This window comes from Patiria miniata, unplaced genomic scaffold (genome assembly GCF_015706575.1).
Source record: "Patiria miniata isolate m_02_andy unplaced genomic scaffold, ASM1570657v1 HiC_scaffold_3, whole genome shotgun sequence".
Taxonomy (NCBI): Eukaryota; Metazoa; Echinodermata; class Asteroidea; order Valvatida; family Asterinidae; genus Patiria; species Patiria miniata.
Genome location: NW_024037069.1, coordinates 43,297,020 through 43,412,316, shown reverse-complemented (window position 1 = coordinate 43,412,316; position 115,297 = coordinate 43,297,020). Strand labels below are relative to the sequence as shown.

Here is a 115,297-nt window from a genome sequence, read left to right as displayed (position 1 = left end):
CCTATTAAACACAAACGCGATTGTTTTCTGATCATATTCCAAGTGCTGGTATATATTAAGAAAAAACACAATATCTGATCGACCTGTACTACAGGACTGGCATAATAGTAGACGAACAGTAGAGGGCGCATAGCATAAATGTAGCATAAATATTATCCGACAATTCTTTTTTATTCATCGCGGGTTTATCTAATGCCGACAAGTTAAGCCACGATGGACTTGGCGAAAGGCTAGCTTCGCCAAACCCAAACGACTAACCCAGTCCATGATATTGACTATTGAGGTCTGTTGTGTCGCATTTCTCATGTTACAGAAACACAAGTGTTTATCATGATGACACGAACTGCTATCCGAAAACTGCCACCATTAATTTGTCCAGATGACGACAGAGATAATTTCAGTCACAGAATGGATACTCCTCGATTCCATTGACGCTGACAACTGGAATCGCGTCACCATCTGTGAAAGTCGGATCGCTTTTGTCAATGCAATTATACCACAATGCCATCTTTAATTTATCGCATACGGTAATAGTCTTTAAACCAGCTGGAACAGGCCAAATGTCCGGGTCCATTTTTATTTGAGGCCAGCTAAGTTCGACATAATGTAGCACCATATGTGACAGAGGGACACCCCCCCCCCCCCTCTTTTGTGTTGGTTACTGTGTTACCAGAATCTCAGGAAATCTTTTGAGATATCTAGGGGAATGTGTTAAATAACAAAAGTCTAGGTATAGGGAGATTAGGAGAATACAAAAAGACTGAAAATTTTGCTACTATTCATGCTATTGCCCTCTACAGTCAACTATTTCGATACTAGTCCTTACTATATAGGCCGATCATTGTTTTTGCTTACCAGCACTGGGAATATGACGAGCCAGAAAAAGCTTGTTTGTATTTATTCGCTACATTACTTACTTGCTTAATGCCTTGATGATGCCTAGTGGCACATAGGCCATCAACAAAGCTCCTCCGTCTTGGTCTGTTCTTTGCTAGCTTTTCCAGTTCCTTCCAGCTGTATCCCATCTGTCTCGCATCAGCCATTGTGTCTCGCTGCCAGGTGTTATTTGGTCTTCCTCTATTTCTTTTCCTGTGTGGATTCCAAGTCAAGGCTTGTCTGGTGATGCTTGAGATCGGCTTCCTTAGAGTGTGGCTGATCCACCTCCATTTGCGCTTCAGGATTTCTTCCTCAATTGGGGTTTGTTGAGCTCTCCTCCATAGTTCCTGGTTTGAGACATGTTGCTGCCAGTAAATGCGGAGGATTCTTCGCAGACACTTGTTTGCAAATGTTTGGATCTTCTTCATTATCTTTTTTGTGGTTCGCCATGTCTCTGAGCCATAGGGTATATCTAGTATAGCCCTATTCGCTACATACTTTCGCCTTTAGGTCAAAGACTACGCAGATGACGATGAACATTTGATAGCAAACTGCATTGCAACAAACACAATAGGTCACGTAATAATCTCTACCTGCCTTTTTACCAGCACAACTTTTTTTCCCATGTTTTCCATGCAAGCTTTTTTTTTTAAGTTTGCCTCTATTCCACCCTGGTTTTTTTTTCTTTATAATTTAGCCTGTACTTTTTTTTATTTATGTATTTAAATCTTCTCCTTGCCGTTCTGTATTCCAATTTTTTTAGGTATTGATTTTATTGCTGTATTGTTTATTCAATACCTTTTTATTTGCTTCATATTTTCTGAGTATATAGTTTTTATGATTGTTAATACTGTATAATGTTTGTTTGTTTGTTTGTTGGGGCTGTTGGGGTGTTTGTTTGTTTGTTGGGGGTGTTTGTTTGTTTGTTTGTTTTGCTTTAATTGATTGCTTCTGAGTTCTATCTTTCAGCACCTGTCATTGACAAGCTAAGGCTAATTAACTAATTGCATTTTCTTTAATATATTTCCTTACTTGTTTTTCCTGTACATCTACATCCTTTATCTTGATTTCCCTCAATGGCCATGCAAATGAATTGTATTTTGTTTTTTGGTTAAATAGAAATAAATGTTGTATTGAATTGAATTGAATTCCAACGCTATTGCTTAAAACCGTGTTATACACCATAGCGTGAGTTATAATATGCTAAAACGGTAATTACAGCGCAAGTATTAATTCCGCCGTGTCAAGGTCTGGGAAAAATAAACCCTCACTTTTAAATTTAATTAAAGAACAGCATGAAAAATGATACTTTTACTAATGGAGTAATTGTTAAATAAATACAATATTTTTATGAACTTTTCAGTAGACAGACAGACTGTGGGTCGGGATCTCAATGTCAAAAACACACGACGTGACCATGCATGGGAATGGCCAATTGTTTTTATGTCAAAAACACACGACGTGACCATACATGCGAATGGCCAATGAAAATCGCCCTTTTGAAATGGTATGGGATTATAGTGCAGTCGAAATCTGATTGGATGCTGAAACTTTGTTTGTAAACCACACTCATGGATTAACGAATGATACCTCCTCCAATGAGAAATGTTGTTGAAAACACGGATGTGTTTCATGAAAATTGAATGACCAGTTGCTTTTTACAGCGTGGATCCCAGTTCATAACAGATACCATAGTCAGATAGCGGTGCTAGTCGTACTGTAGCGTAAAAGTCATACAGTTGTGGTTGAATTTTTGCATCTAGAGAAGTAGCTCTTTGGGCAACTTTCACAATGATCAGGTGAGATTTTCAAAATATTCCTGCCAAGTCAACGGCTCTTTTAAAGTGTCTATATTTCGGGGGGAAAGGAAGCCTTTGACATTAGAGCATTCCTGAAGAGATGGTGATCTCGGAAGACACATTCCTGTTGGTTATTTTGGACATTTCCGAAGCAGTTAGGGAATCACAAAAGATAGTATCACAATAAATATTTCCACCTTTTACTTGGTGGATTTACTTTAAAAACCAAAAAAATTAGTATATCTAGAGTTGGGTAAATGTTGGTATAGCGGTCCGTTCCTGCTGATTGATACACTTTATTATTGGTTTTAAATAATGTTTCTCTCAGGCTACTTTTGATAGTGCTCCTGGCTTCATCTGTTTGTTGTACGTTATTGAACGAGGACCTGAAAAGTCTGGAAGATTTGGAGGATCTTCTCCTCAGAGATGAAAATACCGCAACTTACTCAAATGGTTTGTATTTTGTTTTTATAAAAAGAAACACTGTCCTGACAACTGTCGTCATAATTATACCAAGTAGATTTGTTGTAGACGCGCAACAACCTATGCTGCCAAAGGGGGAAAATATTCCGTGCATTTCTAAGTATTTCGGTTTGCAAAGAGATTCCATGCAGGGACTTCTATATATTTTGAGAAGTAAAAAGTGTTAAGCTTTTTTTGAAAGAGAATTTTATTGTGATATGTATAAGACAATAACTGTTCGAGAACTTTAAGTTGGTACCGGTACCAAAAAGACCGTTTTGAATCCTTTTTGTCTTTCATAATTTATGTTTTAGGTACGGACCCCGCCCGCTTCGAGTTAAATTGATTTTCTCTTTTTTTTATCACAGCAAACTTCGTCAAACCATCAAAGTCCTGACTTTATTTAACTTTTGATTCTGCTCTCGTGGTTCAATTTCGTTTCTCTTTTAACCCAAGATCGGAACCCGGATGTCTTGTTGAGCGACTTCAACAGCAAACGATCGACTGACGATGAAAACAAAGGTAGGTGTCAAGGAAACAAATCTTCGATCATAATCTTCAATATGATGAAATACCTGTTGTTTCGTCCAAATATTTGCTCATTAAAGTATTTGCTGGTCACCAGCCGATACCGTCACGAACGTTTTGCCTCTTCTCTCACATTGAAACAAAATAAATGGGGTGTCAAATTTATGTTTCCCATTTATTGAGTATTTTATAGGTAATAAAAATTGGGGTGAAACGTGTTTATTATCATGCTTCAACCATGACCATCCATTAACTCAAACTTAACGATTGAATTGCCTTGACAGTTTTACCGCTGGCTCTCAGAAGAAAAATTGTGGTCTTGTTTTGTTTTTTTCAAATGAAAAAAAAAAATTCTTCATTCTGACATTGATATTGAGCACCATGTTCGCTTTGATGTATCTGAGGCAGTCTACCACTAGACTTTCTTTTGGCGATTTTACCTGTTCGTGGTCATTGCTATAAAAAAAAAAGATGTAGGTGTAATGGTGTTTTATACGCAACACCTGCACTTTTCTGTAAAACTCCCTGATAGGAAACAATGCCCCTTTCACAAACAACTATAGATCGAACTCCAGATGTCTTGTTGGGCCAGTTCAACAGCCGTAAACGATCGCCTGTGAACAAAAGGAAACTTGAGATGTACCTGAGGAAGCTGGAAGACAGTGAGGGCGCCTTCCGTCAATTGTAAGTCAAATTCCTGTAACGAGATATCGGCAATATCAAATGATTTTCATTAAGACGTGAAATAGACATTGGGACTTTTTGAAGAATTTGGTTGGGCCTAAGTCAGGGTTATTGCTGGGGGCCATGTTTGATAATTTTTGGTATTTTCCCAGGCGTTGCAGCCAAGAAGTGGATATGGTTTAACCAACACCTGCAGTTGATTGATTGATTGATTAGTTACACGTCAAACAAGGGATTCGCATATCAGACAGATCCGACTACGGTACTACTTGCATTCATGCAAGCTCCTTCAAGTCCAAACGTTGATATATAACTTGTAACTTTTCCGTGTTGCGTACATATCCCGTATACGCGCACCAAATCTAACGTCTTATAATTATTGTATTATAGCCATAATGGTTCTCATTGTTATCGATACCTCTATAATTATTGTGAATAGAGGCTGAGCCGTTTGACGAGTTCATGTGCCATTTACAAGTGTTTAATACAGATTCGCAATTGTTGTAGGTTATCGGCTGGGGAATTGGAGAAACGGATCTTGCAAATCCGGGAAATCCTTGGTGAAGAAGAGACATGCGATACGACCCCATACGGGTACCGCACGATAGACGGTACTTGCAACAATGTCGCAAAGTCGACTCAAGGGTCCGCGGGCACAGCACAGAAACGGATCCCGGAGATCAATGCTTATGACGACGGTAAGTCCCGAAAGAAAACCACCAACACAATATCCTCGATAACACCGTGTGGTTAACATTATAGCGACATACGATAGAACATTTTTTTGATAAAAGTGTTCTTTAAAATGTTTAAAAAGGAAACAGCGTGGACATCACACTGGCTTGGGCATAAGGAATTTGTAAATGGCACAATGGCCAATGATGTTTCATTTCCACTGCACTGTATCGGCATTGTATGTTTTATCAATGAAATTGTCTTATTATCGATTTTGAGTATCTGCAACGCTCTAGGTTTTCGAGTCCAACTAATGTTGCGCCTCTGTTAAGGCACACAAAAAATACCCGAATTGGGCCACCGTCGGGCCGAACATTTTGTGAATTCATTTCTGCCTAATTTAACGTGGACGGATTTTTCTTGTTTAATATCTTAAGCAAAAAAGGAACAGCTTTTACATCACATAACACAAAGCATTTTTAAAAATATCTTGTTTCGAAAATAGCACGGGGAGAGCAACATTACTATGTAATGTGAAAAGTGGTACAGAAATACTCCTCTTAATCCCTTAGGACTGTCTGAGCCACGCACGTTGTCAGTGAGTGGCGGACCGTTACCCAACGCCCGTGATGTCAGCCGAACTGTCTTCAACACCCACCGTAGAATGGTCAGAGATTTCACTCAGATGGGGATGAATATTGGACAGCTAGCGGATCACGACGTGTCGGCAAGCCATTCCCCACAAGGTAAAGTATAGACCATTCACTCTCGGCAGCAATCTTTGAGGATTTTGGGGATTTTTTTTTAATTTAGTAACAACGAATACACGAGATATTTACTCATGTATATCTATTTGGGGCCAAAACAGGTACCTTAAAGATCTCTGCAATGTATGCTTGGTATATGTGTTGCGAGGACTAATATTATAAATGGAAGTTGTGTGCAAGGGTTTGGATTATAGTGTTTGCTACATGTGTCAGACTTTTTTCTTGCTCCTGTTACATCTAGCATATATGCAATTTGATAATTCTTATAAATCTTCCTCGAGAGTGATTGTGATGAACAGCAAGATACCTACCCAACAAATAAAAAATCGTTGGAAGTCATTCTTATGGTTACTTGAATGGCAAATTACAAAGTTAACAATAGGAACAAGAAATATGTCACTTTGGACCCTTATAGAATGACCAGCGTAAATTATATTTCAATCCCACCTGGCTTTGTGTACTTGTATTGCATCCCGCATGGTTATGTCCATCGCTGAACATTGCTTTCGTCCTATGAAGTCAGAGTACTCTTCAAACTAGCCATTTGCTAGATTTTGTGTATACAAATAGGCCAATTGAAGTTAATAGTAAGTCTGTCCACGAGTATCGATATTCGCTGATTACTTAGTTCTCGTGCGATTTGGTTTAATCGCCTTCCAGGTGATAGTTGTCTGCGATATTCATGAGTTTGAATTCGACGTCCGCTGTGTTGTTTTACACTATTTCAGTATATTATTAATTGACCTGGCGATTTTTTTTTTTCAGATAATGACTTTGGTTTGGTTTCCAGTTTCTAACAGACTATGAATTAGTTTCCTTGCTTTTATGGATACTTATGTATAATTACCCCCCCCCCTTTTTTTTATACCCTTTCTGCACCACAGTTGACTGTTCAGATTGCTCGGAGGAGGGCGAGTGTTTCCCCATCATGATCGACGAGTCAGACCCAGTATTTGGCGGCAAGCAACCTTGCTTCAACATTCGCAGATCAAAATATGAAGTGGATTCCATGGGAGTTCGTCAACAAACCAATTTCATTACGTCGTATCTAGACGCGTCCTTCGTCTATGGTTCTGATGACGCTTTGGCAGCTGAACTGAAGGATGGTACGTAGGCCTAAAAACTAATTTTTACCGCACTGGTACCTTTTTCATAAGCATTATAATCTTCCGCACATACATTAGGCTATAAGGAAATAATTTACCAAATAGAATTGTGAGACGCAGAGAGCGTTGCAGGCGGGATCCACAATGCAAAGCAGATGCATGGAAACGTTTCATCGCCTACATTTCCAAACGATCAGATGTTTTCCCGGCCAATTTCCTGAAATGTTTATTCACTTCTAAAAGTCAGTCTTTCATTTTTGTCTCAATATGAATGTACGTCTTTAATCCCATTTCAATTCAACGAAAATTCAATCATTTTGGCCAATTTCCTGAAATGTTCATTCACTTCTAAAAATCAGTCGTTCATTTTTGTCTGAATATGAATGTACGTCTTTAATCCCATTTCAATTCAACGAAAATTCAATCGTTTTCATTGTCCTGAAAACATTTAGCCAGTACCCAATGCTGGGTCGTTACGATTATGTATGACCGTATGCGACACAGGTATAGTGCCCGTTATGCCAATAATAAGGAATTCGCGGTTTTACACGTGAAAGCAATCCCTACTTTCTACTTTATAACGCACGACATGGTAACCAAACGCTTGCCCACCGCAATGGTGGAACGCTGGGAACCGCGTGGTCACGTGATACTTTGACGTCAGACGTTTGGAACCTATTGCAGTGTATAAGTGAAGGGTCAGGACAGCCTTATTATACAGTTTAAAACCGTCCAAAAATATTTGTACAGGAAAGTTGCAAAGATCTGGACGCCACTTATTTTCATTGTTTGTTGGTGGGATGACGTCACGAACCGTCATATATACCCGGCAGTCTGCGTGTTCACCTTTTTGCGTGCTTGTCAGCGTCCCTCACGACCATATGGAAACCTAAGGGCTTTAGGGAGAATTGTTTGCCATGTTTTGTCAAAGCGGATATTTTCCGACCACTGGATCATGTAAACCTTCGCCGGTAAACTGTTACATTTTGAGTGTTAATGGTAGCATTCTTCCTCCGGTCTGCCCAATTTTCACGAACCAAAGTGGGAACCGATGAAAATGAAATATAGTGCTACTTTGCCTAAGACTCGTCTTTGCAAGCACAATTTCATATAATATTTTTCCTGATGACGCTGCAATGCAGAACAACGCTCGCAGCTTTTCTATAGTTGGGTTTAGTCCTTGACCAACGTATAAAAGTCAATGGTTCAACTCCAGAAGTTCACGTATCACGAGCTATAGCAATTATCATCAAGTATCCCATGTCAGTATTGTCCTGGCACTCAAATTACAGCTTAAAAGTGAAAGAGTGGGCCTATAATTACTCTTTCAGATGGAATTTTGTATACTCGATGAATATTCCGTTTTTCCCGAGTTAATGTATTTTACTTCTTTTACGATAGAAACGTCAGGAATTAACAGCTTGTTAAATTACCGGCAAGCACAAGCTACCCAGCCGCTGGCTAAAATTCATTACAATAGCTCACCTAAACTACCATCAGAATTTAGCCTCTGGAAATTGGTTGACGCCGAAAAAAAGTGAAAGTTAATTAGAAAATTTAGTAAAGTGGCGATAAAAGCCTTTTTTCGTTGGTCGATTTAGTAAATAACCTTCTGTGTATAGTGTCTTAAGTGTGTCCCGGTCATTCCCCGAGTCAATGTTCTTTACACCGGAGCTACTAAGTTTTTCACAACAACACATGAAAGTACACAGCAAAAATCATTAAGAAAGAACATTAAATTACACAGGTTGTTACTCAGTGCTTATCCCAGTTTCCGATGAGCCAGTGCCGTAGAATAGGCTCCAGTTGTGTACGATTGGGAGGTTGGTTGGTTGCTTGGTAATAAGCCCTAGTCACACATTCACAGTTTGGGGCTCCGGATATCCACTATTTAAAATTCGTGATAAACCTCCGGGAGTACCGTGTTCATCCTTAGTACCTCCGTGGTCCGGTTATCCGTCATCTTCCTTGGGTATTCGTGGAGGTGGAGGGGCTGCAAAATCTTTAAACTGTTCAGTGGTGAATTGCCATAAAAATCAATCCGTAGTGCAACTGTGGGACATCTGTAGGACAACCGTACTAATTCGTAGTCGTGGCTATTCGTACATATTCTTTGAGATTCGTAGCTCAGTCGTGGTAGAAATCTCTATGATTTCGATACAAATGTCCTACGGATATGCCCGGATATGCTAGGATTCTGCTAAGGTTGTAATACGAATACGTATGCTTTATTCGTAGTAGAACCTTGGTCACCCGTGGCCCAATCGCAGACAATCGTCATTATTCTTAACGTCATTATTCTTAGTAATACTGTCAAGATTCTTCACCAATCCGTCTATATAATTGACAAACCGTGGTGTACTCGAAGAGAAACCTTAGGACAGTCGTGGCTATCCGTCCTGAAACCGTAGTGCATTCTTAGAAAGTCGATTTCTCCACGAATCTCGATGGTTCATCGTGATCGATTGATTCTTAGTAAACCGTGGATATTCGTAACTCCGACCGTGAATGGTGACTGGGACTTTAGTGGGCTGGTTAAACAAGACGTCAACGGAGATATTTTTCTTTCGTCGGGGCCTCGGGGCGTCATTGCATTCGACCAGAAATATCTAAAATCTAGTCGAGAAGCGAGCTGTGTTTTTTATTATTTTTTTGTTGTTATTAATCACAAAGCCTACTTTAGCCTACAATATTGTGTACGCTTGATCAAAAGTCCGAAACATAAAGCATGCATAGTAGGCCATCAGCCGGGGGATCGGTATCAAATGAGGGGAATAATGGTTAATGTGATTTTTGGCAAGGTATATTATATGCACCCCTGTAGTTGGAAAATAAATGATAGCATTGAAGCAGTGGCAGCTTTTTGGGTGCTATCACTTTAAAAAACAAAATAATGGCAGCCAAAACAATGCTTGTAACCACATATTATTAATCCTGTTCAAGCATATTGGCGGCCATTTTGAAAAAAAAATTAAAAGTTATAACACCAAAAAAACTGCCAACGCTCACACTACAAAGCTATCGCACATTTTCCAATTCTAGATGTGTATTGCCAAAAATCGCTATGAACATTGCTCTTTTCAATCATTTGATACCAGTGGCCAAATTTTTGGACCGAAGCTGATAGCCTACAGCACGCATGTATGGTGATCAGTGATCTTTTCATAACAACATTTCCTTCTTTGACACGATTTAAATCATTGACAAGATATGAATTTATCTGGCATCACCTGGGCCCTTTGTTATACTTACATCAACAAAAAGCAACACACCTACCACCACCAATCATTCTTTGCGGTACCTGCTGCTATACAGATTCGAACCGGATTCTTGACTCCTCTAGCTCGGTGGTCGAGAAGTTAAGACGTCTGTACTAGAATGCAGGAAGTCGTGGGTTCGAGTCCCACCCGAGCTGGCTCGGCCAGCACTGAGCATACAGCGTTTATTGATACAACCTTGATGAAGGCCAAATCCCCAAAAGCATTGCCAACTTGCATCCCTTGTTGATGCCGTCAGATTAGATCTTGCGTGACACGTTCCTCTATCGCACCGACCCAGGTGTGCTCTTTGAGTACAGGGCTAACAGACCCTTGTGCCCGTCTTTGAATCTTATTTGTTGTTACCACATACCTTGAGCGAATTCAGCCTTGAACGTCTTCCACAAAAAGCCTCTTCTAAGGAAAGATCATTCATGCCTTCTACCGCAGAGTCCGGATCGATGAAACACCTCACCGATAAAATGACGGGCCGAGAGTTACTGCCACCGGACAAAGATTTGAAAGGGTGTGCTGGAGTGGACGAGGCAGCGGGAATCTGGTGCGGTAAGGCCGGCGACCACCGCGCTGCGGAACAGCCCGGTATAACCGCACTCCAAACGCTCTTCTTACGAGAACACAACCGCATTGCCGAAGAACTCCGCAGGCTTGACCCTTTGCTGCCCGCCGAAGAGGTCTACCAGAAGGCGCGTAAGATTCTGGGAGCAAAGTGGCAGCATATCATCTTCAACGAGTACCTACCGTTGATCATCGGAGAGGAGTTGTACACATCTAAGAACCTTTCACCAAACGCACCGTACGAGTACGACCCGGACGTAGACGCATCCGTATCCAACCTATTCGCTGCGGCTGCCTTCCGCTTCGGACACACGCAAGTCCCGTTTCACTACGTACGCGCAACCAAGAATTATATGCGCAAACTTCCTCGGATTCCCATGAGTGAGGCGTTCTTCAACGCATCGTTCATGTTCGACGAGTCCATCCCTGATGGCGCTGTCGACTCCATACTGAGAGGCATGACGGTGCAGAGTATGTACAACGTGGATAGGCGTTTCTCGGACGCCCTCGTCAATAATCTTTTTGGTGACCCGGAAGTGGAAGGGTAAGTACACTGAGTGAGCAACAGCCCAGGATAAACTTTATTAAATAGGCCCAAAAAACCCGTCCGCCGCGCTCATGAATAAAAGTTATACATTCAAAATTCTTTATTAGAGGGTTTCGAGAGCCATTAAATTTGGGGGGGGGGGAGGATGAACGCATATGTATGGCACTGCACCTCTTGCCTGGGCTTGGGGCTTTAAATCTGAGCATTTTGGATGCAATTGGGTCCGAAAGTGGCGCTATATAGCCATGTTGTCAAGGGATCCTTTTCAAAATGGCTACTTTTCCAGTTTGGGAAATATCATTCGTTCTTTGGTCCGGTCTTCTTTGTGTAAGAATATCTCAAAAAGTCGCACCAAAAATTGAACGGAAATGAAAGACATGTTGACATCATTCTTTTCTGTGGATCCTGAACACCTGTGAAAGTTTTGAGTATTTTTAAAAGAATTTGAAGTATGGGCAATTAGGACTGGTCTCTTTGAGACGTTACTTGCTTGGGTGCGCCTTTCGCGCCCCCTTATTATGTCCGTCATAATTATCTCAAATAAGCTTATTCACAAATTCCTTGTACCCGTTTTCTGAATATTCAGTCACTTCCAGTCTAGAAATAAAATATAGGCCTATATGTGACATGAATGATATACATCAAAGTACTTCAATGTGGTGTGGACGTGAAACGATCAAGGCTCATGGAGCCCATCTTCAATACCTCATTTGAAAAACACGTGCAAACCGGTGGCGTGGCTCTCGCCGTTAAGCCACCCTCAGGTCGACCTTGCGACGACTCAGATCAGTCGGCGACTGACCTTTCAGGATCAAGCTGCGTCTGAGCTACGACCGTCGGGAACATTTCAGTCGCCGATTGACTGTGACATGACTGTCTCTACGGTGGAATCGTGGTGGATCGTCGCGTCTTGGGTGACATGAGCATGGTTGAGATTATTTTGCGTCGGGATGCCGCTTGTTTCACGAGAATCACACGATTTCTCAGTTTTGTGACCTGAGTATTGTTTTTCTGCTTGATGCCAACAGTTCCGTCGTGGTGCTAGCAAATCGCAGGTCGACCTGAGGCTGGCTTTAGGTTACACAGCGCACTTGCGAGCTCAATGAGGCCATACTTTCAGCAATACAAACAAAATCAGTCATAATGACATAAAAAAAACATCAGCCGAACTCAGTTTTTGGTATGTTTTTTCGCAGTGATGGGTTTGACCTGGTGTCAATAGATATCCAACGAGGTAGAGACCACGGCTTGCCGAGCTATACCACCATCAGGAAGGATTTCTGCGGCCTGGGTGAAATCAATAGTTTTCAAGACCTTATTGATGATGGCGTCATGCCGTGGGATGATCTCCGAGGCCTCCAGAAAGCATACAGGTATGTAAACCTTATAAACTGTACTGTCCGTGCTTGGCATAACGATCAAATGAATCGGGAACTTTTCATATTCCAGTAAAATCTCATTTTGACAATTTCTTCAAAGTTGTCATATTTTTATTAGGCTATTGAAAAATATCTTCAAAAATATTGAAAAGTGTATAATTTCACGAGACCTATCATGACATCTGGACGGGTTACTGATCCAGTGAGCTACTATAAATCGATTCAGTGTTCCGTAGGAGCCAATTCCGTTATATATAAGCTGTCGCAGGAGCTTCTACATGTCCCTTGGTGGTCGGTCGGTCGTCCAGTCTGTCTGTCCCCCCAAAATTGACCCAAAGTATGGTCTTTCATTATGTGCCATTGGCCTCGCATTTTTCCGCTCTTTGAAGGGATCGATGTGATCGATTTCATTTTATGCTCTGGCAGGGATCATTTTGATCAACTTCATGCAAGCCTGTCATGCAAGCCTGTCATGCAAGCCTGTCATGCGAGACTTCTTGCAAAAAGGCCAGAGCTTATTGTGCACTTGCATGTTTTTCCTATCCTCCTAGGGAGTACCAATTACCAATACCTACTTTCTACCAGCTTAGGGGTTTATATTAACTATCATTTTGATCGATTTCATGCAAGACTTGTATGCAAGACTTCTTGCAACACTGACATTGTGTACTCGCACTGGCGCTGTACAACATCTTTTCCGAACAAGGTGGACGACATTTTGTGTAGTGGTTGGACGGTATCCAGAAGGAGGAAATGTACCCCAAAATTTACCAAAAGTATGGTGTTTCAATTGTGCCTTCGGCGTCGCATTTTCTTCATTTGGTGGCCAGGGGTTTTATATTAAAAGCTTATATTTTGGGCGTTGGCTTTTCAAGTGATTATCCTTCTCGTGTGCAATGTATTACTTCGGAGAGAATGGCCACTTCGTAAATATGGAAAGTAAATTTCTAAATGAAATTGGGTTTTGCCCTTCACCGACGTATAAACACTGTATACTCAATGTATTACGTCCCGAGTGAAAGTTTGAAATGATCACTCGGGTGGGACTCGAACCCACGACCTCCTGCTTTCTAGTACAGATGTCTCACCACTCGACCACCGAGATAACGGGTTGGCTAGTTCGAATCTGATGTACATAGCAGCTGGCACCTTATTGGCTATTCATACATCGGTGAATGGCAAAACCTAATATGATTTGCATCACCCCGATGCAAAATCCCATCTTATGCATAGGTAAACTAGTTCTAGTTTAAGACGGTAACATTATAATCCCTGATGATTATCACCCATTGTTAATTGTTGACCTCCACTCTCCCAAATATGGCATTGCATCATCAGTGACGTGAAGGATGTAGATGCATTCGTAGGCTCGGTGCTTGAGACCCATCTTCCCAACACCCTGGTCGGACCGTTTCTTGCTTGCATCTTTGCCGATCAGTTCCATCGAATCAAATTCGGCGATCGTTTCTTTTATGAGAACTCGGAGCAGTTCACTCCAGGTACGGAATAGGTTTTATCGAATGACATAATCATCATGTTTGTATTAAATGTAGTGCTTTGTAACGCTCTCTTTAGAGTTTTAGTAAGATACTGTCTAACATCAAAGCACAAATCCATCTAGGCGAAAGGCACGAAAGATGGAAAAGGTATGTCTTCATTATTCATGACTTGACGAGGATTTACGTGACTTGAAATGGACATGTACCGCGTTACTTTTTGTATCAGATAAATTGAATCGGGAAATAATCAGAGCTAGGTAGTTGATCTCTTATCATTTCCGAATAAGAATAGCAGATCCTCCTGAACCACTTTTCTCCGCACAATAGTCCTTTTTGTGGACCAATTCATTTAAAACCATTTTCCGAGGTGGCACTGACACCAGATTCGCCTGAGTCGCGCTCAGGTAGTACGCACCCACTCCGAGCTCCTTTGACCAATAGGAATGTCAAAATGCGCGTACGCCTCGTCTTTAAAAACGCGTACGGCGTTAGTGTGAGTTGCAATGCCACATCAAAAATGGAAGTTGTTCCCGTAAATTACTCTGTATTATAATCCTATTATAAAGGCAACGGGTGCACACAACACGAAGCTCCCTCATTGATTTGAAGATTATGCATGTTACGTTCGCTTCATGGAAAATGTTGGTTTCACGAAGTAACAACCAAGTGGACGCGCGCACATCGGACACTGGCGCGAACGATTTTCGTTTTCACAAGCCACAACACTCATACGGAAATACCATTTCGATAAAAACGTTTGAGAACGTTTGACGGGAATGTAATTAATCCGTATTTTTGTAGGATTACAAACAAATGAATAAAGGCCTTGAAACTGGTGAAATAAAGATGGGTGGCGTACTTCGTGGAAACGGAAATCACTCGGTTCTGTAAAATACGCGCGCGTAGTGTGAACTCAAGTCCACTCCGGTGTAGCGTGAATATCCGACTCCATGAAATGTGGACTCATTGGTAGTAATGTGCATGCGTAGGTACGATAAGATGCAATTTTTAGGATCATTATGGGAGAGTGACCTGTCACGTGTGAGAGCTTTACCAATAATAGCGAAAAGGGGTCCGATTTTCATAGGAGTCGGATTTTCATATGACACCGGTGTTACTTCGTGGTGTCGTTCACGTATTGTGTCAGCTTGTGTTAGCATCCTGGCCTTCACTACAGTGTCTTTCACAAAATAGTGTCGTTTTGGAATCCCAATTTGCTTAAAGTTTTTGTCTCTTCCTTTGGTTCACTTTATTTCACTTTATAGATCAGATTCAGGAGATTAAGAAGGCTACCGCGGCACGACTTATGTGCGACAATGTGGAGGGACTGCGGAAGATACAGCCCTTCATCTTCATCAAATCGAATAATTATCAGGCTGGACAGGTCGATCTCGAGGAGGTTTACGCCCGGCAACACGGTGATTCCTCTGAAGCAAAGAGAGGGTGAGCTTAGCCAAGAATTAAACCCAGAAATGCAGGGGAAGCATGTGAAAATCAAGCACGGCTGTGGTTCCATGGAAACCTTTGCACGGTTTTTCAAAGTCCTTTACCATACCATTTGTCTGTTGAATACAGACAACGGCTCGAAACTCTATGGGCAAATAATCTCCCCAGAAATGTTTGGCATTCGCGATTGCTGTGCTATCACGGGACACCGCAGTTATAATAACTGCAATTCCTAGTCTACACGGCTTAAATCAAGACATCTTCTTATGGGACATCCCGACCATAATATGTAGCCTTTACTGATACATTTTACAAACTTGTTACTACTTGGTTTTCTGTTACATTTAACACTGGATTTCTGAAGCAAGCTATATAGGCGCACTTTGCATTCTTTTCCCTTTGTATATTGCGCCCCAAACGTGCACAATTGACATTGTCAACGGTCCAAACACAGAACATGACAGATTGATCTTTGTTCGTCGGTGATAACATAATTAGACACTTTTACTTTCATATCACTGAATTTAAAATAACAAATCCTGTGCTCAAGAGGGCGCTCTATGCAAGGTTTCTACTGTTGTCATTAATGAAATACCTTTAATTTGTATGCACCACCTCAGGTTGTACGACTCCTTCTACGAATATAGTCGGTCTGGTACCTGGCCTCACAAGAGAGCGGTTGTGCTGGATGGCTTGGATAACTCTCGTGTGTTTTGTGACTCGGACCAGATTCCCGTCGTCGACCTGTCGAAATTCGTCTAGACGTCAGCGCACATTTCAGATCCGAAAATAAACACAGTTACTTTATTAAAATCAAGATCTCCTTAGCATGTAATGGCTTGAGAAGAGGTGAAGGGTTTCAACGGCGGGTTTTTTTTCAGTTAAAATGAATATTTTCAATAATTAAAACGTTCTCAATATTTGTTTTTATTTATTAATGGTCGTTCTATTTTGCTTTCGCTCTTTTTCATTTTGAAGGGGCTCCTGTAGAGAATGATATAACCAATACAGATTATAGTAGTGTTTCGATTTTTGGGGGGAAAACATCTTATTTACTTAAAAGGGAATATACAGCATTTGCAAACATCAAACAACAGAACCACCAGATTATTATGAAATACCTTACTGGACTGTTAGTGAATGACTGTCTATCCTGTGAAATCATGGCATCTAGTGTGCAGTCATTAAAGTGATATTTTTGTATCAAAACTGGCTTTTTCAAATAATGCCCCAACCAAACTTACAAGATTTAGCTTAAAGTTCGCATTTTGTTTGCAATCGATTACACAACTATGAACGGGTACAAGCAAGCTAGACTGGTTTCCTGACCTTACAATTCCCCGACGTCTATAAAGTGATCTGTTTCATCTTAAGTTGGGTCCGGGAACCAGACTACAAAAACATGGTTGCTTTTCTTGGTTTTTCCAGCATCTACGAACACAAAACGTCCAACAAGTCAGTGTATCAATATTTGCTATAAAATACTCACCCCAAATCCACCCATTTGTGAAAATTAAAGCACAAGCTAAATGTTGTGTGTTCCCTTTCATTGTATTTCTGCATTAAAATATTGCACGTGTATCCATAAAACTTGCCTGCAAGTAAAGTACCTTGGGTATAGAAGGTTAATTAGGGAAAAAAGGTCTTCTCTTTAAAATAAACACGAAGGCAACCTCGACCCAGGGTGTCGAGCAGTACGCGCCCATCACTGCCTGCTCTCTCACCCTGGTATTGGATCATTTGCATGTGCAAGATTTTTGAACACGTATGCAAATGAGGAATAGTCTGGTGCCTGCATGTGCGTTACATTATCGTTCGTTCTTGTATGCGGTGTCTGGGGTAAATGATTCGTCGCAGCGCGAGCACAGCGTGGGTTACGAAAACAAAATTTATTTAATTAATCTGTTACGATCTTATCGAGACAACATGCAGTATCATATTTCATATTAATATGAGCAAATTGGAAAGAAAATTAGTATTTTCGAGAAGGCGTGGACGAATGATCGCGAAAACACGTACTGCACGTTGTGAATAATAGCACCAAGTACACGATAAAAATCCATTACTAGCCAATTGCGGTATCGAATCAGGATACAGGAAGAAACTTTCCCATCCAGGGCTTACTATTGGAAACGTGGTTGGAAATAAAGTGAGCACTGGGGACGAGGTTAGAGCAGGCTATAGTCGAAACGTTGAGACCAAAGACGGTTCTTTTAGAACTTAAAAAGCAGGACTGTTCTTATCAGAACAAAAACTACTTAGCGAAAGTTGATAATAAGCAGGACAAGTTTTTTTCATAACTAAATATCTTCTAAGCAGTAATCGTTACCACATGGTGTTACCGCAAACCAGAACGATACCGATACCACGCAAAGCCTCAAATCTTAGGGTTGATTATGAAGATATTGTGTACTACATGTTGTCGACAGTACTGTTGTTGAAACAAGTTTTCTGTGTCATATTCTTTGTTGTTCCAAACAGTCAGAATACACAATAAACTGGGTTTTTTGTTTGGACGAAACAGGTTTTATTTTGCTACATTCATTTTGCATTTTATATTGCCCCACCCATTATCGAAAACTGCTGTCCCAGACGAGAGAGGGCGCACTTATCACCGCCATGAAAACGTCACTGGCGAAAAAGAATGAAAGTAAACTAGCTTCTAGTCGTCACTGCGCTCTGTGTGGTCCGGTGCTACACATTCGTACTGAACAGACACTTTCAATGATCGATACTCAACATGAAAGACTTGAAGCGAAGTCTATGTTCTATGTGAGTGACCTCAGCTGACTGATGTATCAGTCATCCAAAATGGCGTTCCGCGGAGGGAACGGTGAGTCATAACTTTCGCCCTTTTATCGTAAATTTAATCAACAATTTGTGACAATTTATCGGAAAGATATTGTGTCCCATATTGATGTTATACTAAGGCAAATAGTCAGTAATAATAAATTTGAAAAGGATGCCTTTCATGTTGTGAAAAATCTTTAGTTTGGCACTTTGTGAACTGAGTGATGCCTGATGGACATGATTGATGGATAGGCTTTTTTTATTCGTCAACATTGAACATGGTCAATCATGATCAATGTTGTTGTACATGTAGTTTTATGTACATGTAAATTGTGTATACACCACTTAGGCTACTATTACTACATGTATGTAGTCCGAGTAACTTGGACCCAACTTATCGCCTTTTTACATTCGGACATGCAGACATGGTCTGGCGATAGTACGGTCCAAGTAGATCTGCATATGCCGTGAAACACAACGCTCACACTGACATGACTGACCGTGCTGACCCAAAACCCCAACATTAGCCAACAAAAACATCAGATTTCACCCTCAAAACGGCCTCCAAATTACAAGATACGCAACCTGAGGTAGGCCTACAACAGGGGTGTGAAATCTCAGCTTTAAAGCTGATTTCAGCTTTTTTTGTTTTGGATTTCAGCTTTTTCCCTAACTTACTGTGTACAAAAGTATAGGAGATTTCCAAAGTTCAGCTTTTTTTACACCTTTTTCAGCTGTTTTCAGCTATTTTTATCAGTGGTCACTCACACCCCTGGTACAAGCAGAGATCGATGATTAAGATCGAGGTACTAAAGTTTATTTACGATCCGGATGAAAAGTGAAATTTCCCATTCAATTCCAAGAGCTTCCCTCGCGATCTTAAACACGTTAAATTTCCGACTCGTGTTTGAACAATGCGATGTGGTCATGCCCAGCGTTCATTCAATGGTCCCCCTATCCCAAGTGCGATTACGTTACCGAGCACGATGCATTATGACAATGAGTAGACTGGATCTCGTTTGTAAACACAAGTGCATTTCGAACAATGATAGGGAGTCGGGAACTAGCTTTCAAGAACTGGTTTCTGCTCATAAAAGCTGCCCTAGTTCCCGACTCCTATCGTGTTGTGACAGGGCTCGATTTACAAAAAAAAAGTGGCATGCACTGGTGCATGTAGACCAAAAAACCTACATGCACCAAGAAAAACCCACATGCACCATAATTGACTTACACCCGTCTGCTTCTCTAGCTCTGAAGGCATTCTTTCTCTTTGAAATGTATCGAACTTTCGACAGACAGTACAGTACATAGCCTTTTTTACTCTATCATGCTCAAGCCTAACATGGCGAAATCGATCCGCCATACATAATTTCGTACATATGTTCAGTACTCGCCTAGAAATCTAAATTTGCCTTCCCGCGTGTTCAGGATGTCATTTCGACGAAATTTGCCGTCGATGAAGACCCATTCGGACGTGTAGAAATCAGATTTTAACCTGACAAGTGACCCTGACAAATGATCCTGGACAAGTACCCAGGGTCATTTGCGTGCAAAATTATCGGAGCCCTCCGAGCTACCCGTCTGCTTCATGTGGCGCATATGATTGGCCAATAACGAGACCACGTGGTAAACGCACCTAATAATTTGGATTCGCACTTATGATCCGGACATAAGGAATGCCCGGAGCGTCAGTGCGATACCAAATTATCCGCAGCATGTATCACGTGGTAAATCACATGCATGATCGGAGGAGGTTGCAGGACGTACGTCGAGATCTTGATACTCGTACTCTGAATCTGCTGCGAATGTGCGAGCATGGTGCGAGGAATATTTATGGATTTATAAAAGAAATAACACGTTTGTACACTATCTGGTCAAACATTCAACAAACTTTATTCTTATTCTCACTCACTGGTAAATATATGCATGAAATGAGTATTTTGGTGGCTAAAAAAGTTACATGCACGTTGTGCATGCTCAGTTAAAAAGCTACGTGCACAAGCAAAAATCTACATGCACTGGTGCATGCGTGCACCGGGTAAATCGAGCCCTGTGTTGTGAGCATGCACAATAGCAAGGTCAACTGCTTGGGTCAAAGTCGTGAATGATAATGAGCATTGTTCCCCCCTCCCCCCCCTCCCACGCACACGTCATGCACATAGTGCAGTCATAGACATCTAGACATATAGTTTTGCATACTTTTACGACCACATATTTTTGCGTATCGGTCATGCAGGGGTGTTAATGGAAGTGCATGTTGTCAACCTTTGCACCAAATCGTCGCTAAGACTTTCAACTTCACCCACAAAAATAGTGCATTTCATGAATAAATTCTTTAACAGTACACCATTTGAAGAAAGACGAACATAACACTCACGAAAACACGGCACTTTGGCACAGAATCGTGCAAAAGCTTACGTGTATGCTTATGAGAAAGTGCCGATAACGCGGCATAGAGGTGACCAATTTCAATGCAGTAAACGGTAAATCCGTAGTATCGATTATAGAAAATTGGAAAATAATTTCGTAGTACATCGTGTGACCGTTGTTTACCAATGAGAAGCTTCAGAACAAGGGGGAATCCCTTATCGATGCATGCCGCGCGATTGTGATGTCACATAATGACCCGCACTGTTTGCCAGTTGGCTTATATGCATAATTTATGTTCGTGAATTCTGATAGCGATGTTTGATAGTGGTAAGTGAACTGGTCCCTCATTGATTCATGTCTTTTTTTTTGTAAGAAACAATAACCCCAAAGCTGTGACGTCTGTTATGCAAATCGATCTTGTCACTCCAGCATGCGAATTGCAATGTGACGGCTCTTTCCTGTACAATCTCTCAACCGATAGTAGTGCACAACCATAAAGTCTGGGAGAATCTATAGAACAAGAAACAGCCGTTGCATTTTATTTGTTAAAAAAAGTGATGTCTACATTTAGAATTTTTTTTGGAAATCTTTCTTTTTTCCCTAGGAGTACGAGTTTTCTTCCTTTATTGAGCTGTAAATTAAATCCTGCATTTAATGGCAGAATATTTCATCTTTTCTGTCTGATTGGTGGCTCTGGAGGAGTTTGCTATAAAGTGAAGTAGAGACTGAAATCGCATTAGGCCTAGGTCTGATTCCCGGACCCTGTTCTTGTTTCCGTCATTCAGACGGAACAGATGGAATACATGAAGAAAGCAGCTCTCACATTTGCCACCTTCATCTGCCAATATTTATACTATTTGTTTCCTTCCTGACAAGCTCCATTGCAGTGCTATTTCATAATTTACATTATTTTATTTTTTTAATTTTCAGATGATTCCAAATCAAAACGCGTGCTGAAACTAGACTTCACCCGCATCCCCCCTCAAAATGACAGTGACGGCAACGAAGAAATGCATGTTGGGATGTCATCAAGCAGACTAAGTCTGGTAACCAGCCCCAGTAATTCCAGCATCAGTAGCACGCACAGTACACAAAGTAGCAATGGTGGCAGCAGCAATCAAAGATACGAGTCACATCTGTAAGTGAACTCTCAAAGCCGCTTTAAGCTTGAGGCCAAAAAAATATTATTATTCTGCTTCCGGTTACCCTATCTTCCCTAGTTTGACAGCCCCTTCCATAATTTGCTTTTTGGTAAAAGTGAGGGAAAACCCCCGAAAACCATCAAGGGTAAAACCTTTTACCCTTGAATACAACGCAGACACCTAGGTATGATCGTACGCCAAAAAAAATTGCCTACCTACCTACCCTATTTTCAAATGCCATGTTATCAGAAGCAGATGTATTTTTTTTTTTGGTCTGACCAGAATGCAAATGCAAATCAAATGTGGCGTCATAAAACATTTGCAGCAAAATTCGCCCGGAGTGGAAATGTGTCCAATATTTGGGAAATTACATCACAAAATTGGTGTGACGTCACAATGTGCTTTGCATTCGTATTGGCATTCGCGCTGAGAGTGAACCGGGCCTTATTGTACAAACCTGCTGTGACTTTTAATTCACCAAATTTATGAATTTTATAATCGTTTAAGTTCACACAAATACAAGTAGACCAAAGTAGGTTTTTTGCCCTTCACCGACGTATAAACAGTGTATACTCAGTGTGTTACCTCCCGAGTGAAAGTTAGAAAAAATCACTCGGGCGGGACTCGAACCCACGACCTCCTGCTTTCTAGTGCAGATGTCTTACCACTCGACCACCGAGCTAACGGGTTGGCTGGTTCGAATCTGATGTACATAGCAGCGGGTACTGCAAATACAAGTGGGTAACCATTTAATCATATTTGCTAAATAAAAAGCTGTATAAAAATAGTCTTACAAGGCGTACCTTGATGGCCCTTCCCTAACATTAACTGGAAAACAAGGGAGGAAACTGTGTGCCACATGGGAAGGTATCATTTGAACCTTCCCACAATAACGTTTCCTGTACCTAAAGATTTGCCTAAATCCACCATTTTCAATTTCACTTATCCTGAATTGAAATCCTGGTGAGACCAGATGAAGCGTTAAAAAACTATTCTGTTAATTTAGGCACTCCATACTGCAAACTTTAGAAAGTTCGTGAAGTAAAGATCAAAGGTCACTAGCTGGGGCTAGCCAGCAGGATCTGTGTGTGCAGCGTGAGCGTCTTTTCCTAAATTGTTGTACCTTCACAGCCTGAGATATTCACACGTAGTGTGGTAGCAGTTGCCAATGACAGACACTGTGGGAAATTGCTAAACCACAAATTACAAACGTTCATGACCCTAACTCCATAGGCATTTTTGCTAGGATGCCTCTTAAATCCTGCAAAATCCTCTATTTGCCGCCATGTAAAAATTGCATACAGCCTCAATCCTGCAAAATCCTGTGTTACTTCTTAGAGGGGTGACAGCAATCAACGTCAATGTGTTGAGGCAGAGCCAGTGACATCCTAGAGCAGTGTGGAAGATTTCAAATAACATAAAGTCCGGTCCAAGATCTTGACACAGTGCATGCTCCAAAATCAGCCACACATTTTTGCCATAAACATCTAGTTTTGAATTCTGCAAAAAAGGTCGCATGTCGGCGTCCATTGACTTTGCGTGTACATGTACATGTGGGTTATTTTAAGAGAGATACAACCTTTTTGCATTCTAAAACTCACGTTTTTGCGTTTATGCCATTTTAGGAGATACGACCTTGTTGCACTGACGTGACGGTTAAAAGTGCAGTTTTCCTTTTAGAATTCCTGATTCATGTGAAATCAGCACAATTTTTTTAAATTTCAACTACTTCCTCACTATTTCCATAGAAACGTACTCATTGAAATTTTTGTTCAGTGAGAAATGAAATGTGAAACTAAAATAGACATGTGTGTAAAAGCAGAGTCATGCATGTACACACATGCAAAGTATATTTTATTAGTGAAAGTGGAAGTGTTATAGTTTACAGAGGTACCTGCGACATTAAGACAGTATTTGGAACTCATTCAATGTATAATTTAGTATGTTTTAGCACTTGCGGACAGTCAGGGTTTTGAGTTGTACATTATGTATTGCATGTGTAGTATTATCACCAGTAGAACCTTTACATCTAACACCTTTTTGTCACATTTTTAAAAGAGCTATATAACCCTAACTCCCTACATGTAGGCATTTTTGCTAGGATGTAACCTCAATCCTACAAAATCCTCCAACTGCCTCCCTGTAAAAATGGCTTACAGCCTCAATCCTGCAAAATCCTCCGTTAGTTCTTGAATGTGGTCCTTGGAGGGGTGACCACTGCCTCAATCCTGCAAAATCCTTCCAGCAATCACTGTCAGTATGTTGAGGCAGAAGCAGAGACATCCTGGGGCACTGCGGAGGATTTCAAGTATAACATGGGCCCAAATTTATGCATGGCTGAGCATAAATAACACAAGAACTGGCCTAGGACCTTGACACAGTGCATCCTCCAAAATCAACCACGCACGTTTGCCATATAGCCTCAATCCTGCAAAATCCTCCATTTTCATGATTTTGCAAAGAGGATTTTGGACGTTTTGGGAAGGTTAGGGTTAATACAGCTCAGAAAGACCCTTATCCAACATATGTTTCTTATTTGTTTCTGTTACAGAGACAGAATGCGTTCGCGTAGCCTGGACTCCATAGGCAAGCTGAGCATATCAGCTGTTGAGGTAAGATTTATCAGCTGAAAATGAAAGAACTTTCCCTTCAGTTTATATAGTCCATGTGCTGTGACGTCATGCCAGGCTACCCACACATTTAAGCCTCTTTTGCACGTTATTTGGCCCACATTAAACAGTATTCATCAGCACTTTTAAACCATTTTACATTTTCAAGGGATTAACATGCAGTGCAGAACAGATCGAACCATTTGCTGAAAGTTGGCATCAAGTGACAAAAACATCCAATTCTTATCGTCTATATAGTCAACTAGCATAGAAAGAAATTGATTTCCATCCAGGCACACAATACCCAAGTGCACCCTGTGATAACACAGTGTTTTCACTTTCAAGTGCAAGAGTAGAAGCAGAGAGTTCAACCCAATGCAGAGACGGGCCCAGCCAAATTAATTCTGAGGTTCGAATCAAGTTCACTGTTGGACACAGGGACGTCGTCGAGTCCATCACAAGTCCATCACAAGTAAATCACAAGTCTTTCAAGTCCAGTCACAAGTAACACTGAACAATAACAAAGGAATGCCTTTGTCAAAGCTCATTTGAATAGCCTGTGAGTTGAATTGGGACTGGAGGACTTGTGATGGACTTGCAGTGATGGACTCGACCAATATCCCTGGTTGGAAGCAGTTAGGAGCAACTACATGTGCCAGTTATTGAAAGATTGTATTTACTCATAAATTTACTCATAAATGTTGCCTGTCTGAAACCAAAGCCTATTTTGTTGACTAGATTGACTCTAAATCCATTTTGGTCTGGCGTGACTCCAGGACCCGTGTCTGAAAAAGGTATCAGACAGAAATATTTTGGTAGTTCCATCCACAGATTCTACCTTTAAAGTTGCGTTCCCTGTGCTCTTTAAAGGGAATGTACATCATTTGCTTTTGCTGCAATTTACAGAAATAAATTGATTTGGAGAATTAGTATGTTATAGCAAATATTGTTACACTGATTTGTTCCACGTTTTGGGTCCTTAGATGCTGGAAAAACCAAGAAAACCAATCATGTTCTTGTAGTCTAATTCCCTGACCCCACTTAAGATGAAACAGAGCAGTTTATAGACTTTGGGGAATTGTAAGGTCAGAGAATCAGTCTAGCAGGCTTGTACTCCTTCACAGGTGTGTAATCGATTGCAAACAAAATGCGGAATAACTAAATTTGAAAAATTAGGAGCAGTTTTTGAGAAAAAAAAGCCAGTTTTCTCCAATGCTGGTCGGCCAACCAGCGTTGAAAAAATACAATTTTTCTTCAAAATGTCAGCACACCAGTAGCTACGATTTTACAGGATGCTTTAGACTGTCATTCCCTAACAATCCAGTAAATCCAGTTTGCAAATGTTGTATCTTCCCTTTAACAAAATTGATTTTTTTTTTTATTTTTTTTTTTATTTATTTACCCTTACCTCACCTAAAGCTACAAATACTACTAGTAGTAAACTGTAGTATGAAATACTTCACCATATAAGTGAGCACAGCACTCACAGTATTTTCTAGTATTTGGGTACCTGCATACATAATTTTTGTAGTACTTTGTAGTATGTGGTACTGTACTCCAAATGAACTCTTAGGGGGTTAGGGTCAGTTTTCAACTTGTACGATTTATTCCAACCAAAATAGTTTTCCCATTTTTGAACATCTGCAAAGCTCTGGGAAAAAAGGGTTGTTGTTTCTGGCACAAACAGATCCGCTTTGCCAGCAGACTGGCTCCTGCTCCTCCACACATTCTCGATACTGATTTTTGAAAGGGAACTAGCCTACGGCATGAGAACGGAATTATTGTCTTGCAGCTAATAATCTGGCAGCCAATAATTCAAAATAAGCCTCTGTACTGATGACATCACACTTCGTTTACGTGTGTGCTTTCCTATAGTGCTCAGTGGACCGCAAGTGTACATGTAGACAAAGTGTGACGTCATCAGTACAGAGGCTTATTGTAAAGTAGTAATTCAATAACTCACTCAAAAGTGACTAACTTTTGTATTGCTAGAAAAAAACAATTTTAAGGAATCTATTTTTTGAGATGGAACTCAGATGGTATTGATAGTAGTCCCTTTTATGTATTTTGGTTTACAGACGTATGACTTCACATCCGAGGATCTGGAAGACAGAGGAGAAATTGGGCGTGGGGCGTTTGGCTCTGTTAGTAAGATGTGGCACTCGCAAAGCAATACCATCATGGCAGTCAAGGTATTAGTGTAACCTGACTCTTGACTTTGGTGTATTTTCCTTGAAAGGTAAAACAAAGTAGCTGCTCACTAGCGGTGTTTCTTTTTAATGAAATGGTTTTTGATCCCCTCGTCTTCTGAATGATAAAATATTGTTGTATGTGAAGACAATCTCTTTTTTTTTCATAGACTAGTAAGAAATTGTTCAATTACAAATTGTGAGACTGCCAATGTAGGGCTGGATAGCTCAATTGATAGAGCACTGATACAGTTTCCTGAAGGTTGAAGGTGTAAATCCTGATTGTTTGTTAAACTATAAAGTTCACTTTCCTTCTTTTTAAGGTTAAACAACCCCCCCCCCCCCTTGTTTTTCCTTTTTGCTTATAATCATATATAGTGTAATACTGCATGTTAGATGGGTAAGATTATAAATTTACAACTTTGAAAATATTTGATTCCCAATCTCATGCCACAACAGATTGATTCCGTCTGAACCCTGGACACCACATTCAAAATTCAAGCAGTGATTTAAAGCTTGGCTTGGCACCAGACTATTCCCCACCTAATTATAATGTGCAAGTTTTTGAACATGTTAATGATTAAGTGCCGGGTGAGAGAGCAGTTAGTGGGAGCGTGCTGCTCAATGCCATGGGGATGAGGTTGCAAACACCTTAACTTGACACAGTGCCACAGGATGTATGTACATCCACAGCAAACCTTGTTCGTTTCTTACAGCGAATCCGGTCAACTGTGGATGAGAAGGAACAGAAGCAGCTACTCATGGATCTGGATGTCGTAAAGAGGAGCAACCATTGTCCATGCATCATCAAATTCTACGGAGCACTCTTCAAGGAGGTGAGGGCACATCGCTAAACAATTCCGACTTGACCCTAACCCAGTGGCGCACCCAGGACTTGGCTTTTGGGGGGGGGGGGGTGTCACACAAATTTTGTTTCACAATTTTAAGAAGTTTAATATTTTTCTAAAAATGTTGCCCAAAATTTTTTGCAGAGGAATGTTTCTTTTTTTTCGGGGTGGGGGGGGGGGGCTATTTTGACGGTGGTGGTGCCACTTACATTACGGTGGTGCCACCCTATTATACTACTCGAAAATAGGCCACATACATGTACATATCACCAGGTCAAATCGTGAGACTAAAAATTACCAAAAATAATAAAATTGACAATCTCTTGGTGCACCACTGCCCTAACCTCAAATCTTCCAAAATGCTCTTTGCATAAGTTGAGGATTTTGAAGGAAATTAGTTCCCAATTTCATAAATGGTTCTGTTTATGATCCGTTCTGTGCTTAAAGTTCTAGCTCAAAAAAGTCTGTGCTAACCCTGGTCTATGAGAGTGCGCAATCTCAATTCCTTGCCAACCTGTGAAACGCTTTTGCCCTTGACACGTAATTTTCTGCTTTGGTTTATAGCGAGGAGGTGTCTTGTGTTAGCATAGCCATAACATAAGGGCAAGTCATTTGCATGTAAACATTCTCATGTTTGCATGTAAGGCCAAAACAAAATTGTATGTTTAAGGTAATGCCCTAGAAATTCTCTAGGTAGGTAGGTAGGAAATAAGGATTTTTTTAACTTTTTTGTTTTTCAGTCTTTCACACTGACTTTTTTTCAGTTTAGAATACATTTAATGATAAAGTATGTTTAATTAACCCGTTTAATTATTTCAACCAATAAAACACACACAAAATGCATACGGAAGATTGTTTATTTCAAAATACACTTAATTTTATTTTTGGGGGGCAAATATGGCAATGAAATGTTTTGAGGTCAGCAAATTGGCCAAAAAATATCAAAGTAGCTTGGGTTTCTTTTCTTTCTTTCTTTTTGCCAATAAAAAAAAACCGCATAGTGCGTAATGACTGTAATTTCTAACTTTTTATTGGTCCCAATTACCATTGATGTTCCGTAGGGTGATTGCTGGATATGTATGGAACTGATGGATACCTCATTAGATAAATTCTACAAATTTGTGTGTGACGATTTGAAGAGCCGCATCCCAGAACCAATCTTAGGCAAGATCACTGTCTCGGTGAGTAGCATCCGCTCCTTGAACTGTCTGTCCTTCACTCTGTCTGTCTAACCAAGTAAGATGCCAATGCCGAGGGGCTCCCAAAATTTCTGCACAGGTCATATGTTTGAATGAACCCTAACCCAGGTTATTTTGGCTAGAAACCCTGCCAAATGCAAAAACATGCAACACTTGTCAAAATGACAAGCCTGCCCAGTGTAGCAAGATCCATCAGGTCAAAAGTCTCAAGGCCAAACTGCCTCAGAGTCTGTGGTCCCCGAATGCAGAAGGATACAACTGTGGCATTGTTCGCTCTCATTGTTTCAGAACTGGATTCAGAAAGTTTCCAAAGAAAAAATGCCTGGGGAGATTGAGTTATCCTGTGAATTTTTTCTATGAATTTTGAAGGATCTAAAAGGATCTTGAAGGTTGAGGGGTTGAGGGTTTAGTAATGAGAAAGACAGTGACAGTTGGTTGGTTTGCTTGATCGATGCTCTTTCTAACACTGATTTTGCAATCACTTTTGTATCAGTTTTGCATGATCGATTTTGTAATCACGATTCCCTGATTAAATCTCATTCTTGAATTGACTCCACAGACCGTCACAGCACTGAATTACCTGAAGGATGAGCTCACAATCATCCACAGAGGTGAGATACATGTAGAGTTACTCCCGATTGAAAGTAAGCAAACTTTTAAGTGGGAGGATGGCGGAATCGAATCCTAATCAGCCGTGGAATTTCTCCACAGATTCAAAGAGTGTATGTTGTTTGTTATCAGTAGAGCAAACCTTAACCCTCATATGCAAACATACACTCAGTCCCAAGTTGTCCTTTCAGTCCAAATCAATCAAGTGACTGTTTTGAACAGTTAAGAGCTCCCAGCCAACACAAAGCAGGATTGACTGGCTGTGACTGTTTATGTAACTTGATACAGCTTTGCTTTGACTGTAGGTGATTGATAAGCCAACTGTGCCTACCACTTGTCTACTCCTGTCTGATGACTGAATTTGGCTAGTCACAGTGCTTGCTTGAAATATGATCCGACTGTTGGTGACTAGCCTGTGTAAAAGGCATGGCAGGGGAAGAGGAGTGATTTTTTGACTGTCTGTGACTGTTCAGACTGCAGAAGGGTAACCCTAACTCCCTGGGGGGTGTGCAAAATCGTATTGAAATTGGAGGATTCAGGACTGTTTGGGTTACACGCCAGCACCATTTATTTCAATGCACACTTTGTGTTGTTCTATACACAAATGTTTCTCAAACTAAGTTTTTGGATTTCCCCATTCTATGTTTTAGCTACATTGTAGGTGCCATGCCACCTTCTGGAGAAAGTGCTCTTTGTGTTTGTAACGTGAGCAATAGATCCTTTATGATCGAAATTCATGTAAAGGAAAAATTTGGAAAGAATTTCTCATCAAATATACCAATACTCTGATCTCACTCCAGTCGACAAAATGATTAAAGGAAAATCTTTTGAACGTTTTGTTTTTTGGTTTTTGTTTCGCATTCCAGACGTGAAGCCGTCAAATATTCTCCTCGACACCAAAGGCAACATCAAGCTGTGTGATTTTGGTATCAGTGGGCAGCTAGTAGACTCCATTGCCAAGACACGAGATGCAGGATGCAAACCCTACATGGCAGTAAGTGGAGGAATCTTTTAACAAGTTCGATCAATAAAATACAGCTAATCATGCTTCATCTAACTTCACTCAAACCCCTAGTCTAGGGGGTTATTCATGACCAACCTTACTAGGTTTATAATCACATCCCTGTTTATGGCCCGTCCCAATTCATATCCTGGACGAGTTCCTGACAAGTTGCGGGTAGAATCATTCACTTTGTCCGGAAAAAGCTCTGCATTTGCCCCGGACATGTTCCGGGGAAATTTTGATTAGCAACTGCCTGACTAACCAATGCTGATAACTTCATTGCGGCAAGATTGCGGGGAAGTTGTGCAGAATCTTGCAACTTCTACCCAATACAACATCCGCAACTTGTCCGGGACTTATTCCAGATGTGAATGGAGACGAGCCCGGACCATGTAGTTTTGAAATGACGTTTTGGCCATCACTTGAATAGAGATGTTTACACGTAGCTATTAGTGTGCAGGCATAAGTTATATCACAAGACAACCACTAGTCGACGAATAGTCCTCAATCAAACTTGCTCCTTGTAGTAGGGTCTGTTTTTTTTGTTTTTTTTCCAGCCGGAGAGAATAGATCCATATGTCTCCAAAGGAGGGTATGATGTCAGATCGGACGTCTGGAGTCTCGGCATCACATTAGTAAGTTTGTCTTTCTGTATGAGAATGGTTACAGCGTGGTTTGTTGACCAGCTGTCCAATATGTACTCGGACTGTCTGTTGAAAGATTTCAGCACAATTGCCAATATACATATGTGGATGTAATGCTTAAGATGTAATTGTGTCGCAGATTGAGCTAGCAGTCCGTAAACAATGTGGACCCCATTGTGTTAGGCCCGTACTAGACGCCGTGCTACTGATGCGCTGAACTTAATTGATATGAGTGCGGCAGTAGCTCATCTACAGCACTACAGTTTGCTCTAAATGCCGAACTTAATGGTCGAACCTTACTGAATCTGAAGTAACTGGCCAGGTTAAAGCAACTCAAGCAGTTTAATGAACTTCCACTGCGATCAAATTATTTGCGCCAATTTTTCTCCCTGTGATGCGAACGTGAGAGAGGGAATTCGCTCTTTTCACACTTCCGCCATGGGCATGCAGAGCCTCGATCTGGCAACTTTACACAATACATATGACCGGTTCAGTGATTCCCCTGTCGGGGTTCAGATCACTGAACCAGCTATTTTTAGTGCGTAAAGTTGCCAGATCGAGGCTGTGCAGGCCCAATGGCGGAGCGTGGAAAGAGCGAATTGTGAGCATTCGCATTCTTAAAATGTTTGCCCCAACTTCTAATTGAATTGAGTTGGCCACTGCAATGGCGCAGCGTTTAGGACAGTGGTGTGCCACTGCCATTTGGAATGACGATGGCGCAGCAGCCATGTGGCTGTACAGACATGACAGAATGGTGGCGTGCCTAACTCATTTTGTCAAGCCAAATGGTGCTAATTGTCATGCTATCGCCGTGCCGAATTCAAAAATAGTCCAATTAATTTAATTCGGCACGGCAGTGGCATGCATCTAAAGCGAGCCCTAGTGATATTGAAAATATACTGTACTTAGTGTGAGTTTTAATTTGCTCTCAGATTGAGCTGGCCACGGGCAGATTCCCCTACCCCAAGTGGAACAGCGTCTTTGATCAGCTGGCTCAGGTAGTCAAGGGTCCCCCACCGCGGCTGGTCAGTACGCCAGATATGCAATTCTCTGCTGAATTCACAGACTTAGTCAGCAACTGGTGAGTTGTAGATTCATTTCACCTAATCCTACTGATGCCAACAAAATAATGTGGTGCTTCTAAGGTTTCAAAGCACTTTTATTATTACACCTGTTCATTATTACACCTGTTCATTATTACACCTGTTCATTATTACACCTGTTCATCAATTATTACACAATTATTACACCTGTTCATCAGGAATGAGACAATTTTTCTGTAGCAGCCAAAATGGCATTCAGTGCATATTGTTAGTGAAATGTTCCCTTCTGTTTTAATTAACTCTTGTCACGATAATTCACTAGGTTAAACATGACTTATCTCTCCTTCATCAGGCTCAACACTAAATTTCATGACTTCAAAACTTGAAACTTTAAAGGCCTCTGTCTCAGTATTGTACTGTTACTACACATCAATAAATGTGAATTCCAAACAGCAAGTTCTTGTCAACAAAATGTCCGATTGCAGTGCAACAAACAGTATTGTAAGGAGAATTTTAATCTCTTTCCTGCAAAATCTCATTTTGACCTCTGCCAAAATCCATCTCATTTTACCAGAACACCTCACAAATATTGCTATTATGATATGATTCACCAGTAAAACAGCTGAAGACTAAGCAGCTTTTCTTGCAACCCCAGTCTGTTTTGAGGATGGTGGTTTCAACAGTCTTGAAGCCAGACATATAACCCTTTGTTTTATTTCAATCTTTGATGCACATGTTTTCATTTTGCAGTCTAAAAAAGCTGGAAGACGACAGACCAAAGTACAACAGACTACTGGTGAGTGTTACAAAAAGAGTTTGCAAAGGATACTACAAAGTTATGTTTATGTATAACAGTAAATGTGCCAAATCTTTATCATTGTTAAAAGTTGCATTATAATAGAGTTTAAAAATCTCAGAAGTTCAATCAGGCATGAGAATCTTCCTGTTTAAGCAGGAATTCCTGGGGTTTTTTGGTTGCCCAAATTTCTGTGTTTTTATTTATTTTGAGCCTGTTTTGGGGCTTTTTTGTCTGATTTCACATTTGTTTTTCTGTTTTTGCACAAGTTTCCTGGGGGTTTTTTTGCATTGAAATTCACTCTCGTGCCTGGTCCAATTGTCACCTGATACAGATTAAATAAGTTAATGTTTTGCATCATGTGGTATGTAGATCTTGTCACGGTAACGCAAACTACATATGCACATACAACACAATGGAACATTAGAAATTGCCTGTAAACGTACTTACCGATTTAATGAGGAAAAAAACTGGCTCAAAGTGAAGATATAGGCCCATCCCAAACACCCTGAAAATGGTATCGTTCAGAAGAAAACAGTCATTGAAGATGGCATTGAAAACGTGTACCTGCATGGAACTAGCAATGGAATCTACTTGATGAGACCAAAAAACGTGTGCAAAGTTTTCTCTATTTTCTCTGTAGCCACTGATCTGAGCTAAAATTTCAACAGATTAGGTGTCGTGCATCCTTACTTAAGATGTCAAGAAATTGTGTCCTTTAACCATAACAGAACTCAACCCATCAAACCCCTACGGCATGTTTTGTTGGAATCTGTCAGGATGGGTACAGTACCCCTTTTACATTGGGTTGGCAAACCTCCAGAATCAAAGTCAGATATACGTGTGTGCAGTTTCCCATATGGTGTTGGAATTTGCCAGGATGGGTATGGTTCCTAGTAAATCATGCTAGGGAGTTATATTTAAAGCAAATGGTCATGTGTCTTGAAAGTTGCTTACAAAAGCTCATAGATACAAAAACTATAAGGAAATGTTTTTATTTTATTCATTCACTGATAGTGAATAAGACTTTGTCTCCATATCGTCAATTTCTTCTTATGTTACCAGGAGCACCCATTCATCAAGAGATATGAACGACAGGAGGTTGATGTCGCTGGCTATGTCTCACACATCGTTGCACAGATGAACGAATCAGGAAAATTGTACAACACAGATTACTAAATTGTCTATTAACATGAGGTAGGGTGATTTTTATCTCGCTTCTTTTATCTCCCATTGAGGAATAAGTTGTACAGTGTAGCTCAGTTTTTATGAAGACACAGCTAAAAGTTGGGTCAAGTTTTGGGCCAGCTTGGACAAAACTTGAGTTGTAAGCTTTGGAAATCATGGAGAAAGATGGAAAACATGGATTATAAATCATGGTTCTCGGTCCTCACATTATCAATACTGAATGTGGGGCAGGAACCAACCAACCCTCCGAGAATGGAATATGCCTCTGTACTGATGATGTCATGCTTTGTTTACATGCGTGCTTTCTTATGAGAGCCCGGTGGGAATGACGGTTTCGTACCCAGTAGAAAAGCGTACAAGTAACAAAGTGTGACATCATCATTAGTACAGAGGCTTATTATCGTTAGGCCGCAAGAAATTTGAATCTTGTAAAGTAATAATAATTCAAAAACTAATTTTGGGCAGATTTTTGTTCAGGCGATGTATCATTCAAAAGGTGAATAACGTTTGAATTGTTAGAAATACATCAATTTAGAAGAGGAATGTAATATTCGGCATGATACTTGAAAATAGCACGGGGAATTCAACATTAACCGGGGTTCTTGAGTTGCGTTGAACTAAAAAGTATTAGGAGTGGCTCAAGTCTGCCCAAAAAGACATTGGTTTCAGATGGGCAAGCCTCATGTATTTATTCTCCCAACTCACTAGCTTGCCCTGATGGGACTCGAACCCACAACCTCCTTCTTACTAGCGCAGACGTTTGAAGAACAGCTTGCCCTCAGCATGCATTTGTTTTTCTTTTAATAAGGTTAACTTACTTCTAATCTAATCTGAGGTAAACCTGTAAGATCCTATTAAAGTACGTTTTTTTGCTGTAGGAATAACTGTACAAAAAATCAATCAAAAATGTACCCAGTATTTATCACATGTAGAGGAACCGCGCATATTTAATGACACGCTTACAAAGTAAGCTTGTGTGAATTCGAAGTGTCTTTGCTGCAGAGATTACACATCAAAGATGAATGCAAGCGAAATAACATTCATAAATATTTCATTAAAAATCTTATTCAATATAACGATGAGGCATTCTTCAATGGGCACTAATAAAGAGTCTCTGAACATAACATAGAAAATCTTACAGTATCTTATGTAAATAAACAAAATCAAGGTATGCATATGGGTAATACGCATTTCTGGGAGTATGTTACCTCCATACTTAATCTCGTGATAAAATCAAGAGTTTAAAGACAAGTTTCATGGCCTGTACGTGGGACCTTGGCTAGGAAAAGTTCAAACAGAGGCTCTACTGGCAAGCTTTGGTCAATTGAATGGATTCTTGTGTACGATATATGCTGTAGCTTAGCAACCTACATGGTAATCACAGGCGGATCTAGAAGGTTTCCAAAGGGGCGGTCCCCAAAAGAGGGGGGGGGGGCGGGTTTCAGCGGCCCAAGGGGGGGGGGGGCGCTGATGCCCAAGCTTATGTAGAATTTAAGCATTTTCAGACTTTTTCCAAAAAGAGCTTCAAAAATATAGCTTAGAGATCCACGCAAAGTTAGAATGAAGCTGCAAATCGCCGTACCACCAATAGCCAATGAGATATGTGAGTATTTAACCCTCAGTCAACAAAAAAGAGTTCTTGCTTATTAATATTTGGTCAGTAATAAAAACAAAACAACAGTAGGAACGATTGTAAAGTACATGTATGTGTATAATTCTTACAACAGTAAACTATTATGCATGTGACGGGATGGTGTTTTTTTTTATCAAAGAATCAGATGTGAAGATTGCAACTATTTAGTACATCTGAATTTGTGAATGAAGTGTATTTAAGATGACAGTATTAGCTCTGCAGACTGTGATTGAGTAACAACTAGCTTCCATGTCCTTATGCCTGTCTAAAGTTGATTTTTGTTCCGTCATATTTTGAACTTGTAAGATAGGTCTATGTGTTTCATTAGATCCTTTTTGTTCTGGTAATGGCTGAAATTTCTGAGACAAAAAGGTGAAGTTGTTAAACTTGGGTCTAGTGCTGTTTGTTTTCCGCTAGTGATTAGAGTCCCTTTGAAACAGTGTTAAACGTCCGATGTCCTCAACATGACTTTCTGAATATTAGTTTAGCTTTCATGTTGTACCAGCACTAAGAAGAAGCATGCTTTGGCATGCTGTTGATATTATCACAAAACACCTTTACCAAATTTGGTTGCAAGATAAAACAGTGTCATTTGGTAGTTTCTAATATACAATATCAACCTTATCGTCCAAAGTGCTATAAACTAATGTGCTTTATAGCAGAAGAAAGAATAGATCCACATATAGACCATTTGCACTGCAGCCATCTTGGAGGTATGTGCTTTTGTTCAACAGGGACACGCATAAGTAGACCTCTAGCGCATTCATTGTTAATGAATAACAAAACACCCTTCAAAGATGGCTGCTCAATGCAATCAATCTATTGTTATGCAGTGGTTTTGAACTGAACTCGTCTAAGCAAAAAACATATAGGTTTCCCGGCCAATTTCCTAAAATGCTCATTCGCTTATGAAAATCGGTCATTCATTTTTGTCTGAATTTGAGAATCGCTCTGAACACGCGTTTCATTTTCGCAACCAGAGTATTCGAATCCATTTCGGTTCAATCAATTAAGTGATTGAGCAGCAACTATCGTTCATGTTTATTCAGATTCGTTTACAAGACTTCTTTTCGCTTTTAGAGGGCGATTTCAAAGCTGGACCATTCTATTTCACTTTCAGTTTAATGTTCTGTTATCTTATCTGCTATTTTGAATGAGCACATTCACGAAATTGTATGCCAGAACTCTGCGCGAAAAGGTATGCTTGCGTAAATGAATTCGCAGGTAACGTAATTGGCCGTCTGTTTCTCAGAACCGACTGCACAGACAATGAAAACGATTGAACTTTCATGGAACGGAAATGGGATTAAAGACGTGCATTCATATTCAGACGAAAACGAACGACCGATTTTTAGAAGTGAATGAACATTTCAGGAAATTGGCCGGGAAAACCTTTAAGCGTTATATTCCATCAAGGGGCTGGAATTTTTTTATTCATCGAGTTATACTCCCGACTGGATACCATGTGCTTATGATTGTGATTATGTCACATACTTATTTGGTAAAAAAAAAAAATTTAATTTGGCTTTTAAAAAAAAAACACCAGTATGTTTGGCTTTTTTGGACCAGCGTCTGAAAACCACGTAGGCTATCCTGGACGACGAGATTTCAAGTGTGTGCCATAAAAAGACAGATGTTTTAAATCATTTTCTGTCGCCCATAAAATGTTCATTAAAGATCTGTTGCGTGTTGTATTGTGGGTTATATGTGCATTTCAATATTCTTCTCATACACTCTTTTTTATCAACGATGACGGATGGTTACAAGGCTTTTTTTTTTTAAATAAAACTTTGGATAGTCCGAAAAAGTTTAAAAGGTGTTTGAAGTAATAGATATATGCAAGAACCATTCGAAATTTATTAAATGTAACTTAGTTTGATGTTTGTCTATAACAAATGTATTTACAAAAAAAATGAAACAAAGCCAGCCAAATGTAATTGTAGAAGTGATGCTTGGCAGAAAGGTGTGTTGCCCAAGAAAATGTTGACTAGCCTCAATTCCAAGTCACCGTCTGCTTGTGAATTGTTACTGGTGACACTTGAAGGGAGCGTGCTGAGCATTTTGAGGGGGCTGATAAATCAGCTCCTTGACACTGTGCCCTGTGCTATAATTATGGCTTCCAACTATATAAACAGTGCTGTTGTAGTGTACCAATCGTATCAAGCAGTGTTTCTTTGATAAATCTCAGTTAACAAGTTTTAACAAGTTTTTATTATCGTTAACCAGCCACTTTTATTTGTGACTTTTTTTTGTTGATACCTGGTCTTTATCAGCTGTTGTAATATCTGTATAAAACGGTTCATGCATGGCCGTTGTCTGGTATATGAGTTTGAACTGGTTAACAAGTAAATCTTTTAGTAACTTGTGATGAGGTTATTTTAACCAGTACCTAACTAGTTGGTTTTATCTGGTTGATAATGACAGGATGCAAAGCTGCAGCTTACTGATTTGAGGGTTTACTTTATTGGCTTAACCGATCGAAGAATACTTATTCGTATTTGTAACATATTTTTTTAATCAGTTGGTGCATTTGAGTTCGCGTTAACAAGTAAAAAGAAATCGGTGTAATGTTTCGCAATTTTACAGATTTGTTTCTTTTTTTCCGTAAGTGTACAAATTTTCCAGTAATGTGTCGTGTTTTTTCCCTGTATCTTTCATAAGGCATTGTAACTGTATGAAGAGTTAACATGTTATAAATGTATAAAGCAAATGAAGAGTGTAGATTAAAAAAAAGAAAGTCACCCGTATGAGGTCTTCAACCTGTGGAGACAAGAACCTTCAGGCACAGTTGCCGAGGATACAAATAGACCCCATGCACAGAGCGCCCTCATAGAGGAACAAATACCCCTCCTCAGATGTGACGTCAGATCAAGGGGGCGGGGTCTATTAACCGAGCTTGAGATGCTTTTATGCTAAGCACTAAGCAGTAACGTATTAACCGCTGTATTTGTTGCTTTGTGCAAATATGCACATGTGGTGTTTTTTTTTGGCTTAGCCATTATTTTTTATTTTGGGGGGGGGGGGGCTACCAGCTCTCGTACCTGACAAAGTTGTTAACAAAACTAACAGAATAAGTCTCTGTACTAATGACGTCATAATTTGTTTACGTGTGTGCTTTCCTATGGTGCTGAGGGGACCGTGGACCCCACTGGCTCTATAGGAAAGTGCACATTTAAACAAAGTGTGACGTCATCAGTACAGAGGCTTATTGAGAATTGATGTTTCGGATCTGGGGTGGGGTAGGAATCCTCAAAACACGTTAATTTACCATGAGGAAGAAAAGGAACGCGTTCTTTTCCATATCGTTCATGTAAGAACTTTCAGCATAATTATAACGCATTGCACGCGTTTTTATGTCGGTCATTGTCTTACCAGAATCTCAGGAATTCTATTGAGATATCTAGGGGATGCGTTAGGTAACAATAGTCTAGGGTGTGAATAGGGTATAGGGAGATGGGGGCTACTATCATGTTGGGTAAAGTACAGATTGTACACAGTACATGCATTGACATGAATTTTATTTTGACATGCAGACTTGAATCCACATATTGCATCCTTTGTGTTAAAATCTGAAATGATTACATTCGACGTCAAGGCTATTACATGTAGCACAAGGGTTGCATCGCGGTCAGTCAGTTTAAAAAGTTGGAATTAGTCACGTGTCGACCTCTAATCGCGAGGTCATTCTACCAAACCTGGTTAGGCTGGTTTATATAATGATGAAGGAAGGGTTAGTGCTTAACCCTCGGTGACCTTTACGTAGCTACTGTTGTTGGTAGACTTGTTACACGTACTTTGGTTTTTAGCCTGTTTTATCTTGTCGTTTCTCGTCTTAAAGAAATACAATGGCTGGCTATAACAGAATTGGAGGTGTGTATGCTTGGAATATTCTTAATATAATGAGCTGAGAATTATTCTTAAATCATGGAATTGAATATATTAAAAAGATATATTGAAAGTCAAGAATATGTTCATTCTTGCGTGCTTTTGTGTGTGTGTGGTTTTTGTCTATGATACTTACTATAGGTTTTCTCAGGATATCAAAAAGGGGAAAACATTGTATTTTCAGCAAAATGATGTGTGAACCATCCAGATCAAGCCTTGAATTCCATAGGGTGCCATCTTTGGGAGGGGGGGGGGGCAAAAAGTACAATTGTCCACGAGATCAGGGAGCCATGACCGGTGACCGCGACGACATTTGAACCATCCCTCGACTAACTCAAATAACATGTGGGGGCGTACGTGCCTACTTTTAAGCTTTTCCGCTACCAGAAAAGCAGATTGTACTTTTCCTCCGTTTGCTGGCGGCCGAAAGTGGCCATCTGCTTTTCTCCTTTATGAAAGCAGAAAAGTGGATCGAACGTTTGGCAACAACTGTGCATTCTACTTTTCTGCTTTTTGGACACCGGAAAAGCAGATTTTACCGAAAAGTGATCATCTGCTTTTCTCCTTTTGAAAAAGCAGAAAAGTGAATTAACGTTTTTACAAGATGCATTCTTGTTTTTGCTTAAGGTGGCCGAAAAGTGGCCATCAGCTTTTTGGCCTTCAAAACACCAGGAACATTTTGGTTCCTATTTTTGCCTTTCTGGTGGATTCCACCCTATCATTTTGTAAAGATTCCAATGTTTCCCCTGGAAGTCTACCGGGATGCGTGTTAGCTGTAAACCCCGCCGGTTTTCTTTTGAGATGCCGCCTTAACCGCCTCGCATTTTCGACACCATGCGATTGGTCCACGATTGGTGCTTGATATACGGATGATTCCCATCAGTACAGTACACGCAAATGTGTCGTTTCTCATTGGTTTAATTTGGTCTGTCGCTGCTTGCAAGGTAGCCGCGCCCCTTATACACGTATAATGATTGTTTTGTAATGAAAAATTCATGTCAGGGGATCCCTACTCGACAAGCAGTGCTTTTTGGGGATCCCCTACCATAATTATGTATCTTCAATATGTTTTAACAAAATAATGTACAAACTATGGTTATACGAGATAATGTGGTGACAAAAAATAAAGAATTAATGAAAAGATTCCGATGTTTCCCTGGAAGTCTATTGGAAGGTCTTCACGCATGCCTTCTTTGTGGGATTTCAACGGAAACTCTTCTGACTTCAGGCAAACATCGGACGCGCGACGTTCACTGTCTGTTGAAAGCAAAAAAGTAAATGGCCATTTTTCGGCAGCCTATACGCCAAAGTAAAATCTGCTTTTCCGGTATCCATAAAGCAGAAAACAAGAATGCACACTTGTCAAACGTTTGATCCACTTTTCTGCTTTTCTGAAAGGCAAAAAGCAGATGGCCACATTTCGGCCACCTAAGTAAAATCTGCTTTTCCGGTATCCAAAAAGCAGAAAAGTAGAATGCACAGTTGTTGCCAAAATGTTCAATCCATTTTCTGCTTTTCAGAATGGATAAAAGCAGATGGCCACTTTTCGGCCGGCAGCATACGGAGGAAAAGTATAATCTGCTTTTCTGGTAGCGGAAAAGCAAAAAAAGTGGAAAAATGCATTTTCAGAAAACGTTCAACCTGCATTTCAGGTAGTAGAAAGTAGAAAAGTGAAAAAATGCATGTTACAACAACGTAAAATCTGCTTTTCTGCTATTCCTCTTGCTAGCTTCCAGTTATAGTTGAAGTATCACAACTTTCTGTCCCTTCGTCATGTAAGGCGCTTTGCGAAGAGAAAATCACGATAGTTTTCATTATTATTTATTTATCTCTGGTAATGAAGCCAAAGAATCATCAAAAGCGCCCTAGGCAATAGATCACAAGCCTGAAGAAAGCTGTAGAGAGCAGACAATGAGAAGAAATGACAGTTATAAAGGTGGGAGGAAGAATATTCTGGGAATAACCGACGGAATCAGCCTCAATCCACATGTTGTTGGTCCAGGAGGGATTCAAACAAGGGTCACAGCGGGTGAAGGCGAGTAAAGTATGTCACAACAAAATTGCGAAATTTGTGAAAGCAATTCATGCCCTGTAAAATTGCGGTTGTAAAGTAAAGTTAATAGTTGATGTCCCTCCACGGCCACCGTACGCAGGAGTCCAAATTTCACACGACACCGTTTCAAGGACGATAGGTCGCATTTAGTGCAGTGATAATTCCTGTTGATAGTGGTTGTATGCGACAATTGGCTTGCTAAAAAGCAGACTGAAGTTAAGAGACTCAACATGGCTGTTGCTGAGCTGATTACCGAAAACGCGGGCACATTGTTGCTCTTTCTAGTCACTTTGGTGGTTATTCTTCTGTATCAGAACACACGGAGGCCGACTGGGTTCCCTCCAGGACCCCCTGCACTCCCTATCATCGGAAATGTACTCAGTAAGTTAAGTCAACCACCATAATCATATTTTAGTCTCGACAATTTTTTTTTAACAAAGCACTAGTGGTAAAGATGATATGCTTTATTGATAACGATGTAATTATCATTAACGATCGCTTAATAATATATCTTTAGGAAGTTGGAAAAAAGTGGTTCTGAACAAGTGCCCTTTTCAAAAAAGAAGTGGTGCCCTTTTTGTGGCATCTGCCGTTTTGGGTGCCTTTTTCAGAATTTCGCACATGTATCGCCCTGAAAAGCACCATATATTGGCCCTTTGTGTGCATAATTGTCGGTTTTGAACAGCGGCCCCATCGACAGATGGTGCCAGCAACCCCACCCCTCCGCTTTTTGATTTAACGGAGGCCAAGTTTCCGGAGAAAAAAACCTGTCTACATTTCACAACGGATGTACAAGTGCCCTTTTCAAAAAAAATTACCCCCCCCCCCGATAAAAATTACTGTGCTACGCCCCTGGATCAGATCGTACTTAAGAATAGACTGTGGCATCACAGATCATAAACAGAATGATCAATGTTTTGATTATAGTGAGCACAACATACGTCAATCCTGTTGTAAACTAATTATAAAAAGTGGAAAATCATTTACCAAATGCGTTCATTTTGATCTTGATAAATTGTGGCAAACTTTGAAAAGAGAACTTTAAAAAATTTTTTTTACAAAATTACAATAACATATAGAGCCTACTTGAACTTGGAATTAGAAAACCCAAAACGTTCGTCGGTGTCGTTCAATATTATGCACATTGCGTGACAAGTTACAAGTTTTCAGCACGTCACCTTTTCACTCTAGTAATCGAAGGACATTGTGCTTATCGTACAGTCCATTGTAATGGTTGATTGTTGTTCAACACGCGAGGGGTCGTCGCACTCTTGCTTTTGTTGGCTAGACACGCAAGGGTGCACTGAACCAATTCAAGCCCCATTGAAAACAGTGTAAAATCAACAAAGTTCAGGGCCAAATAAAATGCAAGCCGACATCACTGGGGTTTCTCAAACAAAAATTAAATTATTGTCTTGTACTTCATCTTTTCATTTCTTTTCAATTTTGGGTAGATTAGCCGATTACATTTTAAAATATTCACACCAAAACAAAATCACCTTCCGAAAAGTGATAGTTCCCAAGCCTGCATGTAGCCGCTTTACAAGTGGCATCCTTCCACTTTCTCAGGCAAATAGGACCCATTTTTTCAACCGTAATTTTATCCAGCCTGCCCTTAGATGGAAGCCCGAAAACCAGGGAGTTGATCCTTGGCTACATTTACACAATTCCACCGTTTTTAAAGCCAAACGGTCTCCGTTTTCAAAAGAAACTGTGGGGTCACTTTTTATGTAATCAGCTCGCGTAGAAATTCTCACTTGAATTAGTTCACTGCACCCCGCAATGATCACGAGGTAGCCTTGATTCAAGACTGGGTTTGGTTCCCCCCGAATTATGCACCCGGTCCTTTATGGTTACAGACCAGTAAACAAACTTCCATAGACCCCAATGGTAAATGCTCCCACTTCAGAAATTCGGGAAAAATACTCACAACTCTCCAAGGTGTTCCAGACACACATCAAATTAAAGCTTATTTCATCATTTTTGGGGGGTCAACTGATGACTTTTAGAAGAAATTTCCATTCGAAGATGATCACCCCTGAACATAGTCCTGAAGCCCATCGCCATTTTGAAAAAAACGATGCCTACAATCTAGTGCAAAAATAGAGCGCTTTAAGGGGCCCCAATTTCATCCAAATTGAACGGAACTACAAGCTCACAGTCCTGTGCACGGCTTCCACCCATATTTTTTTACAAACCCTCCAGTTCATGGCCCACAGCATGCTCACATACTGAAGATTTTGAGGGCATGCAAATCGTGATTTGGCGGGCGTAGGCAATTTCGGACCGATTTACTGGTCTGCAACCCTATTTCTGGCAAGCGCGCTCAAGCCAACTGCTATTATTTTTTTTCTGCAACCAGTTATAGTCCATGACCATAATGCGCATGCGTCACTTCGTAACGGAATGGTTCTCGTACTTCCGTTGAAAAAAATCCCCCAGGGCTATTAATAAACTAGGAAAAACAAGAAATAATTGTTGGTACTCGGTCGAGGCCGGCAACGTATCTGCAGCACTGCGACCATTGTGACCAGTGACCAAGCGTAGCAGGCCACCATGCTGCCACGATCCCTGACAGAGATTAGTCTGGTTCCCTAGACATGACAATTATTCCCGACGCTCACGTCTAAATTGTAGGTCAGGCAGCCTCCTTGGCTGAAAATAAACATGACAACATTGACGGCCCTTTTTTAAAGCTTAGCTTCGTTTTCGATTTTGCTTTATCACTAACAGCTTTTAATGTTCTGATCAAATTTGTAAATAAATCACTTGCTTCGTAATATCATACAGTTATGATAATATAGTTTGATATTTCTGTAAGATAACATTGAGTAATGTTGATCTGGAATCTTCAGAATTAGGCACTCAAATAGCACAGTTAGCAGGCGGAGCCGAATGAAGACCGAGTTTTGGAAAATCTCGGTAACGGTCGTCCAATTCAAAAATCACCCATACGATCCGAGTATACTTGATGCACAATATCGCCTTTGAATTTCAAGTTTTCTTATTGAAAGCAATGAATATTAATTATCAACTAATTAAAAAAAAAAAATTAATAAGCAATTAGCAGTTAATTAAACCTATATTATACTCGGAAATACTCAGGCGCTATCCGATTGTCAGCGAAATAAACTCGGCAAACTTCGGACATTTTCGAAAAAAGGAGGAATTGCTCCCGTTTTAGTCACGTGACGTAAATTGTAATACAATGTATTACCGGAGGCTACCTGACCTAAGATTCATTCAGGAATAGTCAGAATATTTTGGTCTGGGAACCAGACTATGACAGAGATGGGCCATCTATAACGTTATTTCAAAAATATTCATATGTAACTTCAGTCACGTGACATGTTTCACGCATGCGTAAATAACTTCACCAGCATGCAGAAGAAAAACGTTCCAGCCGTCGTGGTGGTATGATGGTATCGAGGGCGCTATTACAAAATTAATTATCAAATTTAGTCTTACATCGATTTGCGTCTTATTAAAGTCTAATTTCCTGTGTCTCCTTTTTTTTTTTTAAGCTTTTAGGTCGTCTGAACCGATCTACCACATCTTCGGGCGTCTAGCGGAGCAGTATGGCCGCATATTTTCCTTGAAACTCGGCAGCTTCTGGGTGATCGTTCTGAACGATATTGAAGACATCCGTGAGGCTCTCATCAAGCAACCAATCGCCTTCGCAGGACGCCCCAATCTCTACACAAGTAATGAAAGAATAAAAAAGATTAACACACGCAATAATATAGGTTTTCTCGGTCAATTTCCTAAAATGTTCATTCAGTTCTGAAAATCGGTCATTCATTTTCGTCTGAATTTGAGAATCGCGCGCTCTGAACACGCGTTTCATTGTAATGTTTCTCAAAACCGAATGCACGGTTAATGAAAACGATTGCAGTTTCGTTGAATTGAAATGGGAATAAAGACGTGCATTCAAATTCAGACGAAAATGAATGACCGATTCTCATTACCTATTACTAGCCAGTACTTGGTATTACAACTGCGGGTACGAGGATAAAGATTTGACGATTTTTCCCTGGATGAGCAATCCAGCCTAAGGGTGCAAAGTCATACATACTAACGAGATGAAGGAAAGGTTCTTGCTCTGAAGTTAGCACAGAATTGCGAAACCTTTAGACTGAACTAGTATTTCCATCTTGCTTTTGATTGCATGAACAATGTTCAAGTGCACGTGATAGTTTTGTATGTGCTGTTTTTGTCCTGACCTGAAAATCGTCACATCTACAGATATGCACAACCAACTTGGCTAACCTAATTTTACTTCAATATTTAATGGGTTCTTTCAATATTTACCTTTAGACAAAGATGGGCCCATGGAGTCTGAAATACTGAAATACACCTATCCGTATCCGCGCTGAGTGGAAGTGCACGATAAAGGCGAATACACTCTGGAATATATAGCCGCTTCGTGGCTAGTCTGAGTATCAGCCGTTGTCCAACTAAGCGCTCTCCGTATCCAACGTGTGATATATCTGAGCAATGCAAATTTTTGCCACTCTGCACGTCAATCAATCGTAGTCGACTTTCAAACTTGTGACGTCACTCCGATCAGAAATGTGGACTAGGCTGTTGATTGGTCAATTTGGCTGACTTGTTTTTGCAATACAACAACGGGTTACGGAAGACGCGGTGAATGGTCAGAATCTCGAGGTCAAGACGCAGTCTTGTTTTGCATAATTCATCGCTGAATTTGCTCGCATATCATAGAAGGTCAATTCCATGGACTACTTCATGGCATCTTGGGCTTATCAAACTTTGTTTCTGACTTGCATTTTATTCCAACAGCACAAATTTTGACAGAGGGATTTAATGACATCGCGTTTACTGACTACGGTCCTGATTGGCAAATCCATCGGAAAATCGGCAACGCCGCACTCAGGTTAGAAAATGCACCTGAGGTGTACACATTTTTCGGGGGGTGGGGGGAGGTAGGGACAATGAAGTAAATTGATCTATATGTTTTTGTTCAATTTAATGTGTTAAGGGGCACCGGGGAGTGGGGGAAGGACATTTGGGAGGGGCGTGCCCCGCCCCGCCCCCAAAAACAAGTTACGCCACTGCAGCGGTGCTGTAGTCGAAGTGAATTGTTTTAGGCTAGTCTTTTTAATGAAAGTGCTAATTAATTAAGAAACCTACATTCAAATATTGCTAATTGTATTTCCAACTATATTTGTGATCATTGGTATAATGTGCAGCTTTGTTTCATTTATTCTTTAGACATTTTGCAAGTGGCGATAAGCTTGACAAGCTCGTGCATGGTGTTCTTCCCGGCGTAGCCAAGGTACTAGACCAGTCGGTGGGCAAAGCCTTGGATCTTAAAAACGTCATCGATCGATTCGTCTACATCGTGCTGGCCAACATGTGCTATGGAAAGAGGTAGTATTAACAGCACGGTGATCTTGTGTCGTTTTGTTTGTCTGGCTTGGTGCTTTTCTGTCTGTCTGTCTGTCTGTCTTTCTGAAAAAAAGGAACCCGAGACCACCGTCATTGCCTCACAAAGTTTAGAAACCCTAACAAAATCATTACGTTCATCATTTGTTCTTTAACCACTTTCTCCTTTTGGGGGGAAGTTGGAATTTGTGATTCTTTGGGGTCTGCTTTAATACGTAAGGGGAGCCAATATGAGAGACTCCCGAAGATCAGTAAAACATACTGTCCAAAACATTGAGTTTCCATTGGTACGCGAATTCATTACAAAGAGAGATTTCCTTTCCGCACATGTCACTGCACGTTTGTACTTGGGCCTTATTTCCTACTTAAAGAAAGAATTATTGAAGTGTTTGAATTATTATTATTTTTATACGAAAGGTCAGTATTTTACAAATACAGCATAGTTTGATGGGAATTAGTGGGAAGTAATGGTCCCGAGGTGAAGGTCAGCTTCTGCCGAGGGAGGTAGTCAAGCTGACCTACACCAAGGAACCAGTAATTCCAACTATTTGTCAGAAACAAACCATGCCGTATTAGTTTTACTTCACCTCATAAATACTTAGCAGCTTCACTGCCTTTTTAGTGGCCTCACTGCCTTGTCGATAACGTTCTTGGTGGAGTTTGCATCTTTATTCAGCACAAGATATTCAAGATCTTCGTCAGTCAATGAAATAGTCTGGTGCCAACAATCTTTAATGTTTGTTTACTGCAGTAGTTACAAGGCCAAGGACTACAACAAAAGGCTGGTTCCGTAAAGATTACATGCTACAGACTGCATGTTCTACGAGGCAGTTTCCAAGGGAATGTTTGGTGCAACCAAAAAAAAAATACCGCACGGCGGCGAGCTGGATAATCACCGGGATGACGTCACCTGGGCGCGTACTTCCCGGACGCGCGGTGGAATCGGCCAATGACGCGCTCCAATTTGATCATGAATATTTATGAGGTGTAGTAATACTTGCACCCTCCCCCTTTTTTGTCATACAGTTACGATTTCGACGACCCCCTCCTGACCGAATGGTTTGCACTCAACAAGGAAGGGCAGCAAGTCCTTGGGGGCGGGCTTCCCCGCGACTTCATCCACAGTCTCAAGTGCCTGCCTCTGACGTCACGGGAGAAACAATGGAAGGAGTTGGTCGACAAGAGCTTGGAATTCGTCTACAAAGAGTTCAAAGGCCATCGCGACACTTTCGATCCAAGTATGGACATACAGCACCTTAAAAATGAGCAAATTAGTAGCCCTTTCAGAGTAATGGTTGACACAATTGGGGGAACTATGTTTTTGGTTTTTACAAACTCAATGTATTTACCAATTACTTTTATATCAAAATGGAAAAACCGCCCTCGTATTTTGGGTAATTCCTCATGGTCAAATTTTACGTGAATAATTAAACAATTGAAGTACGTTTATACTCTTTATTAACAGTTATAATCTGTATAATATTGTATGAATCTGCACCTGTTTTCATTAATTTCATGTGTGTGGGTTGGAACATAATAGAAAGTAAGATCCATGCGCCCCTAATTATCTCCCCTGACTCGAACCTATGCCGCAAATTTGACACATTAAAAGTTAGGTTTGAATTTTGTTTGTATTATCAGCCCTTATCGCAGACATAACATACGTGCTCAAAATTCCTTAGATCTGATTTTCCACAACAACCGTAGGTTTTTGCTCACAAAAATGTACTTGCGTCCGTTTAAGTGCTAACACAAAGTTGCGTGGGAACACAAAACTATTTTTTTTAAATAGCCTTCAAAACAACATCAACAGATAGCACGAAATTAGAAACTTCCATTCAATCATATAAGGGTATGGTCTTGCAAGAATGTTTCGACAACGGCATGCATGTATCTACCTGCCTTGTACGAGTTCAAAATTGGTTCCCTCAATTCCTTTCTTTCTTTTTGTCTGTTAACAAGACAACATTCGAGATTTGTTTGATTCTCTGATCGCCGCCCAGAAAGAGGATGCAGAGGAGACGGGATCCAAGGCCGAGTTTCTGACGGACGTGAGGGTCATTCAAACGGTGAACGATATGTTTGGAGGTAAAGACTAGCCATATGGATGTAAAAACCAGTCGCTTTGGTCACAAAGAAGCGCGAGCGAAATGAGTCATACAGTCATGTTCGTTAATCTAAAGAAGAGTTTGAAGATGATGGATGCAGCCGAGGTTATTAAAGATATTGTCCAGTTTACGTTTTGTGTGCCCAAATGGAGAAGATTTAGGAACTGGCAAACACGACAAAAACATTCAGTAGTCGGATAGCTTCCCAATGAACACGATCTAAAATGACCATCTTGTGAATATGGGCCATAAACGAATGTAAGTCCATGTGCTGATAGAATAATGTGCTACTTGTCAGAAATTTGAAATCGGATAGTCCGAAATGTAAAAACGTGGGGGAAAGGCTATAAAGTTGAGGTTCAGTGGGAAAAAAGTATTCAAAGAAGGAGTCATTATAAAACTTTTACAGAAAATTTAAACATCAGCAGCATCAAAAATTAAACAATACATCACCCCAAAAAAATCCGGTCAAATAATGTGTACTGTCTAGTACACTGGAAAATTGCCCGGGTTAATTTTACCCAAGAAAGGATGAACACTGCAGCTGCGGTCATACAAGAACGCATTTAACTTGGTCATGTATGACTACAACTTTTGCTTGAACTTAACGGAAATTCTAACCCAATCACTTGGTTATATAACAACCCGATTTTGGGTAGTTGCAGGTTTCACCCTTTCTTGGGTAAATTTAATCCAGGCAATTTTTTCAATGTAGGCCTATAGATCTAGTCGAATCTTGCTACAACTATATGCATCATCTCATCCAAAAAACTGAAAGTTCATTGACCTGTCAAACGATTTGCCGTGGGTTTGTATCATGGTCTATATTGTGTAATTGTTTTCCAAAACAGCTGGTACTGGTACGACTATTCCCACGCTCTACTGGGCCATTGCAATCATGATTGAACATCCTGAAATCCTGGAGCGTGTTACCAAGGAGATAGACGAGGTCATAGGTCAAGACCGCCTGCCGAGTCTTTCAGACCGAGGCTCTATGCCCTATACCGAGGCTACTTTGATGGAGGTCAACCGTTACGGATCGGTGTCGATCATCGGGTTGCCCAAATCGGTCACCAAAGACACAACCTTTCGTGAGTATTCGATAAACGGTAATCGATTAATAATAACAACCAGCGCTGTTGATTTGAAATCCGAATTTCAATTACTCGATAACTGAAAGGTTCACGTTCGTCCGGAGATCACTAAAATGTTGCGTCAAAATAATCCGGGTCAAAGCAAATCCGTTTTAGTCCCGCGCCCTACATTACGGAAAGGATGTTGAAAAACCCGTTTGTTTACATTTCCAAGTACAGTGTGTGTCAAAAAATGCAAACATCGTATAAAGGAATGCCAGACGCACAATGTGTAACCAACATAGTTAATATAGGTATGCTTGAAATATATGTCTTTCCACTTTAAAATGAGACATCAAACGTCCAAATCTGAAATATTTTGACAGATTTACGAGTAATTTTCCGAGAAAGGTCAAATTGACCCTTGGACTAAGTTCTCAATTTTAGGCATTGGGACAAAGCTAAAGGTAGCCTAATTGCCTCTTCGAGGATATTTGCCTGCCCTTAAAAAAAAATAATGTCTTTAGCGAGTAAACACAATTCTAAACGATTTATTGATAATCACCTCATGCTAAGAATGTTCAGCCTGCAACATGTAAATATGTTTTTAAACTGATAGGAAGGAAGTGTTTAGAATTGTGGTTACAATCTAAATACAGTTTTTGTCAACCAGGCAATTATCCACACAGGGAACTTCGTCCCCAGGGTGTCGAGCAGTACGCGCCCACACTACTTGCTCTCTCACCCTGGTATTGGATCATTTGCATGTACAAGATTTTATGAACACGTATGCAAATGAGGAATAGTCTGGTGCCTGCATGTGCACCCAATACTTGAAGACAAAAAAAACCCGATTTTACATCCAGCTATAAATACAGGAAAATCGAACATTTTAAAGGTTTGGGTACACTTTAGTCTTCCTTTAATGATCTATAATAGGGAAGTCTAATCTTTTTGTTCTTTTGGTAGGTGGTTTCACGATCCCTAAGGATACAATGGTTTTGCTCAACATAAAGGCAGTGCATTTTGACCAGCGTCATTGGGACGAACCGCACCAGTTCAAACCAGGTAAAGGGAACTTCCGAATCTGAATAACTCGCTAGGGGTTGTGCGATAAAAATGCCACATAAAACACTTGAGTACGAATAAGCCATTTGCGAGTTATTTGAATAAAATCTGGAATGCTGACCCTAATGCTTTGCACGTTTTAACTTTGCATTCTCCTGACCACTCCGTTGCTATTTGCCGACGACTGCCTCATATATCATCAGATCAACACCAATGAAGATGAGAAATTGCTGCAGGCTGACCTAGACAACCTCATTGGCTACTATGTGGGGTATGCGATTTAATGCGAGCAAATGTAAATCGATGCCAGTCTCTCAAAAACGCAACCCTGGTGAACCTGCCTATGAGATGGATGGAGTGGGTCTTGTAGCAACTAAGGAATTCACGTACCTGGACATACAAATCCAACATGACTTGGGATGGGAAAATTAGACGCAGCATGCTGTTACCAAGGCAACGAGAGTCCTCGACTTCATCAGACGAAATTTCTACATGAGCTCTAAAAATGTAAAGGAAAGGTTATATTTCACACTTGTGAGCAACATGGTGTAGCAGCATGGAACCCTTATACAATCAGTCATCAGTCTGCGATAGAGAATATTCAGTGCAGAGCTGCACGCTTCGTTCATGGAGGTTACGCCAGACAGAGTAGTGTCTCCAACATGTTATCGTCTCTTGGATGGGAGAAGTTAACTGATAGAAGGGAAACCCACCAGATGACTCAACTGTACAAGATCATCACTCACACAATTGACATTGATGCTTCAGACTATCTTCAACCAAACACACAGAGATCCAGGAGGGGGAACAACAACCAATTTAACATAGTGCAAACATCCTCAACTGTATTCAAGAACTCATTTTTTCCAAGGACAATTAAATTATGGAATGACATGCCCCAACACATCACTGACTCTTTGACGCACAAGACCTTTAGGGACAACTACTGCAACCACATCATGACCGAGACCTAGGTGCCGACACCTCCCCGTGACCTCCTAGTCAAGATCCCTAGAGGATGTTTCAGGAGGAAACCAAACAAGTACCAAGTACCAAGTACAAGGAAACCGTTACTATTATATGGCGAGATTCGGGTAAGCCTTATGCAAGCAACCCCAGCTCCGGAATGGTCTGGTGTCTTTGTGCCATTCTCACCCATTGCGAACAATGTATTGGTGCTGAGTGTCTCTTACGTAACTATGCAAGAGCTTGCCCCGAGTCAAGTGGTTAGCAACAGTGTCTTTGGTCTGGAGAATTCAAAGTTAAAAATGTGCCAGTATTCTAAGCAAGTCAGCGTACCAGAGGGATTTTTTTCTCCAAATTTAATCCCAAAGGGTATAGGTCACTCGCAAATGGCTTATTAGCTGTTAAGTGAACTACACGTAAGGATAACTGTTATACACTCCGTAGTCTGCTATATTAGATTCGAATCTGCCACCCAACCCTTCTGCACATTAAATCACGTCCATTTTTAGTGTCAGGGTCATTTGCATTTATCCCAAAAGTAACCTACTGAATTATCAGAAAGCTAAATTGGATTACATATCGTGCTGGTGTCAAATATCCCATGAAATTATTCCGTCTGGTTTGCTGTCATTTAGAAGAAAATAATCAAGAAATGTCGGTGATTACCAACTATCAGTCAGTTGACTCATTGTTTGAGATAAAAATATCAAAAGGTTGTGCCTGCTTTTTCACTATTTTCTCGAATAGTATAACATTCACTGTGCTTTAACTTGCACATGTGACGTTTTGAGTGGTATTATTATTGTATTATTGGAAACCGAACAAAGTCTTGAAACGCATATGATTACAGAGCGTTTTTTGGACGAGAGCGGGACTCTAATGATCAAGCCCCCGGCCAGCTTCGTGCCCTTCAGCATCGGCCGTCGCTCCTGTATCGGAGAGAACTTCGCCAAGGGTGAGATCTTCCTCTTGTTCTGCTGGCTCTTCGGCCGCTACTCCTTCGCCAAGGTGCCCGGCAGGGAGAGCGAGTCGCTCCTGCAACTGAACATGGATCTGGGGTCGTTTGCCAACGAGCCCAAACCGTTCGAAGTTATCGTCTCAAAGAAGTGAGAGAAAACACTTCCAAAATCATATTTGGCGAAACAATTACATTTTGTCAGTGTCCACCTATTGGTTGAGTTTCTGACTTGATTTACAGCTAAGTGAAAAAGCTGAGCTCCAAGTAGTTTAGGATAGTAACGGTGTAATTGAAAGTATTTCTTCATTGAACGCGATCTGTTCTGATTCGCGACTACGAATTTATTGTTCTCTCTTTCGATTTCAATTCAATAGACATTTAATTCCATACAGTGCAGAGAAAATGGACACAGAATAATTAAACAAATGTATGGAGGCCAATTCAAAGAAAGCAAAAGCTCGTCACGGAAGGCCTTCATATATTATATAAAAACACTGCATTCAGAAGAATTAAATAAGAACATTAAGCAGTATATTGAAGCGAAAAGTAGTCAATAGTTTGTACAGTCCTAGCGAAGGGTGTTAATCGAGAAAGATGTACAGTTTTTTTAAGATCTAGTGCAGTGGTGGTGAGTGCCGCTAACGGACGTGAAACAATAGGAAAATGTGAGAGGAAGTATATTATTAGTATGTTTATACATAAATACTCCAGTTTGAAGATTATTATTAATGTCACATAGAGAAAGAGTGTTTAATTTAGCAAAGAGAGGTGCGGTGTGATCACGAGGTTGAGAGAGACTGCAAATTCTGATAGCTCGTTTCTGGATGACGTAAACCATAGACTTGAGCCATCCCTTAGTCACCACTTATCTTTTTGGTGTAAATTAATCTGTTTGGTTGAAATCGTGAATTTTACATTGCCTTATGCTACTTCTCTTTGCCGATTTAATAAGAACGAAAGCCCGGCCTTATGACGAATTTTACAAAGTTTACATGATCATTGTACATTTGTTAAATGAAATTTGTATATATTTATAATTCATTCTGCAGTCAGTCAGAGCAGTCAAGTAATTCTCCCTCCTTTATCTCTTCATTTTTCCAGAATAAACTCACATCTTTAAGAGTTTAAGCCTGTCCTCTTCATCAATTCATTTGACCTCAAAATATCCACGGGTCACATGACGTTTTCATAAAGCTTCTCGAAGTTCCTCAACTTTTCACCTCTTATAATTTTCTCCTGTCAAATGTACTGCACAAAAGTTAAGTCATCAGCACAAAATCACCGCAAATTATTGCAGTATGCTAAATCGGCAAATAAACTGTAGTGGAGCAATGGCAGCCTGATAGCTACGAGCAAGCTTCAAGATGCAGAAACTCACGCTAGAATTCTTTCCATATGTTTTCAAGTCTGGTTTCTAGAGAACAAATAACACTGCATTTCCTTGATAAGGAGACAGAAGAACAAACATAGCTTGTGAAACTACATGTACACCTATGAAACATGTTTAGCTAAAACTGGGTATGAGATGGAGAATAAAAGGGTGCATTTTAAACAAAGTCACATCAGTGCGCGATTTCAATAAATTTGTTGAACTGTGGAATCGTGGTAAGAGCGTTTGTTAGCGTGCGCTTTTCTTCAAAATGGTGCAATGGTTATACATACAACTTGAACCAAATTATTTCCAAAATACTTGCCTATAACATATCTCAATTGCAAGTGAGATTGCATGGTGGAGATACGAATAAATGTAAGGTTTGCGGAAACACCATGGGCGAATAAATTCTCAAACTAAGAGAATGGTTCAGAAAAGATCCAGAGAAATAAACTCTAGGTATAACATCTCAATTGCACTCGTTTTGATAACTGCTACATATTTTTGATATTTTCTTTAATTTTGGTCCAGATAATTCTGTCTCACCCTGTACATTGGGTTGCGAACATTGGATGCAGCAATCCTTAATTGCATGCGAAATAGTTGCTTACAATTATATAGACTTAGTCGGGGCCGTAGGGAGCACTTCATAACTGTCGATGAATATGATGTTGTGGTTATATGATGTCGACTTTCAGAAAACAATTCTTGGCACTGCATGTGTACCTCTTGAAAATATAGTCGTTTCAAAAGTGTCGACCTTTTTCCAGTAAGGGCAAAAAAAATCAGAAGACAGATTATTTGTTCTCAATTAGTGTTTTTGTTTTTAGTTTTACTTCAAAGGATAGGTGCATAAATGAAATAGTGCGAGAACTGACAATAAAAGAGGTATCTCTATTTCAAGATAAGTCTGGCATTAGTGAAGGATGTAGATCAAAGGTGATAACAGTGACGGCTAAAAAAAATAGAAATACATTCATTTTATCGGTAATCAGTAGTCGCCCTTGGGTTTAAGGCAGAGCATTTTCCCGTTACATTCCGAGGCAGACTGTGGCAGGTGGTTCATGCATTCAGTAATAAATAGTTTTTATTAAATTTAATTTAGAATCTACATGCACATTTATTTGGATTTTTTTTCCATTTAATATAGACGACGTGGAAAATCAATATAAAACATTTGCAGTTTGTTAAAGGGAATCATTGATAAATCATTCAGAATGTGTTTCATGTCTGGTGTCACTATCCTTGCAGTCTGTGTCTTTTTTTTAAAAAGTTTTTCACATGTTTTGCAATATTAACTAAAACAAATCATAGCAACTGAATTTAACTTTTTGCAGTTCACTCCATTTATATTCTTTTTGTTATCTGCATTGACTTTAGAATTGTAGCAAGACTGGAGTACTAAATCAACATTTAAAAAGAGAGAAACGAAGCACAAAACGTAAAAACGAAGAACAGACGTAATGCTCTTTTTGATCTGAGCCGGGCAGTATAAAACCAAAATATTAAGCAGCAAAAGTATGAAAGGTTAAATAATAACCTTTATGTTAAAAAAATTGCTTAGATTCATGCTCCCGGAATAGATCACTTTCCTTTCAACGAAGCGTTTCCAAAACTTCATTCAATTATGTAGACGAATGATGTTCTGTATAAATCTTCTGGCTGCAATTAACTACTGCGACATCCACATTCTGTAACACAAACAAACCAAACCAATCACGAACCATAATATTAAAAAAACAAAACCTTAGTTTGGCCCTTTTATTAACCCTAAAGGGGCCGGGGGGCGGAATCCGCCCCCCCCCCTCAACATTTTCCGTGATAGCCTCTAAAAAAAATTGCCATTCGTACATATGAATAATTAATTAGCCATAATTCCAAAACCCTTTGACCTATAGTCATGACATTTCTTGTGTATGTTTAGGAAGAGTTGCTCTATGCATGTGCCGAGTTTCAAAATTTTTCGTTACTCGATGGCCGAGATCTTAGGGGGGGGGGGGCGGAATCCGCCCCCCACCGGCTGAGAGATGGTCAAAATAACCCGGCCCCTTTAGGGTTAAATAAATACTTTCCCGAAAGGACAGTCAGTGAATCAACATGAATATCAACCGAAATGTCGTTAAAAACCATTAGTTCGGAATCGAACCCCACTCTAGTGTTATTCTGACTGACTATGACTACACATTAGGCGAAGTAAAACAAATAACATATTCCCGTCCCCGTCCGCTTCCTTTTTGGAGGCCGCCTGGATTTTTTATTTTTGAAAAATGCAGTAAAAAAAAACAACGAAAAAGTCCTCAATTCGGCGGTCCAAGCAAATGCATCTAAAACTGTTCATTGTAGACCAATGCAACTCTAAATGACACTGTAAATATGTTCAGTTCTCTTGTCCAACTTGTTTTTCATGTTAAAAGTGTCTTTGAACGGTGGAAACACCAACGGTTGCAGGAAATTTTTTAAATGGCGGTCATCTTGAAAAAATTTTAAAAAATAATAAATAAAAAAGCCCCTCCCCTTCCTCCTTTTTTTCAAAAACCCGGACGAGAAACATATTTTTCTTTATTTGCCCTTACCGTCTACACTACAGTACGCCAAAAACACAAACAAACCAAACCAATCACGAATCATAATATTAAAAAAAAAACCTTAGTTTGGCCCTTTTATTTTATAAATACTTTCCCGAAAGGACAGTCAGTGAATCAACATGAATATCAACCGAGATGTCATTAAAAAGCCATTAGTTCGGAATCGAACCCCACTCTAGTGTTATTCTGACTGACTATGACTACACATTTAATAGGCGAAGTAAAAAAATAATAACATATTCCCGTCCCCGTCCGCTTCCTTTTTGGAGGCCGCCTAGATTTTTGTACTAAAAGAAAACTTTTGAATTGGGCTTTTATGTCCTAGATTTTGAAAGTGCTATACAGGCATGTAACTTTTCCTCGGATCAGCTGATTTCGTCTTTTTTTTACTTCCCATGTGTGCCATTGAAAATAGAAAAATAGTGTACAAAGTCTGGGAAAAAATTTGAATTTCCTCTTTTTTGTGATTTCCCAGTTGCATGCCTGGCTATAACTTCAATGAAACAATAGTCCCGACATTTGGGTTTCGGGTTTTTTATTTTACTCGCCCTGTACTTCTCGGGGGGCAGATTCGGAAGGGGGAAGCTGACGTTTATCGAAAGTTTCTACTTGTGGCTTACCTCTTGTCTCGTTCTGATTTTACAAAGCTACAGAGCCAGAAAACGACGAGTAACAGTCATGTGTTGTCGTAAGCTGTCAGTCTGGTGGTGGTATATCTGGCCCCCGTCTCGATTTTGGTTTGTTTAAATCTTTTCCTCTTGCTATCTTCCAGTTATAATTGAAGTATCACAACTTTCTGTCCCTTCGTCATGTAAGACGATTTGCGAAGAGAAAATCACGATAGTTTTATTATTATTTATTTATCTCTGGTAATGAAACCAATGAGTCATCAAAAGCGCCCTAGGCACTAGCTCACAAGCCTGAAGAAACCTGTAGAGAGCAGACAATGGGAAGAAATCACAGTTTTAGAGGGTGGGAAGAAAACCAGGAGAATATTCTGGGGATAACCCACCGAATCAGGCAGGGACTGAAAACCCAATCCATATTTTGGCCCAGGAGGGATTCGAACAAGGGTCACAGCGGGTGAAGGCGAGTAAAGTATGTCACAACAAAATTGCAAAATTTGTGAAAGCAATTCATGCCCTGTAAAATTGTGGTTGTTGTAAAGTAAATAGTTGATGTCCCTCCACGGCCACCGTACGCAGGAGTCCAAATTTCATACGACACCGTTTCAAGGACGATAGGTCGCATTTAGTGCAGTGATAATTCCTGTTGATAGTGGTTGTATGTGAAAATTGGCTTGCTAAAAAGCAGACTGAAGTTCAGAGACTCAACATGGCTGTTGCTGAGCTGATTGCCGAAAACGCGGGCACATTGTTGCTCTTTCTAGTCACTTTGGTGGTAATTCTTCTGTATCAGAACACACGGAGGCCGACTGGGTTCCCTCCAGGACCCCCTGCACTCCCTATCATCGGAAATGTACTCAGTGAGTTAAGTCGACCACCATAATCATATGTTTAGTCTCATATTTGTTTTTCACAAAGCGCTAGTAGTTAAGATGATATGCTTGATTGATAACGATGTAATCATCATTAACGATCGCTTAATAGCATATCTTTACGGAGTTGCAAAAAGGTTCTCACGAGAACTGTGGGGTGCTGTGGTCCAATGGTTACGGTGTTCGACTCGTGTGCCGTGGTACACGGATTCGAATCCTGGCCGTGGGAACATGGTGCTTGTGCTCTAGGCTTGAGCAAGGCACTTTACCACTATTGCTTCGTCTCCATCTTTCGGTAAAGCCTTAGGTCCCGTGTGTTGTGTAATGCACGTTGAAGAACCCAGTAACACTTGTCTATGTAACGATGTAAGGGGTTCGCCCCGGTGTTTCTGGCAGTGGCCGCAGCACATTGCCACGCCTCCAGTTTAAATTCCCTAGATAAAATATTTCGGAGGACCACCAACTAAGTACCAAGTAAACAAGTAGAACGTTAAGTGAATAATTAACTTAATGAACGTAGGCCTAAATGTCTTAAGCTCGTTCAGGACACTTTCCTTGAAGACGATCAGATCAGATCATACCATGGAGGAATACTCCATGATCATACTTAAGAATATAGACTGTGGCATCACAGATCATAAACAGAACCATCAATGTTTTGATTATAAGCGCACAACCTACAATCATGTTGTAAACTAACCATAAACAGTGGAAAATCATTTACCAAACTATTTCAGATGCGTTCATTTTGATCTTAATAAATTGTGGCAAACTTTGTAAAGAGAACTTTAAAAAAAATTGTACAAACATATAGAGCCTACTTGTACTTGGAATTAGAAAACCTAACAAGTTCGTGCGTGTCGTTCAATATTATGCACATCGCGTGACAAGTTACAAGTTTTAGCACGCAACTTTTCAATGACAAGTAATCACCAATCGAAGGACATTGTGCTAGTTTACGGTCCATTGTAATGGTTGACTGTTGTTCAACACGCGAGGGGTCGTCGCACTCATGCTTTTGTTCGTTAGACACGCAATGATCGTGAGGTAACCTTGATTCAAGACTGGAATTGCTTCCCCCAATTATGCAGCCGGTCCTTTATTTCTGGCAAGCGCGCTCAAGCCACCGACTATTATTTTTTCTGCAACGAGTTATTGTCCATGACCATAATGCACATGCGTCACTTGGTAACGGAATGGTTCTCGAACTACCGTTGAAAAAAATCCCCCAGGGCTATTACTTTTTTGTATTAGGCTAATAAACAAAACAAGTGAAGTACATATTTTTTACAAGTAGAACACAATTTAGGAAAGGAAATTCACAACTATGAAAAACAAAAAGTAATTTCTGGTACTCGGTCGAGGCCAGCAATGTATCTGCAGCATTGCGACTATTGTGACCAGTGACCAAGCGTAGCAGGCCACCATGCTGCCACGATCCCTGACAGAGATTTGTCTGGTTCCCTAGACCTGACAATTATTCCCGACGCTCACGTTTGTAGGTCAGGCAGCCTCCGTGGCCTAAAAATAAACATGACGACTTTGACAGTCCTTTTTCAAAGCTTGGCTTCGTTTCCAATTTCGTTTTATCACTTATAATAATAAAAATAATAATAATAATAGAGAACATTTATATAGCGCCAAAATCCGTCTAAAAAAAGACGCTCAAGGCGCTTTACAAGTTTAAAAAAATAAACTAATTCTATAGCATTTTATATATAAAAAAAAGTAACTGTAACGTTAAAATGTTTGAAAAAGTCGATACAAGGAATAAAAATGTCAAAGATAAAAATAGTAAAATAGAACAACTAGTATCCAAAAAATACACACATTATATACATATACAAATATTATACACATACAAATTACCAACCCATAGAGACATTGACCGAAAGAATTGAAAATATATCAGGACCCCCAATATATATGCACCCCCTTTAAAAACAAAGAAAAATGAAATTTTTAAACTGAAAAACATAAAATTGATATATTGTATAAAATATACAATTTGCCAATAAAAACAACTGGACACATCTAACGAATAAAATTTGCAAAGAAACCACTTGCTTCGTAATATCATACAATTATGATAATACAGTTTTGATATTTCTGTAAGATAACATTGACTAATGTTGATCTGGAATCTTCAAAATTAGGCACCCAAATAGCACTGTTAGCAGGCGGAGCCGAATGAAAACCGAGTTTTGGAAAATCTCGGTAACGGTCGTCAAATTCAAAACTCACCCATACGATCCGAGTATACTTGATGCACAAAATCGTCGTTGAATTTCAAGTTTTCTTATTGAAAGCAATGAATATTAATTATCAAGTCATTTTTAAAAAAAGTTTTTAATAAGCAATTAGCAGTTAATTAAACCTATATTATATACTCGGAAATACTCAGGCGCTATCCGATTGTCGACGAAATAAACTCGGCAAACTTCGGACATTTTCGGAAAAAGGAGGAATTCCTCCCGTTTCAGTCACGTGACGTAAATTGTAATACAATGTATTTTACCGGAGGCTACCTGACCTAAGATTCATTCAGGAATAGTCAGAATCTTTTGGTCTGGGAACCAGACTATGACAAAGATCGGCCATCCATAACGTTATTTCAAAAATATTCATATGTAACTTCAGTCACGTGACATGTTTCACGCATGCGTAAATAACTTCACCAGCATGCAGAAGAAAGATGTTCCAGCCGTCATGGTGGTTTGATGGTATCGAGGGCGCTATTACAAAATTAATTATAAAATTTAGTCTTACATCGATTTGCGTCTTATTAAAGTCTAATTTCCTGTGTCTCCTTTTTTAAAAAGCTTTTAGGTCGTCTGAACCGATCTACCACATCTTCGGGCGTCTAGCGGAGCAGTATGGCCGCATATTTTCCTTGAAACTCGGCAGCTTCTGGGTGATCGTTCTGAACGATATTGAAGACATCCGTGAGGCTCTCATCAAGCAACCAATCGCCTTCGCAGGACGCCCCAATCTCTACACAAGTAATGAAAGAATTAAACAGCTTAACACACGCAATAATATAGGTTTTCTCGGTCAATTTCCTAAATGTTCATTCAGATCTGAAAATCGGTCATTCATTTTCGTCTGAATTTGAGAATCGCGCGCTCTGAACACGCGTTTCATTGTAATGTTTCTCAAAACCGAATGCACGGTCAATGAAAACGATTGAAGTTTCGTTGAATTGAAATGGGATTAAAGACGTGCATTCAAATTCAGACGAAAACGAATGACCGATTTTCATTACCTATTACTAGCCAGTACCTGGTATTACAACTGCGTATACGCGCATAAAGATTTGACGATTTTTCCCTGGATGAGCAATCCAGCCTATTGGGTGCAAAGTCATACATACTAACGAGATGAAGGAAAACTTCTTGCTCTGAAGTTAGCACAGACGTGCGAAACCTTTAGACTGAACTAGTATTTCCATCTTCCTTTTGATTGCATGAACAATGTTCAAGTGCACGTGATAGTTTTGTATGTGCTGTTTTTGTCCTGACCTGAAAATCGTCACATCTACAGATATGCACAACCAACTTGGCTAACCTAATTTTACTTCAATATTTAATGGGTTCTTTCAATATTTACCTTTAGACAAAGATGGGCCCATGGAGTCTGAAATACTGAAATACACCTATCCGTATCCGCGCTGAGTGGAAGTGCACGATAAAGGCGAATGCACTCTGGAGTATATAGCCGCTTCGTGGCTAGTCTGAGTATCAGCCGTTGTCCAACTAAGCGCTCTCCGTATCCAACGTGTATCTGAGCAATGCAAATTTTGTGCGACTCTGCACGCCAACCAATCGTAGTCGACTTTAAAACTTGCGACGTCTCTTCGATCAGAAATGTGGACTAGGCTGTTGATTGGTCAATTTGGCTGGCATGTTTTTGCAATACAACATCGGGTTACGGAAGACGCGGTGAATGGTCAGAATCTTGAGGTCAAGACGCAGTCTTGTTTTGCATAATTCATTGCCGAATTTGCTCGCATATCATAGAAGGTCTATTGCATGGACTACTTCATGGCATCTTGGGCTGAATTAAGCTTTGTTTCTGACTTGCATATCATTCCAACAGCACAAATTGCAACAGAGGGATTTCAAGACATCGCGTTTACTGACTACGGTCCTGATTGGCAACTCCATCGGAAAATCGGCAACGCCGCACTCAGGTTAGAAAACGCACCTGGGGTGTACACATTTTTCCGGGTTTGGGGGCAGTGAACTTAATTGATATATATGTTTTTGTTCAGTTCGATATTTTAAGGGGCACCGGGGAGTGGTAATCTGGTTCCCAGACCAAAAGATTCTGACTAGGAGTAGGTGAATCTTAGGTCAGGCAGCCTCCGTGGCTAAAAATAAACATGACGACATTGATGGCCCTTTTTCAAAGCTCGGCTTCGTTTCCGATTTCGCTTTATCGCTTGTAGCTTGCTTTTAATATTCTGATCAAATTTTTAAATAAATCATTTTGCTTCGTAATATCATACAGTTATGATAATACAGTTTGATGTTTCTGTAAGATAACATTGACTAATAATGATCTGGAATCTTCAAAATTAGGCACCCAAATAGCACTGTTAGCAGGCGGAGCCGAATGAAGACTGAGTTTTGAAAAATCTCGGTAACAGTCGTCAAATTCAAAATTGTACATGACGCAGCAAAAAGTTCGCCCATACGATCCGAGTATATTTGGTGCACAAAATCGTCGTTGAATTTCAAGTTTTCTAAATGAAAGCAATGAATATTAATTATCACCTCATTTAAAATAAAATTAACCAGCAATTAGCAGTTAATTAAACCTATATTATGTACTCGGAAATACTCGGGTGCTATCCGATTGTCGACGAAACGACTTCGGCAAACTTCGGAAATTTTCGGGAAAAGGAGGAATTCCTCCCGTTTTAGTCACGTGACGTAGATTGTAATACAATGTATTACCGGAGGCTACCGGACCTAAGATTCATCAGGAATAGTCAGAATCTTTTGGTCTGGGAACCAGACTACGGGGAGTGGCGGAACGGACATTTGGGAGGGGGGAGCCCGCCCCGCCCCGGCCCCGACCCGAAAGTTACGCCACTGCAGCGATGCTATAGTCGAATTTTTTTTAATGAAAGTGCTAATTAAGAAAATTACATTCAAATATTGCCAATTGTATTTTCAACTATATTTGTGATCATTGGTATAATATGCAGCTTTGTTTCATTTATTCTTCAGACACTTTGCAAGTGGCGATAAGCTTGACAAGCTTGTGCACGGTGTGCTTCCCGGCGTAGCCAAGGTACTAGACCGGTCGGTGGGCAAAGCCTTGGATCTTAAAGACGTCATCGATCGATTCATCTACATCGTGCTGGCCAACATGTGCTATGGAAAGGGGTATTAACAGCACGGCGATCTTGTGTCGTTTTGTTTGTCTGGCTTGGTGCTTTTCTGTCTGTCTGTCTGTCTGTCTCTCTGAAAAAAGGAACCCGAGACCATTTGTACGACCATCATTGCCTCACAAAGCCAGAAGTTAGAAATCCTAACGAAATCATTAAGTTCAACATTTGTTCTTTAACCACTTTCTCCTTTTTGGGGGAAGTTGGAATTTGTGATTCTTTTGGGTCTGCTTTACGTAAGGGGGAGCCAATATGAGAGACTCCCGAAGATCAGTAAAACATACTGTCCGAAACATTGAGTTTCCATTGGTACACGAATTCATTACAAAGAGAGATTTGCTTTCACGTGTCACTGCACGCTTGTACTTAGGCTCTATTTCCTACTTAAAGAAAGGGAATTAGTGGGAATTAATGGTCCCGAGGTGAAGGTCAGTTTCTGCGGAGGGAGGTAGTCAAGCTGACTTACACCAAGGAACCAGTAATTCCAATTATTTGTCAGAAACAAACCATGCCGTATTTTTTTTTACTTCACCTCATAAATACTTAGCAGCTTCACTGCCTATTTAGTAGCCTCACTGCCTTGTCGATAACGTTCTTCGTGGAGTTTGCATCTTTATTCAGCACAAGATTTTCAAGATCTTCGTCAGTCAATGAAATAGTCTGGTGCCAACAATCTTTAATGTTTGTTTACTGCAGTAGTTACAAGGCCAAGGACTACAACAAAAGGCTGGTTCCGTAAAAATTACATGCCACAGACTGCATGTTCTATGAGGCAGGATCCGAGGGAATTTTTGGCGCAACCAAAAAAAATTAAAATACCGCACGGCGATGGATAATCACCGGGATGACGTCACCTGGGCGCGTACTTCCCGGACGCGCGGTGGAATCGGCCAATGACGAGCTCCAATTTGATCATGAATATTTATGAGGTGTAGTAATACTTGCACCCTCCCCCTTTTTTTGTCATACAGTTACGATTTCGACGACCCCCTCCTGACCGAATGGTTTGCACTCAACAAGGAATTGCAGCAAGTCCTTGGGGGCGGGCTTCCCCGCGACTTCATCCACAGTCTCAAGTGCCTGCCTCTGACGTCACGGGAGAAACAACTGAAGGAGTTGGTCGACAAGGGCTTGGAATTCGTCTACAAAGAGTTCAAAGGCCATCGCGACACTTTCGATCCAAGTATGGACATACAGCACCTTAAAATGAGCAAATTAGTAGCCCTTTCAGAGTAATGGTTGACACAATTGGAGGAACTATGTTTTTTGTTTTTACAAACTCAATGTATTTACCAATTACTTATCAAAATGGAAAAACCGCCTCGTATTTTGGGCAATTCCTCATGGTCAAATTTTACGCGAATAATTACGCAATTAAAGTACGTTGATACTCTTTATTAACAGTTATAATCTGTATAATATTGTATGAATCTGCACCTGTTTCCATTAATTTCATGTGTGTGGGTTGGAACATAATAGAAAGTAAGATCCATGCGCCCCTAATTATCTCCCCTGAATTGAACCTATGCCTCAATTTTGACACATTACAATTTCGGTTTGAATTTTGTTTGTATTATCAGCCCTTATCGCAGACATAACATACGGCCTCAAAATTCCTTAGATCTGATTTTTCACAACCGTAGGTTTTTGCTCACAAAAATGTACTTGCGTCCGTTTAAGTGCTAATACAAAGTTGCGTGGAAACACAAAACTCATATTTAAAAAAATAGCCTCCTAAACAACATCAACAGATAGCACGAAATGAGAAACTTCCATTCAATCATATTAGGGTATGGTCTTGCAAGATTGTGTCGATAACGGCCTACATGTACATATATATCTACCTGCCTTGTACGAGTTCAAAATTGGTTCCCTTAATTCCTTTCTTTCTTTTTGTCTGTTACCAAGACAACATTCGAGATTTGTTTGATTCTCTGATCGCCGCCCAGAAAGAGGATGCAGAGGAGACGGGATCGAAGGCCGAGTTTCTGACGGACGTGAGGGTCATTCAAACGGTGAACGATATGTTTGGAGGTAAAGACTAGCCATATGGATGTAAAAACCAGTCGCTTTGGTCACAAAGAAGCGCGAGCGAAATGAGTCATACAGTCATGTTCGTTAATCTAAAGAAGAGTTTGAAGATGACGGATGCAGCGGAGGTTATCACAGATATTGTCAAGTTTCCTTTTTTTGTGCCCAAATGCAGAAGATTTAGGAACTGGCAAACACAACAAAAACATTCAGTAGTCGGATACGTTCCCATTCATGAGTGTGCAATGCGTGCGATGGATTCAATGAACACGATCTAAAATTACCATCTTGTGAATATGGGCCTTAAACGAATGTAAGTCCATGTACTGATAGAATATTGTGTTACTTGTCAGAAATGTGAAATCGGATTGTCCGAAATGTAAACACATGGAGGAAAAGGCTATAAAGTTGAGGTTCAGTGGAAAAAAAAGTATTCAGAGAAGGAGTCATTATAAAACTTATACAGAAAATTTAAACATGAGCAGCATCAAAAATTAAACAATACATCACCAAAAAAATCAGGTCAAATAATGTGTACTGTCTAGTACACTGAAAATTGCCCGGGTTGATTTTACCCAAGTAAGGATGAACACTGCAGCTACGGTCATACAAGAACACATTTAACTTGGTCTGGTATGACTACAACTTTTTCTTGAACCTAACGGAAATTCTAACCCAATCACTTGGTTATATAACAACCCGATTTTGGGTAGTTGCAGGTTTCACCCTTTCTTGGGTAAATTTAATCCATGCAATTTTTTTTTTATGATAAGCATCATCTCGTCTAAAAAAACCTGAAAGTTCATGGACATCCGGACCTGTCAAACGATTTGCCGTGGGTTTGTATCATGGTCTATATTGTGTAATTGTTTTCCCAAACAGCTGGTACTGGTACGACTATTCCCACACTCTACTGGGCCATTGCAATCATGATTGAACATCCTGAAATCCTGGAGCGTGTTACCAAGGAGATAGACGAGGTCATAGGTCAAGACCGCCTGCCGAGTCTTTCAGACCGAGGCTCTATGCCCTACACCGAGGCTACTTTGATGGAGGTCAACCGTTACGGATCGGTGTCGGTCATCGGGTTGCCCAAATCGGTCACCAAAGACACAACCTTTCGTGAGTATTCGTTAAACGGTAATCGATTAATAAAAACAACCAGCGCTGTTGATTTGAAATGCGAATTTCAAATGTCGGATCGCCGAAACCGGTTACTCGATAACTGAAAGGTTCACGTTCGTCCGGAGATCACTAAAATATTGTGTCAAAATCATCCGGGTCAAAGCAAGTCCGTTTTAGTCCCGCGCCCTACATTACGGAAAGGATGTTGAAAAACCCGTTTGTTTACATTTCCAAGTACAGTGTGTGTCAAAAAATGCAAACATCGTATAACGGAATGCCAGACGCACAATGTGTAACCAACATAGATAATATAGGTATGCTTGAAAGATATGACTTTCCACTTTAAAATGAGACATCAAACGTCCAAATCTGAAATATTTTGACAGAGTTACGAGTAATTTTCCGAGAAGGGTCAAATTGATCCTTGGACTAAGATCTCAATTTTAGGCATTGGGACAAAGCTAAAGGTATAGCCTAATTGCCTCTTGGAGGATAGGCCCTATTGCCTGCCCTACAAAAAAAATAATGTCTTTAGCGAGTAAACACAATTCTGAACGATTTATTGATAATCTCTTCATGCTAAAAATGTTCAGCCTGCAACATGTAAATATGTTTTAAAACTGATAAGAAGAATTGTGGTTACTGTCTAAATACATTTTTGTCAACCAGGCAATTATCCACACAGGGAACTTCGTCCCCAGGGTGTCGAGCAGTACGCGCCCACACTACTTGCTCTCTCACCCTGGTATTGGATCATTTGCATGTGCAAGATTTTATGAACACGTATGCAAATGAGGAATAGTCTGGTGCCTGCATGTGCACCCGATACTTGAGGACAAAAAATATATCCCGATTTTACATCCAGCTATAAATACAGGAAAATCCAACATTTTAAAGGTTTGGGTACACTTCAGTCTTCCTTTAATGATCTTTAATAGGGAAGGCGTTTGATGAGCGCCACAAAAAAAATTCAAGACAAAATGGCTCTTTTATATACTCTATCTTTTTGTTCTTTTGGTAGGTGGTTTCACGATTCCTAAGGATACAATGGTTTTGCTCAACTTAAAGGGAGTGCATTTTGACCAGCGTCATTGGGACGAACCGCACCAGTTCAAACCAGGTAAAGGGAACTTCCGAATCTGAATTACTCGCTAGGAGTTGTGCGATAAACATGCCACATAAAATACTTGAGTACGAATAAGCCATTTGCGAGTTATTTGAATAAAATCTGGAATGCTGACTCTAATTCCTTGCACGTTTTAACTTTGCATTCTCCTGACCAAAGAGACCGTTACTATTTTATCACGTGATTCGGGAAAGCCTTATGCAAGCAACCCCAGCTCCGGAATGGTCTGCTGTCTTTGTGCCATTCTCACACATTGTGAACAATGTATTGGTGCTGAGTGTCTCTTACGTAACTATGCAAGAGCTTGCCCCGAATCATGTGATTAGCAACAGTGTCTTTGATCTGGAGAATTCAAAGTTAAAATATGCCAATCCAAGCAAGTCAGCGTACCAGAGGTTTTTTTTTTCAAATGTAATCCCAAAGGGTATAGGTCACTCGCAAATGGCTTATTAGCTGTAAAGTGAACTACACGCAAGGATAACTGTTATACACTCTGTAGTCTGCTATATTAGATTCGAATCTGCCACCCAACCCTTCTGCACATTAAATCACGTCCATTTTTAGTGTCAGGGTCATTTGCATTTATCCCAAAAGTAACCTACTTTTTTATCAGAAAGCTAAATTGGATTACATATCATGCTGGTGTCAAATATCCCATGAAATTATTCCGTCTGGTTTGCTGTCGTTTAGAAGAAAATAATCAAGAAATGTCGGTGATTACCAACTATCAGTCAGTTGACTCATTGTTTGAGATAAAAAAATCAAAAGGTTGTGCCTGCTTTTCCACTATTTTCTCGAATAGTATAACATTCACTGTGCTTTAACTTGCACATGTGACGTTTTGAACATTCTTGTTTGGGTTTTGAGTGGTAGTATTATTGTATTATTGGAAACGAACAAAGTCTTGAAACGCATATGATTACAGAGCGTTTTCTTGACGAGAGCGGGACGCATATGATCAAGCCCCCGGCCAGCTTCGTGCCCTTCAGCATCGGCCGTCGCTCCTGTATCGGAGAGAACTTCGCCAAGGGTGAGATCTTCCTCGTGTTCTGCTGGCTCTTCGGCCGCTACTCCTTCGCCAAGGTGCCCGGCAGGGAGAGCGAGTCGCTCCTGCAACTGAACATGGATCTGGGGTCGTTTGCCAACGAGCCCAAACCGTTCGAAGTTATCGTCTCGAAGAAGTGAGAGAAAACACTTCCAAAATCATCTTTTGCGAAACAATTACATTTTGTCAGTGTCCACCTATTTGGTTGAGTTTCTGACTTGATTTACAGCTAAGTGAAAAAGCTGAGCTCCAAGTAGGTTTAGGATAGTAACGGTGTAATTGAAAGTATTTCTTCATTGAACGCGATCTGTTCTGATTCCGGACTACGAATTTATTGTTCTCTGTTTCGATTTCAATTCAATAGACATTTTAATTCCATACATTGCAGAGAAAATGGACACAGAATAATTAAACAAATGTATGGAGGCCAATTCACAGAAAGCAAAAGCTCGTCACGGAAGGCCTTCATATATTATATAAAAACACTGCATTCAGAAGAATTAAATAAGAACATTAAGCAGTATACTGAAGCGAAAAGTAGTCAATAGTTTGTACAGTCCTAGCGAAGGGTGTTAATCGAGAAAGATGTGCGAGTGTAAGAGTACAGTTTTTTTAAGATCTAGTGCAGTGGTGGAAGTGCCGCTAACGGACGTGAAACAATAGGAAAATGTGAGAGAGAGTAGATTATTAGTACGTTTATACATAAATACTCCAGTTTGAAGATCATTAATGTCACATAGAGAAAGAGTGTTTAATTTAGCAAAGAGAGGTGCGGTGTGATCACGAGGTTGAGAGAGACTGCAAATTCTGATAGCTGGTTTCTGGATGACCGTAAGAGAATTGAGTTTATTGCTGCTACACCGAGCCCAGACTATATTACAGTATTGAGGTAACAAAAGCACGGAGTTTAGAGAGAACTCCTGTGTTACGAGAGATAGTTTTATTGACTGCTTATCGTCAGCGATGACACCGAGAAACTTCGTTGAATGTACTTGATTGATCGAGGTGCCATCAAGACAGAACAGGAGAAGTGTTGAGTTGAATGTTAGTTGATTTAGAGAAGTACATTAATTTACTTTTCTGTTTGGTTTGCATGGAGCCCGTAGCACATTCATTCGTGTCACGTATGAAATCCTCAGAGGGTTACATTAGAAGCTTGCTTTAATTGGCTTTCTGCAAACTTTGAACTTAAATCCGAACAACTACAAATAGCAAAAAGAAAAAAAGAAACAATCAGTCTTTCTTCCTAGATCTGTGTAAATATTATCTATTTACTATAATACTATATTGACATTTAGTGTTTAGGAGAATATAACAGAGCGACGGTTTAATTGGTTCGTATTGGATTTAGGATTATTTTCAAGATGGCGGTCGTTATCGATCTTTTAGCGGGGAGCGCCCCCAAACCATAGACTCGAGCCATCCCTTAGTCACCATTTATCTTTTGGTATAAATTAATCTGTTTGGTTGAAATCGTGGATTTTACATTGCCTTATGCTACTTCTCTTTGCCGATTTAATAAGAACAAGCCCGGCCTTATCACGAACTTTACAAAGTTTACATGATCATTGTACATTTGTTAAAATGGAATTTGTATATATTTATAATTCATTCTGCAGTCAGTCAGAGCAGTCAAGTAATTCTCCCTCCTTTATCTCTTCATTTTTCCAGAATAAACTCACATCTTTAAGAGTTTCAGCCTGTCCTCTTCATCAATTCATTTGACCTCAAAATATCCACGGGTCACATGACGTTTTCACAAAGCTTCTCGAAGTTCCCCAACTTTTCACCTATTATAATTCTCTCCTGTCAAATGTACTGCGAAAAAGTTAAGTCATGAGCGCAAAATCACCGCAAATTATTGCAGTATGCTAAATCGGCATAATACTACTGTGGTGGAGCAATGGCAGCCTGATAGCTACGAGCAAGCTTCGAGATGCAGAAACTCACGCTAGAATTCTTTCCATATGTTTCCAAGTCAGGTATCTAGAGAACAAATAACACTGCATTTCCTTGATAAGGAGGCAGAAGAACAAATATGGCTTGTGAAACTACATGTACACCTATGAAACACATTTAGCTAAAACTGGGTATGTGATGGAGAATAAAAGGGTGCATTTTAAAACAAAGTCACATCAGTGCGCGATTTCTATAAATTTGTTGAACTATGGAATCGTGGTAAGAGCGTTTGTTAGCGTGCGCTTTTCTTCAAAATGGTGTAATGGTTATACATACAACTTTAACCAAATTATTTCCAAAATACTTGCCTATAACATATCTCAATTGCAAGTGAGATTGCATGGTGGAGATACGAATAAATGTAAGGTTTGCGGAAACACCATGGGCGAATAATTTCTCAAACTAAGAGAATGGTTCAGAAAAGATCCAGAGATATAAACTCTAGGTATAACATCTCAATTGCACTTGTTTTGATAACTGCTACATATTTTTGATATTTTCTTTAATTTTGGTTCAGATAATTCTGTCTTACCCTGTACATTGGGTTGCGAACATTGGATGCAGCAATCCTTAATTGCATGCGAAATAGTTGCTCGCAATTACATAGACTTAGTCGGGGCCGTAGGGAGCATTTTCATAACTGTCGATGAATATGATGTTGTGGTTATATGATGTCGACTTTCAGAAAACAATTCTTGGCACTGCATGTGTACCTCTTGAAAATATAGTCGTTTCAAAAGTGTTGACCTTTTTCCAGTGACGACACACAAAAAATCAGAAGACAGATTCTTGGGGCTGTTTTTGCCTGCTTGTTGCCTGTCGGCATGACGTCACGGGTGGCATGTGGCATAGAAATTGGACTAACGACTGGGGCACTCTAAAAAACTGTGGCTATAAGGCCAACAAAAATAATAAGTCGGTCTCTGGTCAGCGCGCGCGTCGATTTTAATCATGCGCGTCGATCTTTTTTTTCCCAAAATGTTCCGCGGTAGCTCCAACAGCGCCCTCTATTTCTGCACCTCTTAATTTGTTTTACCAAAGAGCACCAAGGAATGGGAAATTGCACCAAGGCAAATTATCGAAAGCACCAAGGCAAATTATGGAGGACACCAATGTACATGAGGACACCAAAATGGCAAAATAGTACCCCACCTTGTCTGTACAACCCAAGCTTAAAGAAAACAAAAAAAGAAAAAAAAGAAACCGTGTCGCCGCGTCAATTCCGGAACTTTGGTCTGACCAGAGACCGAATATTTTTTTTTGGCCTTAAACACAATCTTGTTATCACTATATGTACAGGGGAGTATTAACATATTTAGACGCTAAACATGTGTCAATTCCTAATTATCAATGTTCAATTGCCAAACACTACCCATGTTATACCCTAAACATGTTCAGTTTTTAAACATGTGCATATATAGCAAACAAGTGTACTAGCATTACATTCACTGTGTGGACTTCCGAACAAAAGAGGTTTAGGTTTATCAGTGGCAAAATGAAGACCAACATTAAAAGGACTAATAGAAAAAAATTGGGTTGACAGAGTTTCACAGTGCGAGTAAAATGACTTTTTTCACAGGTTTTTCTTAACTACGCGAAAACAAAAGAATGTCCACACTACGTATGTAACGAAAATGTGTATGTTTAGAATAGTGTGGAATTGCTAAACACAGATTTTCTGCAGTGTGATGTCTAACGGAATGGTTTTTACCAACATCGTAATTTTCTCAGTTCCTTTTGGCATTCTTCTCGAAAGCGCCTGTTTGCCAATCCGTAAATGATCGGGTTGACGACGTGGTTGATGTACACACAGTACGAGGCTAAGTTCACCACAAGCCAAGTGGTGGGCGAGATGGCGCTATTAGATCGCTGTAGGTCTGAGAGGCTGAGGATGACCTCCACCCAGTAAGGCAGCCAGGATATCAGGAACACCACGCCGGTTATCAGCAACATCCTGGTGGTTTTCCTCTCGAGCTTGGTGGCTGGTTGCTGCAGAGTGTTTCCCGCCTGTGCGGGTCCACGTGGAGCCTGGGATGCATCTCTGATGTGGGTAGTGGGTTCGTCCGAGGATCCAGGATTGCTTTCTTCTCCTTTGGCTTCTTTGCTTGTAGATGAAGGAGACAACTCAGCTGACGGGGTGCGGTAGGTTTGCATTGCAGTGTGATACTGTTGGCCTCGGATGTGTAGCAGGATACAATCTGTGTTGATTGTTGTGCTGAACTGTCTGGAACACGTCCACTGATGCTGCTTGCAACGCCAACTTTGACGTGCTTGCGTATGGTGGTGTAAACCTTGCCGTAACACACAATCATCAGCCCAATTACAGAGAGATAGGCAAAGATCTGGAACGTCAGTATGATCACTGACGTGAGGCCAGAGGGAAAGAAGACTTCCAGGATGAGTGGCGAATTGACGGTGGCGTCAGTAGCCAAGCAGCACGCCACGGCTATCATCGCCCTCTTACGGCTGAAAAGACGGTGGTGCGGCCGGCAGACGCAGTCGTAGCGATCAAACGCAATGACGCTCGTTAGCAGGGCTGAGGTGCCGACGGCAGTGTACAGGAAATAGTTTGTAAAGCTGTTGTATACCAGCGGTGTCTGCTCGACGAACAGACAGTTGCGGGGGATCCTGAAGATCTGAAATGCGGTGGCCAGGAGATCGGCCCAGGCCAAGCCCATGATGAGAACATGGGTGCTGGTCTTACGCTGCTTGCTCAAATACACCCGCAGGATGAGGCAGTTACCAGGAACCCCCAGCATCATCATCACCAAGTGAAAAACAAGTGCGTAAATACTGGTCGTCAAATCACAAGTACCCATTTCTTTATTAGGTATAATCTGAAGCCTTCAATGTTTTCTTGGTGAAGGAAAATGGTCTGAAATGTTGGTGTGTACACGAGGCGGCGGCTTCTGTCGAATAGTTGGACTCGTCAGGCAGAACCATAAGTGATGAATGCTAGTACTTTCTGGTTATAAATACCATTATCAAATCCCCATATACATTTTGTTGGATTCAACGGGCTTTAAGTCTTAATTGCAATTTTCCTTTCATGAGGTATGGGAAACCACGTGCTCTCCGGTTACAATTTCTTGCTTTTTTGTAACCAAGTATGGAGCTGACCATAAGCGCATGCGTAAGCTTTTTTCCGGAATGGAACAATTCTTTAAAGCCTAAATCTGAAGTTAAAAAAAAATGTCAACGAAAGGAAAAATGAGATTGCCTACATGGATTCGGACCTCAGGGCGTCCAATTATAGCCCCACTCCCTGCCAAAAACACAGCATAAAACACAAGGCCACAGTTTCACTTCGATCTTGTAATAAAGTTATCTAACATCACCTCAGAAATGATTTCACATGTATCGCGCATGCGTATTATGCTAATTACATACTTGGTTGTAAAAGGCAAGTTGGCTTCCATCCCTGGTGCACGTTTAATGCGCACCGTACGCGCACCAGGCAGAGGGATCGAAGCGTTATGCTGTCACAAGGGGGCGGAATACCTTAAAAGGCTGCCGACGCAATCATTGTTTCGCCCTTGTCGAGGTTTTCCGTATTATTGAGAGTGCATTGAATGCATGCATAGAAATGGCCCCGTGTAAAATGTACGTTACCCTGTGGGAATCCCATTGTCACCAACATACTCTTCTGAATGTATTAACTGGATTTTGTGCCATTTTGATGGGAGAATGGCGCCATTGGGACGCTTTACCGTATTAATTGTAGCGTGCTCCAGTTCTCTTGGGCCGTTTAAAAGCTTCATTCGTCCGAATGCATCGTCCCCGAACGTTCAACAAAATGGACAGGAAGTCATCCATATAGGAAGGAAGTCGGAATTCACGTTGAAATCCGAACAATCTTGAGGTGGCCTAAGTGCTTGGCAGTAAACATCTAACAACGGGGTTTTAATTTCAGAGAGAGTTTTAACAAAACCATGTCAAATTAAGACTGGGTCACCCCCTCAAGAGGGAGAATTCTCGAAAGAAACTCAGTTCCTATTTCGATCGTCGTTCCAACCTTCACCTCAGATACAGGTCCATCTATTTTATCCGTTAATAGAAACTCCTTTAAAAGATAGTGTATAAGAATATAGTCGTCTTATGGACTTTAATCAACCACAGGATATTACCCAAGTTGTTTATTACGTGCACATGCATAGTGACGTCCGAGCAGTAGAAGATTACGTTGTGTGTATGAAGAGGGCATCCCCGTTACCGTTCACGATCGCTCTTTAAATATTCTTCTTTTTTTCAATTATGCAAGTAACGAGGCAAGGGTTTGAGAACAAAATCAAGGAACATGGATGACTTTTGCAGAGACTGAGAATTCATGAGCACTGACAATTTTTTTTGCAAGAGTCCCTTTATTTTACCAAATAGCTCAATTTATATCACTCACCGTTCGTTTACGAAAGAGGAAGCATCAAAGGATGAAAAGAAATAAGAAGATAGCCTACGTTCAATTAAAACGAATAATGTCAAGGGTTTTTTGAGTAAGTTTAAAGTTTTTGTATAAAGTCAACGTATACCTGATATAAGAATACATTGCATCGCGAAAGCATATCTGAGGTTTTTGTACCTAAGTTTACAATTATGATGTAGCCTATACATGGCTGAGTATTTTAAACAACAGACTATAAAAGATTAATGAAGTGCTCTTTTTTCATTGCTAAACAAACGTGTGTTCAATCAAAATATGTACTGTATTATAGAACCGTATCTGCACGCTCCAATTATTTAGTTAGTGCCCCATCTGTGGATGGGGCATTGACGGTCCCAATTAAAGTTGGGACACACCACCTAGTCCCAACTATTATAGTTGGCACAGTCCCAGCCGTAGTTGTGACGATGCGGTAGACGGGATGTATCTAATTCTGATGCACGTTCTTGAATGCAAATGTAATGATCGCCCTCAGAATGCTGTCTATCCCAGCTTTCTGAACGGGGACATAAATATAAAAAAATAAGAATAATAAAAATAATAATACTAATAATAAAAGAGCAACTCTTAATGATAGAGATGAAGAATACTGAACCAAACGGCAAATCTAAAGCCTTGCTCTCGGTTAACCACGGTCGATCTGTTTCGAGATACAAACAAGGAAAAACGACGAATACATGTGTCATGACTTCTACCAGGACAATGGAGAGACACTTCGGGCACTAAAACATTTAGACACAAGAAGTTGTTGATATGATTATTATGCATGAAATTAAAACTCGTGAAAAAAAGTGGTTTTCTAACACTGCGCCTACCCATGGGCGTCGCCAGGCAAAACTCTCAAAATTCTTGTACTTTCTCTCGCACATTCTCAATTTATCATTTTATGGAGGGTGGGCAGGGGGACATTTGCCCATCCCAGCTCCATTGACAGTTGTCACCCCTGTGAACTCCCATGTTGCAAAATGTGCCTTAAATTAACAGCAATATGACTTCGCACCTCGTTTTTTTTTCACTCTCTTTTTTTCACCCCCCCCCCCCCGGGCTTTTTGCCCCCCCCCCCCCCCACACCGCCCCTCCCCTACCTCGGGACACCCAAGCACCTACTTGAGAAAAAATGGAAGAAACCTTCGAAAAACCAACAGCGATGGACTTACCATGGTTCAATCCATTCACGTTGGTCATCAGTGTAGCTTGGGTCTGCACTCGCCAGAGTTACATAGCTCGTGTTTCCCACAATCATCGTCAGAAAAGCATAAACCTTCATCTGAAATCAAACCAACATCATGAGTAAACAGGAATACTTGTGTTGTTAAACTGTCGAAGGAAGCTTTAGAGACTGTCCACGTTTACTATCGTGGATGAATAATTATCAGAAAGAATAATTACACATTTCCACCGAGAACAGCTTTCCAAATTTGTGTTTATGAAAAAAAAATCTCGGTTCAAACTCAATTGGTGATTCGTTTTAATCAAATCCATTGAAAGCAGAATTATTTAGAGTTGAGGTCATTAACCGACCCACATGTATTCACAGAATAACGAGGCAATAAGAACACAACATTTTTTTCGTATTTTTTTCCTGAAGACGATCGGAGCATACTGAGCATAGGCGTAGCCGGCGGGGGGGGGGGGGGGATTTACTCCTCCCCAAATATTTTGCAAAGATTGCCCTTTTCCATTCAAATGCCCTTTATTCTCTAGCGCTTACCTCCTTCCCGCACAATATTTGTAAAGAGTGCCTTCTTTTGTTAAAAAGTGTCCTTTTTTAAAAGTGCCCTTTTTTAAAACAATCGCGGCCTTATTTGTGCCAGCGGCCGTTAGGTTTGCCTTTGGGTTTCGCGCATCTATTGCCCTGAAAATCACCATATGTTGTCCATTAGTGTGTTGATCGTCGGTTTTTGATAAATGCTACTAGCCCCCCCCCCCCCCCCCCCCCCCCCCACCCGCTTTTTGATTTTACGGAGGCCAAGTGACCATTTTAGCACGGATGTGCAAGTGCCCTTTTCAAACGAATTTGACCTTGCTACGCCACTGCAGTGAGCGGGACGTCGAGTTTCACAACCAACAAGTACTTTTCATAACCATAAATAATTCTGCTTTCATAACTTCTCAAACCCCATTAGGGCAAACCCAACCTACATTACATTCTTTCCATGCAAAGTTTCAAATCCTACGTACAACACGTCATGTTTTCATTTGTATTTTTGACTCATTAGATTCATTTTTTTGAATTTTCAGGGTTAGCAGGCGCGGATCCAGAGGGGGGGGGTGTCAACCCCCCCCCCCCCCAGCTCTGTCAAAAAAATATTTTTCCATAGAAAATCTCAGACTTTATGACTCGTGACTCGGACTCGGACTCGAGTCCGACTCGAGTCACATTTTTAATGACTCGGACTCGGACTCGAGTCACTTTGACTACGACTCGGACTCGGACTCGGGGCTACGGAGTCGGACTTGGACTCGAACTGACTTGTGACTCGACGGAAATTACCGCACTGCACACGCGAACATACGTAAGTCGATCGTTTTCTTTACTGTACAATACATGTACAGGGCGCTCGATGGGGTGCGTGCGTGGCCGTGACCGTGGCCGTGGCCGGTTACCGATATATTGATTAAAGAAATCAATGTAACGAAACTTGTACCCCGCCGTCCGCACGTAATACTGCATTGGTGCAAGATTGATTGGGTAAGGTACCAGACTTTTCTTGTCAGACGTACTGTCGTTCTCACGTGTATTGCTGTCGCATCGCGATAACGCGATATGAATAGTCTGCTGATATGCCCGTTTCGGTAACGTTACATGCAAGTTGCAACGTAGATCATGATGGCATCCACTCCAAAAATTGTCCATTTCGGGTATCTTAACTTCAAGAGAAATGCCAATGAAAGATCAAGGGCAGAATGCAAGTTCTGCAAGAGGAAAATAGAGGAGAAAACCGGAACTACGTCATACTTCGATCGCCACCTTTTACTATATCAAAGGTGACTCTGAATCTCTGAATTCCCTAAAATGTACGTTTTTCCAATACAATGTTAGAGGTGACTCGTGACTTGGACCCGACCTTTGTGACTCGTGACTCGGACTCGGACTCGACCTGGAGGACTCGGGACTCGGACTTGGACTCGAGAATGTGACTCGGACTCGGACTTGGACTCGATGTTTCGTGACTCGAATACAAGTCTGGTTTCAAAATCTTGGAAAACATGCAAACCCGCCCCTGCTCTGACACCAAAAATACTTTTTGTTAGCAATAATGTCCGCCTTGGACAAAATACTTACAGAGCCAGCTTTCATATGTACATTTTTCCGTGATGTAGTTAATAATCGTCGGATTTGAACATGAAGTATGATACCGTCCCCCCCCCCCCCCCCCCCCCCCCTTTTACGGAGGACAAGTGTCCGGAGAAAAAAAGTGTATTTTTTCAGATTTTTTTGCCGATTAAACCTCCCCCCCCCCGCGAAAATGTCTGGATCCGCCCCTGGTTATTTTGATTGTCTTAAAACGGGCTTAAAACAAAAATAGGACAACCTGGCATGAAGACAAACAAACAATAGGATATGAACATGATTTTAAGTGATAAATGCAGAGGGCGGTCCGCATTTCGTGGACGGAAGCATAAAGTGACCCAAAAAAAAGCTGTGCACAAAAAGAAATTTAATCTATCGATACAAAGAAAAAGCCTTACTGAATGGGAACAACTGCGTGAATAAGAAAGCTTTTGTGTATTAAAATGACATTGACATTTGCGAGAAAAATAACATCATTCCTCGGTATCTGGTACTAAATCCAACTGAAAACGTCCTTCCAAGTCCACCCAATTAAGCTTCAAATATTCACCTTGTCCTGATCCAGCAGTAGCTCTGCATAAACCACCCACACAATCCTTGTATTTTCCGCACGAATTCAAGCCGCCGCAAGATTCAGCTGAAATAAAAACCAACTTGCATGTAAGTGAACCTTACAGAAATATCTGTGAGGATAAAATTACCAATATATATATGTATATAAAAAACTAATTAATGCATTCTTCAAGAGTCATTCACTTACCAACGTTTATCATTGTCTTGATAAAAAAAAAGTCAGTTCAAACTCGAATTGTAATTTTATTCAAATCCATAGAAATATTATTAAGAGTTGTAGCGTATTCAGGTTATCCGTTCTTAAATCATATATTCGTAATTTCGTCTTAGTTTTTTAGTTAATTAGCCTTTACTCCTCACTGTTACTTTTAAACGTGTTAACGGTCATTCCTGCATAACGATTGTAATGCATTATTCATTGCTTTTCCACCTGTTCGTATACACCCACACAATGTGACTGCCATGTGTTGTTTTATACAGAGTAGAATGACCTTCACATTTGGCATTGAAACGTCCTCAGTACAACCAAGTGGTTACTAGATCGTTGTTTTAAGGTGTTATTACTCCTTCATAGCCATTGTTCTGAGAATCAAGGAAAACAACACACGACTATAGGTTTCCCTTTTTAAAGTATTTCTTATGTATAAGAAGTACTGCCCCATGAGCAGTTCCTCGTTCTAATCTTCGATCTTCGTTTCGTTCGATTCAATCAATTTAATCATGTAATTCATTCCACTCATTCAGTCAGTGTACCACATTGTGGACCACAGACGGAGTGAACACCCACAAAGTAATGGACGCACGTTTATTCCAACAATAACAAGGTAATAAGAACAAAACATCTTGTAAGATGAGAACAAAACATCAACATTTCGCATTTTGGAATTTGGACTCATTAGATTCATTTCAATCAGAGTTATCTTGTTGTCTTCCTATTTAAACATGCTTGAACTGTTATTAATGATAGAAGAATGCAAAGAGTCGAGGATGTCATATATATTATCGCGGAACTTTACACGATTTAACTTACTGTGACTTAAACTCCAGGTATATCCAACGAACATCAGGAAAACCAGGCACATGTAAACCTTCATTCTGGTTAATCTGGAAATTGAGGAAGAAAATGAAACAGACAGTAAGAAACATACCATGACATGGTTGTATGACTTGTATCGCCATGTTAGACGTACATCACTGTCTTCGTCACTTTTAACATGAAAGTGTGAATTTCCCGGTTTTTTTCGCAGATTAATTCGGCTGTTGTAATTTCGTACAAGTTATATCGTCAATCATGAACACATTCAATAACCAAGACCTTTTTTTTCTTCCAATGCAGTTGACATTATCAAATCTGGCCACGTTTATACAAAGCTTACATTTGAGCTTAAAACGGACTTAAAAACCAAAAATCAGGAGGCGAAAATGCACTTGTTGCATTCAACTGGATGTGTACTAAACAAAAGCGCCACAACGGCACCAAACACAATTCTTTTAAGTAGCTCGGTTCAAGTCAGGGGAGGGCGGAGAAATCTCTGAACCGAGTGCGAACGGCCTCTTCCACTCTTGAAAAGGGGTTGTGCAAAATCGTGACAAAATAAACATCCCTTTTAAAATTATATTCTTAACATGGTCAGTTCAGTGTCAGTTGGCAGTTTTCCATTACGAGACGGGAGACAATTTTATTTGTAGCACGATCATATGCTTTTATGTGAGCGTTTGAGGGGTAGTTTTATTTTTTAATATCGAGGGGGCACATTTATAACCGCGAGAGGGGCACTTTTTGGGGCCTTGAAAAATCGGGAGGGGGTAATTGCCCTCCCTGCCCCCCCCCCCCCCCGGGTTCCGCTGTCCCTGTCTTTGAGCCAAGCAATGACAAATCAAATCTAGATCCGTGGCATTGGAGACTTGTTTTGGCGCGTTTTCTTGTGCAATATCAAACCTGTGTGCATTTATTGTAACTAGGTACTACGTTAAAATGACACAAAAAGAGGGTGATCTGGCATCTTATTTCAATTGTGCAGTGTGTCTTATTCTATGGAACAGATGGTCGCTAGTGCCGCATGTCGAATCATGTTTCGCTAAAACCGGCCAAGCGATTGGTGCATCATAAATTACAGTCGGTTTTCTGTCTGTTTTCGGCCGATCACTATGGAGAAGTAACGGATAGGTGTCGGCAGAAAGTGTCGTAAAGTGTTAGTGGCGGTGCTACTGTGCCACTTACCTGTCAATCATTTCTTGGAATCACAACTCATTTTATTGGCCATCGCAATAAATTGGCACAACTGGAACATAGGGGAACGGATTTCGAAAATTAAACGATCATCCTTTTTTAAACCTTCAAAGAAAAAAAGCCGGTGTGGGGATAGAATTTTATTCTGCTTTATGTAGCTATGTATTTCTCTTCTTTTACAAAGGCAGTGACTGGTGCAGTGGCGGCGACAGATTCTACAATTTAAGTTGGAGGGCTGAATCATTGAAGTGTCTGCCTGAAATAACATCACACGTTTGTTCACATCTCGAAAATTGTAAATAAAGTTAAATGAAACATCGACACAAAGCTACATTTTCGAGGATAGCATAAACAAATACATTGCATGAGCCCTTTAATTTTGATTGGCGGTACAGTACATGTATATCGTTTATATCAAGCATATTAATTACAGTCGGTTTTCTCTCTGTTTTCGGCCAGATCTCTTCCACAGGTGTTGGCAGAAAATGTATTACATTTCTAAACGGGGTGGCACCACTATCCTGTCAATTATTTTATGCGAATGCCAGCTCATTTTATTGGATATCACAATTTTGCCTTTATCAGAATGAAAGTTCAGTGCAACCAATGGACGTTTCGCTATAAAAAAAAAAAAATTTCTACGTTATCAATTTTTTGCTGCCTGAAAGAAGATTTCACTTCTTTATCCAGACATGGTTCAAAATGGTTTTAAAAAACGACATTGACTAAAAGCTGATTGGGCATTTCGTATGCATACAGATCTTTGTCCTCATTCCTGATTGGTGGTTAAAAAGCGGCCATCTACCACACGCAAAAACTGGACGGTTTTACATAACCGTTGCATCCGAGCGTGTGAATCTTGATGCAGTCCAGAGGCATTTCTGTAAGAGCGACAGATGATTCTAGTGACAGACACCCGTGAAGCTCAAGAAATCAGAGTTCGCCGAGAATTATCAGTTGAAACAAATTACAAGCCAAAGGGGAAGAAAAGGTCATTTGATTGAAAATAAAAGAACAAACGTATATCCCTTAAAAAAAATTAAGACGTTTGAAAAGAATAAAGTAAAACAAGAACACAAGAAGTATACTCAAACATTATTCAAAAACCGAAAACAAATACCAATTAAACAATATTTTAAAACGAACACAATAACTGGTAGATGTAAAAAAAAAAAAACCTAACAATACTAGAAGTATTAAAATTGTTAACATGAGTAATTAAACAGTTCAGTCTTAAAAACAGGAAGCGAACGTGTTACTCTAAGCTGGGCAAAAAAACTAATCCAAATTTTTGCTCCAGTGACTGCAAAACCTTGAGAAGTGGGGATCTTCAAGGTGTTACTTGTATTAGTTGGTTATGTGCAAAACATGACCAAAAAATCAGTAATGTATTCAGGCTACAGTTTAAACACTTAAAGACAAAACTCCTTCCTTATAAAATACTCTCTTTGAAAAAAATCTGCAGCCAAAAATCGGCCCAGCCTATTGACCTCTGACTGACCTAGTAACCAAATCGACCTCGTTCTCAGGGCACTCGTGAGGACATGGGAGGGGCAGCAATTGCCCCCTCCCCAAAGAATAAAAAGGAATGAAAGAAGACGGAAAAGAATTGAAAAGGACAAGAAAGGGAGGACTAAAAGGGTGAAACAAAACCCTGACATAACTGTACTTGAAAAAGCTTTTTTTTCTGGCAGTCTTTAACGTAGTTTTATGAAAACATGTCTTTATTTTATCTAGCAATAGCAAAACATATATTCCTGCTGTAGCTGTGTATCGCTTTTGAATTATGTAGGTTTTGTTTATCACGAACCGTGAACAACAAGCCAAGGCCAAGTTATTTCCGACGAATTTCTGTTAAATGAACTACGCTTGCGCCATGCGAAATTATCGATTATATTTTCTTCTTGCAAAAAAATGGTTACTTGGTCTACCTACCTCGCGACCCTTCATTCGCAAACTGTTGAGCCACGTTGTCAGACTATTTGTAATGATGGCAATATTTGCCCTATACTTTCAAAATATTTCCTAATTGAGGCCGGTTGGCATATTAAACAGAACTGAACTGCGCTTGCGCTGAGTGAATGTATCGATTATATGTAAGTGGTGGGAGTATCCGAATAATTGGGCAACGATTGGAAATTACGCACCCTTGAAACTGGCTGCAGTATAATTTTGCGCATAAGGCCAGTTTTAAAATTGGTCTTTGGCTGTTTTTTTGAGAGTCGAATAGTGGCTGCGACATCACCGGCAAAACAATTCTCACTGTCAGTCCGTGTTAACTTCGCAGCAGCGTAACATCAGAAGAGACTGCTACCAGAATTTAAAGAGTGCGAGCAGAAAGCAGAAAAGAGAAGCAGTATGTATCTGCCCTGGACTGTCATTACACTCACTACAACTGTCTATGGTGAGTCTGCCGTGGGGGGCCTTAAAGGCAATGGGATCTTTTCTTTTCGTAATTTTTTTTTCATGCGAAGCAACACAAGTTTTCAAAATCTTACGTACTAGGTGTTCATAATGTAAGTGCATTACATCTAACCTATTGAAGTTAAATCTCAGTGGTTGCTGTACATTTGCGAAAACGAGAAAGTGTGTGCACAAATTGTGGGATCTCGTGACTGGTTTTGATTGCTAACACAAGTAAAAAGTGTACTCGCGGGTAAATGGTTTTGTTTTAAAGCCACCTTCAATTATTGTTTTCTGTCGATCAAAAGCATTTCTGGTGGAATAATTTTACACTGTATTTGCGACCAACCCTATATTCACCAACAGGTTTTTTTTTTCCATTTAATCGGTAGGTGCTAATGTTCCTTCTATATACCAAGCGTACTACGTAGGGCTCATATACAGTTGCGTTACTGGGCATCGTTTTATTTGAACCATTGCATGTAAAACACCGCAGGGAAGGACAAAATAAAAAAATAAAAGTTAAAAAAAATCATTTATCTTACTTTGAACCTAACAACTGTATGATTTTCAAGAGGAGGGGGACAATTGAAAATGTTCGCGAAGGAATTGGGGAATGTTACATCCAGTGGGGGCAGTGGAATCGGGGGAAGAGCCTTTGCCTCCTCCCCCCCCCCCCCCCCCCATTTTCCCAGGCCGACAAAAGTGCCCTTCATGGCAGTTATAAATGTGCCCCCTCGAGATGGAAACAAAACTGCCACTCAAACGTATAGGCCCTACATATGGATGGGTGAGGAACTTAGAATGCCGCGTAATTAGTTCAGTGCATATCAATGAGAAAGTTTTTTCCGTGATTTTGTTGTTTAAAGTAAACTTGGGTTACGTCGAGAGCGAGATGAGGACGCTGCACTTCGGTCCCGTGCCGCCGCCAGCTCCCGGGGAGAAATTCGACAAACGTCTGTGGCTGAAATCAGCCATGCCAAGCCGAGAGGATCGATGCCCGGGTACTGACAACCAGCAAGGTGAGGAACATTTTGCACGTCAACATTTGCAACGAAGAAGTTGTGATAACGTACCCAGTCAGATTTAATTTTTGCATTCACTAAAATGAAGATTCACCAACATCGAACTCGCCGAAGATTACCTTGAATATATGGCTCTACAAATGACATTTTATCTACATCATAACCTTAAATATTTCCTATGCATATCGAGTGACCAAACTTCCTGGCTTTCCTGAAAATCAAGAACAAACGAGGACAAAGTGAAAAAGGAGTAAAAATAATAACAAAAGATTTCGAAAAGGTACTAATTGAAACTTGTCATAAATTTTTTGGCCCGTGGTATTTTGAGTCTTCTCAGGACCAACAGCACATCTGCCCCTTTTTCCATACCGCAGGCCAATTTTTCCAAAAATTTACCAGGAATATATTGTTGCGGTATTACAAAAGGGCGCTTTACAATTGTTTGCCCATTGTTGTTCAAAAGCAGTATTTTATTATGTTTACGTATTTCATTAAAATGCTTTCAAATCTAATACAAACACTCTTTTGGTCAACATTACTCTAATTACGCACACATTTGGCATCCAAAGTCACTGCTTTTGTTTACATTTTTCGACGAAATTTTAAATGTTCAACCAACATCTTGGTTGAACCAACATCTTGTTTGTGTTTTGTCATCAGATAGATTATGAATTGATACATACTTTTGTCGTGTATGTGAAGTCGTTGGACTTTTACTTCCGGGGCTACCGGAAGGTCAATGTTAGGTGAATTTAAAATACAGACAAAAGCCTCAAAGTCAAAATGAAACAAAATGTCTTCCAAACGATTCACGAGATGATGATAAAATTGGTACGAACTTGAACCCCCTTCCGAAAATGTGACAAAAAAATGTAACGTTATCATTACGTCATCAAGTATCAAATTACAAGCGATTTGAGGTCAAAATTTGAATTATTACTTTGACCTATATCGTTCTCTGTCTTTGTGATCAGCTACAGTCATACGGTTGCGAAGGGCGATTTCTAAAGGTTACGTAGCACTTCATTTTGAATGAAACTGCAGGTACACACACATGTTCACGGTGGCGGGCGAAATCTTTGAAAATTAATTTCTCCCGTTTGGAGGTTTACTTTCCTCATAATGATCCAAGTATGTATTAACAATCGTTGAGGGTGTTCCTTTCGTTGAAATTGGAAAAATAGGCCTGGCTACGTGCATCATTCAAAGTTGTAAGACTGACGTTTGCAATAGCTGTCAATCTTTTCAAGCCTCACGAAAATTAATAAGGTTCCTATCCATTATGGTGTGCAGTAAAATGTTGAGAAAAGCCTCCTTCACGAGTTATTTATTGATTAATATCAACCTTTTTGCCGGCTTCCAATGGTCGATACCGAAATCCACGCCAAAACACGCCGAGTGACGCTAATGAATATATAAATCTACAATACGATATTGTGTGGCTTGGCCGAAAACTGTCAACCGTAGCGCCTAAGCCGCTTTGCTGAACAATGCATGTTACTTGGTACGGCAAAATCATAGTCGAAATTTTCCATGGAGACGTTCAAATTGTTCAAAAAATCACTAGCGTTTGAAACAACATATTAAGCTGAAATTCGGAATATACTTAGATGATATAAGTGTTCAACTGTTCGTGAAATAACAATTAATAAATACAGAGATTTGTGGAATGTTTCGAGCGATTTCTTCCAGACTTGAAGGTTAGCTATACCAGTAACCAGTATTGACGTTTCGGCATCAATGACGGCGATTTTTTTCACTAACATGAAGCTAAGAATTTCTTTTTTCCGTTATAATTTAACTTTTCAATCATACTGTGCATATCTTCTGAGAAACACAATGTTCAAAAGGCCATGTTCAAAAGCAACCACATGACTGGTTAGACATTGCCTCGGGAACAAGTTTAGATTCCCGGGCAGAAATGCACACAAAAAAACATCACATCAAATAAAGTTGAACTGGCTTGTTTTAAAATGTAGTCGTTTTTTTTTCAAGCTGTTCCTAGATTTGGACAAGTGCAAGTTACTTTGCAAGGTTTCAAAATCAGGATTTCATAAGACCAGCAGAAGCTATTGTAGGGAGAATTTGCAAATAATCAGTTATCTCTTTCCTTTCAAATGCAACTCCGCCATTTGATCCATGTGTAATGACTATGGTTACAGTAAAAGTACCATTCGTTGTAATGTGAAAGGTCGAGCGACTTTAAACACACGACAAAAATCAATTCATGGTCTATTTAATTGATTACAAAACACAAATATCGGGTTTTCTTCTCAACGGTTTATGGTTCGACCGTTGAAACTTGTAACTTTGAACCGACATTACCCCTGATTCAAAGGTGTCCATAATAACTTTTACGTAATGATGACGTCATCGGTATCAAATTACAAGCAATTTTAGTTGAAAAGTGATTAACTTCTTTCTCTTATAACCCTTTAACAAAATAATCAATGAAAAATGTTTGTATTTAGAAATCAGACAGATCAACCAATGGGGATAAACTTTTCTTTGTTGTTTACTTGAAGACGCACGGCCTTTAATTCCGGGGCAACCGTGGGGGGGGGGGGGTCATGCTAGGTGGATTCAAAAGGTAGTCATAAGCCTGAAATCAAAACCTACCAAACTTTACTCCAAACGGTTTACGGGAGGATTATTAAACCTGGTATGAACCTGAATCCTGGCTGGAAGATGTGAACAATTTGTGACGTCATCATAACGTCATCAGGTATCAAAATACAAGCAATTTCAGGTCAATATTTGAAAAATTACTTTGAATTGTACATTTTTATTTGAAAGAAAGACATTGCTTCTGGCAATACTTTGAATAAGTCTTACGACTTTTGCGTCCGGTGTTGCAGGAAGTGCAATGAAATTTAAGATGAAACCGGAACTTGAAAACGGAAGCATTTCAGTACAGACAAACAAAATATGGGGGTGATTCATTAGGAATGTCAAACAAAACAACAGAATGAAGACGTCATCTGCCAAAAGGAAGCCTACTAGCGGCACATCACAGGTAGTTGATCTTTTGTAATTTAATATAAACCATTCTTAAAAATTGTATAATTCTTCAAGATTGCCCCCAGATATGTTTAGGACAACCGCAAATGACTTTGCAAGGTTTCAAATCATAACTTCATCAGACTGGAAATTATTGCAGAGAAAAATTTTAAAATGATCAGGTTAAAAACATTAAAAACATTAAAAACTGGACGGTGTCCTATGAAAAGTTGCGAGCTCGATCACTCTGCGTTTGCAATACACAAACGCAAACATCTAGTATATATTAGTTAAGGAATGCCTTTAAAAACATAACTAGAATGTCTGTCATGGACAGACAATATAACATTTACATTTTATTATAGGGAATCATTCAGAATGTGTTTAACGTCTGGTGTCACACGTTTTGTTTATAATTAAGCAGTTTTAATCGTTTAAAAAAAAAGAAATCTTAGTTTGAGTATTCTATTTTAATAAACGCTTGACAGAAAAGTCGGTGAATCGTCATGAATATAGAAACTTAGATGTCATATAAAGGGCCCGAAATTTGAAATCCTACTCTGGAACAGTGTTATCCTGCATGACTATACAGTGCGCCTAGGTTTAGTTTAGGATTTTGTGCAATCATACGCAAGAGACTCTACAAAGCATAAATCCCAACACGAATATTTAGCAATACCAGTATCAAATACAGAAGGATATAGGTGCCGCATTATGTCCAGGTACCAGACTGCATGGATCGACTCTGGTAAATGCAGACGGTCCAGCCACGACAGCTGGGCCAACTGAACGCTCATGGTCCTCATGTGATGTTCGTAGCCGCGGCCATCTGATTCGTTAGTGTGACGTCACCTCCAGCACTTTCTGCACGATTGGAACCGGAAGTTAACGCAGCTCGAGCGTTTGTAGCCAATGGGCGCTAGTAATCAGTGGTGCGCGGGCGTGTATGACGTTTTTACTAACGAACCGGATAGCCACTGGCGTAGTGCAAACACATTTTCTTCCTTCCCCGCCAGTACGTGACGAAGTCCCATACCATATTTAATTACGCTTTTGAACGAATAAACCTTTTTGGAAGTGAAGGATTGCGCGTTGGACTCACATACCCAGGTGTGTATTTGCCTGCGTTCGGGGACCCCCTGTTGCCCCTCTTTTGCTAGTGCTTTGAATTTTTGTGAGGGCCTCCCGTGCCTCTTGTGTACATCGCCAGGTTGGGGGCCTAGGGGTTGGTGACCCGGTTGTTCTTAGACTTGGCCAAGTCTGGGTTGCGCTCGATATGTGCCTATAAAAAATCCACGCACAGCGCATAGTATGTCCTTACAATAGACCGCTTGCAGACGCGTTCGATATTGACGCGCTAAGGTGAGCGACGTCATGTTATGGGACAAAATGTGCGTGGATAGATATACGCCTGTCCCACAACATGGCGTCGCGCGCCTTCGCGCGTCGATTATCGAACAAGTCTGCAAGCGGTCTATACATAACGCGCGCCCTCATGCGTCGAATCCGGACCATCATGTTAAAAACGTACATGTACATGTTATTTTTGATGCAGCAAACCAGTCGGAATTGCTAATTTTTGCACCACATGTATACACACCCAGACTTGTTTCACATACCTTGTGTGGACTTTCCTTTCTTTTCGTGTAGTTAAGGAACACCAGTGGAAAAACTCATTTTTCTCAAACTGTGAAAACTCTTACAACCCAATTTTTTTTCAATGATTCCCTTTAGTGTTTCTCTTCATTCTGCTACGGATAAACCTAACCCAAAAATGCCTCTAAACCTGTTTTCCAAAAATGGGGAAACACTGTGTGGACGTGGGCAAGTCCACACAACGTCGGTGCTACCTACGTGTTTTGTTCGGAAGTCCACACTGCGTATGTAAGACAAGCTCAATCATGCTCTGTGCATGCACCCACACACACACACCCAGACATGTGCGTGTACAAACACTGCCTTGTGTGGTACCGGAAGCGTAATTTTTATTCCTAGGAGGGTTAGGGGCAATGTCATGAATAATTCATGTTTATCCATGAGAACGGACAATGACATCAACAGCATTGTTGTAAGTTACTCAACTAGTTACAATACATTAAAGCATTTTAAAGAACGGTTGTCGTCGAGCTACCACACAGTAGCCTAGTGGATAGCGAGATGAGCTATGGATACAAAGATCCCTGGTTCGAATCCACGTCGTCGCTGCTCATTTTCATCAGCTATTTTTCTTCTCCAAATTTATCACTGAGATAATTTTAAATTAAGGGGAAAATAGAACGAGAACCTAAGTCTTGCAATGATTCAAAGGAAAAACTGAATTATTCATGACATTGCCCCTAACCCTCCTAGGAAAAAAAAATACGCGTACCGGAACAATGGGAGGTACCCCACAAGGAATGCCCACCGACTTGCGGGGTACCGTTTTGGTACCCCACAAGTTTTTCCACGAAATAGATATATGGGTTTTACTCAAAAACTAGGAATTTCCAAGGTGGGTTGATTCGTCGCAAATAGAAGAGTTTTAGAAAAGGGATATTAAGTCCGAATTTCAGTCCAGGAAATTAACTATGGTTAAAATAAGAGCATCTTGACAAAGTGTGCGTCGTTGAAAATTTTAGTACACGAGAACAAAGAAAGTACCCCACTCCTATGCCTATGTAAGCGTGGGTGTGTGCGCGCACACGCGTGTTGTGCATGTATGCGCGCATTGTTATACGGCACTAAATTGGAACGCGTGTTGAGAAGTGCACCTGACCGTGCTTGTTAACGAAGTGATTTTTTGTAAATTTTGTTTTACTTATTTTTTAAAAGATACCGACTTAAAGCAATTCCGACTTGAGTCTAGGTTGTTCTCTGTTGTTGAATGTGACTTATTTCTTCCACTTGCTCTGCTCCACGAGCAGGGTCTGTGTTGGCTGACCCGGGTGAGCTCCGAGAATGACGTCAGAGCTCATCGGACGGCACAGGCTCACCCGTGCCGGCCGGAAAAGGAAAAGTCTTGGAGTATTTTTGGGAAGGCGAAGGCGTTATAATTGCAATGATCGTGAAAACACGTAATGTACCCTAGAACTGTGGGGCTTGCCACAGCTTGATACACAAACCCCATGGATAGGCGCCTCGTGATTGGCCCGTCTGACGCCACCCTCGATATGCACTATATAGACGGTGTCTGTGGTCGGTTACCAGACCAAAAGACTCTGACGTCACGCCAACAACGCTTCGCGTAATGCACGTTGGAAATAACAGCACCAAGTACACGACATAAATCTATCAATAGAATCAGGATACAGCAAGAAAGTTTCCCATCCAGGGCTAACACATAGACCGCCAGTCGTGCGCGTAAAACTGTGATTTGAAAAAGTATGGGCAAAACGCTCGTTGACAGCGCGCGTAATTGCGCGACGTGCGTTCAACGCAGATACGCACTTAGTACGTTACATACATTTACCACAGACTAGATCGGCAGCGCGTACATACGCGCGGCCTTGCATGAAGGGTCACACGCTGGAGGAAAGATACAAATTGCACGTTAGACGTGACGAACGCAACGCCGTTGACGCGCACAATGTGAGTTTATTTCTGTTACTGTACTTGAGACCAATTAAAAACACAAGAGCATAGATAAGATAACACCGTTCCCATAATTTAGAAACACCAGTCTGCTCTTTGTGTTTATTTCAATCAGTATCTCTTTAACATGAATGCTTATGATTATGACTAGGGCCTACTTAGCTTTGGTTGTCTTAAAACAGGTTTACTTTGCAGAAAATAAACTGATTATCCCATAGCCGAAATGAAAAGTGGCACACCAATGTGTAAGCGTGCGTGTACGCAGCGCATAAATACTCGGTGCGCATTTCTAGCTTCGCGCGCGTTGGGCTTGGTCACGTACTGGAGGAAAGATACATTTAGCTCCATTACTAAGGGAATAAATGTGTGCTCCGGAGGTTAACACTCTGTTTAAGACCGCTTAGAGTCTGGGTGCTGATAATTACCCGAGCCGGAGGCGAGGGTAATTATCAGCACCCAGACTCTAAGCGGTCTTAAACAGAGTGATAAATACCGACCGAGCACACATTTACTTCCATTCATAAATACCTTTTCGTTAAAAAAAAATCAAATAATATGGTAATACATGATCTTCATTTTATGTTGTGCGCGTAAAATCACGTGACCCTTCTTTCCGGTCGAAACCGGAAGTGCTTAATAATTTAAAAGTGGAAAAAGATATGAACTTGCTTTTAACGATTTAAGTGTCTGCCTGGATTGACCTTTCAAAAAAAAATTGGGTGACGCCATGAAGTGTTGGAGCGCCCTCTAGCGGCAGGTTAAAAAACGTCAAAAACGCATTTTCACTTGATGTCTGAGGCGAAGTTTGCGGTAATCGCTTCAAAATTAATGTACATGATGACCTTAATGCAGACAACACCTGTGCGCGAAAAAAAATTGATTACGTCATCACATCGGAAGTTACAATAAAAAGACCTTTAAACCTTAAAAAAATTGCTAGAAAATATACCGTGATAGATATAATCAAGATTTGGCTGTATACGCACATAAATATAGCTCTTGAGGTTTCTGGTAATGACGTCACAATGACGTCATCAAGTATCATATTACAAGCAATCAAAGATTTCTAGATTTAATCTTTGAAAATCAATATAAAATCAACTGCTACAGATTTGATTTTCTTTTTATGGCAATCGATACAATATTGCAGGGTCTTCATTTGTGGTATTAAGTGCAAAATCACGTGACCCTTCCTTCCGGTCGAAACCGGAATTGTCTTATTATTTGAAATTAGCAGAAGATGCGAACTTGCTTTCAACGATGTGAGTGTCTGCCTAGGCAGTACTGTACAAACATATTACAGGTGACGTTATCAAGTGTTAGAGCGCCCTCTAGTGGCAGTTAAAAAACGTGGAAAATGCATTATCACTTGATGTATGTGGCGAAATTTGCTCTAAAATCGAGGCTGCCATAATCCGTGCAAAGCACGCGAGCGCATTATGGGCGCGCCCGGCGTGCAATCTTCGAAATGCCCGCGCAGTACGCTCTGAATAGCCAGTCAGCGTCATTTACGTCATCATCACGGCGGCCAGGGGTTAGTGTAAGGAACGAGCACGCGCCCCTGGAGTCGAGGCTGGTTTAAGACCAGCCACGGTTGTGTAATTGAAATGTGTCAAAATATGGCACATTATAATTAGGCTGCAGTTTATCCATTTTACGTGCCGACGCCATCTTTAAAATGTTAAAAGTTGTGATTTTGAAGAATCAATCCTTTCAAACTAAGCGCTTGGACGTTGCGTTATTTAGCAAAGATTTGTATAAAATTTACGTACCCCTTTCGTCCCTTTACAATCGAAGATAGCGAAAAACGAGGCTGCCATAATCCATATCGTAAAGGCATCGCAACTTACAGCGCAGTACGCTGTGAATAGCCAATCAGCGTCATTTACGACATCATCACGGCCAGTGGTTAGTCTAAGGAACGCACATGCGCCCATGGAGTCGAGGCTGGAATTTACGTTAATTTGTTGCGCGTCTACGAGAGACAACAAAAATGGCGGAGATTTATCGCACTGTATATGGGCGCGTGTCGACGCGCTGCCGATCTAGTCTTTTTATTCTATATCTATAACATTTACAAAAAGAACATACATTTTTGAGTTAAAAAACCTGTTATACTCACAATGCGATTGAAAACAGTTGTGCGCGTCATTGTTTTTTTAATCTACCTATACATCATATTAAGTACACAAGGGATTTTTTTAACAATCGAAAAATAACTTCATAGAATTTTTTTAATGGAATAGTTTGGGTGTGTGTAAAATCCCTATACCGAGAGGTGAATTTGCCAATAGTTTGGGATTTTAGTCGGGCGCCGCGAAATCACGGAATGCGCGTGTAGTTTCGAAAAGGACTTGGCGGTCTATGTGTTTATAATTATGTCTGTGGTTGATATACTTGTTGATAAGAGCGCCCCCTACTGCAATGTGGTGTAAAGTGGTGTCCATCTCGAGGTGCCCCCCCCCCAGCTTTTCGTACTTCCCCATTCCCTCTGCTCCACCCGCCGGCACGCGTTATTTTTATTCCTAGGAGGGTTAGGGGCAATGTCATGAATAATTCATGTTTATCCATGAGAACGGACAATGACATCAATAGCATTGTTGTTAGTTACTCAACTAGTTACAATACATTAAAGCATTTTAAAGAACGGTTGTCGTCGAGCTACCACACAGTAGCCTAGTAGATAGCGAGATGAGCTTTTTCATCAGCTATTTTTCTTCTCCAAATTTATCACTGAGATAATTTTAAATAAAGGGGAAAGTAGAACGAGAACCTAAGTCTTGCAATGATTAAAAGGAAAATCTGAATTATTCATGACATTGCCCCTAACCCTCCTAGGAAAAAAATTACGCCGCCGGCACAGATTTACGCCACTGATGACAAAAAAAACGACTTCGTCAAAATTTCAGATGGGTCAGATCGTGGTACGACCGACGCTTGGATTCCAGCAATTACGGTTGTTCAGAGAACCACACCATGTGACAAGAGAGTCCTTGGTGTTTACGGTGTGTGGTACCCAGGTCCAGGGCCTGAGACGCTATTCAACTCACCACTGGAACGACTGGAATTCAGGATAAGTGACTTGGAGAGTACATTGGATCTGTTCCTTCGGAACTCCGATGGGTTAGTCTACACCATCGGTAAGTGTTGTTTCCAAGGTTGGATTCAAGCGCAGATCCTACATACAAGGATTAACAACTGTTCTGAGCCCTAGCGCAATATGCACTGAGCGGACTTACCTTAATTGGTAAGACGCGTGATAACGGGAATTAATACCCGTTGGCGCGTAAACTCGAATTTTTCAGGTGTGACATTGTGTCAGATTTTTGCATCGCATCTGAAACGGACATATTAAAAAAAACTGTATGCAAAACTCCTTCTTATGTAAGATATAATTTTCCAAAATTTATACTTCCGGATATAACAGATGGTATTGTGCAGTTTTTGTCGTCATAGATAAGGCATTTAATAAGGCATTCATTAAAAAGTTTTAGAGAGATATGATCCCGAACCGATGAAACAAAAGCGGCATTTCGTTGTTCATTTTAAAGCTAAAGATATTGTGCTCGGCATTAACATGGTTATGTTGTTATCACTTACCAGAATTCAGTATTAAAGACCTAAAACGTAGACTCATGAATATTCACAAATATAACTAGAAATTGTGGTTGTGAACAACCACAGAGCTGTTCCCAATATTGATTATCTGTTGGACCCATAGACATATAAGTAGAGATCTATGTCTGTTTGCAACAGAAGATAGGGCTTTTCCGCATTATGATTTGTTTTTATCAATAATACGTCCCTGACTATGCATGAACATAAAATCTGTCAATGTTCGCCGGAAATCGGCTAAAACGGTCACTGTGGACAGGATTTGACCTCAGCAACACGTGCGCTGTGCGCGGGCTGGCTGACATACGATATGTACAACGTACGTGCATGTACATGTACATTGTGGACGTCCTGTGCATGTTTTAAAGCAGAGGAATGTCAGCCTGAAGTTTTATGCGTGCGCAGGGCATGTCCGAGTTTGCTTATTGCCTCGAAGTTTTGAAATGTTTTAGACCTACCCTTAAATAGACAATTAAAGTAAAAACTAATATAAAAACTGCCATGGTTGATTTTTCAGGAATTTTCTAAGGAAAAAGGGTCTTTTCATTATAACTTCCGGTCTGATAATGTCATACACCTTAAACTTTGCACATGTCTTAAGTGGGTCAAGGTCATCATATACACCAATATTTAGGCGATTCCGACAAACTTCGCCACAGATATCTATTCAAAATACATTTTTGAAAATGTTCAAACTGTCGCTAGAGGGCGCTCGAAGATTGCATGACGTCATTGGTAGATGATTTGAAGAATACTATCGGCCAAGAGACTAATACCGTTAAAAGCAAGTTCATATCTATTACCACTTTCAAATAATAAGCCACTTCCGGTTTTGGCCTTTTTCGACCGGAAGCAAGAGTCACGTGATTTCACGCACACTGAATGAAATAAAGACCTCAACCTACTCTACCACTTGCCGGCAACAGAATGCTGCGGACGCGTACGGTTGATTTCTTATACATTTTTATATATTAAAATTGTCACAATTTAATTGCCTATAAATAAACACCGGATGACGTCATCATGACGTCATCATTACACAATGTTGTTTGAATTAGGGTCTCTGCTTGGACAAAGATTGGTGTAAATGAATTACTGGCAAAGAGTCGAAAATGCCCTCTGAAAATTGACATTTTTTTTAAAATTTCTGTGTACAAAGTCTATGGGAAAAATTAAATATTCAAAATTCTATAATAAATCACGTGATGACGTCAGCATGACGAAAAGTTGCGGCATACATCCTCAGATGATGGTTAATAACTATGCTGAGTTTAAAGTTGATCGGATTTAAAATAATTGCCAAAGTGGCTTGTAGAATAAATACGTGTACAAAACCTATGGGGAAAAGTGGAAAAAGAAAAAAAAAGAAAAACTAGAAATTGTGGTTGTGAACAACCACAGAGCTGTTCCCAATATTGATTATCTGTTGGACCCATAGACATATAAGTAGAGATCTATGTCTGTTTGCAACAGAAGATAGGGCTTTTCCGCATTATGATTTGTTTTTATCAATAATACCGGTACGTCCCTGACTATGCATGAACATAAAATCTGTCAAAGTTAGCCGGAAATCGGCTAAAACGGTCACTGTAGACAGGATTTGACCTATTAAAGCAACACGTGCGCTGTGCGCGGGCTGACTGACATACATGTACGATATGTACAACGTACGTGCATGTACTTGTACATGTACTGTACATTGTGGACCTCCTGTTCATGTTTCAAAGCAGAGGTATTGTCAACCTGAAGTTTTAAGCGTGCGCAGGGCATGTCCGAGTTTGCTTATTGCCTCAGAGCTTTCAAATGTTTTAGAACTACCCTTCAATAGACAATTAAAGTAAAAACTAATATAAAAACTGCCATGGTTGATTTTTCAGGAATTTTCTAAGGAAAAAGAGTCTTTTCATTATAACTTCCGGTCTGATGACGTCATACACCTTAAACTTCGCACACGTCTTAAGTGGGTCAAGGTCATCATATACACCAATATTTAGGCGATTCCGTTAAACTTCGCCACAGACATCTGTTCAAAATACAACTTTGAACATTTTCAACCTGTCGCTAGAGAGCGCTCGAAGATTGCATGACGTCATCGGTAGATGATTTGAAGAATACTATCGGCCAAGAGACTAAAACCGTTAAAAGCAAGTTCATATCTATTACCACTTTCAAATAATAAGCCACTTCCGGTTTTGGCCTTTTTCGACCGGAAGCAAGGGTCACGTGATTGCACGCACACTGAATGAAATAAAGATCTCAACCTACTCTACCACTTGCCGGTAACAGAATGCTGCGGACGCGTACGGTTGATTTCTTATGCATTTTTAAATATTAAAAGTGTCACTATTCAATTGCCTATAAATAAACACCGGATGACGTCATCATGACGTCATCATTACACAAAGGTGTTTGAATTAGGGTCTTTGCTTGGACAAAGAGTGGTGTAAATGAATTACTGGCAAAGAGTCGAAAATGCCCTTTGAAAATCGACAATTTATTTTTAATTTCCGTGCACAAAGTCTATGGGAAAAATTAAATATTCAAAATTCTATAATAAATCATGTGATGACGTCACGATAACGAAAAATTGCGGCATACATCTTCAGATGATGGTTAATATATATGCTGAGTTTAAAGTTGATCGGATTTAAAATAATTGCCAAAGTGGCTTGTAGAATAAATACGTGTACAAAACCTATGGGGAAAAGTGGAAAAAGAAAAAAAAAGAAAAACTAGATGTGGTTGTAACTGAACAACCACAGAGCTGTTCCCAACTTGTTTTTGATTGTCTATTGGATAGTAGAAAATAATGTAATGATTTTTGCAAAAATCTCTAACTTTTAAAATTGAAATTATTATCTTACATAATTGCACTTCCGGTAAAAACCGGAAGTAAAGGTCACGAGACCTTGACATATACATTTTCATTTATAACCCTTCTCTGTCTATATATTTACCAAGTTTGAGATCAATCGGTCGAATAGTTTTATAGTTAAAGGACTATAAAGATTGCCTCATTAAATAGTCATGACGTCATAAAATGAAAACATTAAACTGCCCATTAATAATAATGCTACATATTTATCCTTTAATGTTGCTTAATACTAATACATTTATAAGGTGTCAACCCAATTAAATTTCTAATCCATTAGATATGATAATTAGGGTCTTAAATTAACACTTCCGGTAACACCGGAAGTAGTGGTCACATGACCCAGATATACCAATATTTATCTGTAACACTTCCCAGTCTGTATACCTGCCAGGTTTGAGATCAATCGGTCGAATGGTTCTATAGTTATAGGACTGTAAAGATTGCTTCATTAAATATTCATGACGTCATAACATGACAATAATTATGTGCACAGTATAAATAATAATGCAATATAATTATCTGTCAATATAGCTTTGTATCAATGTGAAGTTTCAACCCAATCAGATTAATAATTCATGAGATATGATATAGGGGTCTAAAATAACCACTTCCAGTAAAACCGGAAGTGAAGGTAACGTGACCTTGACATATCAATTCTCATTTATAACACTTCCCTGTCTGTATACCTACCAAATTTGAGATCAATTGGTCAAATAGTTCTATAGTTATAAGGCTGTAAAAATTGAATCTATAAATAGATGTCACGTGGCCCCTGATGACGTCACGATGACGATAAGTTTCGGCATACATCTTCAGATGATGGTTAATGACTATGCTGAGTTTAAAGTTGATCAGATTTAAAATAGTTCCCAAAGTGGCTTGTAGAATAAAAACGTGTGATATATATTTGAAAATGGATGTGTCAAACTTCCCCTAAAGCAGAACAAAATCACTGAGACAAGTCTACTGATAGGCGAATGGGGGCGCCATTCAGTTTATACGGTGTGCCGTTATATTTTTTTGGTGGCGCGCAGCTTTCCTTATTTTGATCCCATGAAACTTAAGCTCTGTGCCTTAAGTACAACCGTAAAAGTTATGTGCTGCCCTCTTTTGGCGAGAATGAAGGGACGTAATGTACATTGAACGACGTTTCAAAGCCACGTGTACGTGCTATACACATTGTGGAAGTCCTGCGCATGTTTTAAAGCTCTCTACCGCAACTTGGGCGAGGGTATTTTTTTGCCGACGTCGCGTCAACTGTGTGAACAATTTGACAAGCTGGGAACTTGGCACTGTTGAGGCAAATGTTGATTCTATCATTTAATGGGCGATTCAAGATTATATCTGTACGGATTGATTTTTCAGGAATTTTCTAAGGAAAAAGAGTCTTTTCATTATAACTTCCGGTCTGATGACGTCATACGCCTAAAACTTTGCACACGTCTTAAGTGGGTCAAGGTCATCATATACACCAATATATAGGCGATTCCAACAAACTTCGCCACAGACATCTATTCAAAATACATTTTTGAAAATTTTCAACCTGTCGCTAGAGGGCGCTCGAAGATTGCATGACGTCATCGGTAGATGATTTGAAGAATACTATCAGCCAAGAGACTAACACCGTTGAAAGCAAGTTCATATCTATTACCACTTTTAAATAATAAGCCACTTCCAATTTTGGCCTTTTTCGACCGGAAGCAAAGGTCACGTGATTTCACGCACACTGAATGAAATAAAGACCTTAACCTGTTCTACCACTTGCTGGCAACAGAATGCTGCGGACGCGTACGGTTGATTTCATATGCATTTTTAAATATTAAAATTGTCATAATTTTACACAAATTACACAATGTTGTTTGAATTAGGGTCTTTGCTTGGACAAAGATTGGTGTAAATGAATAACTGGCAAAGAGTCGAAAATGCCCTCTGAAAATTGGCATTTTTTTTTAAATTTCTGTGTACAAAGTCTATGAGAAAAATTAAATATTCAAAATTCTATAACAAATCACGTGATGACGTCACGATGACGAAAAGTTTCGGCATACATCCTCAGATGATGGTTAATAACTATGCTGAGTTTAAAGTTGATCGGATTTAAAATAATTGCCAAAGTGGCTTGTAGAATAAAAACGTGTACAAAACCTATGGGAAAAGTGGAAAAAGAAAAAAAAAAAGAAAAAAAAAAAAAAAAAAAGGAAAAAAAAAAACTTTAACGAAAACAAGAGCTGTTCCCAATTGAAATTGGGAACAGCTAAAAAAAAAAAGGAAAAAAAAAACTTTAACGAAAACAAGAGCTGTTCCCAATTGAAATTGGGAACAGCTAATTAGCTGGCTTGACAGACTTCGACACCAGATCGGGCGCAGAGCCCTGCAAATCTGAAAGCCACCGCGCCCAGTGGTTTTTGTTGACAACTATTCATGGTAATTGCCGCCAGTATGAGCGGTTATCACGCATCTAACCAGGAGTTTGGCCAAGTAATTAATCCTTGTGTGTGGGATCCGCTCTTCAAGGGGGGTGACTTGGGGCCAACCTAGGCCTACCCATTCCATGTGACAATATTATTTATTCAACGGGAGAAAACCGAATCGTCTTAAGTCAAGCTTTGGTCTTTCAGGGACGGATCCAAAATTTTTTGCAGGCGGTTCATCAGCTAATCCATGCTGAAATGTAGACAGGTTTTTTTGTCCGGACACTTGTCTCCGTAAATCAATAGGTGGGGAGGGGGGAGGGGGGAGGGGAGGGGGGGGTCATACCTTACTTTCAATGAAAGCGCTGTTCAAATCATTTGTTCATGCATAAGTAGGGCCTATCCCCACACCAAACTGACTCTGTCTGTATTTTGTGCACAGGCGGACATTATTACCAGTATAATTTTGTTTGGATGTCAGATCGGGGGGGGGGGGCCTTCACATTATTTTTAAGGCATTTATATGAAAACATGACAAATCTAGGGAGGGTTGACCCCTACCCCTGGATCCGCGCCGGTCTTTACATGCGTTTACTTCACTTATCCGCTATAGTTTCCCTGAGGTTAATTAAAGAAATGTTGCCTATGTGACATTCAAATTATGACCTACTGTAAAATGAGGAATGCCCCCTAAACCATGTTTTGAGTTATCAACGCCTGAAGTTGGGTACACTTACAAAATAATGTCAAAATCTTTCTTATTTTTGAGTAGCCAAGGTATCTAAGATGACTATGTATTTTTGTTGCGAAAAAAATATCCGCATAAGTTGGAAATTGAAGAAAGATTTCCACTGGCGTTGGCGGCGCAATGCGTATCTCTTTTTCTTATTAAGCGGGACACTTTTGAAAGTTTTTGCGGCATATCTTTGCAATAAATTAAGCTACATAAATAAATTTGGTATCATTGGAAAGCCAATGATTTGCCTTTAACATGATGCACGTAACTTAAAAAGTCAAGGTGGGGGTTATTCCTCATTATGATATAGCAGGTGGATGTTGTGGTCACATGATGCTGCCCTTCGGCTAACGTAGCTCTTCTGAACTGCATATCTCCAGTGCAAGTAGCGCACCCGGGATCTACACTCAGTATACAATACTTTCAGAATCATTTTAGTGACGGTCTGTTTTCATAAATGAACATCATAAAGAAAATAGATTTCCAATTTTCCAAATGATCTATATAAATTACATCTTGAGATCGTTTAGACACACCCCCATAAATGCATGAAAGTGAATACGGAATTGAAGTGTTAAGTAAATAGTTCTTCCGGTCGCATCATAGTCCTTTTTAGATATTAGGGAGGTATTTTTTAAAAACTTTATAACTATTGTAAAATTAAAAAAATGATTGAAGAGAAAAACAGGGATCTATTTAATACGCTTAATATGTAAATAAATTTGATAAATTTAAATTTGGAAAAAAAAAATTTTAAAGAAAGCATCAACTTAATATAGATGAATAATACAATTTTTTTTTTAAGAGAGAAGTAATTCTTCCATTCCCAAAGTTTATGCACAAAATTAACGTCCAACGACAAATATCGAGATATATACACAGCAGGGTTTGGTGAAATGATAAAGTTTTTCCTTTCCCCCTTTCAGTGTCATTATGTGAACGAAATGTGTCACAGAAAAACCTGCAGAATCTGGTCTTGTACGGTGAACATGTACATGCGGCGCCCGTGCGTGCACATGGTACCGTACGTCCATGGTACGTCGTACTTGCGTACATGTTCTTCAACGTTGTTAATGGTCCAATCACAAAATGGCAAGAAGGCTACGACTATTGCGCAGTGATACAGAGACCCACGCCATGTCACGCCGAGTGACGCTAATGTATATGCTTTTATACGATCGTCCATTGTGTTGCCGGGCCGAAATCCGTCAACCATTAGCGTTAGGAAAACCATACACTTGGGTTAGGTCAGGAAAAAATCCTCGTCGAAATTTTCCTTCGAGATGTTCGCGGTGTAACACAAGCTTTCGCAACAACAGATTTAGCTGAAATTCGGAAAATACTTAGAGATGATATAAAAGGTCAACTACTTGTGAAATAATAACTTGAGTAGATTCCTAGCAATTGAGACAAATACACAGATTTCGTCACCGTTTTCACGAAGGGGCAAATTTCATGAAAATCGTCTGTTTTCCGAGAAAAAAAAATGTTGGTTAATATGAATAAATATATCAATATCTACAACCTGGTGAGGCTATACTTTACAAAAATTAATTAAAATCTTAATTGACCTAATTAACAAATGGGCGAATTTGCCAAAAGTGCCGTTTTGCGTTTTCACGAAGGGGCGAGTTTCTGCACTCTATGGAATTTATAAATTTTCAGTAAATAAATACATTGTAATACAATAGCGCGTATATCACGAAAGGCGCGTGCGCAGTGGGGCAGAATCTGCGCGTACTATACAAAAAATGCATTGACTCAGCCCGCAGAAGGGCGAATTCTGTGCGTAGTCACTTTTGCGTTTTCACGAAGGGGCGAATTTGCTAATTGGTCTTTTTGTTTGCGTTTTCACGAACAGTCACTTCTCTTAATTGATTAAACCTGCAAAACTAATCACCTATTTTTCTTAAAGTTTGCCACATTTAGGAAGATTAGAATCTCTTCTTTCCTCTGTACATAAATCTTGCATATTTTATGCATCTTTAAGTTTCAAATTGTCAAATGAAAAAAGGACCAACTTTAAACGCGATTATCTCGGATGTTTGTTCAGACAGTGAAATACTTAATTCGCCTCTTCGTGAAAACGGTGACGATTTGAAGGTCTGCTTCACCAGTTACCAGTATTGAGGTTTCGACATCGTTGACGGCGATTTCTTTCACTGACATGAAGTTTAGAATGTCTTCTTCCCTAATAATTTCACAAATATGCTCATACTGAGCATATTTTCTGAGAAACACAACGTTCAAAATGCCATGTTTTGGGGGGTTCATGAATTTCACTGCTCTGTTACAGCTTCTAAGTATGTAATCGGGTAGGCCTAAGCTTTGCCTGACAACCGGCCACGCTTCGCCTTCGCGACCATATTGCTGATTTTGTGAAATAAAAAAAGTTCCATGTGCCATCTGATTAACGAACTCTTTGAAAGTCAGTAGATTTCTAAAGTCTTGATTTGATTCTTACTTGTTATTGTTGTTGTTGCTGCTGCTGCTGCTGTTGTTGCTGTTGTTGAATTGCTGTGGTTGTTGTGGTTGCTGTGGTTGTTGTGGTTGCTGTGGGCGCTGTTGTTGCTGTTGCTGCTGCTGCTGCTACTGCTGCTTTTTACAGGAATAGACCGAAGTGTGACATCAATCAACTCTGGGGACACCCACCCGGGCATTGACCTATCTGTCGGATCCTGGCTGACCTACGACAAGGGACACATACAGATGGGACACAATGGAAGTGCACAGCCTGTTGTCGATTACCAAGATGACACCACTACCAACGTCATATGGCAGATTGAGATGGACACAAATTCTTTTTTCTACAATGACGTGTACTTCTTTACCCCCTGTGTCTAAATTTTCCCCCATCTGACCATAGGGAAGTTGTAATACAATACATGAATCACAGTTCTTTCGTAGACAAAAGAATTTTTTGTCAAAACATATGTGGGGGTTCCAAAGTAGACATCTGCTTTTCTATCAAAAAAAATAACAATTTTGACGTAAAATCGGTGCATGGACATAATATCTCACTGCGGCGAGTATAACTTGCCATCGCAACATTGGCGAAATTAATACACAAAATAGTGATATAACCAGCTACAGAATCTATTACAAAATCTTCAGAATCTATTTATAGTGGGGAGGGGGGGAATTCGGGACAAGGAATTTGTTTTTTTGGGGGGGGGGCAGTCAAAATTAAATCTTAATCCTGTGTACGCGCGCGCGTGCCCATTGTCAATGGTCAGGAAATAAGTCACTAGAGCAACTTAGAAGTGTATTTCCTTTTTTTTATGAATGAGAAATGCATCAAGGGTGTATAACAAATGTACAAAGACGTTGGCTGCACCCTATCTACGTCTGCATGCGTAATGTGGCGTGTTTGTCTAAAGTATGTTTATGATGGTTTCATTGGCCCAAAATGTGTGTACATTTTATTAATCTTAACAGCGAAGGAAATAAACATATTAAAAATATCTGTTGATAAAGTGTTGGTAAAGGGACAAAACTGTGGGGGGGGGCAAACTGGGGGAGGGGGTAAAATTTAGGGGGGGGGGGGGGGCAAATGCCATCCGTGCCCCACCCCCATAATGCCGCCAATGGCAACTTTTGAACTACCGGGAAAGAAACTTTCAATCTTTTTCTTTAATGCCATTTCCTTTAATAGCACCATTGTTTTTTGTGAGCCCCGTACACAAAATTTCGCTGAATAATATTTAAAAATTCGTTAACACTCACCTTTAAGTTCACTGCTAAATTCAATTTATTTCTTTAGGCATGTACTATTGCTTTAAGCATTTCATATTTTTCTCTATTGGCATTTTCTCTGACGTCATTTTGCATTTTTGTCTATCATGGCCCCTTTATAGCTCCATATAAAATTTAATTAAATTGGATTAATTTTAAATGCTTTAAAGTTCAAACGTTAAATTAAAATTAAAACATTAATTCACACTGATCGTCCCTGTCATTTACATTCTCGTATTGTTTATGTTTATATGGAATCATTTTTGTTGTTATTATGTACCTTGTTAATTGTGTAATTTTTATTTATTTATTTTTTTTGGTTGTTGTTCAGGGGACTCACACTCGAAAAGTTTGCTTTTTGTGGATCCCCTGCATCTCTTGGTATTAATAAAAAATACATTGGTTTTTTTATGATCATATTCGTTATAACATACCTAATTTATTTAGAAGAATTCTAGGTATATTTTTATATAACATGTACCAAGACGTGGAATAAAGTAAAGTAAGTAATCTGCTTTTCTGGCAGCCAAAAAAAAGTAGATGACCACTTTTGAACCACCATGGCCTCAACGTGCGATCTGCTCTCTCAGACAAGCAGAAAATAAGATTTGTTCAAAATGTCCGATTGGCTTTTCTGGTAGTAGTAAAGCAGAAAGTGAAAAGGCAGATGTCTACTTTTAAAGCACCAGAGTGTACAGAGTCAAAAATTAAATCTGCTTTCCGGTAGGCTATAATCAGAAAAGCAGAAAAGTGCCCAAAAAATGATTTTAGCAAAACGTTCAAACTGCCTTTAAGCCAGCAGAAAAGTTAAAAAGTAAAAAAAAATACATTTCACCAAAATGTTTAAATCTGGATGTTTTGCTATTTTGACAGTAGATAAAAATAATTATATCATAATTTGGAACCTCCATGAGGCAGTATCTCTTGAAGTACGAACGTGCGTTGAATCATAGATTCAGGGGTGATTGGAAATGGTTCTGGTAAGGGACACATGTGCAGCTCGGCAAATAGCAAAACACCCTTGCTAAGTTATTAGACAAAACCGACAGAAATACATCTTAATGTGTTTATGTGAAGTTAATGTTGGCCGTGGTGTGCCACCCAAAATGGTGATTTAACCAGCACCTATTTTCTGAGCCGAAGCACACGTACGTAGTGAAACGACGCTATAACGAACATCGTGGGATCCACGGAACTTGTTCGTAAATAGCGATCGTTCGGTATAGCGATTTGCACACATTAGTGGTGACCTCTTTTGAGTATTGTTATTGTGTAGTTGCATTTACAAACCACGCGCGGAGTCGCAAAACGTGTCCATTAAATTTTTTTCAATTCCATAGCAGAAAGAAGTTACTGAAAGACGACTTCGAACATGAGCAACTATTGAATCATGTAAATTACAGTTTTTGAGCTTACATGGGTGGCTTTTTCCTACTATTCATTGGGGAAATAATAGCCATTTGTCGCTCTTCTTTTGATATTTCCAACAACAATTTTCGGTACGTTTTGTACACAAAAATTGGGAGCCAAGGCTGATGCTCAGTATAGCCAAATGTTCGGTATAGCGGTGGAGCTGTATCTCGTACGCGTAAATGTCTCTATTTTGTAACATTCGATTTTGTGTTAAGGCGAGATACTAGGGCCCATAATTAAGGGAATAAATGTGTGCTCCGGAGGTTTTTATCACTCGTTTAATACCGCTTTGAGTCTGGGTGCTGATAATTACCCGAGCCGGAGGCGAGGGTAATTATCAGCACCCAGACTCTAAGCGGTATTAAACAGAGTGATAAATACCGACCGAGCACATATTTATTCACATTCATAAATACCTTATCCGTAAAAAAATATCAAATAATTCGTTCAAAAAATCCCGATTTTGTTCAACAAGTTCACTTCATGCTTTTTGAAACATCCCTCTAGCAAAATAATGGAGTGATCAGCTGGCGAGTAAGATGTAAACAACCCTTTTATGGAGATTGACGCGCGCGTAACATGTTCTGCGCGATGTCACGCAGAACGCACCTGGGGCGTTGCGTTTTGAATTTGTACTATAAAATTCTGACTCGCTTGTAGTGTTGCGCATGCCTACGTGAGGATTGTGAACGCTCAACCAATGAAACGGTAAGAGGCACTGGATTTTTAGGAGTCCACATTTTATTGTGACACTGGAAAAGTGTTTAAGACCAGCTAGCCATGTCTTTATCATCCGTTTAAGACCGGCCACGTGACGGGCTCTCGACCAATAGGAATAGCTAAACTGTCTGAGGTATTTATGAATATGAAATAGTGCGGGTACGGGGTACGTATGCGGCTCACAAAAACCAACTGGTTCTAACTGGTTATATCACTATTCTGTTTGGTTATTTCACCAAATCGCCAAAGCGAGTTACTATGTTGCCGTGGCAGATAGGCCTAGAATGTACAAATATTTGACGATTTTCAAACTTTGAAACAAAAATACCTTGAACTATAACTTTTGAACCAAGCTGTGTACCGTGTTCATTTTTTAGGTGTAATAGATATTTGTATACATTGTATAAATTATGTTTAGTGGGAGATCCCCAACCAAAAAAGACAACATAATGACGTCTCACACAAAATCTGGTTGTTGTTTTTTAAAGTGTTTTAACGTTGGTCCAGTACGCATTTAATGACATAGTTTAGACATAGTTTACTCAATTAACTAGAAAAAAATTCTTTGTATTTGTACCAATACTAAAGACTTGTTGTTCAAGTACTGTATAATTGTCATATTTGCTGTTTATTGTGCATAATAATGCATAGTTTTTGTTCAAGGATTCTTCAGTAGCGCTTATTCAATGCAGCTGCTAGGTATAGCTTGCAACACGCATAAGTTCAACCGTATCACCAGTTTGCATCAACTGCATTTGATGTCAGTGAAATTTTATATAGATTTTAAAACAGTTGTTTTAACTCGTTTAGTTATACATAGTCAATCCCAAAAGTACATCAGTGGTGTCGTTGGTGTTCGAAAAACGTCCGCATATTGTTTCTAAGTGTAGAATGTTATGAACACTAGAACTCTTTTCATCAGCAGTTGCCTTCATCAGAAGTTGCCTGTTGATGACATTCAACATTCTCAGTCAATTGACATTTTTAAACTTAAGACTTATCTCTTTAAACTAGTTTCATTGCTTATTTATCAGTCTTCAGGCGCGGATCCAGACGGGGGCACACCCGGCCCGTGCCCCCCCTTTTCGCAACTGGTTTTTTTTTTTTTTTTTTTTTACGAGTCGTCTTAGGGCTGGCGGGCATTAAATACATTCCTTTGAGAACATGGCTGTCTTTTTCGTTTTTGAGGAGTCATTATGGCGGGCGGAGGGCGGTCATCAAATCAATCGCTTTGAACATAACTACCATACATAATTATAAACAAAAATATACAATGTATAAGTTTTGAAGGTAGCCTGTCAATCATTGTCTCAAAATTTATTTCAAAGCAAGAATATATTTTTATAAGACACTTTTATTTCCCGGCTGGAATTAGGGGCACATTTAATACAGCACTTGCATTTAATGCTTCATGTCAAAATATATTCCAAAATATATTCTAGAGTAGAACATGTACCGGTACACAAATAATGTAGGCCATGTGGGTTTTTTTAATAAATGAAGAATAAAATCGTCATCCCCTTTTTTATTTTCCCGACCTCAGAGAGAGATTTACGTCTGTTTCTCTAAATATTTTTTTAAAAGCAAAATGATTACAAAAAAACCTAGCCCGTTAAAGTTTGCACTCTAAGTTAATTCTTTTGTAGATTCCAGGGGAAATTTAATACGAATTATGCTCGGTTTTTCTTATTTTTAAATGAATATATCAGGATTAACAACATCCCTCAAATAATAGCGTCAAAATATATTCCAAAATATATTCTAGAGTAAAACATTTTCACAAAATAATGTAGGCCATGCGTTTAATTTTTTAAATACACGAAGAATTAATCGTCATCCCTTTTATATTGTCCCGGCCTCAAATAGAGAGAGACATCAAATAAATAGGGGTTATTTTAATACGATTTAGTATGTCTTGTTCTCTCGATTTATTTTTAAAGTAAAACGATTTCAAACACCCTAGCCCGTTAAGTACTGAACTCTCAGTTAATTCTTTTGTAGATTCCAGGGGAAATGTTAATACGAATTATGCTTAGTTTTTCCTAATTTTAAAAGGAATACGAATAAGATCATCAACAGCCCTTTGACTTCAAACTTAATTTCAAAATGTATTCCGAAATAATTATATTCTAGAGTAACATTTACAAGAATAGTGTAGGCCATGCAGTTTTATTTTTTAAATAAGCGAAGAATAAAATCGTACTACGAAACAAAGACATCGGGAGCCCTACATTTAATGAATTATTTGGACCTGGAATATCATCCCCCAATCGTTTATCTATGTGCATGTACACAACACGGAGTTGAAATTTCACGTTCAATTCAGTTTCCCACATTTTTCGCATAAAGTTTTCCCCTGTCTCTGAGAAAAAAATTCCCAAATAAAATGGCAGCTCCGAAAAGCCTTTCCAGAGAATGATTGATAGCCGCATTGGTCAAATTGATACAATGCCACTCTTGTTCGTTACAAAGCATATACATTTGGGCTCAGCTGTAGTCCACCGAACTTTAAGGCCTTTGAGAACTTGCCGTCAGTAATTGGAAGATTCTTAGATGATAAACAGTGATGATAGTATCTCAGCCAATGAAATGAGCCGGTTCCCGGCAAATAAATATTATGCCATTGGTTGCTTTCATCACGGACCGTCTGCTTTCATGAATATGATTTCCTTCCACGCGCAACTGGAGTGATTAGCTATCTGAGCCACAGGTGCATGGCTGCATGCCCGTCACATGCCAACCTGGTTGCTTGGAAATACTGTTGCTAGGAGGCTCCCCTGTGATGCCTGGGACTGCCGGTTGCGTAGCCAGAAATCTTTTATGTGACTATTTTGAAACCTTGTATGTGAAAGCGGCAGCTCAGGAATGCTGCCGCTTTCGGGAAATTTGTGCTGGCAAAGTTTTTTATATTTTTGAAATTGGAATTTGGATGCAGTTTGCATTTCCGTTAAATAAAAGCTGTTTTTTTTTTCTTTTTAAGAAAATCGGAGCCCCCCCCCCCAAAAAAAAATACAAATAAACGATTTTCCTCAGGCCTTGACATTTCTTGAAGTGATTCGACAACACTTGCAGAATGCAGACGATTCACTTCGTCTTAAATTATTTAGCCTGCAGACTTCAAAAGAACATGGAAAAAATGGTGGTTAAAGTGTATGCAAAGTGTATATACAAATTAAGTATATATGACCGCAGTTACCACACATTATACTGGGACTCAAAAGTGAAGCCAATCACATCCGCGCGAGCTCGATTTACACCATAAACAAACCCACACACACACACACAAACGGGATGATAATGGAGAAAATACGAATTGAACTAAAATCACCAATTACATTACATGGTAAAAGAAAGAAAATACCAGGAGAGGGGCAAAACGAAAAGGATATTATTAATGATGATGGAAGCAAAAAAAAATAACGACAATAACATCAACCAAACTGGGGTGGGGTGGGGGTAGGGGCTGCTTGGGGCCAAGGGCGGATCCAGGGGGGGGGGGCCAAAGGGGGCCATGCTCCCCCCCCCCAAAAAAAAAAAAAACCGAAAGCAATTTTTTTAATATTTTTATATGACATCGCAAAAAAGGCAGGCAATGAGTACACCACCATCTTTTCCTCAAAAAAACATTGGTTAAAGTGGTCAGAAATTGCCTCAGATCGCACCACAGAGCATATAGAATCCAAAAAAATTTCGGGGCCCTTAAAGCGGGCCCCGAACCCCACCCCGTAATTTTTTTGACCCACTTTTTGGGAGGACCATATTTGTTTTTAGCCCCCCCCCCAAAAAAAAAAAATTGTGTTCTGGATCCGCCCTTGCTTGGGGCAGGCTGTCCCCTAATGAAATTCAATTTATTTTATTTTCTTTGTTTGCAAGGCAAATTTCTGGGTAGAAATGTATGTTTTAATAGTAAACATGACTTTTTTTGGCTCGCTCGCTCCGCTCGCTCGCAAAATAACAAATTTCATTTTTTTTTTTCACCCGGGGGCTGTCATCAGCACCTTCTAATTTTGGGGTTCATTTTCAACTAACATCAAGAGTGACTTTAAATTCTATATTTGATAGAAAAAAAAAAGTATTATCAAAATTAAAAAATAAACATTGTGAATTTTGCTCTTAATGGCTTAAAATACTCATGATGTAGGAGAGAACATCTAAAATCGTAGAGCTTCCAGTGCCCTCAACCCTGCCTGCAAGGGATTTCGCGCTTCAGTCTCGTTATGTGTGCAACGCGCACAAAGTTTTTGTGCCCCCCCCCCTTTTTGAAAATCCTGGATCCGCCCCTGTCAGTCTTGATAGACATTTTAGATGTACTTTTTAACACCTTATTAAAAACTAGAACTCTTTTCATCAGCAGTTGCCTTCATCAGAAGTTGCCTGTTGATGACATTCAACATTCTCAGTCAATTGACATTTTTAAACTTAAGACTTATCTCTTTAAACTAGTTTCATTGCTTATTTATCAGTCTTGATAGACATTTTAGATGTACTTTTTAACACCTTATTAAAAACTAGAACTCTTTTCATCAGCAGTTACCTTCATCAGAAGTTGCCTGTTGGTGACATTCAACATTCTCAGTCAATTGACATTTTAAACTTAAGACTTATCACTTTAAACTAGTTTCATTGCTTATTTATCAGTCTTGATAGACATTTCAGATGTACTTTTTAACACCTTATTAAACAAATTATTTAATCTTCTTTAATTATTGCTATTTTAATGTTGATTTATGTGGTACATTATTGTGAAAACAACGTAAAACAAACTTTAATTCATTATCATTCAAGCTAAGTCCATCATTTGCAGCTATCCAAAAAGTAACTGACGTATTATTGTTGAAAAGCATACTTGGTTTTAAAGACAGTACAAACACTGAACTCCCAGTGAAATTATTCTTTCCGGCAAGCTGTCTTTTGCAAGAATCAATGAAAGAAGTCCATTTCCAACGTTGCGCCTAAAGACGCATTCTCAGAAATTTCCGTCAGAAATTTTCCTTCATGAAAAAAAACATAATGCACATATTACAAATGACGTACTCTACCTTTAACAAAGACGAACTAATGGGGCTTCATAGAATGGTTGTTTTGTGCTGCAATTCAAAAAAAAAATTCAAATTAGCACGGACATGACAGAGCAGAATTTTCTCCTGGTTCAAAATGACGCGGTTGGTTCTATGGACGTTACATACGAACATTTACTTTATGTACGCGGATACAGGGGACACGGCGCCAACTGTTCGTATGATAAATTGGACTATGGATAAATAGTCGTACCCGTGCGTCCATAGACAATGCACATCAACCATGTTTAACATGGACTATCGCAAAAGTACATCAGTGATCTTGCAAGTGACGAGCTGCGTCCGCCTATTAATTACGGAACAATAAAAAAAGTGTTTGGAAACTCACGAGTTTGGAATGTTAAAAACGCTAGATCATTTTCATCAACAACCCAGAATTATGGAATACGTTGCCTGCTGACAATCAAAATTCTCAGTCAATTGGATTTTTTCCGGATTAAGTTTAGACTAATCTTTTAAAGTTGACTTTTAACTAGTTTCACTGCTTATATTTTAGTACATTTTAACTGTATTGTCTTGATGGACATTTAAATTTACTTACTTTTACACCCTTTTTAAGACATTGGATTTAATTTGTTTTAATTCTTTCTAATGTTAATTTCTGAAGCACATTATGTCATGCACAATATTGATCACTGTTATTTCTAATTTTAATGTATTATTATCTATCACAGACAGAGCATAATTTTCTCCTGGTTCAAAATGAATCGGTTGGCATGGTTCTATGGACGTACATACGAACATTTTACTTTATGTACGCGGATACAGGGGACACGGCGCTAACTGTTCGTATGATAAATAGTCGTACCCGTACGTCCATAGACAATGCACATCAACCATCCGTCTATTAATTACGGTACAATAAAAAAAGTGTTTGGAAACTCATGAGTTTGGAATGTTAAAAACGCTAGATCATTTTCATCAACAACCCAGAATTATGGAATACGTTGCCTGCTGACAATCAAAATTCTCAGTCAATTGGATTTTTTTCGGATTAAGTTTAGACTAATCTTTTAAAGATGACTTTAAACTAGTTTCACTGCTTATATTTTATGAAAAAAAGTAAGACTGCTGCAAACTGCTTACTGACTGGGTGGACCTGAAATATGTAAATCTAAAAATTAATGTGGCCTGACGTTGCGAACTTAGCAAGTTCTTCTTCAGAGGCTAAAACAGAAATGACAGAGGCACATACATTAACAAGGGGGTGCACACAAACATGCAGGGATGAAAGAAGAAACACAAAAGGAGGATTAGGTGGGAAAGGTGTGGAAAGATGCAGGGGAGGGTGGATAAGAGAACAAAGAAACAAAGGGAGATGGCAAACCACAAGGGGTCTGGTATGAACAGGGGAGGGACCAGAAAGGGGAAGGATCAAAGGTCACAGGGAGTGGGAACGGACAAAAGAGTGTGGGAGTGAAGGGGGATTATGCAGGGGGGGGGGACAGTATGGAGGTGGAAAGGGATGAAAGATGGGGGAAGATGGGTAAACACAAACAGTGAAGACCAGGTGGATTATCTGTAACAGAAGACAATGGAGGAAGAAAAAGATTAATCATTTCCAAGTTGGATGTTGAGTCCATGTGGTTGAATAGTTCGAAGACGATTCATCCACACTTTCTCTCTGCTGAGGCGAACTGAGTCCTTGCGATGGCCAAGAGATTCAATGCCCTGCAAAATCATATCAGAAATGGAGTGGTTAGGCAGGTTGAAGTGATGACCAACAGGGGTGTCTAGTTTCTTGGTGTTGACCGTTGACCGGTGGGCATAGAAACGCTTCTTGAGCGTATTCTTAGTCTCACCTACATACTGCACTCCACAGACCCTGCAAGAAATGAGATATATGACATTAGGGGTGTTACAAGTGATGTTACAAATGGTTCTGTGGGTGGTGACAGAAGAGTGGCCAGAAAAGGAGTCAGACTCCTGGATATGAATCTGGCAGACAACACATCTGGAACTGCACTTGAAAGTACCATGCTGGGTGGGAGGGGATGCATCTAAGGATGGGACTTCAGCTCGAACAATCAAGTCCCGTAGATTTCGAGGGCGCCTGTAAGCCAATGTGGGGCCGTTGGGGATGGCGCGGGCAAGGCGATCTGAAGTATGGAGGATATGATGATTGTCATTAGTGATTTTGCGAAGGGGAGGGAGATTGGGGTGAAACGTGGTGACCAAGGGAATCATGGGTTTGGCCATGGCATCAGGGGCCTTTCCCGTGAGAGCTAGATTTCTTGGGATAGCTTTAGCTCTGGCAATGGCACGTTGAACTTGGCGAGAGCTGTGACCCCTGGCCACCAAGTTGTTCCTCCCTGTGACCTTTGATCCTTCCCCTTTCTGGTCCCTCCCCTGTTCATACCAGACCCCTTGTGGTTTGCCATCTCCCTTTGTTTCTTTGTTCTCTCATCCACCCTCCCCTGCATCTTTCCACACCTTTCCCACCTAATCCTCCTTTTGTGTTTCTTCTTTCATCCCTGCATGTTTGTGTGCACCCCCTTGTTAATGTATGTGCCTCTGTCATTTCTGTTTTAGCCTCTGAAGAAGAACTTGCTAAGTTCGCAACGTCAGGCCACATTAATTTTTAGATTTGCTTATATTTTAGTACATTTTAACTGTATTGTCTTGATGGACATTTAAAATTTACTTACTTTTACACCCTTTTTAAGACATTGGATTTAATTAGTTTTAATTCATTCTAATTTTAATGTAAATTTCTGAAGCACATTATGTCATGCGCAATATTGATCACTGTTATTTCTAATTTTAATGTATTATTATTATTATGTATAAATCTTGTTAATGTACCCTTCAGGAGACTTGTTTTCTTCATAGGTTGTAATTTAAATGAGAAAACATC

General features: G+C 40.0%; 4 protein-coding genes and 1 long non-coding RNA gene across 6 annotated transcripts; 4 read left to right on the top strand and 1 right to left on the bottom strand.

Moving 5' to 3' along the window:
• Window positions 1–2,549: 2,549 nt before the first annotated feature.
• On the top strand, window positions 2,550–16,699 carry LOC119737027 (lactoperoxidase-like). The gene is made up of 12 exons (XM_038211092.1): window positions 2,550–2,675; window positions 3,004–3,128; window positions 3,594–3,659; window positions 4,229–4,349; window positions 4,857–5,047; window positions 5,597–5,770; window positions 6,676–6,897; window positions 10,605–11,274; window positions 12,474–12,650; window positions 13,995–14,155; window positions 15,421–15,598; window positions 16,222–16,699. The coding sequence occupies exons 1-12, from the start codon at window positions 2,668–2,670 to the stop codon at window positions 16,361–16,363; spliced, it is 2,235 nt and encodes a 744-aa protein (XP_038067020.1). The 5' UTR covers window positions 2,550–2,667; the 3' UTR covers window positions 16,364–16,699.
• A 1,634-nt stretch (window positions 16,700–18,333) lies between these two features.
• LOC119737065 (dual specificity mitogen-activated protein kinase kinase 4-like) lies at window positions 18,334–36,822 on the top strand. Its single transcript, XM_038211137.1, has 12 exons — window positions 18,334–18,434; window positions 21,692–21,899; window positions 24,455–24,515; window positions 26,591–26,704; window positions 27,418–27,537; window positions 28,611–28,730; window positions 29,308–29,359; window positions 30,224–30,351; window positions 30,918–30,995; window positions 31,937–32,085; window positions 32,798–32,843; window positions 33,909–36,822. Exons 1-12 carry the CDS (start codon window positions 18,395–18,397, stop codon window positions 34,020–34,022), a joined length of 1,230 nt encoding a protein of 409 aa, XP_038067065.1. The 5' UTR covers window positions 18,334–18,394; the 3' UTR covers window positions 34,023–36,822.
• Window positions 36,823–41,722: 4,900 nt separating this feature from the next.
• On the top strand, window positions 41,723–54,312 carry LOC119737063 (steroid 17-alpha-hydroxylase/17,20 lyase-like). The gene is made up of 9 exons (XM_038211136.1): window positions 41,723–41,983; window positions 45,127–45,306; window positions 46,406–46,499; window positions 46,838–46,996; window positions 48,038–48,249; window positions 48,974–49,099; window positions 49,971–50,210; window positions 51,162–51,260; window positions 53,077–54,312. Exons 1-9 carry the CDS (start codon window positions 41,833–41,835, stop codon window positions 53,334–53,336), a joined length of 1,521 nt encoding a protein of 506 aa, XP_038067064.1. The 5' UTR covers window positions 41,723–41,832; the 3' UTR covers window positions 53,337–54,312.
• Window positions 54,313–58,357: 4,045 nt separating this feature from the next.
• On the top strand, window positions 58,358–71,546 carry LOC119737062 (steroid 17-alpha-hydroxylase/17,20 lyase-like). The gene is made up of 9 exons (XM_038211135.1): window positions 58,358–58,627; window positions 61,462–61,641; window positions 62,738–62,831; window positions 63,877–64,035; window positions 65,009–65,220; window positions 65,946–66,071; window positions 66,951–67,190; window positions 68,215–68,313; window positions 69,245–71,546. The coding sequence occupies exons 1-9, from the start codon at window positions 58,477–58,479 to the stop codon at window positions 69,502–69,504; spliced, it is 1,521 nt and encodes a 506-aa protein (XP_038067063.1). The 5' UTR covers window positions 58,358–58,476; the 3' UTR covers window positions 69,505–71,546.
• A 4,107-nt stretch (window positions 71,547–75,653) lies between these two features.
• Window positions 75,654–81,105, bottom strand: LOC119736988. 2 transcript variants are annotated; one of them, XR_005272330.1, is made up of 5 exons: window positions 81,006–81,105; window positions 80,660–80,733; window positions 79,607–79,693; window positions 76,919–77,028; window positions 75,654–76,401 (listed from the first exon to the last, which is right to left on the bottom strand). It is a non-coding gene; the product is annotated as an uncharacterized LOC119736988 (long non-coding RNA). The 2 variants fall into 2 exon arrangements; XR_005272331.1 differs by having other exon boundaries at window positions 75,654–76,257.
• Between the last annotated feature and the right edge of the window lie 34,192 nt (window positions 81,106–115,297).

Bases quoted from the DNA above. Each gene is read 5' to 3' on its own strand.
- LOC119737063 (XM_038211136.1), top strand. From the start codon at position 41,833: ATGGCTGTTGCTGAGCTGATTACCGAAAACGCGGGCACATTGTTGCTC. The intron at 41,984-45,126 runs GTAAGTTAAGTC...TTTTTTTTTAAG, and splicing joins TATCATCGGAAATGTACTCA to CTTTTAGGTCGTCTGAACCG. The intron at 49,100-49,970 runs GTAAAGACTAGC...TTTCCAAAACAG, and splicing joins GGTGAACGATATGTTTGGAG to CTGGTACTGGTACGACTATT.
- LOC119737027 (XM_038211092.1), top strand. The intron at 3,129-3,593 runs GTTTGTATTTTG...TTTTAACCCAAG, and splicing joins TACCGCAACTTACTCAAATG to ATCGGAACCCGGATGTCTTG. The intron at 5,048-5,596 runs GTAAGTCCCGAA...TTAATCCCTTAG, and splicing joins GATCAATGCTTATGACGACG to GACTGTCTGAGCCACGCACG.
- LOC119737062 (XM_038211135.1), top strand. From the start codon at position 58,477: ATGGCTGTTGCTGAGCTGATTGCCGAAAACGCGGGCACATTGTTGCTC. The intron at 67,191-68,214 runs GTGAGTATTCGT...TTCTTTTGGTAG, and splicing joins CACCAAAGACACAACCTTTC to GTGGTTTCACGATTCCTAAG. The intron at 68,314-69,244 runs GTAAAGGGAACT...ATATGATTACAG, and splicing joins ACCGCACCAGTTCAAACCAG to AGCGTTTTCTTGACGAGAGC.
- LOC119737065 (XM_038211137.1), top strand. From the start codon at position 18,395: ATGTATCAGTCATCCAAAATGGCGTTCCGCGGAGGGAACG. The intron at 29,360-30,223 runs GTGAGATACATG...TTCGCATTCCAG, and splicing joins GCTCACAATCATCCACAGAG to ACGTGAAGCCGTCAAATATT. The intron at 30,352-30,917 runs GTAAGTGGAGGA...TTTTTTTTCCAG, and splicing joins GATGCAAACCCTACATGGCA to CCGGAGAGAATAGATCCATA.